The sequence below is a fragment of the Amblyraja radiata genome, chromosome 28 (assembly GCF_010909765.2).
Source record: "Amblyraja radiata isolate CabotCenter1 chromosome 28, sAmbRad1.1.pri, whole genome shotgun sequence".
NCBI classification, from domain to species: domain Eukaryota; kingdom Metazoa; phylum Chordata; class Chondrichthyes; order Rajiformes; family Rajidae; genus Amblyraja; species Amblyraja radiata.
The window spans coordinates 18,829,895-18,974,073 of NC_045983.1; the positions used below are offsets into that span (position 1 = coordinate 18,829,895).

At 44.3% G+C, this 144,179-nt stretch overlaps 2 protein-coding genes across 2 annotated transcripts; one reads left to right on the top strand and one right to left on the bottom strand.

Annotated features, from left to right (window-relative positions):
- The first annotated feature begins 8,169 nt into the window (after positions 1-8,169).
- On the top strand, positions 8,170-98,235 carry rasl10b (RAS like family 10 member B). The gene is made up of 4 exons (XM_033045973.1): positions 8,170-8,474; positions 19,776-20,099; positions 60,961-61,085; positions 94,861-98,235. Exons 2-4 carry the CDS (start codon positions 19,884-19,886, stop codon positions 95,129-95,131), a joined length of 612 nt encoding a protein of 203 aa, XP_032901864.1. The 5' UTR covers positions 8,170-8,474; positions 19,776-19,883; the 3' UTR covers positions 95,132-98,235.
- Positions 98,236-112,126: 13,891 nt separating this feature from the next.
- gas2l2 (growth arrest specific 2 like 2) lies at positions 112,127-136,965 on the bottom strand. Its single transcript, XM_033045974.1, has 6 exons — positions 136,404-136,965; positions 130,028-130,269; positions 127,228-127,335; positions 122,432-122,528; positions 121,075-121,381; positions 112,127-115,913 (listed from the first exon to the last, which is right to left on the bottom strand). The coding sequence occupies exons 1-6, from the start codon at positions 136,759-136,761 to the stop codon at positions 114,125-114,127; spliced, it is 2,901 nt and encodes a 966-aa protein (XP_032901865.1). The 5' UTR covers positions 136,762-136,965; the 3' UTR covers positions 112,127-114,124.
- Between the last annotated feature and the right edge of the window lie 7,214 nt (positions 136,966-144,179).

Below are 144,179 nucleotides of genomic sequence, written 5' to 3' on the forward strand. Positions count from 1 at the left end.
TAGTGCTCCAGAGAGGAAGTCAGTCGGAAATCCAGTGTAGTTTGGCTCCCTGAATTTGTGTATTTCTACATTGAACTTTGTATATGTTCCCTTAATAGAGATTGTAGGCCCCTCTCGGTCATGACTGACCATGGGTGATGCATCCTGGTCGGATGCGAGCCTGGGCTATGTCATATGGAGGACAGGCTGTTGCCCATGCAGCACGTCCCCCCTCTCCACGTCGCTGATCGATCCAAAGGAACAGCAGGGCCGTTACAGTTTGGCACCAGCGCCGTCACAGGAGCTGCCAGAGCGAGGTTGTAGACAACGACGAACTGACTTAGGGGCTCCAACTCCGGATTTTCTTGTGGTTTACTACTGGAGCCTTTTCCATGATTGGATATGACCGCAAGGCAGTGGAGGTTTAAATCAAGGTTTTCCCTCTCTTGGATGGACTGCCTTCCCAGGTTGACGAGCCCCATCTGCCCGAGACTCGTGGGGGTGGGGGCGGGAGCGTCTACCTTCCCGTGCAGGTCTAGAGCATCTGCCCACTGCCCACCAGAGATACAGTCCGAATAAAGCACAACGTGGAAAATCATTAACTCGCCATGTACCTCTCCAAAAAGAGACGTTATAAACATGATTGAGAGATGCCATAGAGAATGCACAAAATCCACATAATGCACAGAATGCACATAATTCACATCCAACTCTGCTTGGTGGGATGAACACAGTTCCTCTCCTGGCTTTGAAAGAACAATATGAAATGAATTTGTCAGTCGCAGTCTGCCTTTGTCATGATTTGAGTACAATTAGTTATTTCAGCACCGTGCAGTAAAAATAGTTGGTGTCGGACTTGAAACCACCACTAATCAAAAGCATTGGACCCATGCTAAATCCTTGCTGTGAGTTTGTTATTTGCAGTTCTCTATGCTGATGAACAAAGAGGAATTCTACTACTGTCCGCAAATGATTGAGCGTGAAGGTCACTGTTAGAGTTGCCACTTTAATTTGGGCAAAGGTATGACATCTTGATGATGTGACTTAAAATGATTTATTTGCACTTCAAGAGGCTGAAATCTTCTTGATACAAGAATCCCGAGTGTTGTTCAGTTTTGGTTCATTAGATTTCACGCATTGAGACAGATCATTATGGGAGATTATTGGGAGAATTAATGACTCATTTATAAAGACAATTGAATAGTTCTACATAAACCAACCTCTGTATTCTGCTGTATATAATATTAATCTATTTTGCTTAATCTGTTTATTATCCTAGAATGGTCATTCAGATTATCAGAATTGTTAATCAAAATGATCAGAATTTCTATCTTTTAAATATGAGGAAGTTTGCTCTTCATTAGTTGTGATATATTTGGATGTAATGGTATTCCATCGTGAAGATGGTTCTCTAAATTAATCAAGATGCAATTTAAGGATCACGTCGATTTAGATGGCATTTGAACAGAATAAACACTGGGGATAATTTGGACGATATGGGCAGTATCAGATTAGTTAGTCATTATATATCTCACTCATTGGCTTTAATGAAAATTGGGAGCAAGATAATACATGACTGACTTGCTTCATGCAAAATCAAAGCAGATTGCTCTTTTTCAAACACTTGTTGGGGCTGTATCATTCAGGCTGGGAAAGAAGCAATTAGAATTCTTGACTTGCACAACCGGCAACAGAGTAGACATTTCATTCCCAGAATGTGATCATTAGAAATTAGCTTCCGTACAAACTGAATACATTAAGCATGCAATCAACCATCCCTCCAGTGTGCCGACGAGGCAGAATGTGAGGAATTGATTTTCTCTGACATTTTTAATGTAGGCCATAAACTAGACAGAAATGGCTTTATCCCAGCTGGATATCAGGACCTGCTCAGAATTCACAGCGACTGACCTTCCTTCAAAACGGTGAAATTGTATATCGCTGCTATCATATCACTTCCCCATTCACTATTAATGATGTGGGCTGATGTTAGATGGTTTCACGAGCTCTTGTTGTCCCTAATACCTGCTGTTCACAACAGCCTTGCAGAGGCAGTAACACAGCTCACTATCCTTTCAAGTTGCATTATCATCTGACTCTTATCACAGTGGTACATCTCTTTCTGATCCCTAACTCCTGTCTTGTTGCTCTTCTACAGGTGCGAAATTGATCCAATTTGTTTTTGAATGCAGAGGATATTCGAGGTATCAGTCAGCAGTCTCAGTAACGTATACACAGTAAGAATCAGCATGAACAAACTCACAAAGTGCCACAGTCTGCTCCTGGTTAACTCTGTTCCAAAATCCCGGATGAATGAAAGAGCTAGTTTTATTAATGTCTGCTTTCGAGGCAGTGGGCGTGGGTGTGGAGGCAAATTTGGCGAGGGGTCTGTTCTAATTCCATTAGTTGTAAAATTAAAAACTATGGTAATGATTCATTCATATCTCACCCATGTAAGATATGGATTTAATTTTTTTAATTTCAAACTTAAAAAGCATGGAAATTGCAAGTTGGAAGAGGCCATTCAGCCCTTTAAACCTGCTCCATCATTCCTAATTCTTTATCTCAATACCATATGCCTTTGCTTTACCATATCCCTAAATATCTTTCCAGTATTGTAGACAGTATTATAGTATTTCATTGGTTTTCCACGTAAAGTGAAAAGAGGTAATTTCCCTCTATGGAAATTGCAGAGACTCTTCCATCAAAAGTAATAGACCAGATAAAGCTGAACACGTTGGGGCTCATTTTTGGACCACTTCCGCCACCTTTTGCTTTACTTTTTGACTACAAGTTAAATCTGTGACATTTTTTAAAAATTGAAGCAAGCTGTTGTTCACTCAGCCCCAGTTAAAAAATATTTCATGGAAAGGCATCACAGTTTTCTGCTATGAGAACTTAAAATAACCTCAAAAGAATGAATTCATCCACTGAAGGCAGCATTGAGTCAACCAAGGGCATTTCTTTGTCCAACGATCTGATCTGTCTCACAAGGATTTTGCTGCAATTGTTAGACTGAAGTAATAAATAATTGTATAATAATCAAGATTTTAGGAAGAAAACAGATTCCACCAAGCATGAAGCAGCAACTCCATCAACTGGGCTTTGCTACATTTAATTGATGTGCTATCACTGGTACACTATCAGAGAGTGCTGGAAGCACACAGCAGGTCAGGCAACATCAGTCAGCAGAGCTGATGTTTCAGATCAAGTAACCTTTCATCAGAACTGGGAAAGTAAGAACACAAACGTGTTTAAGGTGGAGAGAAAGGAGGGAATGGATGTGATAGGATACACTACAACACACCCAGATGGAAAATTAGGTGCACTTATCATAGAAAAAGATAGAGGGCAAAACTGAAGGTTGATCAGATCGCTTAGCTAACCAAAGCCGCACACAAAATTACTGGTCATATTCTGTTGTTGTTTACAATAGAAAACTCTTCGAACTCAGAACCTCAGCATGTGATAAGATGCAAAGTAAATTATTTTTTTTCTATGTAACCCTTTTCCAGACGTTTAAAGGAAAACATGGAAAAGTAAGAAACTGGCATCAAATCAAAGATGCCTTAAAGACGCTCACTTTGTTCTTGATGTTGGTGGGATGGAATGGGAAGAAATTCCACTGAGACTCACCACATGATTGCTGATGCTGCAAAGTAATATGTTTGAGGGTATCAAGTGGGTGAAGATTAGTGACTCCCTGTGGTGAAATGTGTGGAATTCCCTGCCACAGAGGGCAGTGGAGGCCAAATCACTGGATGGATTTAAGAGAGAGTTAGATAGAGCTCTAGGGGCTAGTGGAATCAAGGGATATGGGGAGAAGGCAGGCATGGGTTATTGATTGGAGACGATCAGCCACGATCACAATGAATGGCGGTGCTGGCTCGAAGGGCCGAATGGCCTCCTCCTGCACCTATTTTCTATGTCTATGTTTCTATGAAATAGCCTTCAGTGACACACGCAGGGAGAATGTTCTCTTATGATCCATGGAAGCATCCATCAGATTCCTTTATGGAAAACACAGGAAATTCCTGTGGTACAGGGGAGCTGTGTTTGGGAAATTCCTGAATTCCCAATCACAGTGAGCAGGGAAAACATCCTCTCCAGAAACACAATTTTGTGATCTCTTCCAATAGTTCACCTCAGCTACTGCCCAGGCCGAGAAGTCCTCGGTTTTACCACTCCTTATTTGGTCAGAGCTACCTAGAGATTATGAGGAGTGTCTCTCTCAAAACCAAAGTAAACAATTGTTTCAATAAAAAATTAGTCTAAGATGTGTAATTAGCAGCTGTGAGATAATTGACTCCAGTCATACCTAATCATTGAGACTAATTAGATGATAGACTGAGCATAAGTGTTCTTACATCTTACATTCCTCCGTACATCACATAACCTGTAGTTGTACTATGTTGACTCAAGTTCAGGCCTTTCTTCTCCTAAAAGGAAATATTTAGTTGTTGTATGGTATTTGTAGGCAATAGCAATCAGAGGATTCCTCTCCACAAGTTAGTTACTAAACTGCTATTTGTTCCTCATTTTATGAGGATGTTGTTTGACTTGATCTCTCCTTGGTGTTGTCTGCTGAAATACACAAGTTGCTAATGTCACTCAGAGATCACAGGGAGCACTGAATGGGAACAGGGTGCACTTGTGCAGGGGAGCGAGAATTAGGGCAGATTTTAGGAAGACTATCTTAGATCTATTACTGAGTGAATAAAAACTATTATCTGAATCCAGTGATTTATCAAGCACAACAACACATATTCCTTTTCTCCAGAGATGCTGTCTGACCCGCTGAGTTACTCCAGCTTTTTGTGTCCATTTATCTGGTCTAAATGTACTTGAAGGCCAAGGTTTTTCTGTAGCTTGCAACTCATTTCCCATCTTAATAATAATTGTACTCAGTTTGATCAGAGCGCTCGCTATCTGTCGTCTTAGTGAAAGCCAACACTGTACATCACTTAGTGAAAGCCAACACATGTTTCATCTCAACACAAGACTTGCCAGCCAAGTAAATCCCCCCCACCCCTCCAATTGCCATGGCTGATATAAATCGCTAAATCTTGAAGGGTCTATAGAAGGGTTCCGACCCAAAACGTCACCTATTCCTTTTCACCAGAGATGCTGCCTGACTCGCTGAGTATTTTGTTTCAACTTCTCTCAATCATTTGCTCATTATCACATCACCATCTGGGTGACCTTGCTGTACCAGGGGCGGAAATCGCAATCAAAACATGGGGGGGGAGACACTTTCTTGACGGCCACGAGCATGCGCGCGCACACACACACACGCGTGTGCGAGGCATCAGCCGTGGGCCCTGTGTATGGTAACATCAGGAGCTGACCAGGTTAGTGATGATCAGTCCCACCCCCACTGTCTCGCGGAAAGCGGAGATTTTTAACAGATTTTTTTTCACCGGATTTCAAAATCCTGATTACAAAACATGGGGGGGGGGGATTGTCCCCCACCTCTCAAAACATGAAGGGGACGGGCGTCCCCCGTCCCCCTGGGATTTCCGCTCATGCTGTACACAAATTGACTGCCTGAACCGCAACACTGCACAACTTCTTCAATGGCTGTGGAATGTTTATGGATGCTGCAGGATCTGAAAAAGTGGCACATGAATGCAAGTTGGTTTTTCACAAGCCTGTTCCATGGATGACAGTGAAGAAGCAACTGCCTGCTCTCCAGCACAATGTTATCTACACCCTTAGCATGGGCACTCAGCCTTGACAGAAAAACTATCAACCAAGTATTGCTGTGTGGATCTTTGAAGGAAAATGGACCGCTCGTTTGTGATCAACAGAGTCTGAAACTGGAATGCACTGAACTGGAAAGGAAATCAAGAAGGAAGACTGCACAGTTAAAATCATAATTTCCTCCTTTGACCCAGAGGAGGAATAATCCCAAATTCACATCGGGCCACACTGCAAAATAATATTCTGTAAATAATCCTCCTGGGCCACGGGATACCCATGGAACAAGCAAATGAGAATCAAAAAACTGCAGGTGCTGGAAGTCCGAGTTAAAAGCAAAAACCGCTGGAAACACTCAGCCAGCCAGGCAGCATCTGTAGAGAGAGGAACAATTATCATTTCAGGTCACATGCCTTTTGTCAGGGCAGCACATCTTGCAGGCCAAGAGTAGCACATCTCCAGTCTTACCAGCCGCTCAGCCTAACACTATCCTTTGCTGTCCTCAGGCAACATCTCCCAACTTGCCACTTGCAATCTGCCTATTGCCAAGACTATCGACCCTGCCTCGGGCACCCGCCCACACTCCGGCAGTGTGTTCTCTTTCCACCCAGACCCGCTCACACAATGACCGTCTCATAGGGTGACACCGCATGGAAATAGGCCATTCGGCCCAACTTGCCCACGCCGGCCCATCATGTCCCATCTACATTAGTCCCACCTGCCCACGTTTGGTCCATATCCCACCAAACCTGTCCTATCCATGCACCTATCTAACTGTTTCTTAAACGTTGGGATAGTCCCTGCTTCAACTACCTCATCTGGCAGCTTGTTCCATACACCCACCCTCCTTTGTGTGAAAAAGTTACCCCTCAGATTCCTATTAAATCTTTTCCCAATCACCTTAAACCTCTGTCCTGTGCTCCTCGATTCGCCTACGCTGGGCAAGAGACTCTGTGCATCTACCCGATCTATTCCTCTCATGGTTTTATACACACACCATCTGGTCCCGGGAACGCGGCGTTCTGCAGAATGTTGCTTGCCCATCAGATCTGTCAACTGATCGGCCTCAGGCGGGGAACCTGCTAGTTAAGGTCTTGCATGCTGTGGGACCAAGCTCCACACCACGGCAGTTGCTCTGCTCAGAGAATTCTGCTCAGTGACCCGAGATGTTAAATCCATTTATCTTTCCACATCCATCCCCAGTCTCCCGATCTCTCTCTCATCAGTCTGAAGAAGTGTCTCGACCTGAAACGTTGCCTATTCCTTCGCTCCATAGATGCTGCCTCACCCGTTTCACCAGCTTTTTTGTCTATCTTCGATTTTTCCAGCATCTGCAGTTCTTTCTTAAACATCTCTCTCTCTCTCGCTCTCTGTTCTTGCACTCGCTTCCCCTTGTTACATCAATGGCCGCGGTTCAGAGATATATGTTTCAGTGGATTGGGTTAGTGATCATGGTTCTTTCATCTTCCCTTCCGCAGTCAGGCTCAGTGCCCTGAGTTTTGCTCGGATTTGTTCCTGGGGATTTCATCAAATTACTTCCAGTTTCCAACTCGATCGATCTTTCCCTCCCCAGTGTATTTCACTCTTAAATTATAAAAACAAAGCAAATATTATCTTGGCATAAGGAATGTTTTTTTCCCCATGTGTGTGCAGGCAGTACTGTGCGGGAGATGGATTTGTGGAGGCTTCGGGAGTTCCGATGAGCGGGCAACCCCGGGCTAGACACAATGAGATGTAAACTGCGAGATGACAGAGATCGGGGGAGCCTAGGCTATGAATATGGAGTCTTTTCAATGTATAAGGAGAGGTGGGCATTCGTGTTCCCTCGGGGAATCCACAGACTCACGAAAGCAGATTTTCAGTTACAGTCCAAAATAACAGAGAGAGTGGGTAAAGGGGGTAGGTGTCGGATTGATTATCACCTTCCCGTTATGTGGGAGCAGGCAGCAAAGTAGGAGGCCATTCAGTCCATTGCTTCTGTACCCGCTCTTTGGAAAAGCTCTAATGTTATATCCAATACGCCGCTCCGTTCCCCACAGACTTTCAAGTGTTTCTCTTACTTTCAACTTTCCTTTGGGAGTGACAACGAAACCAGCTCCATTGTAACACATCCCTAAGTTTGGCTCGGTTGATACCGCTCTTCCCGTTACCTCTGTTGCTTGCGGTTCAAGATCCGGTATAACGACCAGTATTTCGCTGCTGAATTAAAACGTGGCTCTTGGAGGCGCCGTTTCTCGGTTGTGGTATTACAGGGTCGCCCCCATCGTCCTGACCGAGGAAGAGATGTTGAACGAACCGAAGTGGAGTCCTCCCTACGACTCAACGCCACCACTGAAACAATCACCATGTGCCTGCCCCACTGGTGGCAGTTGGACTGCAAGACACCACTCGAAACCAGAGGAGATGACAAGTGTCACGGCTCTGCCTAGTTGCGTTCCGAAAGTGCGGCTGTGTTTGGGGTATTGCATTTGATGGGCTTTAGGACCACGGAGAAGCTTAAACGCTGGTGCGTTGGAGAACAGGAGACAGGACATGCACCAATAATGCGTTAGAGCGCTATTCTCTCTTAAGGCAGAACAGCGGAGTAAAAATTACACTGTTTCTCTTCTCAAACAGTTTAGGGGGAGGATTTTTGAAACGCGCTGACTGGGGCTTTATCCGACAACCATCTGATTTCCAGGTTACTGGGACTTATCGCCCTATGGAAAGGATCCTTATTCTGAGAGCGTTTGTTTTAACCACAAGGTGCCCCTCGCCTCCTGATCTCAAACTCCGGCGATAACTGAGTGCAGACGGTAAGAACTTTCGCAGATTCCAGGGAACGCTCCTAACCCAAGCGGGAGGTGGGTGCTGACTTGGTGCGTGGCCGGTGAATGGGATACAGGTCACATTCCCACCCCTGCCGGCCCCAGAATATTGGCAGGGCGGTGGACATTTCCCGGATACGCTGCATACAATCGTTTATGTTTTCAACATCCAACCATTAAATCATGAGCGGAATGATAGTATTACAAGTAAACTGCGTGCGTGTGTGTAAGAGTGAGTGTGCTTTCACAATGTGTCTGTCAGTTATGGGCTATGATGGGCTAGGGCTATGAGTAGATTGCGTGCATCTGTGTGTGTGCAGTTACTCTTAAACAATTGTGTATATTTCATCCAGCATGTTGTGTTTACGTTTAGTTTATATTTACATCATTCAAAGTATTGTTACTCTTCATGTACGTTCACTATATGCTCGTATCTCAGCATTCGCGTGTTTGTGTCGGCATACATTTTGCCCGCGTTTATGACTGCCTGTATTTATGTGGGGTTTTGTCTTCTTGGTCCGCATGCTTCCTAGCGTTGCAGAAAACGCGTGGGGATGGATATTTTGATCATGGCTTTGGAGCGAACAAACTGTGTGTGTCCCGTGTGGCTTTCAATGTAAAAGGCAGAAGGCCGCTGCGGTTTTAAATCCCAGATGTCTGCCGCTCTCCAGCAAGCTGATCAGGCACTAACCGTGGAGTTAACCAGGGAGCTATCCATGGTGCTGATCGCCCCCCTTTCACCGTGCTGCTGTCCTCGGTGCTGAATTTAGAACATCATCTTCAAATCACTAACCAGCTTTTTTTTCTGCTCGACCCGTTCCTTTACCACGATACAAACAGAAATACCAAAATAAAGGCATAATTTTAAATTATTCAGCATATCAGTGAATTGTGTATTCATCGTTGATTAGATCTGGAAGCAGAGAGAAAGCTCATATCCATAAAGTTAGGGAGAATTACACGCGTTATGTTATTCCAATTGATGAGACTCCCACTGGGAATCAAAGCCAGATGCAGTTACAGGTGGTTTGATGTTGGAAAATGGTAGAGGGTGCAACAGATACCTGGCTAGATTTATTGCAGCAGGTTGCGATTTTACTTCCCGACACATTGTCTCTGATAATGAGTTTGGCTTTCTAAAAGGCTGCAGATCCCGGAAACTTGAAGTAAAACGCTGTAAATGCTCAGTGGGTCAGTTTTGATGAAAGGTCGTTGACTTGATACCTTAACTGTGTTTTTCTCTTCGTGGGTGCTGCCTAACCTGCCGAGTTTTTCCAGGTATTCCCTGTTTTCATTTATGAGTTGCGTTTGCCTGCTCCCTATATAGAACAGTTGTGTTCCGCATAATTTTACACGCTGTTATAATTAGTACTGTGATATAAAAATATTCTGGTTGTTTTCAGCTGCAGGAAGCCGCCACTATATAATCCAGCACTTGACTTCACGTGTTCACATTGTGCTCTACTATATATAGTTCCTGGGGCTTCTTCGGGTCACGTTATTTTTGTTGTTAATATAAATGAAGATTTATATAGGTACGTGAGTGTGTTCGTGTATCTGTGTGTGCATGTATGTATTTGTGTGAGCTCACTCGTTTGTATGCGCGCCTCTACATTGTCCGTTCTGAACGACCGATTCCAGCGCCAAGTATTACTACATATGATCCCCATGGGTAAGTGCGGGCGAATAAAGCGATTACGGGCAAGGAGAAGAGGGTTCATCTACGATGAAGTCAAACGTTTCCTCTATTACATCCATCACATGGCTATTTTCAGGCTTGTTCTAATAATAGACTCGTTGCTTAACCTTTTGCGAGCAAGAAGCGCATATGAATAAAAATCGAAGAACATCCGAGGGGATGTTTTATAGGATAACAAAGGGCATATTATTCGGATCTGTTCCATTTTATAGCGTTGTGAATGAAAACAACCCGGGGGGGTTTAAATATGGAAATCTACATGGATGTTGGAAAACATGACTGAAAGGTAAATTGTGCTGTATCAGTTGTGGGTATGTTTCCTTTCTATGGAGAGTGAGGGTTAAGTAGGGTGGAGGAGCATTCATAGACTATGTGAAGTGTTTTCTTGCCTGCTAATATTGACCTTATTAACAGTAACAACCTGCTGTTAGTTAATTGCCAACTGTTAATAAATACCAATTAGGGGCTTGGCCAGTAATATTATGATACTTCAGACGAAATACATCCTTCAATATCAGCCCTTGTCCTTTGGCTGCCCACTAATGCCAGTAAAAAATATATTTGTGTTGTGATTGAACTGTTGTGATTGCTGACATCCTCAGTCATTCAAAATGATTACGACTGAGCATGGTCTTAAGGTTCAAGTCTAGACAGTGAAGCTTTAAGTGGTGACATTTATTAAGCAACAAACCAACTCTTGCCATGCCAAATCCTCATTTTATACCTCAAGATTGCCTCTGTTGGGGTCATAAACTATGTTTAATCATCTGTTTCAAACAATTCATCCAAATACGTATGTACTGTGCACAAACGTCCTCTTATTTATATCAATCATCCAATAGCAGGTTCTCATTGTTTCTCCCTCGTACACTTAAATGCATCGAAACTATTCATTGCAACGACTTCATGTGATGCATGGCTTGTATACTCAACATATTCTTGGGAAAAAGAGTTACTTCTGAATTACCCATTGGATTTATTACTGTCTTGTCTATAAGAGATTTAGTTATGCAAATACCCATAATGTGAAAGATTTGTTGCAAATATGTTTGATGAATTTGTCTATGGCTAATCACAGCTGACTATGCAGAGTTCTACAAATTCCTTTCCAATGGTTCTTTTCAAACATGCCAATGTACTTCTACTGTGTATGGACCAAAGGGCCAGTAGATATTTATGTACATAGTCAGAGAGAGAGGTGTCTGCATTCAGCTATGATTGACAATAACATTTGCTCAAGATCCATTGTGTTTAGATTATCTTTCTATACATCGGGTATAGAAATCAGGTTCAAAGTTTCACAATAATATTTGAACAAGATTTGGTGCTTAATATTGAAATTAATGGAAAATGTCCCAAGATAACTGTAACATAGTTGCACGATACAAGAGAGTTTAATGGAGATACAAGAAACTGCAAATTCTGCAATCTGGAGTAATAAACAATCTGTTGGAGGAAACTAGCGGCATCCGTTGGCGAGGGGGTTGCGATGGAATTGTTGATGCTTTGGGTTGAAACCCGGGAGCAGGACAGAGTGGTGAGGGAAGAGAACCAGCATAAAGAGAAGAGATGGAGGGACCAGAAGTGGATTAATAAACTGAGGAGGGATGGAAGATGGTAGGCAAATGATGCAGACAGGTGAGGGGACGGAGTGGAGTTGTGAAACAAAGGCAGGTGGATGGTCGATGGAGGCAGTCAAAGAAAATAGCAGATGGAGTCAGATGGGGGAAGGGGAGGGTGAAGGTGGAGGGTGATAAGCTCAAACACAAAGGCTGCTGGTGCTGGAAACTGATAAGTAAGGAAGATGATAATAGGAACCATTTAAGGACAAAGATGAAGGGCAAATTGAAGCAGAATTAGATGGGCCAGAGGGAAAACTGTGGGGAAATGTGCAAGCAGAAGATGAATGGAATGGGGTGGTGTGTGAAATTGGAAAAATCAATGTTCAAACCAGACAGTTGTACACTACCCAGGCAGAATTTGAGACGCTGCTTCTCTAGTTTGCAAAGGGGCACACTCCGGCAGTGGGGAATGTTGAAGATGGCCAGGTCTGTGTGGAACTGGGAAGAGGAGTGGAAATGACATGTAATCAGGAGCTAGGGGATGGCATGGCATGGATGGCTTGGGGATGACAGGTGCACTGCAAATTGGTTGCCTAGTCAACAAATGGTTTCGCTGAAATAAAGGAGGCCACGTCAGGAGCATCATATGCAGACGATGAGGTAGGAGGAGGTGCACACTTTGCCTCACCTGGAAAGGCTGTTTAGGTCCCTCAATGGTGGTGAGGAAGGAGGGATAGGGGTGAATGATACAAAAATAGGTGGAAGGGCAGGTTGTGTAGAGAAAGCAGGGACTCTGCAGAAGGATGTGGACAGGTTTGGAGAATGGGCAGGGAAGTGGCAGATCGAATATAATGTAGCAAAGTGTGTACTCATTCATTTTGGTCGTAGGAATAAAGGCGTAGATTATTTTTTAAATGGGAAGGGAATCAAAAAATTGGAGGTCAAAGAGACTTGGGACTACTGGTGCAGGATTCTCAAAAAGTTAATCTGCAAGTCGAACCAATAGTAAAGAAATCAAATGTAATGTTAGCATTTATTTCGAGAGGGCATATACTGAGGCACTTGTCAGGCCACAATTGGAATATGTGAGCAATTTTGGGCACCATATCTGAGGAAGGATGTGCTGGCCCTGGAAAGGGTGCAGAGGTTTACAAGAATGATCCGAGGTATGAGTAGGTTAACATATGATGAGCATTTGACACACTGGGTCTGTACTCGTTGGAGGGGGAACCTCATTGAAATGTACAGAATAGTGAAAGGCTTGGATAGAGTGGATATGGAAATGATGTTTCCACCAGTAGGAGAGTCTAGTACTAGAGGTCATAGCCTCAGAATTAAAGGACATTCTTTTAGGAAGGAGATGAGGAAGAATTTCTTTAGTCAGATGGTGGTGAATCTGTGGAACTCTTTGCCACAGAAGGCTGAGGAGGCCAAGTCAGTGGATATATTTAAGGCAGAGATAGATAGATTCTTGATAGATCAGCCATGATTGAATGGTGGAGTAGACTTGATTGGGCCGAATGGCCTAATTCTTATGAAGCGTTCCACATCCTGTGGTTGCAGAGGACAGTTGTAGGGAGGGATGATTGGGGAGAGATGGGCAGATCAGGGAGTTGTAGATGATGAGGTCGCTACAAAAGGTGTTTCTGGACATCTGAAATGTCCTTGCGTTTCAAGAACGCTCATGTACCTGGCTCTACTTCTTCTTACCCTGAACAACTTCTCTTTTGACATCTCTCAGTTCCTGCTAATCAAAGATATAGCCCGAGGCACTTGCATGGACCTTAGTTACACATCTCCTCTCTGCTTTCTGTATCTAAGCCAATTTAGAATCTATTTTGCCGCTGACAATTTTATTCCATGGAATTCTATGTTGTTAATCTGCCTCTATTGCACATCCATAATCATGACAATGCCACAAACTCTCATCACCTCCTGTTCAACTCGTCACATAACTGAGTCAGGCTGATCAAGCATTTGACTCACGATAGCTGAATGTCTATTCTCATTTGCTGGCTTCACTCTTGTTATCTCATTTTTTACTTCCTTTCAGAGCCTTTATATTTAACCGGGTCTCATTTGTAACAATAAATGTTATTTGCATCAACCGCCTGCTTTCCCTGATTCACTTTACTCTCTCTCTCTCTTGCCATCCTACGAACTCTTCTGCTTGACCCACCTTATGGCCATACCATTCCCATGCCATCACCTCATTAAATGTGGCCAGGCTCATTGTTGCCTACCCACCTTTCATTTCCGTTTACCTGGATTAGATGCTGTGGAGTCAATCTCCATATGACAACAGATATCATTTCACATGCTGCCCTCCTGCAGTTCTGTGTAGAAAGGAAATGTAGATGCTGTTATATACCTAAGATAGACACAAAGTGCTGGAGTAACTTAGCGAGTCAGGCAGCATCTCTGAAGAGAAAGGATGGGTGACATTTTGGATTGAGACCCTTCTTCAGATTAAACGTACAGGGGAGTGAACTGAAGGTAAGAAAAGACCAGAACGAAGCAGTTCTTCTCTTCAAAGCAGCCGTGCTGGCTCAAAGAGACATTACCTACTCTTGCACCTATTGTCTATTGTCTCCCCTATACTTTCAGTCTGAAGAAGGGTCTCGACCCAAAACATCACCCATTCTTTTTCTCCAGGGATGCTGCCTGACCCGTTGAGTTACTCCAGCTCTTTGTGTCTATCCTGCAGTTCTGTGTCACAATCCATCAGTAAGTTACATATTATGATATGATGCTCGCTATTCCCCAAGTGTTCCCTTACGTAGCATTCAACACTTCCTTCCTCACTGGGGCAAGAGTACACTGATCTGGAGAGGTAAGTCCAAGCTTTGTTGGTGCCTCCCATCCACAGCTAGAATGAGATACTAAATATAACAGAAATATAGGAACAAAGCTAGTTTTCTTCATTCTCTGAGACTGCTCTGCCATTCAATACAATCATGCCTGATCAGTTATCTCGATACCACATTCCCACATACTCCCCCATTCCCCTTGGTACCTTTTTTGCCTAGAAATGTTTCTATCCCTTTTGCTATCCCCTTGTCCATGACTGCATTGCGTGAATTCCACAGGGTCAACACCCTCCAGGTGAAGGGAATTCTCTGAACTCCCTTCCCCTATAACTTGAGACCCTCTCGTTCTGGAAACCCCCGTAGTGAAAGTGTATCATAACCTTCCCGTCCACCAAGATAAAGGGGTGACAGAGGACTGGATGAAGAACTTCACACTTCGACTCAGAAAGATGCAGAAGCACAAATTGGTATTGAGAGGCCAGTCAGTTTAACCTGAGTGGAGAATATTTAGAAATGATCATTGAGGAATCGGGTCCATTTAGTCTTCCTCCCCAGGCCTTCTAATTCTTGCAGTTAGGAGGCCGCTGTGGACTTCCCTGACAATTTCCCCATTACCACCATGGCTGTTGTCCCCCTGATCAAAGAGGGCTGTGATTCTGAGCAACAGGATCGGCCCATCCATTTCTACTTGTTGATCAAGGCTTCTGAACCATTTCCAGGCTATCATATTACGTAGTGAAAGTACAGCATGCCAAACAGTTGACAAAATCAACAACAGGCAAGTTTCATGAAGGTGGATGCAGACTTTTATTTTTAATATTGTGACTGGAAGCAGAACAGCAGAATTGTGCTAATTCTCAGTTCCTCTGTTTCTGATCAGGATAGCCCAAAATCCAATAAAAGTTAAACTACACAGATAAAAACATACTTCAAACAGTGACCCCGTGCATCATGCTATCAACATCTTTGAACCGACAGATTCGCAGTACATGTTACAAGCTTGCTGGAAGGTTGTGATATGTTTTTTTCAACATAATGCTTAAGAAATACACAGAACACAAGGTCTATTTGTGGTTATAAGGTGACTGATGATTTGCAAAGAAGTAATCCAATCAAAGAATTAACTGATATATCATGAACCACGGTGGTTTGTGTTCATCAAATTATATCCCTGACTAAATTATTGGCTTAACATTTGCTGGCAGCTATCCAGATTGTATCTGCAGTCTGTCTGCAGATACCAAATCAGATTTTAGTAAGTGATGTTTTCTGCCACTTGCCAAGCTGATTATCAGTAGCGCCTTATTGTGGTGGAAGGATTGGGTGGGAGGGAGGGTTTATTAGTTGGGGAAGAAAAAGGTTTTTAGCAAGGGACTGCAAATTGAAATGGATCAGTGAACTCAGTGAGCAGATAGTGCCAGATGGAATTTAATGCAGGTTAATGAAAAATAAAACAATTTCTAAAAGATTTCACAGATCTTGGAATCCTTGAACATGAAGGTTATAACAGTTTTTATCGCAGATTTTTAGTTCATAAAACAAATGAAGCCTTTTATATGTGTGTGTGTGTGTGTGTGTGTGTGTGTGTGTGTGTGTGTGTGTGTGTGTGTGTATGTATATATATATATATATATATATAACAGGGCATTAATGATACTGGTCTCTTTACCCAAAGCTAAATATGCTTCACTTACAGGGTTCAGTGAAAATCTGGATAATCCATGAAATTGATATTCCACTGAGCGTTACAACAGTGGGAGGTAAATTATTGAAGAAAATTCCCAGGATAGGATTTATCTACATTTGAACAAATGTAGACTTGTTCGGGACAGTGAGCATAGCTTTATGCAGGGGAGGTCATGTCTCACAAACTTGATTGAGTATTTTGATGTGATAACAAAAATGATTTAAAGAGGGTACGGCAGTGGATGGTGTTTATATGGACTTTAGTCAAACATTTGACAAAGCCCCCCATGATAGGCTGCTCCAGATTAGGTCACATGGAGTCCACGTTGAGTTGGTAACTTGGAATACCTGATGCTTTGACAATGTAGTTCTGGTCTCTGTGCGTAAGGAAGGATTGACTTGCCTTACAGATGGTAAAGCATAAAGGGCCTGTCCCCCTTGATGATTTTTTCGGCGATTGCTGGCATCATTGACTGACGTATCAGGTCACCGAAACATTTGCGGCGTGTTGCGGTGTGATGCGGCGGTGACGGGGCGTAATGACGTATTGATGCGCGGTGTTTTTTTCAAGTGTCGCAACATTTTTTTTATCGCCGCTGGGTTTTGAAATGTTCAAAATCTTTTGGCGACACTGATATGACGCCGGCAGTCGTCGAAAAAAATCGCCAAGTGGGACAGGCTCGTAAAGGAGAGAAGGGCTAAACCAAGTTAGTTTGTCTAATTTCAGTCGGATGTAACTTATTCAAATCCATTCTAAGGAAGGCTATAAATCTTCACTCAGAAAGGTACAGGTAAATCAGGTACAGTCAGCATAGATTTGTTAATGGAAGGTCATGTCTGACTAACGTGATTTAATTTTTTATGAGGTAATAGGAAGGTCAAAGAGATTGGTGCCTTTGATGTAGGCTATATGAATTAGAGCAAGATCCTACATGACAGACTGGGCAAAAATGGGATCCAAGGGAGAGCGGCAAATAGAATCCAAAATTAGCCCAGCGGTCGGAAGCAAAGGGTAACAATTGATGCGTGTTTATTTTGTGACAGTGAAACTGCTATCAATGGAGTTTCACAAGGTTCAGTATTTGGTCCCTTGCTGTAGTAAGATATATTAATGAATTAGACTTCAATCTATAGGTCATGATAGAGACCTTTGCTGATCGTACAAGAATTACTCGTGTGCTTTTTAGTGTTAGGAATGTTGTAGACAGTAGAGAGATGTATGTGGTCTGGTCAGCGAGACAGGTAAGTACAATAATGCCAGAATGCACGTATATGTGGGGTGGAGGATAAGTGTGGCGATGCACTGTTCATTCATGGATCCTTAAAACAAGCGAGAAAGGTCAACACTGTGATTAAAAAGGCTACATGGATGCTTTGCTTTCATTAAGCTCAGGTGCAGAATAAAAGAGTAGAACCATATTTGTTGGAACCGTGTACAATGTTAGCAGCATCATAGTTTGATTACTGCGTTCAGTTCTCGTCACCTTATTACATCGAACATATCCATAGAATAGTCCAGCATAAAAACAGGCCCTTCTGCCCGTGACATCTGTACAGACTATGCTGATTTAAATTGCACTCATACGTGCATGTGGTCTATATCCCTTAATTCTCAACCTACTCATGTGCTTGTCTAAATGCCTGTTAAACATTGTAGGCACCTACCACACCCTCTGTAAACAAAAATCCCACATGCTAACCCCCTTACAACTTTACTCCTATCACTTACTGTGAAGTGATATTGTCTAGTATTTTAAATAATACCCCTCTACTCCCTCTCCCTTTCTTGTGTTCCCCACCCCAGTGTGCACCCATTACTCCCACCATCCTGCCGCTTTTTTCCCCTCCCCATCCCTTTCCACTATGTCCTTCCCTCTGACTTCACCTTTCACTCCTCTGTTTGCCTAACACCATTTTGTCTCCTTTTCATCTCTAGTCTTTGTCACAATTCCCCCCCATCTGCCAATCAAGCCCCCGTCACCTGTATACATTTATCTGAAGAAGGGTTTCAACCCGAAACGTCACCTGTTCCTTTTCTCCAGAGATGTTGCCTGACCCGCTGAGTTACTCCAGCATTTTGTGCCTATCTCTATTTATCACTTGCCAGGCTTTGTCCTCCCCCCCCCCCACCTCTCTTTACCAGCTGTCTTCCCCCTACTGCTATCAGTCTGTAAAAAGGTCTGACCCGAAACATCACCTGTTCATTCCCTTCACAGATTATACCTGACCCACTAAGTTACTCCAGCACTTTGTGATTTGCTCAAGGTTCCAGCATCTGCAATTCCTCATGTGTCCATCTAGTATTTGACATTTCCATCTTGTGCGAAATACTTCAACTATCTATCCTGTCCATTCCGCTCTTCAGCCTCGGATGCTCCATAGAAAACTATTCTTGCAGGATTGGAATAGAGATGAAGGAATGGAGATTTACCAGGATGTTGCCATGATTACAAGTTTGTAGTTGAGAGGGAGGATTGGGTAATCTGGGAATGTTTTCTTTTGAAACAGAGGAAATGATGTTAGTAAAACTGAATAATATTACGAGGGGCCTAGATATAGTTAAGAGGAAGACACTATTCCCTTCAGCAGAGGGGCTAAAAATAGGGCCGTTGATTTAAAGTAATTGGTGGGAAGATTTGAGGCAACAAAAAAAAACAACAACAAAAAAATTTCACCCAGAGAGTTGTGAATTTATGGAATTCCCTGCCACAGGGGGCAGTGGAGGCCAAGTCACTGGATGGATTTAAGAGAGAGTTAGATAGAGCTCTAGGGGCTAGTGGAGTCAAGGGATATGGGGAGAAGGCAGGCACGGGTTATTGATAGGGGATGATCAGCCATGATCACAATGAATGCCGGTGCTGGCTCAAAGGGCTGAATGGCCTCCTCCTGCACCTATTTTCTATGTTTCTATGTTTCTAAGATCATAGAAGGATTTTTTACTCATCGCCTGAATGCTAAGAGTCCAGAGCCTTCATCAAAATTAAATTCCACCTGGATGTATACCGTAAATACCGTGACCTGTTGGTCTATAGACCTGGTGAGAATTGATCGGGCAGCAAACGACCTCCTTCTGTGGCAAATATCCTCCATGAATTTACCACTGCCTTTCATAAATCTATGTTGGCTTTCTATAATCAATTGTACTCTTCCATGACTGCTAATTCTGTCCCTGGTTATTTATTCTGGAATTATCCCTATTGCCGGTTAAATTTCCTGGATACTAGCAACTACCTTTATCCTCCACATGAGTAATGGAAGCCCCTTGTGATTGCTCCACTGGTCCATAACAACATGACTGGTCCAGTTTCTGCACTAACCCCCATCCATTGATGTTGTTAATATCTATCAATCTGCCACTAACTATCGCCAACCATCAGCCCATAATCACCTGGTCTCAATCCACACCCTCTCGATCTGTGACAAGCAAGCAATCATTGCAATTTATTTTGCAAATTATTTTCATGGACATAACCACATTTAATATGTGTGCGCGTGTGGGTGTGTGTTTAATGGCCTCTCTTTCTTGTTGCAGAAGCCGGCCAACTGGAACTATGTGACCATGGTTCTCGGGAGGATCTGACTGGCAGCCCCTGGAATATGCGTGACCTCAGCCCATCTGCACCAAGTGTCCTACAACGGCATGGTGACAACTTTCAAAATAGCAATCCTTGGAGCGCAAGGGGTTGGGAAATCAGCAATTGTGCACCAGTTCCTCTACAACGATTACAGTGACCGCTACATGCCGACAAAGGCACGGCACATCTACCTGCCTGCGGTGGTCATGAACGAGCATGTGCACGACCTGCAGATCATGGACTTTCCACCCATTCCGTCCTTCCCAGTCAACACTCTGCAGGTAATTTACTCTGCTATTTACAACTTCCGCAGGTCACAAGAGCCGATATCATTCCCTGATTACTGAGCGGGAGACTTCTGCAAACCTGCGGCGGGCATTCAATTTCAGTTTGTACCCAGTTTTTCTGACTCATGGCAAAATCATTAGCTGAGAGGAGTTCATACATTGAAGGTATTTTGACCTTATTGGTATTTCACATCCTCTTCATTTCTTGGACTATTTTAATTGCCTTCCCGTGCTTTCATCCCTTTCCTTCATCTAAACATGAAAATCTGAAATTAAAAAAATTGAAAACGCTGGAAACACTCAGCAGGTTAACATGTGACCTTTGAAGGCACTTTCGGTTGCCAAGTCCCTTCATTCTGCTTTCGGTTATTACCCAGTTTCATTATCCTCTGACTCAAGATGGTAGAATTATCAATCTACCAGCTTGTCAATGAATTGCATATCTTGAATGCTCTTGATATCTTTACCTGTTTTTTTTGTTCTGATGGACTGTTTTAAACTTTATTCCTCATTAATCTGTTTTTAATTTACTGCCAGGATGTAGGCATCGCTGACAAAGTTGCATTTCTTGCCTGACAGTAGTTCTGAGTGAGTGTTGGTGAGTGACATTCTTGAAGCACTTGCTTGTTGGATCACTTCAAGAAGCAGTTAAAAGTGATTGAAGAGATATCTTGCATGGCTGACATCCCACTGCTGGATGTTTACAAGGACTTCATAGTCATTCAAACAAGTCTAATCATTATACTCTTCACTCCACTTGGGCTAACAATCCAAAGAATTTCAATTCAAATATTGACTTCCGTTTTAAATTGACGTTTTGGAAAAATAACTGCCTCGGGTTTTACTGGGCCCTGGTGTGTTGAAGTAAAAATGAACTTAATTCTCAACTACTCTTCCCATGGCATTCATTTGCAAAATGGGCAATGGTAAACCTCCATGTAAAGATTCCTCAAAGAATATCTGGCACTTAGACCCGATCAACCTGAGATAAGGTTAGATCAAGAAATCCTCCAAATTGTGCAGAAACCTCACGCCCAGCTGGAAACGGGAGGACACAGACGCTTGCTCTATCTCCACACTGGAGCTCGAACAGAGTCATGGATTCTGCTGCATAGAAAGACCCATATTGCAGGAGCGTAGCTTGCAGATATGGTTCCATATTAAACCCCCCCCCCCCCCTTGTGTATCAAATGGACCAGAAACAGCTGGCAATCTCTGCTTTGATTTTTTTCACAGACTCTGGGAATTTTTCCCCTCCCACAAAATCAAAGACATTTTTGCTATTAATGAGATTGTCATTAGGATGTGTTTGTTGAGTGTACAGATTGTCACATTATACGGCCATTGTTCGATTCGTTGCTATATTGTACATGAATTACCAACAACGTGTTACATATTGTTGTACTGTCGAATGGAAAGTGGATATCAATGCTAAGACCAAAGTTTATTGTCTAATCATATTTGCTCTCAAGAAGATGATGGCCAGATATTCTTTTGAACTGCTTCAGTCTGTGTTGAAACTATTCCCATAGACATTTTGAGTGGAGATCTCACAGACTGATCCAGTGCCCATGAGGGATGATGATACATTCCAAGTAAAGTGGTGCCAGGTGTGTGAATGTTGAAACTGCTGCATTTCCCATGAACTATTTATATACAGAAAATTTGGAAATGGTATTGAGCACTTTGTAATTATCAGTAAATATCACCACTCTAACCAGTGGAGTGCATTTCCCTTGTTACCCATGGACATCAATAACACCAGAGCTCCCAATGATGCACTGATGTTCATGGTATGTAGAGGGGACTTTCTTTTCCACCAAGGACAATGTCATCATGCACAGAAGCATCAACCATAGGTAGATTGGTGAAGGAAGGTTATGTGGGTTGTCCTTTGTTATAGAGTAATTGAATCATAGTCATAGAGGAATACAGTGTGGAAACAGGCCATTCGGCCCAACTTGCCCACACTGGCCAACATGTCCCAGCTGCACCAGTCCCACCTGCCCATATTTGATCCAGGTCCCTCCAAACCTGTCCTAACCATGTACCTGTCTAACTGTTCCATAAATGTTGGGATAGTTCCTATCTCAACTAACTCCTCTGGCAGCTTGTTCCATACACTCACCATCCCTTCCTTATTGATTCCTATTAAATCTTTTCCCCTTCATCTTCAACCCATGACCTTGTTGGACACCTACTATCTGCCACAGACATGGTTTGTCCTTCATGGCCCGCCCTGCTCATTCTGTGGGCGTGCCCTCAAGTCACACTTTGTGGTGGACAATGAAGTCCCCACCCACTGTACATTCTGTGTCCTTGGTTCTGTCAGCTCTTCTTCCAAGTGTTGTTGGAGGAGAACAGATTCACCAGCTGAGGAGAGGGCAGGGTAGTTAGTGACAATGAGGAGGAGCTTCCCTCGTCCACTCTTGCAAACAAAAAGAACAATCTGACATCAAATGTGGGCAAGAGGATGCAGGAGGTGTGAGATGTCCTCACCTGTTCTGCAGTAGCTGTGTGTGTGGTGGAGGGACATATGTGCAGAGGTCCATGAGTCGAAACCCAGTGAGTTGGCCCCAGTCTGTGGCCTGTGGAGAGACCCCTTGTTACTGCAACCGTAGCCGAGACATTGCACAGCATAGTTGCCCCGCTGTGCATTGAATGCCCTTTGGCAATCACGAAAGGGTCTGATATCGGATCACTTTCTGAAATACGACCAGTAAGAACAGAATGGCAGCTGATTAAATATAGGTAGAACATCTATTGGAGATGAAAGACCAACTCCCTAGAGTGTTTTAGGAGAGCATAGTCACCATGAACTTCTGACTCAGCAGTTGGGAACAACAGATCATGAATTTACCAGATGCAAAGACAGGCGGTGAGTCATTGTCCTTACAGTCAGCATTGGAGAATGTAGAATGGGGCACAGACTCAGTAACACTGTGGGAGAATAGGGAAATGCACAATAACAAGAATGGTGAGTGAAAGTGTGGGCACGGACTGGAATACTGCTAGAGTTTGGGCATAAGCCACAGATTCAGTAACACTGTTGGAGTGAGTGAAGGGCAAAGGCACAGTAACACTGTTGTAGTGTGGATACTGGGTATGGACTCAGAAAAACTGTGGCAGTATGTGTTCTGGGCACAGACTCAGTCTTAATTTGGAGGGCAGTGTGGTGCAGCAAGGGGAGTTTGTTAGTCTTGCCAAGATTGTATGTAACGCCTAGTGAGGGAGTCGCTGATACATTTGTGCTCGTAAGAGTGGCCTGCAAATTGCAGCTTGACTGCTAATACCGAGGTGACCTTGTCAAGGTTGAACAGTTCCCATTTAATACTGAAGATTAGCTCCATTCCTATGGGAAGCTTTGTTGAAAACGAAGTGCAACTTTACAGCGAGAAAGATTGAAATAAGATTAAGGAAGTTCGTTTGTCATTGGTCTTCACTGGGAATGGTTCTGTTGCATATCTGTTGGTTCTTATTATAGTTTGCACGTCATCTTGTAGCAAAAACAATGTGGACGTGAACTTAAGGAGAGGTCTCTGTAATCCTGCCTGTGTAATGCAGTTGATGGCAGTAATGAGGTTAAGGAAGGGCAGTAATAATGGCTAATGCAGCTATCTGAATGTTTCTGAGAGTTTTCATGTCCAATGTGTGTCTGAATGGATGGATTTCAATTTATGGGAGCGAGCTCTTCAGCCACTGATGGGCAGCAGATGAGGAAAACCCTCTGTGTTCTTCCCTGTTTTATAGGTACATAGGCCTCTTTCTAGTTACCATAGCCAGACTTGCCTTCTTTCTCGAATGATGATTATTATGGCATCTCTGAGGTTCCTTCGTATTCCCTCCTCTTCCCAGATGCAGACAATGAGATTGTGGTTTCAGAGCTCATAACCATTGGGTTTTAGGATTTCACGGGGAATACTGCCTGCTGCCATGGTCTTGTCATTTTTATTTAGTTGGGATGTAGCCCTCGTGACTTTGTGTCCATCGGGAATTACATTGTCTAGCCTCGATACGTTGCTACAAGGTAGGAATCTTAGATAAGGAGGTCTTTGAAGTATTCCATCCAGCCACTAGCTAGTCTACTCTATTTTCACCATCAACATGAGCACAAAACATTAATGTGAATAGGACCATTGCCACAGGTAAAGCAGCGTTGAACTTATCAAGGATCCTGCTAAACTGGCTCACGGGCAACCTGTCAACTCACAGCGTAAAGAAACTGAAAGGATTCCACTACTTTTGGCTGCCCTGAAGTCCACCACAATGGGCATCTATGAAGAGACTCGTTGTTTCTTTTCCAAGAAGGACCAGGCTGTTTTGATGAGAAATGTGTTGCATCCAGTTCGCTCCAATTTTCCTTTGTAGAAATAGGAGGTTGAGGAGATCTTTGACAGGTGCGGAAGAATGTGATGGATGTTGCAAAGAAACACTGTAAATTGAAACAACAAGGGCCAGAAGACACTGGTTACGGTTTTAGGCAAGAGACTCCTGAGAACGTATAGATGACCTTTCTTACTTGACAAGTGATAGCCACGAGGAATCTAATGTTGGTGTCAGAGATGAAATGAGGAAAGCCACTCCGGGGAAAAAAACTTGCAGGGACAATGAGAATAGGGTATGTGAACAGGACTGGTTGGATTGTTCTACAGACAGATAGCATGTACTCAGTGGGTTAAATGGCCTCCATCCGTGCCATAATGATGCAGCTCGGTGCACCAGGGTTAGTATTGGAGAGCAGATTGTTGGGTATAGATTCAGAACCTCTGGCACAGAGTTGGGTACATGGTGTATGTTTAGAATTCATATCAAGAGCTGATGAAGAACAGAGAAACACAGAGATGCGTTCAGAGAGTTGGATTCTAGGTAAAAGCGCAGAGTGAATAATAGTGATTAGACCTTTTGTACAGACTCAGGGAAAGCACCAGAGAGTGTTGCACTGGGTACAAGCTCAAGTTCAAGTTCAAGTTCAAGTGAGTTTATTGTCATGTGTCCCTGTATAGGACAATGAAATTCTTGCTTTGCTTCAGCACACAGAACATAGTAGGCATTTACTACAAAACAGATAAGTGTGTCCATACACCATAATATAAATATATACACACATGAATAAATAAACTGATAAAGTGCAAATAACAGAAAATGGGTTATTAATAATCAGAGTTTTGTCCGAGCCAGGTTTAATAGCCTGATGGCTGTGGGGAAGTAGCTATTCCTGAACCTGGTTGTTGCAGTCTTCAGGCTCCTGTACCTTCTACTGGTAGCAGGGAGATGAGTGTGTGGCCAGGATGGTGTGGGCCTTTGATGATACTGCCAGCCTTTTTGAGGCAGCGACTGTGATAAATCCCCTCGATGGAAGGGAGGTCAGAGCCGATGATGGACTGAGCAGTGTTTACTACTTTTTGTAGCTCAGGATAACAATCGCAGATAAAATTAAAACAGAAAATGCTGGAGACACTCAGCAGGTTAGGCTGAACCTGTGGGAAGAGAAGCAGTCAACATTTTGGATTGAAACTTAAAAAAGTCAGAATTGACAAAGTCTTTGACTTGAAACATTAACTTTGTTTCATTTTGCACAGAGGCTACCTGACCTGCTGAGTATTACCCCAATTTTTCATAATAATTGCATAGTGCAGAATGGAGCACAAAATCATCGAAGTAACAGCCTCTCAAAGATACTGCACTTGGATAATATATAGTACAATAGGAAATTATTGATCTACAACCAAGGGATGAGATTGTCAGTCTGAAGAAGGGTCTCGACCCGAAAGGTCACCCATTCCTTCTCTCCAGATATGCTGCCTGTCCCGCTGAGTTACTCCAGCATTTTGAGTCTACTGAAGAGATGAGATTGTTGCTCGCAGCCACGCTCCTGATTTACGGAGCAGCAGTTAGTCTTGTTTGTGTGACAACTGGATTGATTGTCCAAAGATGGAGGCAGTAAAACGATTGGCCCCAGGTCATGTAATTGGTGTTCCGTAATGCTGTCCTTTGGGCGATGGTGACATCAGTCTGGAGGTGACAGGTTGTGGCAGCTTCAGCTTGTAAATCATACACTCACTTCCTTCATGACCAGAATAACAAGATTTGAATTCATTTCTCATAGCCATAGAAACATAGAACATAGTTGCAAGAGTAGGCCATTTTACCCTTTGAGCTAGCACCTCCATTCAAAATGATCATGGCTGATCATCTAAAATCAGTACCCCGTTCCTGCTTTCCCCCCACATCCCTTGATTCCTTTAGCCCTAAGAGCTAAATCTAACTCGGTCACAAAATCTTACAGCTTGGAAACAGGCCCATCGGCTCAACTTGCCCACACTGACCCATTTACACTTATCCCACCTGCCTGTATTTGCCCCACATCTCTCTAAACCTGTACTATCCATGATGCTAGGTCCTGGGATGTTATATGCAGTACTCACTCATATGCGGGCAGTAGTTTTGTGCACTACGTAGCCCCCTTTATAGGGTGTGTCTGCCTTCTGCCAGTATTGTTTTCAAAGCAGTAATAAGTAGTCTTTCACAGAAAATACCCCTCCCCCATACCCTATACATCTAATGCAGAGATCATGTTAGTCACTTGGGAAAGTGCCCAGTTGAATGAGGCAAACAGCATCAGTCTGAAGAAGTGTCTGCCCTGAAACGTCGTCTGTCCATTTCCATCCACTAATTCTGCCTGACTCGCCGAGTTCTACTGGCAGTTTGTTTTTGTTGCCCGAAGATGGTCATTACTATGTTTATCTCCATGTATCTTCAATCAGGCAGAATTGAAATTAACTGAACTACAATTTCTAGAGTCCAATAAAGTCTTCAGCAAATTTGAGCTGCAGGTAAAATTGACACATTACAAACTGCGTCATTTCGAGTCTCACTTCTGGGTCGTCTTTTGCTGTTGACAGATGAATGAAACTCATCAAGACTAGCATGTCGTCCTTGCTGAGTAAGAAAAGGAGCTCAGGGCTGTTTGATGCATTGTGTTGATGAAACACACAACAGTTTTAAAAGGGAGACAATCGAGTGGTCCAGCCAATGTCAAGTCTCCTGATGCATATTCGTACAAGTGAGTCGTTTCCACCAATGTTTGTGCCTTGAGGCTGATAGAAAGCCTTGGAGGATCAATTAATGTCACATGCTCCAGGATTCTCAGTGTTCGACCTGTTCTTGTTGCCAAAGTATTCACAAAAGTAGTTCAATTAAGTTATGGATGATCAACTCTGGAACCTCACTCATCTACTTTACACTCCATAATATTGAACACAAAGAAGGCTTTGTAGTTGTAGAGTTATACAGCACAATAACAGATGCTTCAGCTCACCATGAACATGCTGGCCATCAAATACACATCTGGGTAAATCTCATTTCCCAACACTCGGCTTAGCAATTCAAGTACTCCCCTAGATAAATTCATAACATTGGCTGTTCCTCATGCCCTACTAGACTCCTATTCTGTACCCCATTCTACTGCCAAGTTAGTTTAAGCGATGGGAATGGTGTTAAATGTCAAGAGGGTAGACTTTGAACTCCTCGTGTTGGATGTTGTCACTGCCTGCTACTTGTTTGGCCAACATGTTACTCGTCACATCAAACATGGACAGAAGGTTGGCCATATCATGCCGTTTGCAAGCATGGACTATTCTTCACAGTTTGATCATTGGTACAGATTTGCGATGAGTTGCGAAACACTGTTGGGTTTCCACTGGCAGAAGAGTTGACAATTAGATGGCATAAACCTAAACAAGTTCAAGTTCAAGTTCAAGTGAGTTTATTGTCATGTGTCCCTGTATAGGACAATGAAATTCTCGCTTTGCTTCAGCACACAGAACATAGTAGGCATTTACTACAAAACAGATAAGTGTGTCCATATACCAGACAACCGGGAAAAGTGAGAATTTGTTTTATGCAGTGGCACGTAAGATGTGGAAACTGCATTAGGTTATAAATCCCTTAAGGTTACTTCAATATTCATAGCATAATCATAGCACGTCTCAATTTCACCAACTCTATTTTTCTAAACTCCACAAATTATATGGCCTTCCTTCTCAATCTTTCCTCGTAGAACAAGTCCCTCGTCCCACAAAACAATCTGGTGAATCTTTGCTGCAAATCTCTAAGGCAACAATTTATTATTTCTTAGAAACAGACCAACAGACATTCAATGTGGTCTCAACAATGTTTTGCTGATTTGCAGTAAAATTATTCTACTCCTTGTATGCTTCAAAAAAAGGCTGACATATCATTCTGTTCCTAATTGCTTCCTACATCTTCCCATTAAATTTCTATGCTATGTGTTCAAGGACTCCAAAAGCTCTTAGAATGCCAACTGCTTAATAGTTTTTCACTAATCAAAAAATATTCCGATTCTCTTTAGCTCCTGTTGCTGCTTATATTCTTTCTGCCAACGTCCTGCATACTACACACCTTATGATAAGCCTTTGGTGATTTTAAAAAAATGTCTTCTTCAGAGCTTACCTTCCTATAAAGAGAGAGTTAGATAGAGCTCTAGGGGCTAGTGGAGTCAAGGGATATGGGGAGAAGACAGGCACGGGTTATTGATAGGGGCCGATCAGCCATGATCACAATGAATGGCGGTGTTGGCTCGAAGGGCCGAATGGCCTCCTTCTGCACCTATTTTCTATGTTTCTATGTTTCTATCCAGCTTTGCATTGCCAATAAGTTTGGGTGCATTGCATCACTTGCTCTATTCTAGTTCATAATAACCGAGAACAACGACTGATATTTATGGGACCCGATCGGTTATAGCCACCATCTAGAAAATAATTTGTTTATTTTCATGGTGAGCGTTGTGTCTCTAAACAGTTTTGTTTGCTGTTGTAACACATTCCCTATGTAAAATTGGGGGTGTCTTTCTTTAAGCATTGTAGCCAACTGCTCTGTGTGTCCAGTGCCGTCATGGTCAGGAGAAGCTTTGAGAAAGTTTCTATCCCTGTGTAGAATCTATCCTCTTGCTTTTTTGCAACTGATGAGCTGCAGAGAAAGGGTGTAGGCTCTCTTTAAGTTACTTTGTTTTCTGAACCCATGACATTTATTGAAATGGTTAATTGGTTGGTGAGGTGGAGGATCAGCCATGATCACAATGAATGACTCACTTCTGCTTCTATTATTTTATGTTTCTCTGTTAGAAAAGATGCTTGGTGATAAAGATAGCACAAGGCTATCCGCTGGAAGAGTGAACGCTGTAATTTTCCAGGTTGCTATACTTCCAGGAGAGTAACATGTCTAATGAAAGGAGACTGTGGACAGTAAACTACTCAGAGTATTGATCTGTGTAAGCAGGATAGACTAGAGCAGACAAAATTAAAGACTCCACTATGTGTATTTGGAGACAATAGAGTGTGGATGCTGGAATCTTGAGCAAAACCAAACTGCTGGAGGAACTCAGTCGGTCTGGCAGCAACTGTTTCAGTCTGAAGAAGGGTACTGACCCAAAATGGGTCAATTTCCCATTCCCATTTCCCTCCACAGATGCTGTCTGATCACTGCATTCCTCCGGCAGTTTCCTTATTTGCACTGCATTTCACTGGCCAAATGGCAAAACGCTACCACTCCTTTGAGATCCTGGGGAATGTAGCAGATCCATTACAAGCCAACTACAACCCACCTAAGAATGAAACATTTGTTTAAGAAGGAACTGCAGATGCTGGAAATTCAAAGTTAGACAAAAATGCAGGAGAAACTCAGTAGGTGAGGCAGAATCCATGGAGCGACAGAAATAGGCAACGTTTCGGGTCGAAACCCTTCTTCAGACTGATGTGAGGGTGGGGGGGGGGGGGGGGTGAAGAAGAAAGGAAGAGGTGGAGCCAGTGGGCTGAGGGAGAGCTGAGAAGGGGAGGAGAAAGTAGGGACTACTTGAAATTAGAGAAGTCAATGTTCATACCGCTGGGGTGCAAACTGCCCAAGCGAAATATGAGGTGCTGCTCCTCCAATTTACAGTGGTCCTAAGAATGAAACAGTTGACTATCATTGCTGCTTTCTTCACAATCAGGGGATCGGAGAACTCATTGACATTTCTCAATACATCTCAGGATGGATCTCAGATGGATCTCAGGTTCTCTGCAAATTCAAGGGTCTATCTCATCCACTTGTTTGTGGTGGTCAGGAGTCCCACATGTCAGAACGATTGAAAGGGCATGTGGTTATCTAAAGCTGCAGAGTGCTCCAAACCCAGGCAAGAAATGATGATGAATGGCCAACAGAAAGAAGTACATGCATTAGAATCTGAGATAAGATTTAGAGCAGGGGGAGAGCACAGCCAAAGGCATTCAACTATCCCAAAGTATTGCAAGTGACTGAGAACGAAATGCCCTATTTATGGGAAACATGGCCATCATGTGGATTTGAGAATTATTTCTATAAACCGTGCAGGGAGAAGAGGAAATTGAAAGATCCAACACATTCACTCCCTGCACCTCAGGGCGAGGGAAGGTATCCACTGGCCTGGGCTGAACAAGAAGACCTGAACATCAGAAATGGGAGACCTGCAAATATCTGAAAAAGAACCAATCAAAGCCCTCTTCCCAAGTCCCAGACTGACTCTGTCCAAGCATCAGTTCAGAAACATTTCATCCAGATGGGAAAGCTTATCTGGTCATGTGTAGGAAGGAACCGTCGATGCTAGTTTACACTGACAATAGACACAAAATGGAAGGAATGGGTGACGTTTCGGGTCAAGACCTTTCTTCAGACTGAGAGTAAGGGGAGGGACACAGAGATATGAAAGGGTAAGTTGTAAAAATGAGGCAACCCCTTTGATGTCTGATTGTCACACCTTACCCTTCCATATCTCTGTCTCCCTCCCCTGACTCTGTCTGAAAAAGGGTGTCAACACGAAACGTCACCTTTCAATGTTCTCCAAAGATTCTGTCTCTCTCTCTCTCTCTCTCTCTCTCTCTCTCTCTGTCTGTCTGTCCTCTCAACCCCCCCAACTCTCTCTCTCTCAATCTGAGAGCTCTAGCTCTTGAGACACCCTCTACTCTCCTCATCTCTCGTCTCTCTCTCTGTCTGCCTCTCTCTCTCTCTCTCTCTCTCTCTCTCTCTCTCTCTCTCTCTCTCTCTCTCTCTCTCTCTCTCTCTCTCTCTCTCTCTCTCTCTCTCTCTCTCTCTCTCTCACACACACTGGAATGATATTGTGTAAGATTTTTCAAAATAGTGAATTAAATTTATGTTGGAGAATTACTAAAATAGCCACCAATAATCTGGAAAATCTGCCAGTCCAGCATCATCAAAAGTGCGAGCATACTAAATTTGGTTTAGTGCTTGTGTTTGGTGGCATTTGAGGAGATATTTCTTCAGACTTCACTTTTGTCATTGCCCAAGCATTAGCGATCTCTGCCTTCCGTGAGTGTCCATAGACAGCTTCATGGCACAGGCCCTTTGGCACAGTCTTCTCCACCATCCTCTCCAGTGTGCTGTTGATGGTCATCAAGGATTACCTGTGAGCTCACTCTGCCAAACAATATAGTGGCTAACAATTTATTATAGATAAAGGGTCACCTGGGAGCTGCTTCGATTCACTGTTGAATGTCTGCCAGGTCATCTTCAGTTCTGCATTGCACAGTGTAGTCATGTGACCCTTCCCCTTAATTCTCAGTCCAAATTCTACTTGATAATTAATATTTAAGCACTTTTTCCTTTTATTCCTTTGCAGAACCTACAATGCATTCACAATATCACTCCCCAATGAAGAGGTGTAGGCTGACTTTAAATAATGCGCGCTTGCTTTAACTTATAGAAGCCACCGAAGATGTTGGCAACCCTGCTGAGACAATGAGGCAGTAAACAGCGCAGTTAGTGCAGGGTCTACACAGCAAGCATGTAAATGAGCTGGCAGCAGGGAGCTGATGTGGTGCCTGCGTCAGGCACAACAGTAATGGCTGATCAGGATTCCTGCGACCATCTTTTGGGGGCTGCACAATTTTAGCCCTGGAGACAAGAAAAGGCCTTTAACAGTATGAAAGGACGATGGAGGAGGCACTGGGGACAGCAGAAACACTGGAAGAGAGATCTCAATGTGAGAACCACCAGGCATTCCGCTGGGCAGCTCAGTGGAAATGTCTTTCCCGAGGGAATGATGAGAATAGGAATCTGTCTCCATAGGCATTGGCTATTGGAAAAACTGCATTTAACGGAATGCGAGCTAAGTGAATGATTGAGAAGGGAATAAAAGATAATGCAGATGGAGGTAGATGAGACGAATTGGACACAAAGTGCTGGAGTAACTCAGACACCATCTCTGTAGAACATGGAGAGGTGACATTTCAGGTTAGGTCCCTTCTTCAGACTCAGAAGAATTGAATTGCCTATTGCACAGCGTGGCAATGGACTGACTGGGTCAATTGACCGGATGATTTCCTCTCAAAAGATTGGTGGCAGCAAATTAAATATGAATTATTGAGTGAAATTTTAATTGATGTTCAAAAGAAATAACTTTAGGCCATATGGTAGGACAGCTGGACTAATGGATTTTTCAAAGGAGGGACCACAGAACTGCTTGGGTTGAGTTTAGTTTAGTTTATTGCCAAGTGTAACGAGGTACAGTGAAAAGCTTTTCTTCCGTACTAGCAAGTCAGTGGAAAGACAATACATGATTACAATCGAGACATTTACAGTGTGTACACATTTGAGACATGTTTCAGTGATTCTCTTTTTATTGATCTAATAAAAGGGGCGCACAGTGACAAACACTGGAAGAGCCTCTACCTCACAGGGCCAGAGACCGGGAATCCACCCTGATCTCAACCGTGGAGTTTGCACGTTCGTCCTGTGACTGCGATGGTTTCCTTCAGGTGCTCTGGTTTCCTTCGACATTGCACAGACAGTCATCGCTATGCAGCACAGAAACAGATGCCTTGAGGCATTTCAATGGTCACAGCTCTCCGATCAGAAAGACAACCCATTACTACCTTAACTACCCTCCAGCCTTCGGGAACTTCACCTGTGGCTGAAGTGATGGAAATGTCTCTGCAAGGCACTCCACAATTTCTTCCCAAGCTTCCCACAGGTTTGCAGATACACTTGGCCAAGCCATGGGGATTTATCCACCTCAATGTACTTCAAATCCACCCGCTCTTTCGTAATGCATATATGATCGAAGGCATCAGAACCCATATGCTTCAATTCATTAGCTTCCATTATCTTCTCTTCAGTAAAAACAGATTCAGTTAATATCTCCCCTATTTTCTGTGACTCCCTCCCCCTATTGCTACCCTATTATTTTTACAGTTATCTGATTCTCCCTGCACACCTGCTCTATTTCTATCTGACTATTGAGAAGTCCGTAATACAGTCCCATCAAAGTCATCATTCTGGGACGACAGATGGCACAATGGGCTAAGTGTTCGGCTGGCAACCGGAAGGTAGCTGGTTCGAATCCCGCTTGGAGTGCATACTGTCGTTGTGTCCTTGGGCAAGACACTTCACCCACCTTTGCCTGTGTGTGTCCTTGGGCAAGACACTTCACCCACCTTTGCCTGTGTGTGTGGATGTAATTGTGTGAAGCACTTTGGGGTCAATGCAAGTTGACTAAAAATGTGCTATATAAATAAAGAAATTAATCATTCCCTTCCTGTGTCAAACATCTGCCCAAATAGCCTCACTGGGCCATTCCTGAAGAATATCCTCTCTAAACACTGTAGTTATGCCCCTCCTGATCGAATTGGCAACATGTGGGTTGGCAGGTTAATTGGGCCCTGTAATTGCCCCGAATGTTCAGGTGAGCAGTGGAATTTGGGTAAATTGATGGGGACGTGGGGGACGATAAAAATATGAGAATAATGTAGGATCAGTGTTAATAGGTGATCAAAGACTTGGAGGGTAGAAAGGGCTGTTTCCGTGCTGTGTATCTATGACTACGTCATGAATTGATGCATGTGCATTGTTCTTCACAAACCCTGTCCAAGAATGACACACACACTTTCTTTCTCGTAAATGTCAGTGACCGGCTCACATTCTTAGTATAACTTCACCTTGTAAACAACAGAGAGGATGTAGACACTTGTGCACTGGAATCTGCAAGATGCACATATGGGCTGCTTTGTGGTTATTAATCTCCTGTGATTTATTTATTAGGATGAACCAGCTGAGTCTTATACTTGGGTTATCTAATCTAAATACATTACTCACACTGACTCATTAGGTTCAAGTACTTTGGTAATTACAACCACATATCTGAGCTACCACCTTACATCAAGAGAAGAAAAATTTACTCTGCTTTCAAATGATCCTCACAGTGGTGCGTGCCTGGAACATGCTGCCAGAGGTGGTGATGGAAGCAGATAAAATAGTGGCGGTTAAGAAGCTTTTAAATAGGCACATGAATATGCAGGGATGGAAGGATATAGATCACCTGCAGACAGAGGAGATTAGTTTAACGGCACCATGTTTTGCACAGATATTATGGGCAAAAGGACCTGTCCCCGTGTTCTATGCCTTCTTAGATTGATTTAAAAGATAATCCCTTGGCAACGTTTTGAAGGGCAGGGGTGTTGTCCCAAGTGTCCTGACCATCTTCACTTTTGAGACACAGCACGGAAACAGGTCCTTCGACATCACTCATTCACATTAGTTCCATGTTATCCCACTTTGTCATCCACTCCCGACACCAGGGGCAATTCACAGAGGGCCAATTAACGTACAAATCCGTATGTCTTTGGAGCACCCGGAGGAAACCCACGAGGTCACAGAGACAACGTGCAAATTCCACACAGACAGCATCCAAGGTCAGGATCGAACCCGAGTCTCTGGCAGCTGCACCACTGTGCCGCTATTGAAATCAATTTCCCTTTGCTTCCATTGCTGAGTATAAAAAGGATGCATTGCAGCATGACAACTCCTTAGAAGTGCTTTAATGTCGTTAACGTGCTTTGGGACATCCTGTGGCCATCAAAGGCACCCTGCAGATAATTCCTTCCTTATATAATGGAGATATATAGAGATGCTCTCCCAGTAAGAACTTCCTAATTACTTTAAACTATCGGGAGCCACTGCAGCGGAGACGAAGCTATAAATCCCAAATCATAATAGAATTTGTTGGAAGTGTGCAGCAGACCAACTTACAATAGATAGACAAATGGAGGACTATGAACCCCCAAATATATTCCAGATTTCACAGATTAGGGAATTTCTCTAATAAATCTGTAGTGGGTTGTAAAAACATGGATCAAGTGCTATATTCAGCCATGGTGCCCAAGGTTGGAATAATCCGTTGGGATTCCTATCCATCTGTGCTAATACAAGAAACTTGATGTGTTGGCCTCTATTGTCAGATAGCTTGTCAGCATTCATGATGCAGGCTCGCTGATGAAGAAAGTGTTCTAGGATGAGAGTATCTCTGAACAACCTGTCCATCTGGCCCCATTACCAGAGTAGATCATCCAGGCTTTGAGAGTGAAGCAATAAAAGAGGATTTTGTTGTTTACTGTAGCAAAGTCGTTCGCTGGCACCGACACAAACCCCCCCCCCCCCCCTCCGCTCCACAGACACTATGGGTCAACTTCAGCTGCTGATTTCTCCATAACCTTTCAAGTCACGTCTCGAATCTTGTCCAAAGATTGAAACAATATAATGGGTTTATTCTGTGGGGAGTTTGCGTATTGGAGATAAAAACATTAAAACGATGAAAGCAGCAGATTGTAAATCAGAACAATGGTGTAGAAGATGTGAAGCAGGTTGAACAATGTCTGTAAGTGAAAGTTAATCTTTCCAGTGTCGGCCCCAGGCAAGAGCTGCAAGATGCAGCCATGTAAACAGGCCAAGAAGATTAGATACTGCAAATATATATTAATTATGACATTAATGACGAGTTATACAATGAAACGGCTTAGCTTTGCCATCAACAGTTTAGCGATGCTCAGAGTTATATAGTGACAGGGAGTTATTTCATTATGATGCATTTTCAAAGTCTCTATTTCCTCTTCCACAATATCACCACCTCCTCTTCAGGTGTAGAAATCCTCCAAATTAGTTGCTGGAAGGACTCAGAGAGCCAGGTTGCATATCTAAGATGCTGCCTGACCTGCTGAGACCCTCCGATAGAAACGTTTCCCCTCCAAATGTTCAAAAAGGAACTGCAGATGCTGGAATATCGAAGTTACACAAAATTGCTGGGGAAACTCAGCGGGTGCAGCAGCATCTATGGAGCGAAGGAAATAGGCGACGTTTCGGGCCGAAACCCTTCTTCAGACTGATGGGGGGTGGGGGGGGGGGGAGAAGGAAGGAAAAGGGAAGGAGGAGGAGGAGCCCGAGGGCGGGCGGATGGGAGGGTGGGAGGAGACAGCTAGAGGGTTAAGGAAGGGGAGGAGACAGCAAGGGCTAGCAAAATTGGGAGAATTCAATGTTAATGCCATCCGGACGCAAGGTCCCCAGACGGAATGTGAGGTGCTGTTCCTCCAATTTCCGCTGTTGCTCACTCTGGCAATGGAGGAGACCCAGGACAGAGAGGTCGGATTGGGAATGGGAGGGGGAGTTGAAGTGCTGAGCCACCGGGAGTTCAGGTAGGTTATTGCGGACTGAGCGGAGGTGTTCGGCGAAATGATCGCCCAACCTACGCTTAGTCTCCCCGATGTAAATCAGCTGACATCTAGAGCAGCAGATGCAGTAGATGAGGTTGGAGGAGATACAGGTGAACCTTTGTCGCACCTGGAACGACTGCTTGGGTCCTTGAATGGAGTCGAGGGGGGAGGTGAAGGGACAGGTGATGCATTTCTTGCGGTTGCAACGGAAAGTGCCCGGGGAGGGGGTGGTGCGGGAGGGAAGGGAAGAATTGACGAGGGAGTTGCGGAGGGAGCGGTCTTTGCGGAAGGCAGACATGGGGGGAGATGGGAAGATGTGGCGAGTGGTGGGGTCACGTTGGAGGTGGCGGAAATGGCGGAGGATTATGTGTTGTATTTGCCAGCTGGTGGGGTGAAAGGTGAGGACCAGAGGGACTCTGCCCTTGTTGCGAGTGCGGGGATGGGGAGAGAGAGCAGTGTTACGGGGTATGGATGAGACCCTGGTGTGAGCCTCATCTATGGTGGCGGAGGGGAATCCCCGTTCCCTGAAGAACGAGGACATTTCCGATGCCCTGGTATGGAATGTCTCATCCTGGGAACAGATGCGGCGTAGGCGGAGGAATTGGGAGTAGGGGATGGAGTCTTTACAGGGGGCAGGGTGGGAAGACGTGTAGTCCAGATAGCCATGTGAGTCAGTGGGTTTGTAATGTATGTCGGTCAGGAGTCTGTCCCCTGTGATGGAGGTGGTGAGGTCAAGGAATGGTAGGGAAGTGTCAGAAATCGTCCAGGTGTATTGGAGTGCCGGATGGAAGTTGGTGGTGAAGTGGATGAAGTCAGTCAGTTGTGTGTGGGTGCAGGAGGTGGCACCAAAGCAGTCGTCAATGTAACGGAGGTAGAGGTCGGGGATGGGGCCCTGGTACGTCTCGAACAAGGATTGTTCAACGTACCCGACAAAGAGGCAGGCGTAGCTGGGGCCCATGCGTGTGCCCATAGCTACGCCTTGTGTTTGGAGGAAATGGGAGGAGTCAAATGTAAAGTTGTTGAGGGTGAGGACCAACTCCGCTAAGCAGAGGAGAATGTCAGTGGCTGGGTATAGGTTGCTCCTCTGGTCGAGGAAGAACCGGAGGGCTCCGAGGCCATCCTGGTGGGGGATGGAGGTGTAGAGTGACCGGACATCCATGGTGAAGATGAGGGGGTGAGGGCCCAGAGAGTGGAATGCGTGGAGGCGGCGGAGAGTGTCTGAGGTGTCTAGAACATAGGTGGGGAGGGATTTGACCAATGGGGATAGGATGGAGTCAAGGTATGTGGAGATGAGTTCGGTGGGGCACGAACAAGCAAAGACAATGGGTCTGCCGGGAGAGCCGGGTTTGTGGATTTTGGGGAGAAGGTAAAAACGGGCCGTGCGGGGCTGAGGAACGATGAGGTTGGAAGCTTGGTCGGGCAGGGCGTGGGAATTGATGAAGTCGGTGATGGTGCTAGAAATGGTGGCCTGGTGCTCGTCAGTGGGGTCATGGTCCAAGGGTAAGTAGGAGGAGGTGTCCGAGAGTTGGCGCGTGGCCTCAGCTTTGTAGAGATCGATGCGCCAGACTACCACGGCACCTCCCTTGTCGGCTGGTTTGATTCAATGGCAGTGCGTTCAGAGGGGGAAAGATTAGAGTGAGACAGGGGAGTGGAGAAGTTGAGGCGGTTGACGTCGCGGCGGCAGTTCTGGATAAAGAGTTCCAGAGCCGGGACTTTATGAGAGGGGTTCCACGAGGAGGGGGTGCGTTGGAGATGGGAAAAGGGGTCATCATTGGGGGTCGAGGACTCCTTCCCATGGAAGTGCGCTGTGAGGTGGAGACGACGGTAGAAGCGCTCCAAGTCATGGTGGGCGCGGAACTCATTGAGATGGGGACGGAGGGGGACAAAGGTAAGACTTCTGCTGAGGACAGACCGTTGGGTGTGGGAGAGGGGGAGGTCGGGGGGGATGGTGAACACCCGGCAGGGGTGGGAGTTGGGGCCAGAGGAAGGCAGGTGGGTGGACTGGGGACGGGGCGATGTGTGGGGGGGGGGGGGTTGTGGGGGTTGGAGGAGTGGTGGGTGGTCAGGGGGTGGGGGGGAGAGAGGGCTGTAATGTGGGTGGGGAAGAGCGGGGGTGACATGGTTGGGGGGGGATGGGGGAGGGTCAGTGGAGCAGCCACTGAGGTTGGCAAGGCTGGGCAGACGGGCGCTAGGACCCAGTGGAGTTAAGTTCAGGAGAGTGGGAGTAAGCAGCGTGGAGGCTCCAGGCCCAGTGCAGAGTCCAGGCTCCAGGTAAGGCGACGGCTGTGGGTTGCTGGAGGGGGGTGGAGTGGCGCGGGTCACCGGACCCAATGGTCGGAGTCCAGTGGCGCGGGTCAACGGACCCGATGGTCGTAGTCCAGTGGTGGTTGAGTCGGGGTCCGCGGGCGATGCGTGGGTGGTCCCGGTGGGCGGAAGGTCGGCGGGTCGGCGGCGAGATGAATCGGGTGCGTTGCGGCGGCCATGTTGGGGGCGCCCCGGTTCGGCGGCGATAAATGTTTGTTTTTTTGCTCAAGATTCCAGCATCTACATTCTCTTGTGTCTTCTGCAAATTGATATCTCCAAGACGTTCATTGCCTCTCTTTCATTCTCCGCTTTCATAAAATCAGTTCATCCAAATCTAACTTCCCGTTTTTGTAATCCTGCACCCAGCAATATGCTTGTTCCCCCTCTACTGCCCTGACACTTCCCTCCTCACAGACCTACACTGGCTCTCACTTCCCCCCTTGCTCAGATTTAAAACCTTTATCTCTTTCCTCACACCTCCTTGTTCCTTAGCTTCGCTTGGGATTCAGGATGACCTGCATCCACCCCAGTTTCGAGGTGACTGATGAAGATGCTGATGCGGACAACCAGAGATAGACACAAAAATCTGGAGTAACTCAGCAGGACAGGCAGCATCTCTGGAGAGAAGGAATGGGTGACGCTTCGGGTCAAGACCCTTCTTGGTCGACTGGTTAGGGAAACGCGAGATATAGATGAAGATGTAGAGAGATAAAGAACAACGATTGAAAGATCTGCAAAAAAGTAACAACGATAAAGGAAACAGGCCATTGTTAGCTGTTTGTTGGTTGAAAACGAGAAGCTGGTGCGACTTGGGGGGGGGATAGAGAGAGATGGAATGCTGGGGTTACTTGAAATTAGAGAAATCAATATTCATACCACTGGGCTGTAAGCTACCCAAGCAAAATATGAGATGCTGTTCCTCCAAATTGCATTTAGCCTCACTCTGACACCGAAGGGGACCTAGGACAGAAAGGTCAGTGTGGGAATAGGAAGGAGAATTAAAGTGTTTAGCAACCGGGAGATCCGGTAGGTTCAGGTAGGCAACAATAGACAATTTCCAAGGTGAAGTGGATGGGTGGGTAAGGATGTCCACTCCTTCTGCCTGTTTACAGTTTTGTGTGATACTCCTGCTGAATGTCCTGAGGTAGTCATTACCATTCTGAACACTCCTTCACCTTCCTGAGTGGTTCCAGGCCAGAAAATCATTGAGGATGTTCAAGGACACTTTGGTACATATTTGAATCGTTTCCTCTGCACTCCTGGTAATCTATTCCCATAAGAGACCTTGAAGATAGTGTCTGTTTTGGGTGATAATATTGTTGGACTCTCCCAGTCCAACCACCTTGCGCTCATTACATTCCCCTCTTTAGTTTAGTTTAGTTTAGCTTAGTTTTCATTTCATTTATTGTTACAGTACAGAGAAAGCTCCTCTTATTACTCCTCTTTATTATTTCTTATATGTCTCTACCACTGGTAATTGTGTCCTTGTCTCAGACTTAACTATCCCCTCTTCCTTCCCTCTTTCCCATTGAACCTATCGTTTTGCATCCTCATAAACCATCTTTGGTTGTTGGCCTGCTTTCCTCACATTGTGGCCTGGTTTCAAATATTCCACAATTTGCACAATCATGCAGTGTGCAGTTCATTGAACTATGTTCTTTTTGAAAAAAATATTTTATAACCATAGTTTTCTATAAAAGAGCATTGTGGCAGAGATGAATCACTGTAAGTGCGGAGCAGGTTGGTGAAAGGGCAGGCTGGAATGATAAGGTCTGTTTACTCAAGCAGCCATTTCACTTTGCCTGTCGTTACCTGCCATATATGTTGTCCACAGGAAGAACAGCAAAGATTCGTTTTTGGTAAGCAAAAGCTTAGAAGCATCTGTAGCAGTAAAGGGGAATTAGCGCTGGTCCTGATACACTCCACACCTGTGCATAGAGTCATCGACTCAAAGCGTCATAGAGTGACACAGTGTGGAAACAGGCCCTTCGGCCCAACTTGCTCACACCGACCAACATGTCCCAGCTACACAAGTCCCACCTGCCCACGTTTGGTCCATATCCCACCAAACCTGTCCTATCCATATGCCTGTCTAACTTTTTTTTTAATGTTGGGATAGTCCCTGCCTCAACTACGTCCCTGGCAGCTTGTTCCATGCACCCACCATCGTTTGTGTGAAAAGGTTACCCCTCAGATTCCTATTGAATCTTTTCACCTTCACCTTAGATCTATGTCCTCTGGTCCTCGATGATGTCCAACTGAACTCTGCAAAGTGGTGCACCGCTGGTCCATGCCATTCACCTGACTGCCTGGACTGCCGCACACCACTCCTGCATTCATAAGTTGAGACCTGCAATCCACCTCAGAACCTTGGAAGCTGAGGAAATACCCATCAGTCTGTGCACCAGCAAGACCCTGCAGAGGTCAATCACCATTGCTTAAGATCATAGATTCATAGAGTCACACAGATTGGGAACAGGCCCTTCAGCCCAACTTGCCCATACCGACCAACAAGCTCTATTTACACTAGTCCCACCTGCCTGCATTCTCTAAACCTATCTAGAGTTTAGATTGGAGAGTGGCAAATGTTGTGCCTCTATTCAAGAAGGGCTGCAGAGAAAATGCTGGGAACTATAGGGTGGTGAGCCTAACATCTGTAGTTGGAAAGTTACTAGAGAGTAATCTGAGGGATAGATTACACAGGCATTTGGACGGGCAAGGGCTGATCAGGGATAGTCAACATGGTTTTGTACGTGGGAGGTTGTGTCTCACAAATCTGATTGAGTTTTTTGAAGACGTGACCAAAAAGGTCAAGATGGGCAAAGCTGTAGATGTGTGTACATGGATTTCAGTAACACATTTGACAAGGTAGGCTGCTCTGGAAGGTTAGATCTCATGGGATCCAAGGAGAGATAGCTGAATGGATAGCAAATTGGCTCCATAGAAGGTAGCAGAGGGTGATGGTGGAAAGTTGCTTCTCGGACTGAGGCCTGTGACTAGTGGTGTGCTGCAGGGTTCGGTGCTGGGTCCGTTACTGTTTGTCATCTACATCAATGATTTGGACGAGAACATACAGGGCAAGATTAGCATGTTTGCTGATGATACAAAAGTGGATGGTTTTGCAGCTACCTGTAGTGAAAATGGTTGTGAAAGATCGCAGCAGTATCTTGATCGATTGACCAGGTGGGCTGAGGAATGGTTGATGGAATTTAATACAGAGAAATGTGAGGTGTTGCATTTTAGGATGTCTATCAAGGGCAGGACCTACACAGTGAATGGTAGGCCTCTGGGGGAGTGTTGTAGAGCAGAGGGATCTAGGAGTGAAGGTGTATGGTTCCTTGAAGATTGAGTCGCAGGTAGATAAGATGGTCAAAAAGGCTTTTAGCACATTGGCCTTCATCAGTCAGAGAGTATTGAGTATTAAGTCATGTTGCAGTTGTATAAGATGTTGGTGAGACCGCATTTGGAGGATTGTATTCTGGGCACCATGTTATAAGAAAGATATTGTCAAGCTTGAAAGGATTCAGAGAAGATTTGCAAGGTTGCTGCCAGGACTAGAGGGTCTGAGCTATAGGGAGAGGTTGAGTAGGCTGGGTCTCTATTCCTTGGAGAGCGGGAGGAGTGATCATGAGAGAAATAGATCGGGTAGATGCACAGAATCTCTTGTCCAGAGTAGGGGAATCGAGGACAGAGGTTCAAGGCGAAGGGTAAAAGATTTAATAGGAATCTGAGGGGTAACTTATTCACACAAAGGGTGGTGGGTGTATGAAACAAGCTGTCAGAGGAGGTAGTTGAGGCTGAGACTATCCCAACATTTATGAAACAGTTAGACATGTACATGGATAGGACAGGTTTGGAGGGATATGGACCAAGCGCTGGCAGGTGAGACTCGTGTAGCTGGGACATGTTGGCCAATGTGGACAAGTTGGGCAGAAGAGCCTGTTTCCACACTATCACTATGACGCTATGAATCCATGTACCTATCTAAATGTTTCTCAAACGTTGAAAGAGTACCTGAGAGATAGTTATCTCCTCCGGCCGCACGTTTCATCACACAAGCACTTGATCACATGGAGGCAGTTTCCACTCTGATGAAACCGAATGTAACTCACACACTCACACATTTAATACAAGTTCCAACATGGGGCATGGGCATCTCTGTCCTGCACCAGCACGGATTATGACAGATGTGGATACCCGATACACAAATTGAGGCCCAATTGATGGCCATGTCTCTTCCGTTACAAAACGCACATCGTTTCACAGGTCCTTCTCTGCGGAGTAATTTGGATGGCCAAAGTTCCTGGAAAATTCAAAGTAACGACTCCTCTAGCCTCAGACTCTGTCTCACTCCCCAGTAACTTTCAGCAATCTTAATGTCGTACTTGTTCACAAGCTGACTTTCAGATTGCATACCAAGATCTTGATGAAGACTCGCAATTTTCGGAACGGTATCATTCTCAGTCCCCAACATATCTGCTGCCGAAATATTGCTATTACCAGCAGCCAACGTAACATGGTTATTTCCAGCAGCCAAAATAACATGGTTATTACTAGCTGCCGAAATATGACCATTATTACTAGATACTGTGGTACCCCTGTTCATACCAGCTACTGCAATGCCACTGTTATTATTAGCTAATCTAATACTACAATTATTACCATATCAATAGTATCATTATTACCAGCTGCTGAAATCCCATAATTATTACCAGCTGTTGATGCCCTGCTGTTTCTGCCTGTGGCTGAATTGCTGTGATTATTATCTGCTGCTCAATTACAGCCTTTATTTTTTCTTGATTTGTCTATTCCAGTACATTTCTGCCCAGATTCCCTCATCTTATATTTATTTATTTATTTTAGCAAGGTCTCCCAAATGCTCCTCTGAAACGATGGCCTGTTGGGCTGCTATAGTCGGTCTCGAGTCACATTGAGGACAAACTAGCTCATCACAGATTTCCTCTTTAAAGGACATGGTGTCAACATGTAAACATTAAAAAACCCTGCTCTGTCCTCACTCATCAACTATGCCCAACAGCACACTTTGGTTTCTGGCCAAAATACAACTTAATTTTAGAATTCTCGCCCTTGTTTTCAATTCCCTCCATGTCTTCCCTCCACCCTATCTCTAATCCTTTCCAATCTCACTATGAAATCAACACTCCTCTTACATATGCCAGCTCATAATACTTTATTGTAGTTGCTACACCCTCAGTGGCTGAGTCTTAAAGTTGCAGAGACATACAGCATAGAAACAAGCCTTTTGGCCAATCAATTCTCCATTAGCTGTGGTATTCCTTTCAAACATGGAGGTGCTATCAGTTGCTGTGATCATCACACACAACTACACACACACACACACATGCACACTCACACATGCGCACACACACGCCCACACACACATGAACACACACACACATGCGCACACACATGGACACATGGACACACACACACACATGCGCACACACATGCACACGTACACACACATGGCTACTGTCACTGCCCTGTCACTCTGCTATTGACTGAGATCTGAGGTTGAACCGTAGACCTTCAGGCCTCTGCATGTTATTTCTGTAGCCCACAGTCTCTGAGCCATGACTAACCAGGCAAGCTAGTATTTGTATTAATGAAAGTGGCTCAGAACCCAGCCATGCTGAGGCTGTTTCAGCCCCCTGCTTTCCCGTCACCCACTGGAGAGGCTCTTCCATGTGACAGGGCTGGAGAGCGAAGGCAGAGCGAAAATCTGAATCTGTGTTGCTGCAGTTCATACTTCTGTGGATGTGTTGCACCTGCAGATCACAAAGTGAGATGCCCGCCAACTTCAATCAGACAAATTGCACTGCGGATTCAATCATGAATGAATCCTATCCAATACTAGATAGTAAACAAACCCCAAACCAACAGTGTATACACTTCCACAGCATCACAGCACCGTATTCTTGAATGCGTCTTATATTCTCCACCGCAGCTGTGCTTATCAATGCAATCACAAGGAGTATAAAAGGGGCAGCTGGAAATATTTGATTTGTTTCTGCCAATATTTGCATGAGTGCAGATTAATTTAAAACTTATTATTCGATTGGAGTCATGGTGCAGTTATTATTATGTCAAAGGGGGATGTATCAAGCACTGTGTAGAAATAAAATCATTCTGATTATGTATTATCTTTCTATAATATACCTTTTCTGCATTTTAATCAGTGCCATCAGACTGACAATTTGCACAAAGCTCTTGGAACATGAAACTATTATAATCAACTCAGACTATTGAAAGTTAGTCTGTGCCGTGAGATGGTACCTATACAACTCCAGTCTGATTCCATTACCTGTCCTCAAAGGGATTTGGGTCTTGCAGTATTTTGAATTCAGCTATTTATTTATAATGACATCTTTGCTGAAAGGGTAATGAGAAAATGTAAAAACGAAAATTGTATAGAATTCAAATGAAGAAAGCATGAATTGACAGCAGTCAACGTGAGTTGTGAGGAAGGGAGCTGAGAGTGAGCACTGTCCATTCAAGCCTCTGGCAGACAAAGCCACGCCTTAAAATGGCTTTACCATTCCATGAATCCCACACCAGAGTTTTAAGGTCAGACGCTCGGTGGGAATACACACTAGATTGATCATTGCAGGGAAGAAACGAAGAAGCATGTCAAGTCTTGATGTGTGAGAAAGAACTGCAGATGCTTGTTTTAATCAAAGGTAGACACAAAATGCTGGAGTAAGAGCGGGTGAGGCAGCATCTCTGGAGAGAAGGAATGGGCGACGTTTAATAATAATGGGTGGGATTTATATAGCGCCTTTCTAATACTCAAGGCGCTTTACATCGCATTATTCATTCACTCCTCAGTCACACTCGGTGGTGGTAAGCTACTTCTGTAGCCACAGCTGCCCTGGGGCAGACTGACGGAAGCGTGGCTGCCAATCTGCGCCTACGGCCCCTCCGACCACCACCAATCACTCACACACATTCACACACATTCACACACAGGCAAAGGTGGGTGAAGTGTCTTGCCCAAGGACACAACGACAGTATGCACTCCAAGCGGGATTCGAACCGGCTACCTTCCGGTTGCCAGCCGAACACTTAGCCCATTGTGCCATCAGACCTGAAGAAGGGTCTCGACCTGAAACGTCGCCCATTCGTTCTCTCCAGAGATGCGGCCTCAACCACTGTGTCCAGTCTTGATGTGTTGGGTTCTGAGCAGTGCATTGGAGTCAAAACTGAATTCACTCCTTCAGTGCTTTGTTCTGCTATTTTTTTCCTATATTTAGCCTACATGCCAACTGCCTCGGGCTGAATACTGCTGATGCAGAAAATCCTTCATAGGATTTTTGTTTTTCAGTTGTGTGCAAAAGCCTGTCGGTGCAGATCACTGGATAATGGAAGAGGACCTTTGAGGGTGGTGTCCAAAGTCTATTCCAGCAGAGACGGCCTCGTCACAAGTCAAAGTGAATGCAACAGGACACTGAATTCCTCTCATTGACTGCCCACATATACAATTGATAACATGACATTACATCAGGGGGTTGTTGTTGGAAACATGATTTATTTTAGGGCCACATAACTAAAAGTTACTTACGTTCAATTTGGAACATGATAGTGGCCATTTTGGGCTGTATTTTAGTTTAGTTTAGAGATACAGCACGGAAACAGGCCTTTCGGCCCACCGAGTACACACCGGCCAGCGATCCTTACATATTAACACCAGGGACAATTTACACTGATACCAAGCCAATTTCCCTGCATACCTGCACATCTTTGGGGTGTGGGAGCAAACCAAAGATCTCGGAGAAAACCCATGCAGGTCACGGGGAGAACGGACAAACTCCGTACAGACAACACCAGGAGTCGGGATCGAACCCGGGCCTCCAGTGCTGCAAGCGCTGTAAGGCAGCAACTCTACCGTTGCACCCTGCCACCCAAAAGTTACTCTGCAGACGTTTTACTGGATGTCACAAATCACAATTGCATGAGCGGCGGAGTTTCCTTATCATTGCGGCATAATTCCCGATGCAATGCAATCACTTTGAGGTAATTCTGGGAAGCTGGAAAACGTTTTTCACCCCGGTCCCTGGACACTCATTGAATAACCATACTTTCAAAGAGATCTCCCAAAACCGATTTGGCATTTAGAATCTTTTTTTTTTTTTAATTATTATTTTTATTAGAAGTACGGTAAGTTACAATAATACACAACACATATGTCTTAATACATTTTTTTGTACCGCTTCATTTTTTGAGCTTTAAGAAAAAGATAGAAGTAAAGGAAGTAAGGAAAGTGCGCAAGAGTCGAGAAGGTGCAAGAGAGTGTTGAGAAAAGAAAGCCCCTTAGAAAAGAAGTTAGAGAAGGAAGTAAAGAAAGAAAGTAGACCCTAGAAAAGAAAGAAAAAGATAGGAGAAACAATCGCTCTAATATAACATTAAACTCCGCAGAAAGGGGACTACCAACCAAGTCTGTTTTTGTTGTTTTACCCCCCGTTGCCAGATCCTGGTACCATTTATTTATTTATTTATTTATTTATTTTTAAAATTACTATTGCACCTCATGCTTGTAATAGTTCCAAAAACGTAGACCACGTCTTTTGGAATTGGTCTGCTTTGCCTGCTAAGAGGAATCTCATCTCTTCCAGATGTAGTGTTTCAAACATATTTGATATCCACATTTTTATTGTTGGTGTGGGCGCATTTTTCCAGAATTTAAGTATGAGCTTTTTTCCCATTACTAGCCCATAATTGAGTGAATTCTTCTGAAACACGTTTAGTTCAGGGTTACCTTCCGATATTCCAAAAATGATCCATTCTGGGATTGGTACCAGTTTTATTTTGATTAATTTTGTAAAGATATCAAATATTTCATACCAGAATTTTTGTATTTTTGTACTAAAAACAAAAGAATGCGCTATGGTAGCTTCTTGACACAGACATTTATCACAGATGGGTGAGACATTAGGGAAGAGTTTATTTATTTTAGTTTTTGAATAATATAGTCTATGTAATGTTTTGAATTGGATGAGAGTATGTCGTACGTTGATCGAACATTTATGCACCTGTAGTAAGTGATTATCCCAGCTCTCTTTTGAAATTTTTATAGCTAATTCTTGTTCCCAGTCTCTTCTAATTCCATCAGTTGTGGGTATTTCTGTTTAAGATTATGTTATATAGGTACGATATTAGATTAGCTGATTCCGCCTTTGTCTTCATTGCTTCATCCAGTAAGTCGGTAGGCATATTATGATAGTCTTTTGTATATTTTTTCAGATAATCACGAATTTGAAGATATTTAAAATATTGATTATTTTTCAAATTATATTTCAGTTGTAGTTGTTGAAATGATAGTAATTTTCCCAGTTCATACAGATCTTTGAGCGTTTTGATTCCCATTCTTTCCCATTGTATAAATGATTTGTCTATAATTGATGGTTTAAACGATGGATTATTAACTATTGGTATTAAAAGAGATAGATTTCTTAATTTTAGATTCTGTTTTATTTGTTTCCATGTTCTAATTGTGCTATGTATAATTGGATTTTTATTATAATTTTTGTTATTCAGATGTATTGGTGAGAGGAGAGTCGCTCCTATATTACACGGAGAGCAGTCCTCTCTTTCCATTACAATCCAGTCCACCTGCTGGGCAGAATTGTCCAGCAGGTGAATCATATTTTTAATATTTACTGCCCAATTATAATACATAAAATTAGGGAGCGCTAGACCCCCCAACTCTTTTCGTTTATTAAGGTGTGCTCTTTGTATTCTATGGGATTTATAATCCCATATAAAATTTGTAATGTCTGAGTCCAATTTTTTGAAAAACTTTTTTGGGAGATATATAGGTATTGATTGAAATAGGTATAGGATTTGTGGTAAAAAGATCATTTTTATAGTGTTTATTCTGCCTATTAGGGACATCAGAAGTGTTTTCCAGAATTTAATCAAATTATTTAGTTTCTTAAGTAAGGGATTATAATTGGCTTTAAACATATCATGGTAGTTTCTAGTAATTTCAATTCCCAAATATTTGAATTTTTCTGTGGCTATTTTAAAGGGGAATTTCCGGAGGTGTGTTGAGTCTTTTGGTTTTATCGACATAATTTCACTTTTGTTCCAATTTATTCTATATCCTGAGAAGGATCCAAAGTCCTCAATTAAATTTAATATGTTTGGTATACTAATTTGTGGTTTTGTGATGTACAATAGTACATCATCGGCGTATAAGGATATTTTGTTATTTGAATATTTTGTATTATAACCATAAATATCCGGGTGTGTTCTTATTTTTTCAGGAAGGGGTTCAATTACCAGAGCAAATAACAGCGGTGATAGTGAACATCCTTGTCTATTGCCCCTTGATAATTCAAATTTCGAGGATAGTATATTATTAGTTAGTATTCTAGCCGTAGGATTGTTATATAATAGTTTTATCCATGCGATGAAGTTCTCTCCCAATTGGAATTTTTGCAATACTTTAATCATATAATCCCATGCTACTTGATCAAACGCTTTTTCTGTGTCCAGTGAGATGATAGATAACTCTTGGTCATGAGATTTATGTGAGTGCATTATGTTAAGCAAGCGTCTCAAATTATTGAATGAGTGTCTCTTAGGTATAAATCCTGTTTGATCCTCATTTATTAGTCTACTAACATACCTGCTTAGTCTTCTGGCTAGTGTTTTTGCTATTATTTTTTGATCCGTATTTAACAAAGCAATAGCTCTATATGATCCTGGTTCTTCTATATTTTTATCTTTTTTAAGTATTAATGTGATCGTTGATTCTGCTAATGTTTCAGGTAAGCTTTGCTCTTTAAAAGCATATGTATACATTTTCTGTAATCGTGGGGTAACTATGTCGTAAAAGGCTTTATAAAATTCATTACTGAATCCGTCTGGTCCTGGTGTTTTTCCGTTCTTTAGTGTGTTTATTGTGTCTTCTATCTCCTTAGAAGTAATTTGTGCTCCCAGTTCCTCTTGTTCCCTCAATTCTAATTGTGGGAGGTTACAATTTTCCAGAAATTCTGAAACTTTATTATTGTCTATTGACGTTTTAGATGTGTATAGATTCTGGTAAAATTGAGCAAATCTTTTATTGATATCCTTGGGTAGTGTTAATAATTCCCCTCTATCTGATTTAATCTTTAGTATTGCATTCTCTTTTTCCCGTTTTTTCAATTGGCGTGCTAGAAGTTTGTGGGGTTTGTCCCCGAATTCGAAGTGTTCTTGTTTTGTAATTTGAGATAGTGTTATAACTTTCTCTGACAATAATTTATTTAGCTTGAATTTCAATAGTAGAATTTTATTATGTTTATCCATAGTTGGATCTTTAGCATTATCTGTATCTAATTGTTTTATTTGTTCTTCTAAATGTCTTTGTTCATTCTTATTCTTTTTATTTTGAAAAGCTTGAAATGAAATAATGACTCCTCTAATAAATGCTTTGAAGGATTCCCATAATAGCGTGGGGGATATATCTGGTGTGTCATTTATCTCAAAAAATAGGTCCATCTGTTTTTTTAGATATATACTCCCTTGTAAGTCTTTTAAAATTTGCGAGTTAAACCTCCAGAACGATTTATTCATAGACATTCCTTCTAATTTTAAAACAAAAGTTAACGGAGAGTGGTCTGAGATCGCATTAATGTGGTATTTAGGGTTCATAGTATGCGGAATTAATTTTGTATCCACTAGGAAATAGTCTATGCGTGAGTATGTTTTGTGTACCGTTGAATAAAACGAATAATCCCTTCCCGTCGGGTTTGCAATCCTCCAAACGTCTGCTATATTTGTGTTTTCCATATATGTATGTAAGAGTTCACTGGTTTTAGATTTCATATTACCTTTTTGTTTTTGCATCGATTTATCTAGATAAGGGTCTAAAACACAGTTAAAGTCTCCTCCAATTATAACATTTTGATAATTAGATTCTGCAATTATATTCAGAATTTTGTTGAAAAATTGAGGGTTATCAAAATTGGGGGCATATATGTTTACCAACGTAATTGGCGTAGTATTGATCTCTCCTGATACTATAAGGTATCTCCCTTCCTTATCTGATATAATATTCTTTGATTTAAATGGAATTCCTTTACGAATAATGATTGCAGTACCTCTAGATTTGGAAGTGAATGAAGAGTGAAATGTTTGGCCTATCCAGTTCACCCTCAATCTCGTCTGATCTTGGTGTTTAAGATGCGTTTCTTGTAGAAACGAAATGTCCGTGTTGTATGATTTCAACTGAGCTAGTATCTTGCCCCTTTTAATAGGGTCATTAATACCCCTTATATTCCAACTACATAGTGTGATTCCTCCCATTTTCTTTTGATTGTCGTCATGCATTTTTACCAATTTTAATGACCTTATTTATTGCAGTGCATCCATACCTCAGGACTCTGGTTATTTGGGGGGCGTTTATATTATAGACTTCTTTGGTAGTTCCCCTCTGCGATTGTCCTTGAAAAAAAAACACATAGATGTGACATATTGTGATAAAAAAAAAAAAATAGATCAAGTAATTTTACAGTGTCTGAGTTTTCGACACCGTAGTGAGTGTCCCACTCATCTGTGGGATTCGACATCGATACAGCTTCCGGCGTAGATGTTATGAGGTTAGCCCCGCTGCCTTTATTACCCTAAACCTAGGGGGTTGGTACCATTTCCAAATCAGTTCTATTTCACCCAGTTGCAGTATATATATATGTTTCATTCCGACTTATCAAATCTAATCATATATTCAATTACATATATTCCTCACTCTTTATCTATTAACTATTTATAATTGGTTTTAGCTTTGTTAATAATGAGCTGTTCGCTGAAAGGGTTAACCAGAGTCAGGCTCCTGGAATTATGCCAGGTGCCTGAGTCTCCTCCCTTCCCCACTCGGGCTGCGGAACATATGTGATTACAGTGTTGTCTGCGTTATATAGCAGGCAACGCATTTTTATCAGTTTCCATTACTGTTTCTATATTAGTAGTGTTAGTTATTAATTATTATTAATCCAATATATTTTGTAAAACTATGTAAGCCTTGTAATGTTTTCCACTTTCAGCTCAGCAGATCATCACTCCCATGTTTATCAGTCTTTCCTCGTTTGAACACAGAGTGTCCTTGAGTTAGATTCCACAATGTTCGAGGGGAGATAATAATGTCTAGACACGTCTCGTGGAAAATCTGTTGCGTTTAATAATTTTTAAAGATTGGTGTTATTTCACTTTTCTTCTTAGATATTAGAAGAAAAGGCATTTAGAATCTAACCAAGTAGATCTGCTTTAATCTTTTCAGCCTCTCCTTTCTCCTTGGAATCCACCCCGAAACCCTCTTTACCTTGGTTCTGAGAAACCAGTCCCCCTACCTCTTCCACTGGCAGAACTTCCCTGGGCCTCCTTTTGCTACCAGTCTATCTCTGATTTTGATCGTACTCTCCCATTGCCATGTGGATTCAGCAGCTGAGCACAGTGCATCTCACGGGACCAGCCGCACAGACTGAATACCCAGCTAAATCCTGCAATACTGAGGGTGTCAGCTGTGTTCAAATCAAGAACGGGGTTGAAGATTGCAACCTGCCCTAACCCTAACCCTGTTTCGACTAATGCAATCAACTCGACGTGCGCAAACGGAAGATCAAATAGAACAAGTTGTCCAACAACTTTAGGCTGTGCACGCCACACGAAAGAAGAAGAAGAAATCAAGAACCTTACATTGGCAATCAGAGCTTGCAAATAGCAAGGAATCACATCCCCAGAGATCTTTAATCACAACGATGGAATCACACCCGTAGCCTCATACACACACACACCCAACTACCCTTTGAAAAATAAGATGGGTCATTCACTCCCTTGTGCTGGCAACATATCCAGAGTTAGCAGCTGGTATCTTAGCATAAGAATGGAGTGGAGATATCAGTGGTTAGAGAGCTGTGTCTCAAGGAATGATTTAACCACAGGGATGAGCTCTTGGTTTTCTGTTGGTTCTGTTTCCCATGCTCTCTCTAAGCTTACTGGGTTCACTGTAAAATCTATACTGGTGATGGAAAATAAGCTAAATGTGCCGATTGGAGTATTAATAGGAATAACAAGGAGTATAAAAGGGGCAGCTGGAAATATTTGATTTGTTTCTGCCAATAATAATAATAATATCTTTTATTGTCATTGCACGTCAGTGCAACGAGATTTAGTGTGCAGCTCCACTCATGTACAAGAAAGGTAAATAAATACAATACATAAATAAGCAAGCTGAATTGATTGACGTGACCATCTGAGGGAGGCTGTCCAAAGGGGGTGGGTGGGGGGGCACTCATTTGGGCCGGTTCAGAGCCGCTATAGCTCTTGGGATAAAACTGTTCCTGAGTCTGGAGGTTCGGGCGTAGAAGGCCTTGTAACGTCTGCCGGAGGGAAGTAGTTGAAACAGACCGTGACAGGGGTGTGATGAGTCCTTATGGATGCTGAGGGCCTTCCTGAGGCACCGCGTGTGGTAGATGTCCTCCAAGGTTGGTAGCTCTATCCCGATGATCCGCTGCGCTCTGTTGACGACGCACTGAAGAGCTCTCCTCTCCGTCTCCGTGCAGCTGAGATACCACACAGAGATGCCATACGTTAGTATGCTCTCTGTGGTGCAGCGGTAGAACGTTGTCAGCAGCTGTTGGGGCAGACCAGTCTTTTTTAATGTCCTCAGGAAGAACAGTCGTTGCTGTGCCTTCTTGACCAGCGCTGCGGTGTTTGTGGACCATGTGAGGTCTTCTGAAATGTGAGTGCCCAGAAACTTAAAGCTGGACACTCTCTCCACACTTTCCCCGTAAATGGAGATTGGGGCGTGTTCTCCAGTATGGGACCTCCTGAAGTCAATAATCAGCTCCTTGGTCTTGGAGGTGTTTAGTGCCAAGTCGTTATTGGCGCACCAGTCCGCCAGGTTCTGCACCTCCGCTCTGTAGTTTGTTTGATCACCGTTGGTGATCAGCCCAATCACTGTTGTGTCGTCTGCAAACTTCACGATGGTGTTGGTGTCGAATGCAGAGACACAGTCGTGAGTGAAGAGGGAGTAGAGCATGGGGCTTAGTACACACCCCTGTGGTGTGCCGGTGCTCAGGGTGATGGTGGAGGACAGGTGCGGGCCCAGTCTCACTGCCTGCGGTCGCTCCGTGAGAAAGTTCAGGATCCAATCGCATATCGGTGAGCTGAGGCCTAGCTGGTGGAGTTTGGTGGTGAGCTTGGTGGGGATGACCGTATTGAATGCAGAGCTATAGTCAATGAAGAGCATCCTCACATACGTGCCCTGTCTGTCCAGGTGAGTCAGGACAGTGTGAAGGGCCAGAGAGATGGCATCCTCTGTCGATCTATTTGTCCTGTATGCAAATTGATGGGAGTCCAGTGAGGCAGGGATGCTGGATTTAATATGGGAGAGGACCAGCCTTTCGAAGCACTTCATAGGGATTGGAGTCAGGGCAACTGGCCGGTAGTCGTTGAGGTTGGTGATTTTGGACTTTTTCGGCACCGGCACTATGGTGGCTGTTTTCAGGCACTTGGGGACCGTTGCTAGAGAAAGAGACAGATTGAAGATGCTCGTGAATACCTCCGCCAGCTGTCCAGCACAGTCCTTTAATACTCTTCCCTGGACACCATCCGGGCCTGCAGCCTTGCGTGGATTGATCCTACGCAGAGCGCACTGTACCTCCTGAGTGCTCAGTGTTAAGGCCTGTCCCTCCGCTATGGCCGGGGTTATTCCACACCTGGTGGTGTTGCCAGTTTCGAACCGGGCAAAGAAGGTGTTTAGTTCGTTGGCCAGTGTGATATCACCGTGGGGGCAGGCGGGGCTGCTCTTGTAGTCAGTGATGTCCCTGACACCCTGCCACATGCTTCTGGTGTCCGCGGTATTGAAGTGGTCTTTGCCTGTGGATGACTTTGGCCTTTTTTATGCCTCTGTTCAGGTTCGACCTGGCCGCACTGTAAGCAGAAGTGTCCCTGGATTTAAAGGCGTGGTTGCGTGCAACCTGTCCTACTTGGATAAGTCCACCGACTCCAGAAACCTTCCCAATGGTTGCGTTCATCATGCAATATTTGCATGATGAACCGAGACATCTGCTAGACTGTCACCAAAATACCCAAGGGTGCAGGATTATTGGAGTTTTACCCTGTTATGCAGATAAGAAAGCTCTACAACTTCAGAATGCTGAGTTCCAGCCCTGTGACCTCTGCAGTAGGACTGAGGCCTGTCAGGACTATACAGGGATTAACAACTGATATCCAAGACACCTCTGAGAAACATACAGAACCAGGATCATAACCATATTAACAGATATTCGAATTATTTTTTCAGCATTTTGATTGCTACTGATGAAAGTATCACCAGGAGAAAAGGCTGTTAATTGGCACTCTAGGGATGAAGGATCAATGCATAATGAAGGGGCAGGTCCTGGCAGGAATTAACTGTTGCAGCTTTAGTTGAAATTCCATTCCTGCACCAGGTTCCACCGGCGTTTCTGTGACCAGGAACGAGACTCGCAAAAGCTTGCAGCCGTTCTAATGCTAGGGTCAGGGATGTTTCTGAGCGTCTGCAAGGGCTTGAGATTGGTCACATAATCCAATACCCATGGCATGAGTAAAAAAAATGAAGAGCTCCCGTTGAATGAGTTGAAGGAGCCTGGTGTAGGAAGGAACTGCAGATGCTGGTTTATACCGAAGATGGACACAAAAAGCTGGGGTAACTCAGCGGGACAGGCAGCATCTCTGGGGAGTAGGAATGGGTGATGTTTCAGATCGAGACCCTTCTTCAGGCAGGTACCAGATTAAGGAGCAGGACCACTATGTTTGTAATCTCAGATTTACTCCCGATGCCAAGCCTGAGCCTAAGTATAGGAGTTGGAGGATGGTCCAGATAAATGTGTGACTAAATAAATGGCGTAGAAAATGGGGGCTTTAGATTTTTCCATTGGGAAGGTTTCTGGAGTCGGTGGACTTATCCAAGTAGGACAGGTTGCACCTCAACTAACATAGGTCCAATATCTTTGCTGGAGTGTTTGCTTGCGCTGTTGAGGCTGTAAATTTATTTAGTTGGAGAGTGGGGCACAGATTAGGTGCACACTTCAGGATAAGATTCAATGCGATATGTGGAAGAAAAGATATGGACATGATATGGTAGATTGGAATATTAAATCATATCTATTTTAATGCAAGCAGCATGAGGGGAAAGGCATATTAATTTAGAACATTGATCGATTGATGGGAATGTGATATTGTTGCAATTGCTGAGACATGATTGAATGAAGGACAGGACTGACAACTCAACATTCGAGATGTACAAGTTTCAGGCATGAGAGGAAGGGAAGCAAAAGAGAAGGGAGCATGCATTATTGATTAAGGAGACTGTCACTGCGGCAATGAGTCAAATGCGTCTAATTGGGACATGCACCAGGACCTGAACAATAACATTCTCACTTCTTGCTGCTTTACAGGCACATTGTGTACAATAACACAACAAAAAAATGCAATACATTTTCAGTTATACCAACTAACCAGGCCACAATAGTGCAAGCCAACGTACATCGTGCAATCTCATACAAGGTTGATAGAAGTGCAGTGCTGAGGTAGTGTTGTTATTATGGTTGAGCAGGGTGGTTCAGGATTCTGATTGCTGCTGAGAAGAAGCTGTCTTGAACCAGGAGGTAACATTTCTCAGACTCCTGTACCTTCTTCCTGATGATAGAAGCAAGATGAGAGCGTTGCCAGGGTGTTTGGGTCTTTGATGATATTTCTCGCTCGATGCCGAAAAGTTCAAGAGCGTAATGGTTGACTTGTGAAAGGGGAAGTCGAGAGACTACATGAAGGTTTTTATTGGTAGATTGATGATGGAGAGAGCTCTTTCAAATTCCTTGACATAAACATCTTGGATGATCTATCCTGAGCCCAGCACATAAACGTAACCATGAAGGGAGTGTGCCAGTGTCTCTACTTTCTTAGATGTTGAAAGAGATTTGGTATGTCACTGAATACTTCTACAGATCCATTGTTGAAAGCATCCTGACTGGTTGCATCATGGCCTGGTAAGTAAATTCCGACACACACAACAATGCAAGTTGCTGCAATGAGTGGTGGAGTCAGCCGGGTCCATCATGGGCACAGCCCTCCCAACCATTGAAAGCACCTACATGAAGTACTGCCTCATGAAGACAGCAACAAGGATCCCCACCATGAAGGCCATGTCTTCCAGTTATTACCAGTGGGCGGGAAGTGCAGAAGCTTGAAGTCCCACACCACAAGGTTCAGGGACAGCTATTTTCCTGCAACTATCAGGTTCTTAAACTGACCCGCACAACCATCATCTCACCTCGGCAATGGAACACAATGGACTATTGTCTGCACTACCATGGATTTAAAAAAATTCTGACCTGGTAATTTCTTTCCCTATTCCCACACGGTGAAGTCCAAAATAAATAAGGAGAGGATCCAGCAAAGAGTAACAGAATTTGCCTGCAATTCATGACATACCATAGGTGATGAATAATTATTGGTTAGTTTAGTTTACTTTTGTTTCTTATTATTGTCACATGTACCAAGCTACAGTGAGAAAAATCATTTTGCATGTTATCCAGGTCAATTATACGATACATAAGTACACCAGGTAGTGAAAAAGAGAAAGGAAACTGCAAATTATAGTGTTAAAGCTACATAGAAAATGCAAATTTAAAAAAGTGCAAGGACTGCAACGAGGTAGGTTGGGAGATGCAGATTCATCCTTAGCATATGAGAGATCCGTTCAAGAGTTTGTTAACAATGGGGAAGAAGCCGTTCATTAATTTTCTGTACATGATTTAAAGCATTTATATATATATATTACCTGATGGAACAGGGGAGACGAGGGAATGACTGGGGTGTGAGTGCTCCCCAGAATGTAGAATGTAGTCGATGGTTGGAGGGTTCGTTTGCATGATGGACTGTGCTGCAGCCACAACTCTGCAATGTCTTGGACAGAGCTGTTGCCAAGCCAAATTGACGCATCCAGATTGGATGCTTTCTGACAGTCATTGTAAATTGTGCAATGTAGGAAACAAAACAGGCACTATGCAGACGTCAGGCCTACAATAAACCAGTGCAATAAACCAGCTTTCTTGCCATGGTTTAAAGGAGCAGCATTATGACAGACAGATGGTGTTGGTAAATATCATGCGGGCTTAAACCGTCTGATGAGGTCTCTGTCTAGCATCCATCCAAAGGTAATTACGCAGTGCAGATAGGTGGTAATATTTCAATTTTACACACAGTGGTTACCAGAATAAGTAATTTTCCTGAGGCAGTGTAATTAATCTTGTGCAAAGCACAAAGTGCTAGAGGCTCAGCAGATCAGGCTGCATCTGTAGAGGGAATATATAAACGAGAAGCAGGGGCAGGATAAAGCAGGCAAGCGATACCGACAAAGACAGGCAATGTTTTTGTTTAGTTTAAAGATAGTTTAGAGATACAGTGCAGAAACAGGCCTTTCGGCCCACCAGGTACGTGCCGACCAGCGATCCCTGCATATTAACACTATCCTGCACACACTAGTTTTACATTTACCAAGCCAATTAACCTCCAAACCTGCACGTCCTTGGATTGCGGGAAGAAACCGAAGATCTTGGAGAAAACCAATGTAGGTCACGGGGAGAACGTACAAACTCCGTACAGACCGTAGTCGGGATCGAATCCGGGTCTCCAGCGCTGCAAGCACTACCACTGCACCACCTTATTTGACAGCTGGTAAATGGGTTGGAGAGGGGGGTGAAGGGGGGTCTTGATTGGCAGGTGGTTTGAGTAAGTGAAAGGCTAGAGGGGACAAAAGGGGACAAAAGAGTGAACGAGGAGGAGAGAAATGAAATGTAAAGCTAGAGAGAGGAATATGGGTGGAATGGGACAGGGGAGACAGCGGACAGTACAAGTTTGCAGATTACACCAACATTTCAAAGTATACAGTGGGATCTAGATCAGCTATAGAAATGGACAGTAAAATGGTTGATGGACTTTAATCCAAGCAAGTATGAAGTGTTGCACTTTGGGATGTCAAATGTAACGGAAAAGTATACAGTTTATGGCATGAGTCTTAACAGCATTAATGTACAGAGGGATCTTGGTGTCCAGGTTCATAGCTCCCTGAAAGTAGCAGTTGATAGAGTGGTAAAGAAGGCATATGGTATGCTTGCGTTCATAGGTCAGGGCACTGAGCATAATAGTCAAGAAGTCATATTGAAGCTTTTAGGGCTTTGGTTATGCCACATTTGGAATATTGTCTGCAGTTCTGGTCGCCCCATTACTGGAGGGATGTGAATGCTTTGGAGAGGGTGCAGAAGAGATTTACCAGAATATTGCATGAATTAGAGGTATTAGCTGTAAGGGGAGGTTGGACAAATGTGGATTATTTACTCTGCAACAGGAGACCTGATAGAAATATATAAAATTACGAGAGGCATTGATAACGTAGACCAAGGAACCAATTGTTGACTTCGGGAAGGGAAAACCGAGACTCCATGAACTTGTCTTCATTGACGGACAATGAGAGTCAACAGCATCGAGTTCCTGGCCGTGCAATCTCTGAAGATCTGTCCTGGGCCCAGCAAATTGATGCAGTTACAAAGAAAGCTCATCAACAACTCTACCGTGTATCTGTCTGTACACAGTGGACGGCTTGATTGTAATCACGCATAGTCTTTCCGCTGACTGGATAGAACGCAACAAAAAAGCTTTTCGCTGTCCTCGGTACACATGACAATAAACAAAACTAACTAACCAACTGATCCATTCAGATGTTTGAGGAGATCCAGTATATCACTTCTGCAGGTGAACAGTCAAGAGCATACTGACTGGCAGCATCACAGCTTGGTTTGGTAACTCGAATGCTTAAGAAGGCCGCAGAAAATAATTATGAAGGAATTTGCTGGGGCAAATAATGCCTCCATTAGCTTCAACTAAGTCTGAAATTAGATGACTCAGTTTAAGGAGACTGGCAAATGGTGTCATTTTTTCAAGGATGAGTTGTTTTAATCTGGAATGCCCTGCCAAAAAAGGAGGTGGAGGCAGATTTAATAATAACCTTCAAAGTAAACTGGATGTATGCTTTGACTGTTCAAATGGTGTGTGATACAGTATACATGTCCTTCCAGAGAGCTATAATATACATGAACAGGCCCTTCAGCCCACCGAGTCTGTACATACCATCAAGCATCATTCCTACATCAATTTCATTCCAACATCCCACAGAAGGGGTGGTACGGTGGCATAGCGGTAGACTTGCTGCCTTACAGCGCTTGTGGCATCAGAGATCTGGGTTTGATCCCAACTACGGGTATTGTCTGTCCGGAATTTGTACATTATCCCCGTAACCGTGTGGGTTTTCTCCAAGATTTTCGGTTTCCTCCCACTCTCCAAAGACGTGCAAGTTTGTTGGTTAATTAACTTGGCGTAAATGTGAATTGTCCCCAGTGTGTGTTGGATAGTGTTAATGTGCGGGGATCGCTGGTCGGTGCGGACTCGGTGAGCTGAAGGGTCTGTTTCCGCACTGTATCTGTAGACTAAACTAAACTAAACTAAACTAAAGTAAACTAAATAAAGTGGGGATAGTGCAGAGTTAATGGGTGGTCAATGGACTTTGAGGGTCTGTTGAGGTGCGTGAGAAAGATAATGAGATACTTCCACCTTGCTTTGGTCTCTTTCAAGGGCACATCTGAGTGCAATTAAAATAGCCTTAACCCCAACTGTCCATTCATTACTGGATACATGGCCTCTCTCTGTCACTGACCATCTTTGCATCCATTTAAGATTATTTTGTGGGACATTTTGTGGAAAACCTCTTTGAGGTAAATCATACCATCAGGGAATGATGTATGTTAAGTTCCATTTTAATTGTTCAGACTGCTTATTGTAGATGGATAGCCGAGGTTTGAAGAAGGGTTTCGGCCCGAAACATTGCCTATTTCCTTCGCTCCATAGATGCTGCTGCACCCGCTGAATTTCTCCAGCATTTTTGTGTACCAGCCATGGATTAATTCTGACTTTCCCGTCAATTGCAGGAATGGGCGGACACGTGTTGCCGTGGACTGCGGAGTGCACACGCCTACATCCTAGTGTATGACATCTGCTGCTTCGACAGCTTTGAATATATCAAAACCATTCGGCAACAAATATTGGACACAAGGTAAGAGCATTTAACCTGAGTGAAAAATTAAAGACAATGATGAAAGAATGGGCTTGTATTCACTGGAAATTAGAAGGATGCGAGGAAATCTTATAGAAACTTAATAAAGTCTTAAACGATTGCACTGGCTAGATGCAGGAAAAATGTTCCCAATGTTGGTGGAGTCCAGAACCAGAGATCACAGTTTAAGAATAATGGGTAGGCCATTTAGGACTGAGATGAGAAAAAAACCTTTTCACCCAGAGAGATGTGAATCTGTGGAATTCTCTGCTACAGAAGGCAGTGGAGGCCGATTCACTGGATGCATTCAAAAGAGAGTTAGATAGAGCACTTAGGGCTAGCGGAGTCAAGGGATATGAGGAAAAGACAGGAACGGGGTACTGATAGTGGATGATCAGCCATGATCACATTGAATGGCGGTGATGGCTCGAAGGGCCGAATGGCTTACTTCTGCACCTATTGTCTAAGTTGTTTTGCATGCTACAGCAAATCATTCCATACAAGAGTGCAATGAAACCATGCTTGAGTACAACAGTGAGTGCAAAAAGTGAAAGGAGACAGAGTGTGGAATGCAGTGTTACAGCTGTAGAGAAAGTGCAGTTTAAAGAACTGAATCACTGAAGCACACACCTACGGGTAAAAGGCCTTGTTCATGCTCCACACTGTTCTGTGATTTTGAGATTCAGAGTTTTTCCTTTCTCCACTGTATGTCAGCACACATTTATAACAATTGCCCAGTTCTGTCTTTTCCCTCATTTCTTGCTCCTCCCATGAATCCGCGTCAGGCAGGCTGCCAGCTCCGAGATTTCTGTTGGCATTGATATGATCCCACCAGTCCAATCAGCTCTGCCACATCAGGAACAGGCGGCGTTGGGTTTCGTTTTGAGACCTCCGAATAACATGAAAACATTTTGGAAAGATTCCAGGAAAAGCGAATTCCAATCAGTTCAAAGGACAAGTTCTTACTGCACACAAGAGATGGAGCGGCTGTTGAACACTGATGTGGAACTGCCTGGAACCCTGCTATTATAAGAGCTGTTGCACCAGAGCAGCACATGCTTCACTGTGCAAAGGTTGTGTTTAGTTTAGTTACGAGAAAAAGCATGGAAATAAGTCCTTCGGCCCCACCGAGTCCACGCTGACTATTGAACCCGTTCAGACTGGTTCTATGTTATCCCACTTTTTCATCCACTCCCTACACCGTTGGAACAATTTACAGAGGCCAATGAACCTACAAACATGCACGTCTTTGGGATGTCGGAGGAAACCAGAGCAACCGGAAGAAGCCCACGCGGTCACAGGGAGAATGTGCAAACTCCACACAGACAGCACCTAGGGTCTGGAATTAACCCATCTCTCTGGCAGTGTGAGGCAGCAGCTCTACCTACTGCGCCACCCTTACATCCCTTGGACTGGACTGTACCATTAGGAGTGTTGGCTATCTCAATGTCCTTAGCAAATAGGCTAATTCTGCAACGTTTTGTGGCATGTGTAGTTAATTGTACAAGGCTGTAGAATTAACTGTAGAAATACATTCATATGATTCAACTAGCAGGAAAGAGATTCAGATGATTGCTTTAAGCAGCAATTACATTTGTATTTATATTGTTCTTTTCACGACAACAGAATTTCCCAAAGCACCTCAAAGCAATTAGGTCCTTTTGAGCCATGGTGACTGCTTTAAGGGATGAATTGTAACAGGCTAATCTCTGCACAGCAGGTTCCAAATCACTGCAATAATATCAATGGGAAGATCACCTGTTACGATTTACGGTTTTTTTTAAACCACAAACTTGATCAAATCGGAGGAGGAATTCTCCTGAGATTCTTAAAGTATTGTCATAAGATCTTTTACTCTATTTGAAAGAATAGACAGGCTTTGGTTTAATCCCACATTTGAGAGTCAGCACCTATATGGTTCTCTCAATCCTGAACAGGGATGGATATGAAGCCATGCCTTTGGAGTGTTATTTGAACCATGACTACATGACTCTAGTTTCCTTGGTATTAAATCCATGATTTATTCAACTTTACACTTGTCCACTGTATATGTTATAACCATATATAACCATATAACAATTACCGCACGGAAACAGGCCATCTCGACCCTTCTAGTCCGTGCCGAACACGTATTCTCCCCTAGTCCCATATACCTGCTCTCAGACCATAACCCTCCATTCCTTTCGCGTCCATATAACTATCCAATTTATTTTTAAATGATAAAAACGAACCTGCCTCCACCACCTTCACTGGAAGCTCATTCCACACAGCCACCACTCTCTGAGTAAAGAAGTTCCCCCTCATGTTACCCCTAAACTTCTGTCCCTTAATTCTCAAGTCATGTCCCCTTGTTTGAATCTTCCCTACTCTCAGTGGGAAAAGCTTATCCACGTCAACTCTGTCTATCCCTCTCATCATTTTAAAGACCTCTATCAAGTCCCCCCTTAACCTTCTGCGCTCCAAAGAATAAAGCCCTAACTTGTTCAACCTTTCTCTGTAACTTAGTTGCTGAAACCCAGCCAACATTCTAGTAAATCTCCTCTGTACTCTCTCTATTTTGTTGACATCCTTCCTATAATTAGGCGACCAAAATTGTACACCATACTCCAGAATTGGCCTCACCAATGCCTTGTACAATTTTAACATTACATCCCAACTTCTATACTCAATGCTCTGATTTATAAAGGCCAGCACACCAAAAGCTTTCTTTACCACCCTATCTACATGAGATTCCACTTTCAGGGAACTGTGCACAGTTATTCCCAGATCCCTCTGTTCACCTGCATTCTTCAATTCCCTACCATTTACCATGTACGTCCTATTTTGATTTGTCCTACCAAGATGTAGCACCTCACACTTATCAGCATTAAACTCCATCTGCCATCTTTCAGCCCACTCTTCCAACTGGCCTAAATCTCTCTGTAGACTTTGAAAATCTACTTAATTATCCACAACCCCACCTATCTTAGTATCATCTGCATACTTACTAATCCAATTTACCACACCATCATCCAGATCATTGATGTACATGGCAAACAACAGTGGACCCAACACAGATCCCTGTGGCACCCCACTAGTCACTGGCCTCCAACCTGACAAACAACCATCCACCATTACTCTCTGGCATCTCCCATTCAGCCACTGTTGAATCCATCTTGCTACTCCACCATTAATACCCAACAATTGAACCTTCTTAACCAACCTTCCGTGAGGAACCTTGTCAAAGGCCTTACTGAAGTCCATATATACAACATCCACTGCTTTACCCTCATCAATTTCCCGAGTAACCTCTTCAAAAAATTCAAGAAGATTAGTCAAACATGACCTTCCAGGCATATATCCATGTTGACTGTTCCTAATCAGACCCTGTTTATCCAGATGCTTATATATATTATCTCTAAGTATCCTTTCCATTAATTTGCCCACCACTGACGTCAAACTAACAGGTCTATAATTGCTAGGTTTACTCTTAGAACCCTTTTTAAACAATGGAACAACATGCGCTGTACGCCAATCCTCCGGCACTATTCCCGTTTCTAATGACATTTGAAATATTTCTGTCATAGCCCCTGCTATTTCTACACTAACTTCCCTCAATGTCCTAGGGAATATCCTGTCCGGACCTGGAGACTTATCCACTTTTATATTTCTCAAAAGTGTCAGTACTTCCTCTTCTTTGAATCTCATAGTTCCATAGCTACTCACATAATTCAATATCCTTCTCCTTGGTGAATACCGAAGAAAAGAAATTGTTCAATATCTCCCCCATCTCTTTTGGCTCTGCAGATAGCTGTCCACTCTGACTCTCTAATGGACCAATTTTATCCCTCGTTATCCTTTTGCTATTAATATAGCTGTAGAAACCCTTTGGATTTACTTTCACCTTACTTGCCAAAGCAACCTCATATCTTCTTTTAGCTTTTCTAATTTCTTTCTTCAGATTCTTTTTACATTCTTTATACTCCTCAAGCACCTCATTTACTCCATGCTGCCTATAATTATTGTAGATCTCTCTCTTTTTCCAAACCAAGTGTCCAATTTCCCTTTATGGGTTCGTTTTTTTTAGTGCTCTGATATCTGATTACTCCTGTAGTGCTGTGATGTCTGGCTGGGTTTTGTGGTACCCTTAGCAACAGACCATGAAGCCCCACGGCGAAGGCCTCAACAGAGACACTTGAATTTGTAAATGAGAAATCATAGTTCACACAGCATGGAAACAGCACATCACGCACCTGCCATTCCACATGTACTAAGGTATCTATGCACGGAAGGAGCTAAACCTCTCCAAACCTGCTTCACGTTTGACCTCATAACCAACAAACATCCCATCAACTTGGCCTAGACTTGAACACTTCACTCAATTAGCAAAGTCAAAAACCAAAATAAAACTGACAATGCTGTAAATGTAACATAAATACAGAACCAACAGGAAATAACTAGCAAACACCAATTGTAGAGAAAAAAACAGTTAACCTTTTGGATTGGGGCCATTCAATTTTAAAGTATAATTGCCGTACATATTTCTGATGAAGGGGCGTCAATCTAAAACATCCTCAAGGTATGTCAACCTTCAATGTAAACCATGAACTGTTTCTCTTCCCATTGATTCTGCATGCCCCCTGAGTATTTCCAACAATGTTTCTATCTCAAAGGGACGTAACTGTTTCCAGCAACAGGCAAATAAATTCCATTGAAGAAACATACAAAACTGAAATCAACTTAAGAAGGGTTAACAGAAGTTTCATTGAAACATTGCAGTTTGTTTCATTGAGAAATGAAACTGTTGATCAAATCTGTTTCCAGAAGGCTTTCTCCTCTTGTAAAAATGTGAATTTATATTTGGAAATTGACTATTGTGTTTATGGCTGGTGTTTCCTTGATAAACAACGGATTTGATAGCCTTTCATCTGTAATTCCCATCCTCATTCATACGAGTTTTAGCACAACTGCAGAGATCTCCCTGAGGCACTCCAGAGAATATTAATGTTCTGTTTATCTGTAAGGGACCATTGCATTAATGTTCAGATGGTTACTGGAGTTTACAGTCATGGGACTCATCTCCAGAATGGACAAAGCAGGAGGGAGCTGGAAGATGGTGGGCGCATGTTTAGCCACATTGGCAATCTAGTTTTCAGCTTTTGAGTCATACAACATGGAACCAGGCCCTTCGGCCCACCAGGTCCATACTAACCCTTAAGCACCAGTTTATACCTCATACCTATTCCATTCTTATCAACGCCTCCCCCAGATCTTCCATTGGTGAAAAGCCTGGATAGACTGGATGTGGAGAGGATGTTGCCACTAGTGGGAGAGTCTTGGACCAGAGGTCATAGCCTCAGAATAAAAGGATTTTCCCTTGGGAAGGAGATAAGGAGGAATTCCTTTTGTCAGAGTGTTGATTCTGTAGATTTCTTTGCACAGAAGGCTGTGACACGGATATTTTTAAGGCAGAAATAGATATATTCCTGATTAGTATGGGTGTCAGGGGTTATGGGGAAACGGCCCATAATGGGGTTAAGAGGGAAAGGGAGATCAGCCATGATTGAGTGATGGAGTAGACTTGATGGGCTGAATGGCCTAATTCTGCTCCTATCATTTATGAACATGAGATTTGCAGTGGCCAATAAATTTACTAGCCTACACATCTATGGAATGTGAGAGAAATCGAGAGCACACGGGAAAAGCCCTATGCAAACATAGATTTCCTCAAGTTGTAGAAAATGTATGACATTGAAGAATACCCTTCAACCCATCATGTCTATACAGTCAAATAATGCCTCTGCCCCACTTAGGAAACCTGAATGGAAACCTCTGGAGACTTTGCGCCCCACCCAAGGTTTCCGTGCGGTTCCCGGAGGTTCCCGGAGGTTTTTGTCAGTCTCCCTACCTGCTTCCACTACCTGCAACCTCAGACAACCACCGGCAACCTCCGGGAACCGCACCGAAACCTTGGGTGGGGCGCAAAGTCTCCAGAGGTTTCCGTTCAGGTTTCCTAAGTGGGACAGGGGCATAATGCTACTCAGCCTCATCCCACCTTCCAGTAGCTTCTGTCACCCTGAAAGTCACGCACTTCAAGTTTGCTTACTATATAGTAAATGTAGTCACAGTCTCTCTTGAACAGGCCCCATCACATCACACTCTGGTGAAATTATATTTCCTCCTTTCCTCTTTATTCCTTACATAGAACAGTACAACATAAGAACAGACCCTGAGGCCCACAATGTCTGTGCCCACCATGATGTCAATTTAAACTGATCCTATACCTGTACACCATCTGTATCTCACTATTCTCTGCATGTTCAGGTATCTGCCTAAATGCCTCTTAAACATTATTGATTGTATCTGCTTCCACCATGTTCCCTGGCAGTACATTCTAGGCACATCTCTGTAACGTCTCTGTGTCGGTCTCTGTATCAAGAGTGCTTCGCACATCTCCTTTTGACTTTCCCTCTCTCACCTCAAAGCCCTCTATTATTTTCCTTTTCCACCTGTGAAAAAAGACTGTCTATATACCTTTTAAATCCATGAGCCCTCCTTCTTGACCCCTTCCATTCAATTTCTCTAAGTAACTATCCAATTTTCATTCTAAAGGCATAGAGTGAATTTGTATCCACGCCTCTCTTAGGCAGTGTGTTCCAACTCTAACCAATTTTTTGTACAAAACAAAAGTTTTCCTCGTCCCTTTGGTGACTTTCTCAATCACTTAAAATCATTGGCCCTTCAGTTCTCCCATCTTCAATGTTTTAAACACCCCTATCAAATATCTTGATCACTGCTCGAAGGAGAAACTGCAGCATCTCCAGTCTATTCACGTAATGTAGGGATAATGTTTCCGCTGGCTGGGATTTTTGGAACCAGAGAGATCACAGTCTCAAACTAAGGGGTTAGCCATTCATGACAGAGAAGAGAAGAAATGTTATTGTCTCTGGAAGGCGACTCCAGAGGGAAGAAATGTTCCCTCTGGAAGGCGACTCCGGACTGTCAAAGCTGCCACAGCCAGACATAAAAACAGTTTTTATCCACGAGTGGTTGCTCTACTCAACAGCCAAATATCTGTAGTCTCCCTTTGATCTGGTATTTTGTTGGTTCACATGCTTGATCAATGGTGTTTTATCATTAATGTTTTATTATTATTAATGTTTAGTGTTTTCTGAGTCATTCGTAACTGTCACTGTATGTCATGTTGTTACTTGTGGGTGGAGCACCAAGGCAAATTCCTTGTATGTGAATACTTGGCCAATAAACTTACTTACTTACTTACTTACTTACTTACTTACTTACTTACTTACTTACTCACTCACTCACTCACTCACTCACTCACTCACTCACTCACTCACTCACTTACTTACTTACTTACTTACTTACTTACTTACTTACTTACTTACTTACTTACTTACTTACTTACTTACTCACTCTATGAGGTAGTAAATCTTTGGAATTTACTACGTAAGTGGGCATTGAGCGTTCAGTGACTGAGTATATTTTGACATATTGAGGGAATCAGCGGCTATGGAGCTGGTGCGGAAGAATGGCATGGAAGCAAAACAATCTTACTAGGAGGAGAGAGGGACCGAATGGTCTGCTCCTGTTCCTATTTCTTATGTTCTTTCATTGCTTGGCCTGCACCAGCAACGGGAACCTTCTTCATTAGCACTGGGAAGCCAATCCTTTCATTGAGATTTTTAACTTACTTCTCTCGTTTACGTACACCTATTTGCCCTTTTCATCTCCATCCCCCATCCCCACACACTCCCCTCATGCTCCGCTGATATTGTCACCCAACAAAGGCGACTCTCTCTGTTACAACTCCAGCTCACATCACTTGACATTGAGGGTCAGTTTAGATACTGACCACAATAGACCTTTCTACCCAATTCTAATCCCTGGGAGGTGGTCCAATCCCAGAGTCACTAGTTTTACATTTGTATATTCTCCGCCTTGTGGACGAATGTATGTATGAACCTCGGTCACTCCATTAAAGGTTTAAAGCAAATTCGAGACCATTGTAATTAAGTTTTTGTTCCATTTGCTTCACTCAACGATTGCAGAACAATTAAGACACTTTTAAATGGTAACTTTAAAATTGATTCATGCAGACAGATAGTCACTCACTGCCTAAGTAGATATCAAGTATTCTTTATGCTTACTCCTTTGCTTTACATGAAAATAATAAAGCTACATTCGTACCTACTGTATCAATCACACTGGGAGAAAGCATGGAATAATTCATGCTAGAACATCGGTAACTATAGAGTAGGCACCGGTCGGTGACAGAAACCATCAGTCAGTTCGTTCAAGGATGGTGACCGTGGCACCAAGACTGTAGTTAAAGAGAGAAACATGATGCTTGATTATTGGGGCCACATCTGTGCCAGGGATAAAATTAAGAAAGTTATAGTGCACGTTAGGGCAGACTGATTAGTTGAAGAATAGGGCAAATTAAGGTGCACATCCACCAACTTGCAAACAAATGAATTTGGAGCAGAAGGAGAGGGGTGTAGGGGGGTGGGGTGTGTGGGGTCAGTTAACTCTTCAATCCCGCTCCGCAATTCAATAGGGACGACAGATGGCACAATGGGCTAAGTGTTCGGCTGGCGACCGGAAGGTAGCCGGTTCGAATCCCGCTTGGAGTGCATACTGTCGTTGCGTCCTTGGGCAAGACACTTCACCCACCTTTGCCTGTGTGTGAATGTGTGTGAGTGATTGGTGGTGGTCGGAGGGGCCGTAGGCGCAGATTGGCAGCCACGCTTCCGTCAGTCTGCCCCAGGGCAGCTGTAGCTACAGAAGTAGCTTACCACCACCGAGTGTGACTGAGGAGTGAATGAATAATGCGATGTAAAGCGCCTTGAGTATTAGAAAGGCGCTATATAAATCCCATCCATTATTATTATTAATAAGAGCAAGGGTGATCATGAATAACGGGTGATCCCTCATTCCAGCTCCTCGCACAAGAGGAAACATCCTCTCTATGTCTCTCCTGTCAAGGCCAATCAGATCATATGTGTTTCAATCAAGTCAAGCCTCCTTCAAACCAAATGTAAATGTAAATCCTATTGCACTAGCTGTTAGCTGAGAGTACCTTTACTTTGAGCTCAATGATAAATCCTATTTTGTTGCACAAAGCTATAATCATAAAAAGATTTTCGCTTTTAAATGAATAATCACTTTAAATCCAGTATAATAACCAATTTTCTGACTTTCCCTTAGATATTTTTGTGTTGTCACCTTTTATGCCATTTAATTCTGGTTTGGACTTGAAGGAGCTTTCAGCCTTTGGCAGATTTAAAATTCAGTGTTTCCTTTCCTAAAATCTGCATTTGAGCCAATAATACAGGCATAATTCCGCGGTGGATGTTCTGTTTTCCAGATTTGGTTCATCTCTGGAAGAGACCAGTCAATTAGTTGAACATTTTGCACTTTGTCATCAGTTGCAACCAAATGTCTCTCTTATACACGGTCCTACTTCCCGTGAGCTGGGTTTGTGAGAGGATAAGAACAGGGATGCATTAATTTTGCTTGAAACTGTGTCCGCTCAGATTATTGTCATGAAGACGTTTTTGACTTCTCTTCAACCATCAACAATTGTGAGAACATTGAAAGAATGAGGTGCTGCGGGACTGTGCAGACTGTTCTGTACTTCCTCAAGCAATTGGCCCAGTTAATGGCAAGTGGCCAAGTACATCACTTGCTTCCTGAGAGCTTGTGTAACTATTCTGACTATCCGCTCAACTGCTTCATTTGAAACTGGGTGAAATGGAGAAGCAAGAATATGTTTTAAACTATTCCATTTTGTAAATTTTACAAGAGGTGTAGATTGAAATGGAAAAAGTAGTTCTTTAGGTAACCCGTGGCGGGTGCATTTAAATCTCAGCTCATCTGTAATATATAGGGTTGCGGTACATTGATTCATGTAGAAACATTCAGAAAATAGGTGCAGGAGTAAGCCATTCAGCCCTATGAGCTAGCACCGCCATTCAATATGACCCTGTTCCTGCTTCCTCCCCATATCCCTTGATTCCGTTAGCCCTAAGAGCTATATCTAAAGGGGCTGTCCCTCTGCGGTGACCTAATCTGCGAGTTTAGACGAGTTTGCCCTCAACTCAAACACGCAGCATGGTCGACACGAGGTCCTAGGAGGACACTGGAACTCTCCTTCATGCTCGAGGGAAGTTCCCGAATACTCGTGGCCTCACCTAGGTCGCGGAAACATTTTCAGCATGTTGAAAAAATTTCCGCGAGTAAAATTTTGTCGGCATGGTTCTTTTTAACACATAGTGCAGTGGAGTGGAGTTGAACCATGTCGACCAAGTTTTACTCGCGGAGAAATTTTCAGCATGCAGAAAAATTTTCCTCGACCAAACTGAGGCCGCGAGTATGCGGGAACTTCCCTCGAGCATGAAGGAGAGTTACAGTGACCTCCTAGGACCACGTGTCGACCATGCTGCGAGTTTGAGTCGAGCGCAAATTCTTCTAAACTCACAGATTAGGTCCCCGCAGTGGGACAGCCCCTTAACTATGGATCAGTATCAGGAAGTCATAATTTATTCACAATGTACTCTCTGAAAAAGCCTAGCAAATCATAACAAATCTATTTTTAATGGAGTGTTCCTACAATTTTGGAAAATATTGGATTTGCTTACCAATAATTCATGGTAACAGTCCTAGAGAGACCAATACCCAAAGATATTTGTCAATTCTTTTATGATGACTCTTCTTGAGTGTCCAGTAATGTTCAGTCTAAATATTTTCTTTCAAACAAGCTGATATAACTGTTCCACAACCCTATTTATTTCTCATATTTCTCTGACATAGAAGGAGGTCATTCAGCCCAGTCAAGTCCATGCTGACTTGGAGCAATCCCATCATATCCCTGCCCATTTTCCCTGGAATCTATTTTCTCTCAGATTTCCATCAATTGCCCCTCCCCACACCCCCCATCACAGATGTTCCTAGCACCCATCCACATTAGGGGCAACTTACAGTGGCCTATTGATTCACTCAACTTTGGAACGTGAATGGAAACCGGAGCACTCGGTAGAAATAGATTGGGTAAACATTTTTTATTAAGAACCATAGGTCATAGGTTTAAGGTGGGGGGGGGGAGGAGGGGGGGGAGATTTAATAGGATCCTGAGGGGTAACTTTTTTACACAAAGGGTGGTGGGAGTATGGAATGAACTGCCGGAGCAGAGAGTTGAGGCTGGGACTATCGCAATGTTTAAGGGGCATATAGATGGTACATGGATAGGATTAGTTTAGAGGGATATGGGCCAAATGCAGGCAGGTGGGACTAGTGTAGATGGGGCATGTTGGTTAGTATGGATAAGTTGGGCCAAAGTGCCTGTTTCCGAGTTGTACGATTCTACAGCGCAGACTCTACTGGTTCCACCATGTAAAACAATTGGGAGGGGTCCAGTTTTGCATTTCTTCTCACTCTGCGTACAAGGACTGCAAAGTTGGATAATATCGGTAATTTTTAGCTGAGCCTTGAATGACTCTGAACTCTCCATTCAGCTCGGCTACTTTCTCTGCTGTCGAAACAGCTACTTCTCGAGTCCCCTACTCTTACTGGTTGTTTTCATGAACACGCCAAGCCTATCCTTGTTCCAGCCTATCCAGTTTCTTCTCAACAGGACTCTTCATGGCACACGTGACTGCTCTGAGCTTGCAGTCTGCTGCAAAATCTCATGCACATTGTGCTGTATTTTTCCAATGTAGCCGCCGCAAAAAACATCATCTTACTTCACAACAACATCTGGAGATGCAACTTTATAGTGTTGATGATGAAAACATTCTTCCGATCCAGTTTGGCATGTCTCAGCCAGTCATTCCCAATTAAAGCTGGCCTGTTTACATTGCTTGGAAGCTGCCATGTCTCTCTGCTGTATTGCACAGTGAATTCCATTTGCCCTAATGTTGCTAAAAAATATCAGCCGGTTTCCATGTGACAGTGCTTTCCATCAATGGTACCTGGGTGTGTGTTTCCAAGTTCAATGTCTTGACTCATTATCAGACTGTGGCCGCATCAATTCTGCTACACAGAATACACCCATTGCTGTTGCTTCACACATTCACTTGAAAGTCTGTCTGTTTGCTGTCTTATTGTTTGTGGCACATACACGCCACAATCCCAGTCCTCCAGTGTTTTAATAAACTTGCAAACTTTGAAAAGTTTCGAATTGATGCCTTTTCAAATTGACACTGAAATAGCTTTTGCTGCTTGGCTTATTCTTGTATCTACAGACCGTAGAAATGTGACTTCCAAAATGGCAATTACAATTCTTGGCCATCCTAAGCTGACAAGACTGGGCTGAGTGATGACAATGGTACCAACAGCAGCGAACTGAGCCCATCTCACCAATAGATTCACCCTTGGCTTTGCTAAAACTTCCTGATGTGGGTCTGTTGTGGTGAAGGAGATTCTTGGCTCCATTTCTATTGATGCAGCAACTTTACAAGTTTGAAATCCAGCTTTTGCATAATCAATGGCTAGGATCAAGATTGAATTTGTTCATTTACCAGTCTCCACAAAAGAAAATCTATCCTTTAAGTCATGATCCAAAAAGACACCAAAATTATAATGCAAAGTATGTTCTTTAATAAAACATTGTACTCACTAATTGTGTCTTCGTGCTTTGGGCTCCTTGTCTGGAACCTACAGTTTTGAGAAATTTCAAACAGTATTAGATTTGGATTCTCCTCATGGCATCTTGAACCAAGACTTCTTTGAACTTGAGTGGTTTGTTAGTGTGTCATATGCCTCTGGCCTGTCTCCTGGATGGTGTATTTGATATCCAACCCTACTTCAATATTTAATCTTCAGCCAGATATGCAGCCCTTGCCTCTGTATTTTAATCTTCAAACCCCTGACAATCTACATAGAACATAAAGCATAGAACAGTACAGCACAGGAACTGTCCCTTCAGCCCACAATGTTTGTGCCAAACATGATGCCTAGTTAAACTGATCTCATCTGCAAATACACGATTCAGCAAGTACTTGCTATCCAGCCCCTGACCCTGCATTTTAATCTTCAACTCCCTGACAATGTACATGCTATCCAGCCCCTGACTCTGTATTGTAATCTTCAACCTCCTGACAATGTACTTGCTATCCAGCCCCTGACTCTGTATTGTAATCTTCAGCCCCAGACAATGTACTTGCTATCCAGCCCCTAACTCTGTATTGTAACCTTCAGCCCCAGCCAATGTACTTGCTATCCAGCCCCTGACTCTGTATTGTAATCTTCAACCTCCTGACAATGTACATGCTATCCAGCCCCTGACTCTGTATTGTAATCTTCAGCTCCTGATTCTATATTTTAATATCCAGCTCCCCTCTCTGTAGTTCAATCCTCAGCCCAGAATCTGGTTTATATTCTCCAGAGGCTCTGGTGGATAATGTTGCCTTCCGCAGTTTATTGTTTTAGGACATAATGGGAAATGACTGTGTACCTGTTATTGATCACCGAGAAGTAATGTGTTTGCAGGTAATGTCCAGCAGGCTCAGTGGATGAGCTTGTTGTGCTGAGTTAACCATTGTTATTCAATCGCATTGTTCCCCTTCGGATCCAGCGTATTGCAGGCTTATAAATCAACTGCTTTCTGTAGCAATGCACATTTTGCGATTTGAGAACAGATCAAGAATCTCAAAGCAAAACCTAATATAATGTGATTTGGGTTCTGAAATCTAGCCCATTTACAGGGAAGGGCTGCCTTAGAGCTGGTAGATAGAAGATAGCATTTACTTTGATCCCAGCTCATCTTTAGCTGGTTCATAATGTAAATGATAAGATTCCAGGAGCTGATATTGCTGGTTAGGGAGATTCCATTGATTACCTATAAATGCCTTTGGGAGATAATGGGGATTACATTGTCAGATGAAGTTACCACCAAAAGGTGTGTTAATGGGAGGAATGGTCCAGGAACTAGAAAAAGGAAGGAATGACGGTATCCCACATCAGGAAAGTGTCTGCTAAGATCTTGCGCTTCCTCTTTTCACCAGCCATAGAGATCACAAGGCTATGACTCTGAAAATTGTGGATAGTGTGACATTGTGTGAATTCTTGGCTGAGAGTTTCATAACTTCTTACCGCCCCTACAGTGGCGTAGCGGTAGAGTTGCTGGCTTACGGCGCCAGAGACCCCGGTTCGATCCTGACTACGGGTGCTGTCTGTATGGAGTTTATACGTTTTCCTCATGAATTGCATGGGTTTTCTCCGAGATCTTTGGCTTCCGCCCATACTCCAATGACGTACAGGTTTGTAGGTTAATTGGCTTGGTATAAATGTAAATTGTCCCTAGTTAATGTTAGGGGATCGCTGGTCTGTGCAGACTCGGTGGACTGAATGGCCTGTTTCCATGCTGTATCTCTAAACTAAACTAAACTCTAAATACAGAACTCATCTGAGATTCATACCAGAAGGCGAACACCAGGAACAGTACAGCACAGCTTCAGCATTGCCCTGGAGCGTTAGCCCAGAGTTTCCCCCAAGTCTCCACTGAGCTCCTTGCTGAGCCACAAAACATCCCTATCCTTCACAGACTTGACCCTCGATGCAGAAATGTGGGTTCAAGCTCTAGGGAGTAATTCAAATTCATAAATACATCCAGGACAGTCAAAATGGCAACTCAGGGACCATGACACCATGGCATTCTCTTAAAACCCATCAAGTTCACTTCATGAGAGGAAATACGTCACCCTATGTAGTCTGGGCTAGATGTGACGTCAATCCTTCCAATGCGATTGATTCACTCGAGGTGTAATCAGGAATGGGCAATAGATGCCGAATGAGTGAGAAAGGATACTCCAGGATTGCATTTGGCTTCCTCAGGGTAAACTCTTGCAGTTTGACCTCAATTGGCAGAAAATTCACCCTGGCTCTGCACATTCAATGCATTATTATACTGGTCAAGTTGCTCCAGTCTTTCCCAGCGAGAGAGCTCACTTATTTGATCACTGAGCACTTCCTCATACCCGGCAGAAGGCACAGGCCCACAGTGTTATCGGATTAGAAAGGAATATTTCCTGTGCCTGGCTTTAGTGCCTTGGAATCTTTTGCAACAATCTAATTGAAAAAGCAGTGGGCTAGAAACTTTTCCAATTTATGAGCACTTGCTGCGATTAAATGTTATCTAAAACCCACCGGGGTTCCTGGTTCAAATATAATGTGTGCGTCTACAGTCTGTGCATTTCATCTGCACCGTACAGCCAGGCATGGCTAGCAGTGAGCATATGCAGTGATACCGAATGGTGTACAAAGCAAAATGTAATGTGATTTGCACAGACCCGTCAGTCTGTTTCTGGGCTGTACTCTATCTCTCTATGACTCGATGATTCCTAACCCATCAGGAGCCGTCTTATGCCTGAATATACCCACGCACGCATACAGACACTCAAATATAGACACTCAGACACATACACACTCATTCACTCTCACCTTCAGTCTATCAACATGTACCTTGTTGTAGCCTTGCTTTTCCCCATAGATTTTGGATGGATTTTCGTCTGTAATCCTTACCCAGGGATATCCTTGCTGTTCCCCTTTCTTCAGTGTTTACCAGGCGTTCTCTCCTGTACTCTCAGTTACCAATGCTCCCTCATGGTCAGCTGCTGTTGTCAGGGTCAGATACTGCCAGTGAGCTGCCCCTGCACTGACCCAGTGCTGACAACTGGGCCATCTTGCTTAAATTAGAGCTATTTACTTTGCTCACATGAGGTCTGTACTTCATAACCACCAATTTGCAATGTATGTCTGGCATCTTGTTCTGACTGAAGGCCGTGCCAAGAAGTTGATGAATCTGTAAAGAGAGCCAGAGAATGCCTAAGGCACCTGTGTCTTTTTGATTCAATTCTCTCTGAGTACACTGCACACATCTGCATACTTCCAGACACATATTTACATTCACTAAACCAGATGCCCAAACTTCACCTGTACTCTCCTGAGTTTATAGGACTGCAGGGAGAGTGAAAGATGTTTAAAACGTTCAAAGTCTTTGATAATGCAGTTGAGGGGTAATGCTTTCTTCTGCTCTAGACTTTACTGTGGAGATACAGCACGGAAACAGGCCCTTCAGCCCACCAAGTTTGCGCTGCCCACGATCAGCCCACCAGGTATTTGTGTATCCTCCAAGTCTGTATGTACTAATCAGTGAGCCTTTGCAAAAGCATAGATTATCCCTGTTGTTGAGACTTACTTTATTATACGTGCCTTCAAGGTGTGTACTTGTTTTTCCATGCATCAATCAGTGTGATCTCCAGTTGGGATGGGTTAGTTGGCATCTTCTGCGTGTATTGTATGTGCTTGGTGTGTTCCTGCATTGCCTGCAAGGAAATGGACAGTTGAAGGTCTCCTGATCGGAGGTATCTATTTGATTTGAGATCAGTTTTATGCTTCGTCAATCACGCAACTCTGAAAATATATACACCTCATGATTATGTTTCCAGAAAGATATCTGAATATTATAGTGAGAGCTAAAGGAATATTCACAGAAAGGGGTTTGAAAACCTGCAGTGAAACCTGGGCAACACTTGAAATCTTGAAGATTTAGCTGGGGTTATGCATGGATACAAACCAAAGATTGGTAGTGGAATTGAGTTTGGAGCCTAGCATCTTTTTTTTTTTTTCTTCTTTTTTCTTTTTTTAAGGACAGTGCATATTTATAAACATTTGCATGCAATACGCAAGATTATAGCTATAGGCTAATTTCCATCTGTAGTCCCTCTGGTAAACCAGGTTAACACATCACAACACATTCAATCCATAAGAAAAGAATCAAAACAAAACAAAAGACAAACAAAAAACATAACAAAACAGACAATAAAGTTAAAAAGTAACAATAAAAGACTGCCAGATGATTATATTACGGTTGATTATGAATACAGGTTTGATTTTCCAGTAACCATTTTTTGAGTTGTTTTGTAAATGTGGTGATGGTTGGCAGATCCCGTATGAAGCAGGGGATCGCGTTCCAGGTATGCGACGCTCTATAGGAAAATACTGTCTGGCCAAATACACTTTTCTTAAACGGGACAACACAATCGCCCCTGGATGCTGCTCTTGTCGACCTATTTATGTTCTTCTTTATAAATTCTTTTAACGGAGGTGGGGCTAGTCCATGGATGATTTTATAAACTAAAATTGAGTCTGAATAATTTATTACATTTTTCCAGCTCAGCAGATCAAATTTTTTAAGGATGCTGCAGTGATGGTACATTCTGGGCTTTTTATCAAGAGTTTTTAAGGCTTGTTTGTAAACAGGCTTTATCGTGGACTTACAATATACCAATCGCTAATTGAAGGGTAGGGCAAGTTCAAGGGGCTGAATGGTCTCCTCTTATCCAAATGCTTTAAACTGAATAATTTATTTTACCTTATGGTTCTGCTGGACACAAGAATTATAACTAACTAGTGAAACCATCAAATCCTTCCTCAACAATAGAAAAGAATCCTCATAATCTTTCTCTCCGTTTGACTTACAATTCCTGTCACAGTTCTTGTGACCCGAATGTCTGGGGCTCTGCAGTGGGTAATGGAAGATGAATTTATATCGCTATCTGAGGTAACTTGAAATTGAAAGTCCGAGTTCATATCTTTTCCACACACTGTCCCACCTGACTGTTCCCATTATCCTGCCTGTTATCCCCTTGTAAGTGAGGGCATTTGGCTAGATTACATACAGTAGCTTAAACAGGTTCACAGCTCACTGCATGCAATCGCCTTCTAGGTAATGGGACAAAAACTGCAATCAGTGGAGGCCAAGTATAAAAAGGTGCCTTTGAACAACATATCATCCAACAGTCTGCAAGTGTGTCAGGTGATCGCTTTACCCAGTACATCCAGAGATGCTGGTGGTCTGATCACATGCTTCACCCGTCCACGTAACCTGAGATTGTGTTGGGAATCTTTAATTTGACCCACTTTATGATGACCAGCATTCAACTCTGTTGCTGTTTGTCTAGTTGCCACCTCCTTCCGGGCATTTTGTTGGATCACTGCTGCAAGCCAAGCTCCCTCACAGCTGCACCTTATAAGGCTGGAGTCAATATCTCCTCTGCATTCACAACAAGAGAATGTTAGGCCAAGAGAACCAGTCTGAAGAAGGGCCTCGACCCAAAACGTCACCCATTCCTTCTCTCCAGAGATGCTGCCTGTCTATCTTCGGTTTAAACCAGTATCTGCAGTTCCTTCCTGCACAAGATAACTTGTTATGGAGTTATAGAATCATACAGCATGGAAACAGGTCCCACTTGTCCATGTAGGCCAGGAAGAAGGTTGTTGATGAAGATTGGGGCCCTTGAAAGTTAGAACATTTACGGACATTTTCAACCTCTCACTTCTGAGGTCTGAGGTCCCCACCTGCTTTAAAAGGGCATCAATTATACCGGTGCCCAAGAAGAGTAAGGTGACGTGCCTCAATGACTATCGACCAGTGGCACTAACGCCGGTGGTGATGAAGTGCTTTAAGAGGCTGATCATGGAGCAAATCAACTCCTACCTCGACAAAAACCTGGACCCACTGCAGTTCGCTTACCACCACAACAGATCAACGGTGGATGCGATCTCGCTGGCCCTCCACTCCGCACTGGACCTCTCGGACAACAAAAACTCATATGTCAGGCTGCTATTCATCGATTACAGCTTGGCATTCAACACAATCATCCCCTCCAAACTGGTTACCAAACTCGCAGAACTGGGTCTCTGCGCATCCCTCTGCAACTGGATCCTCGACTTCCTCATCCACAGATCACAGTCTGTTCGTATTGGTGGAAATGTGTCAGCCTCGATAACAATCAGCACGGGAGCACCTCAAGGCTGCGTGCTCAGCCCCCTGCTGTACTCACTCGATACCCATGACTGCGTAGCCAACCACTGCGAACTCCATCATCAAGTTCGCTGACGACACCACTGTTGTGGGACGTACCACTGAAGGGGATGAGTCAGAGTACAGAAGAGAGATCGAGCAACTGTCCATATGGTGCCAGCGCAATAACCTGGCCCTCAACACCAGCAAAACCAAGGAACTGATTGTGGACTTTGGAAGGTGTAGGAGGGGGACCCACAGCCCCATTTATATCAACGGGTCGATGGTTGAAAGAGTCAAGAACTTCAAATTCCTGGGCGTGCACATTTCTGAAGATCTTTCCTGGTCCGAGAACACTAACGCAATTACCAAAAAAGCTCATCAGCGCCTCTACTTCCTGAGAAGATTACGGAGAGTAGGTTTGTCAAGGAAGACTCTCTCTAACTTCTACAGGTGCACAGTCAAGAGCATGCTGACCGGTTGCATCGTGGCTTGGTTCGGCAATTTGAGCGCCCTGGAGAGGAAAAGATTACAAAAAGTAGTAAACACTGCCCAGTCCATCATCGGCTCTGACCTTCCTTCCATCGAGGGGATTTATCGCAGTCGCTGCCTCAAAAAGGCTGGCAGTATCATCAAAGACCCACACCATCCTGGCCACACACTCATCTCCCTGCTACCTTCAGGTAGAAGGTACAGGAGCCTGAAGACTGCAACAACCAGGTTCAGGAATAGCTACTTCCCCACAGCCATCAGGCTATTAAACCTGGCTCGGACAAAACTCTGATTATTAATAACCACTTTCTGCTATTTGCACTTTACCAGTTTATTTATTCATGTGTGTATATATTTATATCATGGTATATGGACACATTTATCTGTTTTGTAGTAAATGCCTACTATGTTCTGTGTGCTTAAGCAAAGCAAGAATTTCATTGCCCGATACAGGGACACATGACAATAGACTCACTTGAACTTGAACTTGAACTTGAAATGAAGGACGAGTTTTTACTGTGCCGTTCTCAGTTCAAAGAGTTTTAAAGCATTGTGCTACTTTCAATATGTGCTCGTTGTTGTAACAAAGCAAACACAGTGGCCAATCTGATCTCAATGTTAGGTCTCAAAGATTGGGGACATCATCACATTTTTTCCCATTCCTCCCTTCGCCATTGCAGGCCTCACAAGATGTCAGCTGCAAGGTGATTTGTAAAGAATTTACAAATTTTAAAGGCCATAAAACAGTTCACATTGCAGAGGATTGGAGAATCCTATAATATTCCAAGGGAATATTTATATTCTGCTTCAAGAGATACTTTCCTTGCCAGCCGATTCATTCAGTGAAAGTTAGTCACTTAATGGAGAGTCTAACAGGATTCTCTCACATCCGACAGGGAGATACAAGACCCCAACAGAGTTAATGTGATTGGTGGTCCTCAGTAAGATAGATGGACTTTGAGGATCCACGGAAAAAACCTCACACGTGCAAGATCCATGGGGAAGCAATAAACTGCAGATGCTGGAATCTGAAACAAAAGTCAAAGAGCTGGAGGAACTCAGTAGATCAGGCTGCATCTTTGAAGGTAGAGGGATAGTTGGTGCTTCGAGTCGAGAACCTGTGTCAGTAGTCCTGATGCAGAGTTTCAACCTAAAACATCGACAGTCCCTCACTCTCCACAGATGCTGCCTGACCTGCTGAGTTCCTCCGGTGTTTTTTTTTTTTTGCTGTACAATATTCATGCTCTCCTCTGCATGGCTCAGCTTTTGGCTGCTTGGGAAATTTCCACCACAAGCTGCTGTTTGACTGCAAGCTACACAGAAGCTGTCGTGGACAATAAGGATTCTGCTCAGGGAATTGCAACTAATCTGGAAAGAATACAAGCAAAATCTAATATCTCCCCTACCGAGGACTCAGTACCCAATCTGGTGGTAATCCAGCCTAAACTGTCCCTCTTTAAAAAGTCCCATCTGTGCAAATTATTTGCATCTGCCCACTGGTCGCTGACAATCATTTGAGCAAAGAGCAGCATCTATCCTGCTACTGGATGCCTGAGTGCCAACACTGAACAGAAGCTAAAGCCTCAGCAACAGCAGGAGATGCAGCTTAACAAGCCTGAAGCCAAACTAGCTCGTACACAATGTCTTTTCCGAAAATAAAATAGTTCTCTCATTTGGTGTACGTGGGCTGCACAGACTTCTCCCCTATTGATTCATCAACGTGTCGGCTGTGGTTTGCAAAGGAATTTTATTCCGTTTGAAACCAAGCTCCCGGTGAAGTATAATCATGCCTTGTACGTGAACAGGTTGAAGGGAGTTGAGGGGAGAATGTCACCTTTCCCGTCTTGCCATCAGCCCGACATGTGAAAAGCTTCAACTCCGCGTCCAGTCTGTGCCAGGACAGGGAAATAAAACATGAAGAACAAAAACAGAAAGGATAAATAAACAGAACAAAAAGAGCAAGAGAGAAGCAGTTGTTCTCCCCACTCATCACAACATGTACTATTTGCAGAAATGCATTATCAGAAACGCCAAATCTGACACTATGGAACATGACAACTGTGAAATATCTTGTTACAAAAAGTTTGATTCTACTTTTAATTGTGCTCTGAATGGTTTATTGCACAGGGCTGCCGCATATTGCAATAGTACCTTTTGTAAAGTGTTGCGTTCCCTCATTACCATTAGCTGAGAAGCTGGAGCCTCAGAAGAGAAACTGTTTGTATCCACCATGGTTAGTTAGTACTTCAAGAGGTGCCAGAGATGATTGGGCTACTCTCCTTATCCTCTTTGTTTCTTTCATGCACTTGAGAAGAGGGTCAATGTTAACTGTGTTGCGTTGCAGAAGCATTGGATCCTCATTGGTCTCGAAATTCACCTGTACAGCTCCAAGTTGAAAAGTGGCTTAACCCAAAGTGGGAAAAAAATTGCTTATGTTTCTGACATATGAAGAAAGGATGAGTAGGATGGGTCTATATTCGACGAAGATTGGAAGAATGAGAGAGGATCTTATCGAGGAGGATATTTTTTTCCTCAGAGAGTGAAAGAATCTTTGGAATTATTTTCCCAGAGAATGCTGAAAGTGGAATAATTGCACATATTCAAAGGGGGGGACCATCAGGTATTTCCATTGTTGGCAAGACAAGGGATATGGGAAGACAGAGGGAAGGAGACAGAGGGAAGGATGGATTAGACACAATTTTACCAAATGAGGCAGCAAGCACGAGGGGTGATTGACATACTCCTGCTCCTCCCCTCATGTTCTTTTGTTGTTACCATCTGCCTCTCACAGTTTAATGCTTCCTGCTGCGTTAGAGGCAGCACTGTGATGCAGTCAGTAGTGCCACTGCCTCACAGCACCAGTCATGGTTCGATCCTGTCCTTGGGTGCTGTGTGTGTCCAGTTTGCATGTACTCCCTGCGACCCCGAGGAATTCCTTTGGATGCTCCGGTTTCCTTCCCACATCCCAAAGACATGTGGTTTGTAGGTTAATTGGCCTCTGAAATATTGCACCTAATATGCAGGGAATGGATGAGAAAGTGGGATAATATAGGACCTCTGCGAACAGATGAACGATGGTCGGCATGGTATCGTCGGGCCGAAAGATCTGTATCTCTAAAACTAAAACCCAAGATCTAGAGTCAAGGAGAAAAGACTCTGTGTACATTTACCTTGGCCCACAGGAGCAGGCAGAGTGGACACGGGTTGCACTTTTGCTCCAAACTGCGGACTGTCTTGGGAAAATCAAAAAACTGCAGATTCAAGAAATCGAAAAACAAAAACAGAAAACATGGCAAATACTCAGCAGGTCAGGATGCTTCTGCGGGAATAGGAACTGAAATAGCGCTTCAGATCAGAGAACGGGACGAAAGGTGGTTGCAAAGCCTCAAGGAGGGTGGGGACGGGGATGTTTTTGATAGCGTAAAACCGGGGTGACCACGGGGATGAACTTGAAATTAGGTTGTCTGATTAACAAATGAATAGGAGCAGTTTGAGTGTGAGAAACAAAAGGACCTAGACAATAGACTGCAGGAGTTGCAGAGTGCAGAGCAGGAGGAACTACCTGGCAGGTCAGAATGCACTCATCCTTCACTCCCAGAGAGAGAAAAATAAAGTGATAAATAGCAAGCTGAGCCAACACCACAGACTGACCCAGGCAGAGCAATCAAGTTACCTGGAGTTGTAGAATTCAACGTTTTGTACAGAAGGCTCAGACAGAAGATGAGATGATGTTCCTGGAGTTTGCTTTAGACATTACTGTGACAGTGCAAGGAGCCACACACTGGGGAAGGGATGGAAAATTAAAATAGCAGTCCAACTTTCGATGGCAATTTGTTTTTCTTGTAGACTCTTTTCATGTACTGATGGGGACTTCACTGCTAAGCTCCTGCCAGGAGTGCTGGCAGTAGATCATGCACAAGCTAATCTATCTCCTTTGGCCACCGTTATTCACCAGCTTGTCAACCATCGGACACCTCTCCCAATATTGGCTCCCGCTGAGTGTAACAGACTCAGGAGCGGTGTCGAAAGGGAAGTCCCCTGACACTGGTTGCTCTACACTTTTGTCTCATTCAAAATTACTCAGTGGATATCCAGGTGGTAATAAAATTATTGAAAAGGAGGATATAATCAAAATGCTGGAGTAACACAGCGGGACAGGCAGCATCTCTGGAGAGAAGGAATGGGTGACGTTACAGGTCGAGATCCTTCTTCAGACTGATGTCAGAGGAGTGGGTAGTACAGAGATAAAATGTAGTTGGTGACAGTAAGAACTGGGAAGGAGAAGGGGATGGAGAGAGAGGGAAAACAAGGGCAACTTTAAGTTAAAGAAGTCAATGTTCATACCGTTGTTACCCAAGTGAAATATGAGGTGCTGTTCCTCCAATTTGTGCTGGGCCTCACTCTGACAATGGAGGAGACGCAGGACAGAAAGGTCAGTGTGGGAATGGGAGGGGGAGTTAATGTTGAGCAACCGGGAGATCAGGTAGGCTTAGGCGGACTGAGCGGAGGTGTTCAGCGAAACGATCGTCGAGCCTAAACTTGGTCTCGCCGATATACAGGAGTCCACACGTGGAACAGCGGATACAGTAGATGAGGTTGGAGGAGGTGCAAGTGAACCTCTGCCTCACCTGAAAAGACTGTCAGGGTCCTCGGACTGAGTCGAGGCGGGGGGAGATATAGTGACATGAGTTGCATCTTCTGCAGTTCAAAGGGAAAGTACCTGGGGAGGGGCCAGTTCGGGTGGGAAGGAACAAGTTGACAAGGGAGTTGACCAGGGAGTTGCGGAGGGAACGGTCTCTGCGAAAAGCAGAAAGGGGTGGAGATGGGAAGATGTGGTTAGTATTGGGATCCCGTTGGAGGTGGCGAAAATGTCAGAGGATTATGTGCTGTATGCGACGGCTGATGGGGTGGAAGGTGAGGACAGGGGGGACTCTGTCCTTGTTATGAATGGGGGAAGGGGAAGCAAGAGCGGAGCTGCGGGATATTGAGGAGACCCTAATGAGAGCCTCATCCATAGTAGAAGAGGAGAACCCTCGTTCCCTAAAGAATGAGGACATCTCCGATGACCTGGTATGGAACACTTCATCTTGGGCGCAGATGTGGCGTAGACGGGGGAATTGGCAGTAGGGGATAGAGTCGCTACTGGAAGCAGGGTGGGAAGAAATGTAGTCTTGATAGCTATGGGAGTTATTGGGTTTATAATATATGTCAGTCGATAGTCAGACTCCTGCGATGGAGACGGTGAGATCTAGAAATGGTAGGGAGATGTTGGAGATGGTGCGTGAATTTGAGTGCAGGATGGGAAGGAAAAGGAGGTATTATCAGCCTCACCTCTGCTGTTACATTACACCATTATGTTGCCATCTATCTTTGACTGTAATGTGCTGGTGCAAAGGTTTGTAAACTAGTGTCTCTTTTCCCCGATTCCCTTCTCTGTGTTCTGCCGTGTAATTGAAGGTTTCATGGTGTGTTCATCTCAGATAAAACCCTTTCTTCATGGACAATGAGCAGTGTTACTGAAGGGAACTGTTAACCTTTCTTTTATTGCTTTGGAAAAGACACAACATCCGGCTTATTGTTAATCTTGCATCTGCTGGTCCTGCTTCTTTCAGTTGGTTCAACCATACAATTCCATCTGGCCAGCGAGCAAGTAATGCAAAACAGAACTCTGGAGGAACTCAGCAGGTCACGCAGCATCAACAGAGGGAAAAGGTGTAAGCTGACTTTTCAGTTCAAGTCCCTGATCAGGTCTAAGATGGAAGAGATTGCCAGTATATATTATCTTGTACTCAAGATTATTCCCTGTGTCTTGTGTGTTGGAAGGAATTGCAGATGCTGGTTTAAACCGAAGATAGACACAAAATGCTGGAGTAACTTGGCGGGACAGGCAGCATCACTGGAGAGAAGGAATGGGTGATGTTTTGGGTCGAGACCCTTCTTCAGACTGATGACCATCAGTTTGAAGAAGGGTCTCGACCCGAAATATCACCCATTCCTTCTCCTCAGAGATGCTGCCTGTCCCGCCGAGTTACTCCAGCATGTTGTGTCTATCTCCGCTTTATCCTGTATCTGTACACGGTGAATAGATTGATCCAGCCTTTCGCTGACTGGAGAGCATGAAACAAAAAGCTTTTCACTGTACCTCGGTACACGTGACAATAAACTAAACTAAACTAAGGGTGATGCACAGGTGGAACCAGGTGTCGGTGAGGGAGGGAGGCGGCAGGAGTTGGGAACAAAGGAAGACATAACTGAGGCGCACAGCTGAGTGGATGGAGGAGGACACTGGGGAGGAGGGAGGGAGGAAGCGGGGGCGAGGGGCTTACTTGAAATTAGAAAACTGTTCATACCATTGAGCCTTACCTCATTCAGAATATCAGATGTAGTTGAAAAGAGGAGGTTTGCATTTGGGCTCACTGAGGTAATGGAGAAAGCTGTGGAGCGAGAGCTTGCTGTGGGAATAGGAAGGGGAAGGAAAGCTGTGAAGTGCAATCAGATGCTCAAGATGGATGATGCGGTCGGAGCGCGGGATCTCCGCAAAATGGTGGCCTAGTCTGTGACTGGTTTCACCAATGTGGAGGCCCTGCAGCAGTCTGGTGGTCGCCTGCAAGAACGCCGGACGCTACAACAGGATCCCGAATGCGCAGGACCTGACTGAACTTTGAAAATGCCCGCAAAACCTGGCAACTCTGACATGCGTTCTCAGCGGACTGTTTCTATGCGCATTGTACTAATCGGGGATTTTGCTTCGGTATGGCAATATTCTACTGAACTGAATGCAAAAAAAGAATTTCACTGTACGACTGTACATGTGATAATAAATAACCATTGAACCATTAAAATATTTAGAGGAAGTGCATTGTGTACAGGAGGCCAGGAAGAGGAGCAGGTGAGCCTCTGCCTCATATGGAAAGGCTGTTTAGGTCCCTGGATGGTGGTGATAGAGAAGATGAAAGGGACAGGTGTTACCCCTCCTACATTTGCATGGGAAGGTGCCAGGACTTGACCCCGTTGAGTTCTTCCTACGTTCTGCTTCCTCTTCCAGATGTGTCTTCAAGATCATGATCAATTATTTATTGTGTTTATATATGTGTCATAGTTCATTGTCCACACTGCTCCAGGTTGCTAGATGAATGGTGTCTTGTTTTAGCTAATGGTCTTGATCGTGGAGAAGAATTAAGGGCCTGTCCCACTTTCACGACCTAATTCACGACCTCTGCCGAGTTTGCCCTTGACTCATACTCGCAGCATGGTCGTCACGAGGTCGTAGGAGGTCGTAGGTAGGTCGTAGCAGGCCGTGATGCTAGTCGTAGGTACTCGTGGCATCAAGTAGGTCGGGTCGTTTTTCTAGTCTGATGAAAAATGGTCACGAATAAAAAAGGTTGTGAATTAGATCGTGAAAGTGGGACAGGCCCTTTAGGCCACTCGGCACATCACGTCCACTCTGCCTTCAATCATGGCTGATCAATCTTTCCCTCTCAACCCCATTCTCCTGCCTACTCTCGATAACACTGGACATCCTTTCCTAATTAAGACATTTGTTTTCTTGATTATGGTATTTGTCCATGATCAGGGTAAATGTAGCAAGTTGCTGTTACTCCAGTAGTGCCAGTTGAGGAATCACTAATTGGGTATAAGCCATCAGAAAACTGGCTCAGAACATACATTGCGATAATGGGTATGTCATTAAATGACATGAAACTTCCTCGGTTTGAAATATTTCTTGAATTGTGTCTTTCGCTACGAGTAGGGACAGGGTGTTGCCATGGTGATAATTAATGGAAATTCAATGTAAATTGAATGTACTGTAAATTATGTAAATGAGATCTGGAGCTTGGTGCCAAGGTCAGCTTGTACTACCAATCTCTAATTGCCCTTTGAAAGGCCCTTTCTTGGGTTCTCAGATGGCCCCGAGCTGCCGTCATGAACCGCTGCAGTCCCACTGGCAAAGGTGGTCTCACAGTGCTTTCGAGGAGTGAGTTCCAGGATTTAGACCCAGCAGCAGTGATGGTTTAACAGTGAATGGATCTGGCTAGATCAGGCCTGCTTTCTGGGCTCACACCTGCTGTGGGTGATAACGCCTGTAAGGAAGGGGTGGTTGCCAAACCGACTGACCTGTTGTATCCGAGTCGCACATTTGATGTGGTCTACACGGACTTCAGGAAGGGCTCTGACAAGGTCCCACATGGGAGATTGGTCCAAAATGTAGAGGCAAGTTGTCAAATCTAACTGGCTTGGCGATAAGAGGCAGAGGACAATGGTCCAGGCCAGGGTTGTCTTTGTGATTAGCATTGTGTCAGTGGAATACCACGGGGATCGGTGCTAGGTTTGTTGCTGTTTGCTGCATACATTGACAGACTGGATGTGAAGGTGAGAGTACAATTCGTAAGTTTTCAGATGACACATGGATTGGTGTGCTGTTTATAATGAGGGGGCTGGTCTTTGGCTTCAGACGAGTTGGTAGGATGAGCAGAGAAGTGGCAGATGGAAGCATGCACGATGATGTATTTTGGGAGAACAAGTCATGCTTGGATATACACAATCAACAGTCGGACTGTCGGAACTAGTGAGAAACATAGGGCCCTTATCCCTGGAGACTGCAGAAACATAGATGAGGTGGTTAAGAAGGGATGCAGGATACTTGCCTTCATTAGTTGGGTATACAATATAAGAGCATGGAAATTATGTTACAACTATGTTGTACGTTGGTCATGCCACAGCCAGCATATCGCATGCAGGTTTGTTCACCACACCTGAGGAAGGACGTGATTGGAATGGAGAGGGTGCAGATGAGATTCACCAGAATGTCACGTTATAGCAAAGATGTTGTCAAGCTGGAAAGGATGCAGAGAAGATTTACGAAGATGTTGCTGGGACTTGAAGGCCTGAGCTATAGGGAGTGGTTGAGCAGGCTAGGACTCTATTCCTTGGAGTGCAGGAGGATGATGTAGAGATGTACAAAATCATGAGAGGAATAGAACGGGTAAACAGAGTCTCGTGCCCAGAGTAGGGGAATTGAGAACCAGAGGGCATAGGTTTAAGGTAAGGGGTGAAAGATTTAATAGGAACCTGAGGGGCAACATTTTTTAACACAAAGGGTGGTGGGTGTTTGGAACGAGTTGCCGGAGGAGGAAGTTGAGGCAGGTACTATAGCAATATTTAAGAAACATTTAGATAAGTACAGTGATAGGATATGTTTAGAGGGATTATGGGCCGAATGCAGAAGATGGAACTAGTATAGATGGGACATGTTGGTCGATGTGGGCAAGTTGCGACAAAGGGCTTGTTTCCATGCTGTATGACTCTATGATACTATGGCACACATTGCCCAAGTATGACTGTCAAAATTAGGAGGCCCTCATATTCCTGGTGCTGTGGAAACCCATTTAGTAGCATGCTTCTTAATCTCATTACACCTGCCTAGTGTGCACTCAGTGAGAGCAATTAGCATTAATGCGTCAACATTTTTACCAAATTCAGCTTTAATTCATTTCTCATAGTTTGAATGTCCTCATTTGTAAGCCTGAGGGACGGCAGCAAATGGCTTCAAAGAATTGAAATGACTTGATTCCAATTTGCAATCACCCCAAGGTATCCTTTACTCCAAGGGTCTGGAATTGATACACAGTAAACCCTATAGTTATGGTTGTCAAATTTTGCATTGGGGAGGGCAATCGTGCACTAACCATGCAGAATCAAAGCATGTGTTGGGAAGAACTGCAGATGCTGGTTTAAATCGAAGATAGACACAAAACGCTGGAGTAACTCAGCGGGACAGGCAGCATCTCTGAAGAGAAGGAATGGGTGACGTTTTGGGTCGGGACCCTTCTTCAGACTTCAAAGAATTATCCTTTATGCAAGTCATTTAAAGTTCAATCCTTACAAAATGTAAATGTAAATATATGTGTATATGTAAATGTGCATGCAAATGTAAACATTAAATCTAAACATAAATATAAGCTAATCGCCCGGTGGCTCAGCACTTCAACTCCCCCTCCCATTCCCAATCTGACCTTTCTGTCCTGGGCCTCCTCCATTGCCAGAGTGAGGCCCAGCGCAAATTGGAGGAAAAGCACCTCATATTTCGCTTGGGTAGTTTACATCCCAGCGGTATGAACATTGACTTCTCTAATTTTAGATAGCCCTTGCTTTCTCCCTCCCTCCCCTCCCCCTTCCCAGTTCTCCCACGTCCTATTGTCTCCTCCTACTTTGTATCTTTTTCCCGCCACCCCACCCCCAACATCAGTCTGAAGAAGGGTCTCGACCCGAAACATCGCCTATTCCTACTCGCCATAGATGCTGCCTCACCCGCTGTTTCTCCAGCATTTGTTGTCAATCTTCAATTGTTCTAGCATGTGCAGTTCTTTCTTAAACATATAAATGTAACTGTTCCCCCACACCTATCTTTCAATGTACTTTCTAAACTCTTAGATTAATTCCACTTTATAGACAATTCCATTAAGCTCAGGTTTAGGATATTGTCTGCAACATTTTTCTGTCAATGAAATGCCACAATCTCTTTTATAAAAGTTGTTTTAAAAAGGCTCTGAAGCAAAAAATACAAAATTCACTTGTACTGGTTGTAAAACAGAACAAGCAGTTTGAGAAACAGAGGGCATTAGAGGTCAAATCCCCCATGTTAGTGGTCCCTGCCTGGGCATCAGAAACCATCAAATCTCTGCTCTCCAACCGCAGGTTCAGAGTTCACCTTGGTTAGAACAAGAGTGCATGGACAACGCAGAAGAATGGGCTCCCGCAAGGGTCAGTTTTAGCCCCAACCTTGTTCAACCTTTACACAAATGACCTACCCACCACCAAATCCCGCAAATTCATCTATGCAGATGATATCTGTTTGGCCTTCCAAGCACCAGATTTTGGTACATTGGAACAGGTGCTCAATGAAGACCTTGCTGAACTGGACGAGTACTGCAAAACCTGGCGCCTAAAACCAAGCCCAGCAAAAACGGTCTCCAGTGTGTTCCACCTCCATAATGCAGAAGCCACATGAGAACCAAACATCTATCTGAGCAGGACCAAACTGAAGTATGCCCCCACTCCAACCTACCTCGGAGTGACCCTTGACAGGACCCTATCCTTCAAGGAACATCTCAAAAGAACAGCAGCTAAGGTGAAGTCCAGAAACAATCTCCTCAGTAAGCTTGCTGGCTCAAAGTGGGGGGCAGCAGCCCCCACACTGCGCATTTCAGCACTAGCCCTTGCATTTTCTTCAGCCGAATATTGTGCCCCTGTTTGGTCCAGGTCATCCCACACACACCATGTGGACACCCAATTGAACTCAACAATGAGGATCATCACAGGAACAATCTGCTCAACACCACTCCCCTGGCTCCCTGTCCTATCCAACATAGCCCCTCCACACATCCGGCGAGTAGTCCTCACTCAAAGGATGCTCCAAAAGACCAAAAACTCCCCTCACCTGCCAATTCACATGGACATCTTCAACCCACCCACTGCTCAACTTCCATCTAGACGACCAATTTGGAAGAACCCACCACCAGCTGATTTCACCATCCAATCAGCTTGGAAAAAGGAATGGGAGTCCAAGGACGTCCCAAATAAACATCTGGTGTCAGACCCCACCCTACCGGTCCCTGGCACCAATCTCCCAAGGAAGCAGTGGACGACGCTGAATAGATTCAGGACTGGACATGGCCCCTGCTTGGCCAGCCTTCACAAATGGGGCAGCAGCCCAACCCCACGGTGTGCTTGTGGAGAGCAGCAAACAATACAACACATCATTGAAGCATGCCCTCAACAAAGACTCAAAGGAGGACTTGTCACCCTTCATACAGCAGATCAAGAGGCAACTGCTTGGCTAAAGGACTTTGCATTCGCTAAATAAAATAAATAAGTGGCACCTTTCTTCATAGTTTTACTCACTAGACAAGCTTCAAGTAGCAAGCAAACACACGCGCCCGCACTGCTTTTTCAAAGCGAAAACTCACAATCAGCCTCATTCAGAAACCTTGACTCATGATCCTCACATTCTGATGCATGATGCTTGCTGTTTCGCAGGGTCTAAGACTAACCCAACTCACAAAAGTTGATCAGAACCTTTCTTTAGACTGAAATCGAACCGAAATATCACCTATTCCTTTTCTTCAGAGATGTTACCTGACCCGCTGAGTTACATAGAAACATAGAAAATAGATGTAGGAGGAGGCCATTTGGCCCTTGGAGCCAGCACCGCCATTCATTGTGATCATGGCTGATCATCCACAATCAGTAACCCGTGCCTGCCTTACTCCAATATCCCTTAATTCCGCTAGTCCCTAGAGCTCTATCTAACTCTCTTTTAAAATCATCCTAGGAATTGGTCTCAACTGAGAGAATTCTGTGGCAGAGAATTCCACAAATTCACAACTCTCTGGGTGAAAAAGTTTGTTCTCATCTCAGTTTTAAATGGCCTCCCCTTTATCCTTGGACTATGGCCCCTGGTTCAGGACTCCCCCAACATTGGGAACATTTCTTCCTGCATCTAGCTTGTCCAGTCCTTTTATAATTTTATATGTTTCTATAAGATCCCACTCTCATCCATCTAAATTCCAGCGAATACAAGCCCAGTCTTTCCAATCTTTCCTCAAATGTAAATGTATGTGTATATGTAAATGTAAATATTCCCGCCATCCCAGGAATTAACCTCGTGAACCTAAGCTGCACTGCCTCAATAGCAAGGATGTCCTTCCTCAAATTAGCCCAAAACTGCACACAATACTCCAGATGTGGTCTCACCAGGGCCCTGTACAACTGCAGAAGTACCTCTTTATTCCACTACTCAAATCCTCTCGTTATGAAGGCCAACATGCCATTAGGTTTCTTCACTTGCCTGCTGTACCTGCATGCTTACTTTCAGTAACTGGTGTACAAGGAATTCCTCCTCATCTCCTTCCTAAAAGAACATCCTTTAATTTTGATGCTATGACCTCTGGTCCGAGACTATCCCACTATTGGAAACATCCTCTCTACATTTTGCAAGTTTGTCCCTGTTATTGGAAACCAGCCCATCCATTATTTTAGGCTATTTTCAGGATCTTAAGAGCTTTTAGTCTTTCACTGCTGAATTTTTAAAACTTCCCAGACCCTTGGTCTAAAGACAGCCCTTGCCACTCTCTCCTTTATTCTCTCCAATTATTTTCTCCAGCCGAGACTTCTCTACACACAAAGGCTATGGTGCAAAGGCTAAGTGAACGTAAGGGTACTTTCTTAGTACACTCTTAATTTAATAACCTAGTTTTAATGGAAAGTGTAATGATTTTTCAGAGCTCTGCTGTTTATTTCCACAAAGCTTCACTTCTGCCTTTGCTGCCTCAGTTGTGTGGAAACTGAACAATCCAAACTGAACAAGGGTGACACGGTGACACAGCGGTAGGGTTGCTGCCTCACAGCGCCAGAGACCCGGGCTCGATCCTGATTACGGGTGCTGTCTGTATGGAGTTTGTACGTTCTTCCCATGATTCCCGCAAGGGTTTTCATCGGGTGCTCCGGTTTCCTCCCACAATCTGAAGACGGAAATAAGTTTGTTGGTTAATCTGGCATCGGTAAAATAAATTGTCCCTAGTGTGTCTAATTAACCCTTCCTTTTCTATCAGAGCTTCTTATTTCCAACCAAGGATGTGTAATGTCATCCTTCATCTGAGCAGAACTCTCTCATGCCCACTAGTAACCTCATGGTTTCTGTCAGAGTCCAGGCGACAGGTTGCATCAGACTGCATGGGGAATGCAAGCCGTGAAGCCAGAGTCCATTCATTGGGCAAATTGAATTGCTATTGTGAAATCCTGTAAAATATGCAGTAACAATGTTTTCTTTAGAAAATAAATTTGCTCACTAGGTTTCAATTATAGATGTTGAAAATAAGAGTCGTAGAATCGTTGTGGAGGTCGTAAATATAGTAGTCATAAAAGCATTTGAGTGGATTGTGAAGAAAAGATGCTCAGTGCCCAATAGAAGAGTCAGATGATGGTTTAAACCAAAGATAGACACAAACTGCAGGAGTAACTCAGCTGGACAGGCATCATCTCTGGATACAAGGAATGGGTGATGTTTCAGTTGGAGACACTTCTTCAGACTTCATGATACCCACATACCCATCTTCTTCAGACTGAAACAGTCCAAAGAAGGATCTCGACCCAAAAGGTCACCCATTCCTTCTATCCAGAGATGCTGCCTGTCCCGCTGAGTTACTCCAGCATTTTGTGTCTAACTTCGATATGTTGATAGGGTTGGATGAAGTTGGGTGTTAGGCGAGTCATGTTGACCTCAGAGGCCACCTGGGCATATTGTCCTCTTGTTCTGCTTCACGTCCTGTGACTTACATTTCCTGATTCTCTGATATTGATATGTAAAATGTTCAAAGGGAGAGTTGCAATAATGAAACCATGATGTCTTGGTGCTATGGTTGAATGAACAGACTGTTAATCCAGAGACCTCTCTCTCTCTTTCTTTCTGCTCTTCCCGCCCAGGGTGATTGGAACCAGCGAGATCCCCATCATCATTGTCGGGAACAAGCGGGACCTGCAGCAGGGCCGTGTCATTCCCAGGCGGAATGTGTCCAACCTCGTGAAAAAGACCTGGAAGTGCGGCTACATTGAGTGTTCGGCCAAGTACAACTGGCACATCCTCATGCTCTTCAATGAACTGCTAAAGACCATTGGCTGCGCACGCTGCAGGCACATGCACACCGCCATCCGATTTCAGGGAGCCCTGCGTCGGAACCGGTGCAGTGTGATGTGACCCTCCCTTTCCGCCGGGGGCTTTGCAGCGTGCGGCCGTTGCATCACGAGGGCTGTGAAGGGGTCGGGATATGTAGCGGGTAGATTTTTACCACCAGTGCTTTGAGCCAGCCGCACGTCGGACTCGGATCTGAGGGCGGTGATAAACAGGCATGGTCTGCGGCCTGCTTCTCCCCCCCCCCCCCCCCCCTACTCTCCGCTCCCGACTCGTGTTTCGGCAGCTCTGCACCATTGTGAAGTTCGCCCCCTCAATTCTGTCCTACGGCCACTCTTGGTTTGTTTCTGTCAGTTACTTCAGCAATAATTAATCAGAAGGACTTCAGAACGTGGTGTCCTATCTGCCAGCAGGAAACGCAGCACCAGCACTCTCGACTCTGCAGCGGTGGTTGTAGGGTCAACCCTTTCCCTAATCCTGACACCAGTATCTGTGTAGGCTGACGCTCCAGTTCGTGACTGAGGCCTTGCTGCGGTGTTAGACTCACGGAGGCAAACAGGCATGGAAACAGTCCTTCAACTCACTGACCAACTAGGCCCCATCTACAGCAGCCCCATTGCATTCTCCCCACGTTCCTGTCAGCTGCCATCTACGTCAATGATTCTACACAAAACCCACACACTAGGGGCAATTTACAGCAGCCGCTTAATCTAACAAGTCGCACATCTTCGGAACGTGGCAGTAAACCAGAGCACCCAAGGGAGACCAATGCAGTCGCTGAGAAAACGTGCAAACTCCACACAGACAGTACAGGAGATTGGGATTGTACCCCAGTGGCTGGAGGCATGTGAGGCAGCAGCTTCAGCAACTGTGCCCCAGTGTCACCCTGTGGGAGATACCATCTTTCAAAATGCCCGCTCAATGCCACAATTTACCAATAGAGCAGTAAAATTCTCCCCAGTGTCCTGATCACAGCTCCAAGAACCATGGCTGAGACTGTGTCCTACACAGGTCGATGAAACTGTCTTTGCAAAGTCTGATGAGACCATGCATGCAGATCTTAGTGTCACCATGTCATACACATGTTGCTCTAGTCTAGGGGGACAAAAGCAGAAGCACTGGAAGAACAAGGTGAGCAAGTTTGCATCTTGAGCAGAAAGATATAGAAACACAGAGGCAAAGAGCTCTACATCATGGATATAGACTCCGTTTCACCAATGACTTGTTCAACTGTACCACAATGTCCCCACTTTTGTTCCCAATACCCTTCCTCATGAAGTCTCACATGCTAAACGCTTTCTTCTCCACCTTGTCCGCATGTGTCACCAAGTTGGAACCTTCATGAGCCTTGTCTGGAAGGTTGGACGAAACATCCGGTGTCTTTTACTTTCTGCTGTACCGCACTGTGCTGGAATCTTGCACGGCAAGGCGAGACGCCCCCTACCCCCTTGTCTGCCACCCTTATCCTTAACTGAGTAGGGCCATAAGTGAGGTGATTTTAAGCACTGGAAAATTCCAGAATGGGTTAGACTTGAGATACTTTATTGTTGGGATCCAAACTCAGTTATCCCTGGGATCTGTGACCAGTTATCCTTGGGATCTGACCTCAGTTATTCCTGGGCTCTGAGATCAATTATCCACATGCTAGTTATCCATGAAGATCAGATGTGTAAAGATTGCACTCTGTGTGGTAGTAATCTGTCACAGTAACTTGTTTGGTCCTTCCTTCCTGCAGCACTAATTCTCATAAGCATGCACACTTCTACATTCTCGCATCCAGGCAAGGGTGGGAGGGGATATTTCTCACTGTGTCTACTTCAAACCCCCCTTATACACACACTTTCCAGCTTAAACCTCTGGAAGCCTCTTCTCACTTGCTAATTGCTGGTAGAAACGTCACCAGATCTCAGTATTCTTCCCCACAGCACTGTAGGAGCTGTACAGTGAATCAGTGATGTTGCTGATAGATTGAGTTGGTGACCTTTTAAATTACTTGCACAAGGGTGACCAAGGAAGATCAGAAATAATTGATGTTGTGGCTTAGTGGATGAAAGATGACTAGATGTAAGAGAGTTTGGTTCATGAGGATGATTAACCTGGGCCTTCTGTCATTCTCACATCCTTTGAACCGTACAAAGATCCACTCTGAGTGAGGCAAAGTTAAGAGCGGGTTCAGATCTGTAAATCACATCACTTCAGGGATAGACTTGAACATCTGTCAAAGAGAATGAGAATGATTGCATCAGCCTGGGATATAATTGTACATATGGTGTCCATTGATCAAATATAACTGCTTATTGTAGATTCTTCCCAGAGCTCAGTACTTCCCACAACCTTAACATCTAATGAGGAATTTTTGAAGTTTGGTCACGTGTGATTTTTAGGATTGTTCTAAGAAACACTGGAGTGTAGTATTTTAAAAAGAAAAGCTTATGAACAAGGGTGACACACCAGACTGCAGAATGCTGGAAATTTGACCCAACAAACTGCTTGAAGGAACTCAACGGGTCAGGCAGCATCTGTGGGGAGAAATAGACAAACGACGTTTCGGATCAGGAGCCTTCTTCAGACTGATTGATCAGACCTTGTGAAAAAGGGTCCCGTTCGGAAATGTTGCCTGACCCAGTGAGTCCTTTGTGTAGGAACAAGTAACTGCAGTCCGCAGAAGGGTCCCGACTCGAAACGTTGCCTATTAATGATACTCCAGAGATGCTGCCTGACCCGCTGGGTTCTTCCATTGGTTTTCACATAAGAGGGCATTGCGTCTCAATAGCGGGCCTTTGACAGCAGCTACAGTGCCCTCAGTAAGGTGTAAACTAGCTGGTGATAAGGGTTAAGGGCTTTGTCTCATTCCCATGGCTGATGGGTCAGGACTCCTACCCTTCCATTGCTGGGTCTGGGTTATGGGGTACTGGTGTCAGGGGTGTGGACCATTTCTCATGCAGCTGCTCAAGGGCTGAAGAGTTGTTGTTGAGCCTCAGATGTCAGATGTCAAAGTTTTCACTGAAGACCAATCTATATCCTGTGATTAACTACTCAGCTGGGTGATCTATATACATTAAACCTTTCACTCACACTGACCAGGGACACCAGAGAAAGTTCGGGCCCAGCTACCTTATGCTTTCATTATTTCATTACGATAAAGGAGGAGGCCATTCAGCTCACCGAGTGATCACAGAGAAATCCCATGCACTAAAGGCGGCACAGTGGCGCAGCGATAGAGTTGCTGCCTTACAGCACCAGAGACCAGGGTTCGATCCCAACTCAGGGGGCTGTCTGTACGGTGTTTGTACCTTCTCCCCGTGGCTGCGTGGATTTTCTCTGGGTGCTCCACTTTCCCCCCACACTACAAACTCATATAGGTTTGTAGGTTAATTGGCTTTGGTAAAAATTCTAAAATTGTCCCTAGTGTGTAGTTTAGTGCTAGTGTGCAGGATTGCTGGTCGCACGGACTCGGTGGGCCGAAGGGCCTTTTTCCACATGGCATCTCTAAAATAAAAACTAAAATTCCTTTGTAACCTATTCTCAATCCCCAGTTTCTAACGTCACCTCCATATTAGGGGCAATGTACAACAGCCAATTAACTACCGACCCATGTACATCTTTGGGAAGTGGGAGGAAACCAGAACATGAGTAATCTCCTGCAGTCACAGAGGAACACGCAAACTCCACACAGACAGCGTTCAGGATTGAATCCATGTCTCGAGTCCACAATGGCACCATTTTGTTGCCCTTTCTTTTCCAAAAATAAAAGCTGGTGAGTTATTGCTCCTGTCTGTGGTGAAGTCATGAGGTCATAAGTGATAGGAGTAGAATTAGGCCATTCGGCCCATCAAGTCTACTCCACCATTCAATCAAGGCTGATCTATCTCTTATTCCTAACCCCATTCTCCTGCCTTCTCCCCATAACCTCTGACACCCGTACTAATCAAAAATCTATATCTCTGCCTTAAAAATATCCACTGACTTGGCCTCCACGGCCTTCTGTGGCAAAGAATTCCACAGATTCACCACCCTCTGACTAAAGAAATGTCTCCTCATCTTCCTAAAAGAAGTCCTTTAATTCTATGGCCTCTGCTCCTAGACTCTCCCACTGGTGGAAACATCCTCTCCACATCCACTCTATCCGAGCCTTTCACTATTCTGTATGTTTCAATGAGGTCCCCCCTCATTCTTCTAAACTCCAGCGAGTACAGGCCAAGTCAGCTGGACTTCTAACCATTCCAGCAACACATCTTTACAAATGAATAAAATACATATATTTTCGTTATAACATTTACATGGGAGCTGCTTGCTGTGTCATGCTCTGACAGCAGGCTAGCTGACTGGCTCCGAAATGAGCATGGTGGCTGTAGCTTGCAATGACTTTCTGTCCCAGGTATGGATCCTCTCGCACCACACCAGTTGATTATTTCCCAAAGTACCCTCATCCTAATAAATGTTCACTATATCTTTGCCCTCTGTGGCCTCTTCTAGTGCACAGATGGCTTCCTACATCTCCCAATCTAACAACAGTGACTTTTGTTTCAAAGAACATAATTGGCTGTAAAATGTTCTTCAAGACATGAATCTCATGTATTTTCTCTATTCTTCCCGATGGTTTAATCCACCGGAATTCCAGTAACGTAAATGCCATGTCAGGCAATCCTTCCCCACACTTGACGCTCACTCGTTTAGATTGAGTTTTCTATATTGGTCCATTTTGTACAATAACACATCTGGAACACAAGTTTTATCAAATAGAATGGTCTGCGGAAATTAGTTGGACCATTACCATGTGCTCTCTTGCGTAAGATACCAAAAAGTTTAACTGAGTTCCCTTTTTTTCTGTACAGCAGAGGTCAGCAAGGACAAGGGAAGGGCTCTACATTCTGAAGTGACAAGCAACAGCAGACATTGATATTCATGTCTACAACATGCCAAGGTCAGAGGTGGAGCCCATTGAGTCTGGTACAAATCAATAGAATCTCAACAAACCATAGCTGTTGTTACATGGTCTGAATGAGATGGTAAACTATTGTAACTACCAACTGATCCTTCATTTGCATTGTATATATTCTGGTTATTAATTCAATACTGACGGGTTTGTGCAATTATTAATACTCCACATTGTACCACGATCTCTTGTACCCAGAGTAAAGAACTTCCCATCCAGAACCAGGATGAATACTTTTACTCAAAAAGTGCTATAACGGAGCAAAATAAATTTTATTTACAATAATTTATTGTGCAATTGTAAATATTTATTCGGTCATACTGGATTAGAAATAGATTTGTCAGATGTAATCAATTTAATAGGGGAGGCACAGGGGGTAGTGTTGCTGCCTAACAGCTCTGGCAAGCCAGGTTCAATCCTAACCTTGGATCTATCTGAGTGGTGTTTGCACGTTCTCACCGTGACCATATGGGTTTTCCCAGGTATATCAATTTCCTCCCATATTCCAAAGGTGAGCAGGTAGATTAATTGGTTGTTGTAAATTGAGGGTAGCATGTTGGTGAGTGATGTGACCATCAGATTGGTGTTGATGGGCGGGGAGGGGGTGAAGGTGGGAGAAGAATGCTGTGAGAGCCAGCATAGACAACGGCTGAATGGCCTCTGTCTACCTTATAAGAAAAACATGTTGAAATTGCATAATAATAAATGGAATAGGGAAACATTGAGCTAGTTTAACAATAGAGAATAAGGCAAGTGAGATTGTGAAAGAGGCCCTTCAACACAGAGAGAAAGAGAGCCATTCCATATTGAGAAATAGAGAGATACCACAACATTAAGAGAGAATGAGGGTGAGCACACAACATTCAAAGGGAGAGGGGAATCATTTAGCTCTGAAAGAGGGAGATGAGCCACACATTTAGCGATATAGGACTATTCAATATTCAGCAAGAGAGATGGATAACTGAACATTGCGTGGGTGACAGAAAGACAGTGAGGGTAAAAGAGAGAAAGGAATCAGCACCACTCAATATTGGGAAAGGGAAGAGGGAGAACCATTCAATCGAGAGAGTGCAAGGATAAAAGAGGGACTCAATCTGGAGATAGAGCGAGAGAGAGAGGGGGGGGGTAGAAACGCATGGTTGTGCAGGGTGAGAGACTGAGATTGGGAAGGGGATATTGATATTCATTTATGTGTTAGAGAGAGAGAGAGTGGGACTACAATATCGCGAGCTGACGAAGGAATATTAGAGATTACTGCAAAAATGAGAGAGGGCTGAATAAAGAGTGAGGGGGCAGGACAAGAGGACCACAACATCGTGAGAAAGGGAGAGAGAAAGGGGAATCTGACTCAGCCTTTGAGAAATGGAGTAAGTAAGTAAACTTTATTTATATAGCACATTTTAAGTCAACTTGCATTGACCCCAAAGTGCTTCACATAATTTAAATAATAAGTTCCATTGCAAACCATGGAAAAAGGTTTAAAAAAAATAAATAAAAAAAAAAAAGAATAAAAATGGACACAACATATTATAGAGTTCAACACAAACAAAGAGAGAGATGTGGACAGAATGTAAACATTGAAGAAAGACAAGGGGAGAGAGTAAGGGGAAACATTGAGAGAAACATGAGTGCGTTGCACATTGATCGAGCATGCTGGAGAGAGAGAGAGAGCGGGACCATTCAGACTTGAGACTGATGGGGTAGACATTTGTTATCAGAAGGATCTCTGGCCCTTTGACGATCCCCACACACACATTGCCCCCTGGCAGCAAACTTGGGACTTTGGCTGGAATTACTAGCAGGAGACCAAAGTGAAGGAGACAAAAGCAAGTGCTTTCTAATGGGGTGTCTGCACAGCGAATGCCCGCAAACCACCACGTAATGGTGGCCAGGCGGTGGGTGGTGTAGGGATCACCACTGGCAAGTGCTCCCGTGCCTTCACTGCTGTTGGGCAGCAGGAGTGAGGGTGGCGGAAAATTAGTATGTACCTGGAAGCAGGGGCGGAAAACCCGGGGGGGCCAGAGGGGACACGTCCCCCCCCCCCATGTTTTGAGAGGTGGGGGACATCCCCCCCAAGTTTTTGTGATCCCGATTTTAAAATCTCAGTTTTTAGCGCTGGATTGAGCCTCCAAAGCCGCGTGCGTACGTGTGTGTGAGTGTGCGCATGCGCGTGTGGCCACCAAAAAATTGTGTCCCCGTCCCCTCCATGTTTTGATAGTGAGTTCCGCTCTTGCCTGGAAGTAAAATAAAAAGCAATGGCCATGAGCAGAGGACGGGGAACGGGATTAGTTCGGTTGCCCTTGCACAGAGCTAGCATGAACTCAATAGGTTGAATGGCCTCCTTCTGTGCTCTAACCTCCCTGTGATTGAACTAGGCAGCACAATGGCATGGTGGTAGAGTTTCCGCCTTACAGCGCCGGAGACCCGGGTTCGATCCTGACTACGAAGGGCCTGTTTCCACGCTGTATCTTTAAACTAAACTAAACTGCTGCCTAGAACGACCAAACACAAAAACCTGAAGACGCTGGGAATCTGAACTGAAAGAGAGAATGATGAACGTAAGAAATAGGAGCATAAAAATGTCATTACTGCTGCCATTCTTGGCTTCGTTCCATCTCTGGGACATCTGTGACTACTGAACACCTTTCATCAACAACCATGTTTATGCCTTAAACCTAGAGAGGCTATAAATCCTTTCAAACACACTGATGTCAGGAAGGTTCTGTGTAAGGGTAAGCTCTTCCCTTCTTAGCTGCAGAGATGAATGCTGAAAACGTTCTCAGAAACAAAAAGTGGGCTGGAATAGCAAATCTGTGCTGAGAAATGGTTTTCTGCGAATCATAGAGAGACCCTTCTCTACAATCCAGTCAGCAGGGGGAGTCTTTATTGCATTGATATGATTGATGCTGAAGTAAGATGAGAGATTACTGATGGAAATGCCAAGGGTTACAGTGGCAAATATTTTTATTCTGATCTTTAACTGGTCCTATCAGCTTGTGGCAGGATCAGAATGAAATGGATGGTACACAGACACAACATTTTCCTCTTCATCAGCATGTCCTCCTGCCATCTGGACGCAGGAGCCTAATCCCAATAACATTCACCAGGGGCGCCGTACGATTGCAGCTCTGCGGGCAGTCTGTTCATTTTTTCATCTTTTTTTTATTTTTAGTGTTTGTTAAAAGTTTGTTTTAATGTTCTCTGGTTTGTCTTATGTGGGGGGAGGGGGAGGGGATCGGGGGAAACTTTTTTTCAGGTTCTTACCTTACTGCAGATGTGATTAATATTCGGATCGCATTCTCCAGGCGCTCTGTGGCCTTCCATCGATGGAGCTGGAGGCCTCCTCAGACTGTCGTGAGCCCTACCGCGGGGCGTGGGCTTAACATTGGAGCTAATCCCTTGCCTGGGATCGCTCCAAGCGCGGCCTGCGGAGTTACCATCAAGAGCTCGCAGTCTCGGGAGAGGCTAGTCGGGAGCTCCAACGCCGCAGAAGGTTCGACCAGCCCCGACCAAGGGTCTGATCGCTTGGCGCAGGGGAGCTGACATCCCCCCGATGCGGGAGATGATCACCTCGACGCGGAGGGCCCGAACTCCACCGGCTACGGGAGTCAAGATCGTCCCGTCAACGGAGGGCTGGAGGACCTCGACCGCGGGAGAACAAAGGGAAGGGACGAACTTTATTTCGCCTTCCATCACAGTGAGGAATGTTTAGAAGTCACTGTGGTGGATGTTCATGTTAAAATGTGTTTTATGTGTTCTGTTGCTTTTTATTTGTATGACTAACTTGGCAAATGAAATTCCTCGTATGTTGCAAAACATACTTGGCAAATAAAGTACTATTCTGATTCTGATTCTGATTAAAGGAACTTTGTAACTGCAATCACAGAAATTAAATACATCTTCTGGAGGCCTTTTATTATTATTTATTGTGGCCTTCCGATGAATAAGGCCACAATAAGTTTTTCATACTTATTCACTTTAAATATTGGGAGGGTGAAAGGTGTTCTCTTAAGTCTTCATCGAACTAGCATTCCTCAGCCCTGATCATCTTTGCGAGGCTCTCCAAGGCTGAGGCAAACCATCACCTCCATCACCAATGGCATCTGAATCATCCTCCACAAGACTGAGCTGCTCTGCCTCTGCCCGAGCTTATCAGCTACTGAAGCCCCTCTCATCCATGCTCTTGGTGCCTGTTCCTAGCCAGCTAATCAGCTCACGTCGCATGTCACCCGTGATCTTCCAAAACTCACAACATCCTGTTCAGCCAGAGGTCAAAGTGGGCATTTACCCCCAAGGAAAATAACCCAAATTGAGAAGTTCCTTGGCTGTTTTGAAATCTCTGAATGGCATCACAATCCATGTCTCTGCAGCCCCTCCAGTAGATCATTATACATACATAGTACCAGAGATTTGAAAAATGGACCGTTTTCTCCGAATGACCTCTCAGACTATTGGTGATAATGGGTAAAAACATATCCTGCTAGGTAAACTGGAGCGGTACAGTCAGTCTGAAGAACGGGTCCCAACCCAAAATATCGCCTGTCCATTCCCCACACAGATGCTGCTCGACCCATTGAATTCCAAAAGCACTTTGCATTTTCCATGAGGTAAAAGTCTACTTTGACCTCTGGTAGAGCAGAGTACAGCATTTAGATGGGTATAAAATAGTAAATATTGTTTAACCTTAAAAACATTTGTTGTCTTCGGCTTACATACATTTTACATTCACCAATGCTGTATACTATAGTGCTAATGTTTGAAACACGTTCTTTCAAAAACATAATCAGTAGCAATCAAAGATTATGAATATTTTCCCATTAGAATGAAGCCAAATGCAATTTTTTTTAAACCTTACTTTTGCCCATTTGCTCTCAATTTCTCCTGAATGGTTTCTTCCCATTCACAAGTTGATGTCTATAATTACACACTTTTCTTCCATTTTCTTTTCCGGTGCAAATTGGCATCTTCAAACCTTGTCAGGATTCACACACTGAGGAAATGGTCAATAGTTTTTTCCTCGAGGCAATAAGAGAGAGTTTTATTAATATAGCATCTTCTACATCTCTTCAGAGTATTTCAATGGTATTTCACATCTAATGGAGTACTTTTTCGGCCGTGTCACAGTTGTGATATACGAAACATTTGTTCCATTTTGTGCAGAGCTAATCCTGGGGAAATCAATGAGGTGAGGAGAGGACGTGTTCTCCCTGCAGTTGTGGTTTTAAAACAATGGAGCTGCTGCCAAACATGCAGGAACTCATGATTAGTTTTGGCTTCCTGGGGAGGTAGACAATGAATGCTGGCCCTGTCCATAACTCCCTGGTTCTATGAATGTGTTTAAACAGAGGTGCAGAGGGGTGCTGTAAAATGATCTACCAGATTAGTGGAAGGATGCTCCTTCCAACTCTCACATTAAAAGAACATAGACTATTACCTCCCCTTGATCCCACAGGCTGGTCAACACTATCCATCACCCACCACCTGCCTCCTGCTAGATTCAGCCCCGATCACTACCTCCGATCACCACAAGGCCTTGTCTGCCTGCAAGGAACCAAACGTTTCACCGATTCTTCAGCTGGTAAGCTGTGCCTTGCCTTTTGAGCCTACTGGAGGGTCATGTAGTCTTCAAATTTTCAGGTATGGAGATTCTTATCTGCTCCCATTCCAAATCCGAAAATGGCCAACTCCATCATCTATGTTCAAGGTATCCTCCTGGACATGTGGAAGATTAGGACTTTCGCAGTCCAACCTTCACCTTTCCTCCCAGTACATCTGTGACTGTATCAATGCAGCTTTCTGCTCCAAACTCAGGTCTGGAATGATTTATTGATCATATTTCTCATTTCCACACCATCCCATTGCCCTTATCTGTTGCTTCCCTTTCTCAATCCCCTTTTCCTGGGAAATGCTATTGATTAACATTGTCTATTATCCCACAGGATTTTCCTGGCTGCACCTCCTCCGGCCCCATCACCTGAGGTAGGCTGAGGTACTAGCAGTATTCAGCGACAATGATATTGCTGGAGTCTTGGCAAAGGATGACGTAGCTGAGATTCTGAATGGCCTAAAAATTGATAAGTGTTATTCAGTTCAAAGCCACAAACAATCAGCGAGATGAGAGTGTGGCTCGGGTGGAGTGAGTCTTCGATGATATCAGCTGACTTCATGAGGCAGCATTTCCTGCAGATTCCTTTGATGGTGGGGAGGTCGATACCCATGATGGGCCAAGCAGTTCCCTAGTGGAGAGAGTGTTTCACATGCCTTTGGCCTGTTACTAGTAAAACCCACCAAGGCCATATACTGGCATCCACAGTTGGCCCCATTACCTTGGGCTCAGTCCATGACACATTCTTGATAGGATCACTCCAGCTCTGCTTGAGCAGAGCGTCAAGCTCTACTCTGGCTACAAATGCTGAGCATTACTGAATGCACTGGGGAGATTAACATGAAAAATGTTAATACATAGATTACCATTTCTTAGAAAATCATTTAAAACCAATTGCTTTTGTGAATTATTTCAATTTGTATTTGTAATGAATTGGAAAGAACACTTTATTTTGAAATGGAGCAAGTAAAATGTGCGATAAAGCAGAAATAATACATTGATACATAAACAATAGGTGCAGGAGTAGGCAATTCGGCCCTTTGAGCCAGCACTGCCATTCAATGTGATGATGGCTGATCATCCACTATCAGTACCCCATTCCTGCCTTCTCCGCATATCCCTTGATTCCGCTAGCCCCAAGAGCTCTTAACTCTTTTGAATGCATCCAGTGAATCGGCCTCCACCGCCTCCTGAGGTAGAAAATTCCACAAATTCACCACTCTCTGGGTGAAAAAGTTTTTCCTCAGTTCTAAATGGCGTACCTCTCATTCTTAAACTGTGGCCCCTGGTTCTGGACTACTCCAACATCGGTATTCTTGCGGTATTGGATGGTGCTGTTCCCAAACTAAGCTGTGATGCATCCCGATAAAATGTTTTCCGCGGCACATCTGTAGAAATTGGTGGGAACATGCCAGTCTACCTAAGCCTTCTAAGGATGAAGAGGTGTTGGTGTGCTGGTGTGTATTTGGAAGCAAACTGAATCTCTTTAAACTTCTTAGAGTGTATCAAAACATATATTAACAAATTAGATGAGGAACTGCTCAAGTTAGTGAATGACCTAAAGCTGAGTGGAAATATAAGCTGTGAAGAAGATGCAGAGAGGAGTAATTTAACCGACCAACCTTCACATCGTTGGCAGGTGGTGGGGGAACAGGAGCAGCTGGAGAAAGCGAAAAGCATTCACAGAAGGAACATGTAAACTCCACACAGACAGCATGGGAGGTCAGGTTCAAACTCAGGTCTCTGGAGCCCTAAGGCTGCAACTCCACTGTGCTGCTAAACAAAAAGTTTGAAATCCGTTGGTTACGGTAAAGACCTGTGCATCAGGAAGTCCTCCCGTGACACAACTCCATTCACGGTTCAGGGCAGACCAAGCCATGCCAACAATCGCTGGAACAAAACATTTGGCAGCTGGCAAATCCACAACCCCTTCACCCATTGCAATTCGAACCGAGATTAAAGTGTCATCGCTTCTTTTTAATTCTATCCCTTCAGAAACGAACTACAATTGGCTGTGTTTATTTAGGACCTCACGTAAGGGAAGCAGGCGGCAAATACTGCTGCAATCATCATAATTCCATCATAATTCCTGCTGAGCCATGCATTTTTACACTAAATTGGCCCTTCAGGAAACCATTCACCAGTGATTTATAACAGTGCAGCCAATCGCTTGTACAGTAGGAACAAGCAATTTTATGCTGAATTGATTAATTCTTTAAATGGGCACTTATGCCTTTGTTTATTTTAATGAATAGCATTTTCAGCAAAGTGGCGGCTAGAATTCATTTTGCTAATATCCCAGAATGATTTGATTAGCTTTCTGCTACTTGACACTTTGGACCTAGATATTGTGAAGCAGAATTGGATGGTGTAGTGCTGCTTCATTAAATGCCGCACAATTTAAAATCAATATTTTAGATAGGGAATTTTGAAAACACGGTTAACTAAAAAATATAACTGAAGAAATACAACCCGACACAAACTTGTCAGTCCACACAAGATGTTTATCACAGAGGATATACAGGGGTGGCAGGTGAGATTAGGTCAAGGTTTAGTGCTTTGTAAAGGACATTGGTCAGCCAAGGGGCTGAGGTTTGCAATGTGTGGGTGGACATTGCCAGGAGACCCAGTGGTAGATGCCATCCTGGTGGCTGCAGCACCTCATCTGGTTCCCTAGCAGTGCTCCCTGGAGAGGTTTGGGTAGCTCGCCATCACCTGCTGTATAGTGGACAACCTCGTCTTCAGAAGTGCTCAGCCTCTACCAGAGGAGGAGGGAGTGGAAAGACAGGCTTAGACCGGTGGACGGCGTAGAGATTCTTTCTCCAAACAAGGGCGGCACAGTGGCACAGCAGCAGAGTCACTGTCTTACAGGGGTTCGATCCTGACTCTGGGTGCTGTCCACACGGAGTTTGTACGTTCTCCCTGTGAACGCGTGGGTTTTCTCCGAGTGTTCCGGTTTCCTCCTACACTCCAAAGATGTGCAGGTTTGTAGGTTAAATGGCTTTTGAAAATTGTCCTTAATGCGAGGGAAGTGCTAGTGTACGGGGATCGCTAGTCAGCGCGGATCCGATGGGCCAAAGGGCCTGTTTCCCCGCTGTATCTCTAAACTAAACTAAACTAAACTAAAACATACTCTCAAATCCAATCTGATTGCATGAGCATTCTCTTGAAGATCCTATTCCACAGCATCTGGGACCAGCCTGAGAGAAAACTAACAGAGTATCATCTCAGCAGTGGGATTCAATGGTTAGACATTTCTAAGCCATTCCTACCTACACTTCCTCTGTGGAAAACCTCACCCACAACTGGAAGCATAGTTCACTCAGCACACAACGGGGTACAAACAGTGGCCTGCTACTGTTTGTACGACAAGGCACTCTTCCACCGCCCATGCAGCGTAAAAACAACAGGGATTTCATGATCACTCTCTTACCTTCTAATGAATTCTCTGCCCAAGTAACCAGTCACTTTTAATGGTTTGTAATTAAGATAGGAATCCAGAGATAGTTCCATCATCTGCAGCTATGCTCACAAGGAATATGCAGCACACCCTGTAGGAATTGTCCATGCCGATCAATTGGATTTATTTAAGATCCGTGCAGAGAAATGCTATTATTCAAGTCTGTGCACCTGACGGAACACAGTCAACTAACCTTGCTACTCATGACGGGGAAGCTAAAAGTCTCTGACTCTCAACCACATCACATCATACACCGTGCGCCTTGGCCATTGTGGATCTCCTATCTGAGGGACGAGCAAGGTGTGAGACTTTGTGCTGTTCAGAGTCGCTTGGGACAGCAATGTGATTGCATGGAGTGTATTACAAAGCAGCAGCGTTTCACAAGACAGATAAGTGCTAGGCCTTCAGCAGTGCAAGCAATACAAAATCTGAGCACAGCCAGCTCATGCAAACAATAAAGAGAACTACAGTTCCATAATTACACTACAACTCCACATTGAGACTTTAGACTTTAGGCAGACGTAAAGGTTTGTAGGTTAATTGGCTTCTGTAAATTGTAAATTGTTCCTAGTGTGTAGGTATAGTGTTAGTGTAAAGGGCGATCGCTGGTCAGCACGGACTGGGTAGGCCAAAGGCCTGTTCCCACGCTGTATGTCTCTTTAAAGTCTAATTAGACTTAAGACTTAACAGATACAGCGTAGAAACAGGCCCTTTGGCCTTCCTAGTCCGATCACCCCGTACACTAACCTACACACACTAGGGACACTAGAGAATGTATAAATTCTGTACAGACAGCACCCGTTGTCAGGATCGAAACCGGATCTCTGGAGCTGTAAGGCAGCAACTCTAATGCGCTACTGTGCTGCCCTTGAGGAATCACTATTAACCGTTTCACAGACATATAATTATGACCAGTCGACCTGCAATTGACAGGAAGGCTTAAGACATGTGCTCGACGTGATGTGACCCTATCATGGCCCTAACTTACCAACTGCTGGGATTTTCCATCAGAGTCAAAAGTTTTAATCTGCATATGTACCGAGAACAGAATAATGAAATTCTTACTTGCAGCAGCATAATAGGCCTGAAAATAAAAAAAGCACACATATAATATATAGTAAGCAGAAAAAAATAATCAATAAATGAATAACCAAGGCTGTTTGACATTGCCTGCAGTCTGACTTTGTGAGGTTGAGTATCTACAAGGAGTCCAGTCACAGGGGAGGCCAAGGTGACTGTGCCAGGTGCTAGTGACCTCCTGAGGAAAATCTCACAATCTATATAATTAAAAGTCTCTTCTTGACCACTTCCTGTTTGCACTGTGCTTTGATTTTAGGAAAAACGCTAGCACATATAGCTGTGATTTTTTGGCCATTTTACTCAGAGTCCTCCTCCGCTGCGCAGGCCCCGAGGATTTTTCCCATGATTAAAAATAAAAGACATATTAGTGTTTAAAAAATCTTGAGATTCTCTCTCCTGTCAATCACTGCCATGAAGGCCACGCCCCTTCCAGTGGGGGAGACTATAAAACCCAGAAGTGTGGGCGTGGCTCAGTCTGTCTGCAAGATGGCGAGGGAGTGGTCACGACTCTCTGTCTGAGCTGGGAAACTACAGAACACTTTGAGTATGCAATGTACTTGAATAAATGATTTGTTATCCCTTAATGAAAATGAAATGAGTTGTTTGGTCTGCCCCGTGCTTGAAACTGCAATGGAAATGGAAATTAAGTGAAAATGCAATCAGCTGTTTGGCTTGAGCCTGCCCTGTGCTTGAAAGTGCAATGGCAATGGAAATGAAGTGAAAATGCAATCAGCTGTTTGGCTTGAGCCTGCCATGTGGTTAAAAGTGCAATGGCATTGGAAATTAAGTGAAAATGTAATCAGCTGTTTGGCTTGGCCTGCCCTGTGCTCAGTAAGTATTCCCCCTGCAAGTATTGAACCTCACCCCATTATTTTTCTCCCTCCCTTCATTTGCTTCCTGTGAGATCCAGGCCAGGATACTTTCCTCCTTCATTGCTGTGATCTGCAGAAAAAGATGAAAATTGCCTAAAATTGATTCTCCACCCTCTCCCCCTTCTCTATCACACAGAGTCTCTCACGTGTTTTGGGCAGAATTTCTGGCAGTTTCTGAGCTGCCAGCCCACCAGGCCTGAGTGACTGAGCTGCCAGCCCACCAGGCCTGAGTGACTGAGCTGCCAGCCCAAGAATCCATTCGGCCCACAATGTCCATACTAGTCCTCTGGAAACCAGTCCCTTTAGCCCACAACACCCATACTAGCGCTCCAGAAAGCTGCTACACTCCTATGATGTGTCCACCTTGCTCGAACATGAGTAGCTCTAGAAATACAAGCTTGCTATTCCAGCATCTCACCCTGATGAGCTGTGATCTGGGGTGGCAAGTGGTGGAATGAAAGCAAGGCTTTGCCCAAGATCAAGATCCAACTAGATTAAGACATCTCAGGCCAATGAGAGCATAGAGAAACCTGGTCAGAGGGCATTGAAATACTCATATCTAACATCATACGGCAAGGAAAGCTCACCAGGTTCATACTGACAATCAAGCACCCATTTACACTAATCACATTGTATTCGCCCCTCATTCTCATCAACTCCCCCCAGAATCATCCACTCTCCTATACACTGTAGGGCAATTTACCAAGGTCCAGTATCCCACAAACTTGCATGTTTTTGAGAAGTGGGAGCAAATGGGCAGAAACTCACATGGTCGGAGGGAGAACAAGCAAACTCCAAACAGAGAGCACCCAAGGTCAGGATCAAACCGGGTCACTGGAGATGTGAGGCAGCAGCTCCACTGTGCCCCATGGCGCTATCCCCAAGGCTAGAGGTGACAAAAACATGGATGAGTATATCAGCAGCAGGTCAAGTGAGGCAAGGCTAGACCTGATCCACGTTTCATCAACTGGAAGTAGACAGTCTGCATATGGGCATTGACACGAAGGTCAAATATGATATTAGGGTTTCAAACGGAAAACCAGTTATTACATTACATATTTTTAATTACAAATTTTCTTTATTGAAAACATTGATTATTTGATTCTGTTTTTCAAAAGATATAGGATGCAGAGAATAAAAATAATTCTGTAAGACAAGGCAACAGAATAATTCATTAAAATTACAACACGACGGAATTGAAAGTGCTCAGGGTGGGGTCAGTGCACTGCTATCAGTAGAAGTCAACACAACACAATGGCAATTGGCCATTGTTAATATGAATACTTATTTTGTGTAATATTGATGCACAGAGTAACCTGTTCACCATCAATTGATATGAATTCTTCCTGCTCATGGCATCACGGTAGGAGAAATGTGTGAAACTACAAAAGTCCTCAATACAAAAGTCCTCAATAAGCACACTTTCGGTAGCACAAGTGCTGCCCCTAAATAATAAAACAGAAATGCTTGGATCAGGTCAGTCAGCATCGGCGCGTCCTCTGTTGCTCTCTTCACAGATGCTGCCCTGCTGAGTGTTACCAGTCATTTCTGTTTATAAGTCATAAGTGATAACAGTAGAATTAGGCCATTCGGCCCATCAAGTCTCCTCTGCCATTCAATCATGGCTGATCTATCTCTCCCTCCTAACCCCATTCTCCTGCCTTCTCCCCATAACCTCTGACACCTGTACTAATCAAGAATCTATGAAGAATTCAGGATATTTCAGGATGCCAGTATTTGCACATTTGTGATTTTCATTTCCAAGTTTTGGTTCATTTTCTATTCACTAGAACTCATGATTAAACTTCACTCTGGATACTGGTTTAACTCTGAGACTCCTGGTGTACACTGCTTTGCATCAAAGATAGTGAAATAAGCTCTTATAAATGAGATACGCGTTGCAATTTAGCTTCTCGCTCTGTAACAAAATCAGAAACCCTCCCCTTCAAGATAGCGTATTGCTATTCACCAATTTCCAAGCTATGCATAACAAGATATTAATCATTTTCCCAAGGAACGACATGCCAGAACTCTCATTCTGACAGCTTTCTGATCAAGAGGCTAACATCCACTGGATGTAACAAAGACAAATGTGTTTCTAACCTTTCTATGCAGAAGAGGTGAACGTTCCCTCCAAGTCCTAGCTTGAAATCCATGCCTTGTTAACGTACAGTAAAGTACAGTCATCTCTTCCAAACCCCCTGCAATGGAGGAAAGGACAACGGCTTCTCAAGCAGCCTGCCTCATTCAGTTCAAGAATGATTGATCTGTACTGCAGCACCTTCCGTTTGTGGCCATTAATACATTCACTAAACAATCGTCCAATTTTCAGCAGAGAGCCCCAAACCTCAGGACAATTTTGGGTGGAGTGTTTTCGATTTCCACTCACCTTTGTGTACGGAGAATGCTTACTGGCATCATCCTGCTCTCTATAATCTAAACATCCTAACCTGCCATTTGCCCTGAGCTAGGGCAAGATTCAGTGAAACTTCAGGTTCAGCAGCTGAATATTTACATTTTAACGTTGAACCAGACCAGACAAAAATAAAATCAGAAATATTCTGTCGTGTCAGGGCTAAAACCAAACCGATTCCTACCTTTCATATAATCTCAGTGATGTCATTATGCTCATTATGAATTGCTTTGTGAAATGATTTGTAAAGATTTTTTATAAAGATCAGCATTTGTAAACATTATTCTTGGACTCTCTAAAATGCTCAGCTTACAAAATAATTATGAATAAATATGTTGATCAATGTCATAAGAATGATCTGTCAGTCAATGCCATTCGTGCTGTGATTCAAATACTCCATTTTAGTTGAGATTTCTGCCTTCCCTCCCATATCTAGTAGTAATTAGCATTCAGATTGTGTCGCTGACATGTAAATGTCTGATTCTTGCACAATAATCGCATTTAATTTCATTACAAGGTGCTTTTGTTTTGCAGTGATAACATGTTCTTTTATACATGGTTTTTCAACAGTGCCGCTGATCAAGTGATACTGTAGGTTTGGAAACACTGATTTTAAACTAAAGATTAACCAACACAAATACATTGATGTAGAAATACTTGGGATTGAGATTAATAGAGTGTGTTTTCAGGCTTTTAAACCCAAGACTCGCTATCTTCACTTCCTTGCCCCATGGCCTGTGTAATGGATTGTTTTTCTGAAGTTCTGCTTTGTTTCGACTGCGCACGCTGAGAAGGACAAGAGTCCTCTCTTGAAACAAGTTCTTCTGGTTGTGTCAAATACGAAGAAGGCTTCTGTTTAACCTGAGTCTTGGATCTCACAACTCTGCTGTTAGCTCTGTGAGATTTGTGCTGCATTCCAGACTTGGTGGTGTTTTTTGATGTTTTATCGTCCTGCCTGTAAGATAAAGGTGTTGGGATTCTGGATGGCCTTTTCTCTGGTCTATTGTCCCTCCTGGGACGTATTTTGGGCCGAAGCTTCAGCTTGTAGATAGAGGGAACCCTCTCGGGCTTTCTTAAAAACCTCTTTTGTCTTCCTTGTTGAACCCAGGTTTTGTGAAGAGTGCAGGGTGGGTCTGGCCAGTCAAAGGATACGTTGGTGTCAGACCCTTCGTTTGTGGGTGTGGAATTCAGCTCAGTAGCAGTCACTTCATTTTGAGGCATTGTCACAACTCTTCTCATAACTCCCTTAAAAGCACTGCCCTTTTGGTCACACGTTGAACCAATCTCATTTGCGCTTTGATCTTCAGTTCTATTGGGGAATGGCTTGATGGCTTCCATGTCATTCAAACCTGGTTGCTGTAGTTTGGTGCTGGAATCGGATGGCACCATTTCCAGGGAGCTGTTTGCTATCCAGTTCTCAATGTCCACGTGACTGAGGCTTGGCGTTCCGCTGACGAGCTCGGCAAGAACCTCCCCAAAGCCACTGCCATTCTGAGTCAGCTTTGGTGAGGGAGGCAAAGTCCCATTGCCACAACTGGTGGGACGATTGGCATCATTGACATGGCTGGCTGCAACTTGGAAGGGGGATATCGAATACTTTGAAGAACATAGGTTGTCCGATCTTTTAGCTTCCTTCTGGTTTGGAGAACTGGCCAAACTCGCTGCTGAGGAACATCCACTGGGCTCGCTCCCCTCCAAGTTGTCCCCAACTAAACTAAACATCTCCAAAGCTTTCATATTCGACACAATTTCATCTTCAAAGCTTCTGTACAGTTCTATTTCCTGGGTCGGGTTAATAGGCGGTGGTGTGAATAAACACATTTTGCTCCTGCCATTGTTCACACCTTTGTTGTTGTTGTTGTTATTTAAGCTGTAAGGGTCTGGAGTTCTCGACCGAATAGGACTTTTTTGCTGAATTGGTTTCTTTGATCCGTCCATTGATGGCTTCCTGGTAGAGATGGGTTCTTGCCAGCAGCCTTCCTGCCCAGCACCAAGTGGAGCAGGCAGCTGAAGAGCTGCTTGATCCTTCCCACTTCTCTTCTCTGCACCTTGAGCTACAGACAGCTTCCATTGTAAGCTAGGTGCAGACAAGTGACCTCTCACCAATCCTTTGGAGATGATGGAGCCTGCTTCTGAAGCCGGCTTGTGAGTCAGTGACAAAGCCCTGGTGCTCTGCTTGTTCACGTTTGAGCTGCTTTGGTCACGTTTGGAATCAACACACTGGGTGTTGGTCCAAGTGCGGCTCATCCTGCTCTCTGTCTGTTGAGGGACAGCAGGTTGACTTGGCACTTTCTTGGTGTCCATCACAGGTTCGGCAGCTCTTTTGATCTCCTGAGCTGCAGAATAGGGCTTGGAGGTTATTGGCAAAGCCCTGGTCTTCTCTCTCCCTGTTCTTGCTGCAGAGGTGATGTTGGAATTGAATTTCCCACTGTTGACGCTGGTTGGCATCTGGTAAGAAGGAGTTGATGACCGATCTCTCTGCCTGGATAATAAATCAGAAACATAGAACAGTAGAATGTGAAAAAAATATCATGTGAACCTCTTAACTAGTGAGCCTATGGAGAAGGCGCGCTGAGTTTCTCCAGCATTTTTGTCTACCTAGGATTATCCTTGATCGGACTTTGCTGGTTTTACCTTGCACTTAGAATAAAGGGGAGGTCATTTAAGACTGAGGTGAGAAAAAAACTTTTTCACCCAGAGAGTTGTGAATTTATGGTATTCCCTGCCACAGAGGGCAGTGGAGGCCAAGTTACTGGATGGATTTAAGAGAGAGTTAGATAGAGCTCTAGGAGTCAAGGGATATGGGGAGAAGGCAGGCACAGGTTATTGATAGGGGACGATCAGCCATGATCACAATGAATGGCGGTGCTGGCTCGAAGGGCCAAATGGCCTCCTCCTGCACCTATTTTCTATGTTTTCTATGTTTTTCTAAGAAACGGGTACCTATTGGTCCCAGAGAAAGCAAGTAAGCAGTAGGTGAAGGAAATCATTAGTTTTGCTGTGTAACTTGCTGTGCCCTGTATGGGCCAGTATCACAGAACATACCAGTGGGTGAAGGCAGATCTGTAGGGTGTTTGCTTGAACAGCCAAAGCACAGGTCCCATTTCATAAGTAAATGAGCAACCTAATGTGCCTCTTGGTTGCCTTGCCAAAAATCATTTGGCACCTCCAGTCTATTCCACTCTGTTCATTTTTTACTGGCCTCCGTTTGTCAATCAATTTTAAATACATTTATTAAGATATATTAACAAATATATTATTATGGGGAGAGGGCAGGAGGGATCGGAGGGAGAAATAGATCAGACATGATTGAATGGCAGAGTAAACTTGATGGGCTGAATGGCCTAATTCTACTCCTATCACTTATGATCTTACGATCTTAACCAGTAAGTTAATTGGCTACTGCAAATTACCACGGTTGTGGGCAAAGGTCAAGAAGAATGAATGGAGAATTGATGAGCAGGTGAGAGTCTGAAGTTAGAGAGCAACAGGGAAATAAAGGAGAGGGGGAATGGGACTGATGGAAGATGGCATGGTTCCAATGGGCATGGTTCCAGTGTATTGTCGTAGTTAAGTAAATTCACAACAGAACATAATCTGTGCAAATGCAGTACTGAGACTAATTGTGACCAGTGCACCCTGATGGCTTGCTAGGCCTTATTCTATTTTCACACAAGGCTGAGTCCATGCACCCATCCCTTGAGTCTTGCTCCATTCCTCCAGCTTTTGGACCCATAGCAGCCCCTAGCAATTGACCCAGTGTTAGGATAAAACTGGGCCAGAGCATCAGCCTGGCATATTTCAGATCACCAAGGGCACAATTAGCCCAGTGTTCCACACTATGAACCATTGCTACACATAGAGCAAGCAGAGTCACTGGTTCATCAAGCTGAGTGTTAGGGATGGCCCTGCTGCAGACAATACTGTGTTAGCATTGACAATTAACTGGTCAGCTGAATGTCAGTCTTGCTCCAGCACTTTCTGTGTAAAAACTTGCCCACAGGTCTCCTTTGTATTTTCTCATCTTTCCATAAAGCTATGTGGTCTAGTCCTTTGACATTTCCATACTGGGAAAAAAGTTTTGACTGTCTGCCCTATCTATGCCTCTCATCATTTTAGATACTTCTGTCAGGTCTCCCCTCAACCTCCGATGCACCTGAGAAAATAATCTAAGTGTAGATCTTCTCCTTACTAAAACCCTCTTATTCAGGCAGCATTCTGGTAAACCGCTCCAAAACCTCCATATCCTTCATGTAATGGGGTGACCACCGGGTGGCGCCCACATTGGCCGCCTCGCCAACAGTCTGTCTCGTCCCTTCCTTCTTTGTTGTTTTTGTAGTATGTGTTAAATGTATGTTTTAGTGTTCTGGCTCTGTTCTAGAGCCCCACTGATGTGGCAACATTCACAGGGTGCTCTTCTTGGGTTGACTTCGGCCTAGAATCTACACAACAGTTTTGTGAGTCAGGGGGATGGGAGGTGGCAACATTACATAGAAACATAGAAACATAGAAAATAGGTGCAGGAGTAGGCCATTCGGCCCTTCGAGCCTGCACCGCCATTCGATATGATCATGGCTGATCATCCAACTCAGTATCCCATCCCTGCCTTCTCTCCATACCCCCTGATCCCTTTAACCACAAGGGCCACATCTAACTCCCTCTTAAATATAACCAATGAACTGGCCTCAACTACCTTCTGTGGCAGAGAATTCCACAGATTCACCACTCTCTATGTAAAAAATGATTTTCTCATCTCGGTCCTAAAAGACTTCCCTCTTATCCTTAAACTGTGACCCCTAATTCTGGACTTCCCCAACATCGGGAATAATCTTCCTGCATCTAGTCTGTCCAACCCCTTAAGAATTTTGTAAGTTTCTATAAGATCCCCCCTCAATCTTCTAAATTCTAGCGAGTACAAGCCGAGGATTGAAAGGAAATCAATGGCAATGCATAGGAAACTAGGAGCTTTGCCAATGATTGTGTCTTATCTCATCTCTGTTCTGTTCATGCAGTCAGCCATCTTCCCTACAGGTTGGAAGCATTGTTACCGGGATGGGTGGTAGCACAAATCAATGCAACAATCCCACAGGGAAATCACCAGCTTCCTGCAAAATAAGCCCAAGCAGCTGATGTTCCCGCTTGTTGACTGCACGCCCACAGAGCCTTGAGTAGACAGGTCCCACTGTTGACAGCCAAACTCTTTCATAATGTAAGAGTGTGAATTATCTGTCACTGATAAATGCTCACCAGTGTTCACAGATAATGGGGTTTAATTAACCAGCGCTCGTTCTAACAGAATGAGCAATGAGGATTATACAGCCTGGTTCATTTCTTCCAATCACTAACTGTGGGATAATGGGTGATGTAGGTATATAGGGCAGCAATATCTTGTACTTCTGGATATGCTGATGTCCTTGTAGTTAAATGCAATCTCAGCATTAAAAGCAGAATCTGTCTCTTCAGGGTTTACATTAAGGTTATCCCACTTATCATTTCCAGAGACACTTGTCCTTTTACAGTTTCATTGGCAGATGTCTTAAGAGAAGAACTTAAAACGCTAATGCAATGGCAGCTTAAATACAAAAGAGATTGAAATACAGAGTGTGATTATATTTTAAAAAAGAGTAGGAACAAGAAAGTGCAGATGCTGGTTCACAAGAAAGGCTGAGGAAGGGTCTTAACCCAAAAAGGCACCTATCCATGTTCTGCAGTGATGGTGCTGGACCCACCGAGCTACTCCAGCACTTTATGTCTTCTAGTGGTTATATAAAAGTTTGATCACACTCCAAATGGAATATCTTAGTGGTCATTGGGGAAGGATCATATTGACCTTCAGAAAGTAGACCAGAGATTCATCAGGATGATAATGGTGCTAAAGGGGTGAAATTATAAGGACTGATCACGTAGAATATAGCTGCGTTCCCCAGAGTATAGAAGATGATATGCGATTTAATTAAAATGTTTGTTTAAATGTTGTACCCTCAGGTGTGGAACTCACAACAAGCAGGCAAAACTTCAAATTAAAGTTTAACAGTTCCGAGAATATATCAACTAATCTCTGCACCATGGGCTGCGGAAGTCTGGAACTTTGTCTCCAAAACAGTAAACACTAGCACTGTATACAGTCTAATTCCAGCGATCAGGGGGCTAAACAATCATGAGCAGCTGGATCTGTGCTCTATAAAGTTTAAGAAGATGGGGAGGTGACCCCATTGACATGTAAGAGCCCGAGGGAGCATGGCAGGCTGGATGTTGAGTGGGAGAACTTTGTGGAGAGGCCACAGTTACAAGGAGGCAGTCATTTACAACAGAGGTGCATAGCAATTCCTTCTTGCAGAGGGCGTCGAATGTTTGGTACTTTGTACCCCAGGCAGTTGTGGAGTCTGGATCACTGGAGGGATTGGGGGATTGAGCACTTGAGGAACTGGCACAGAAGAGGAGATGACCCCTCGGACAGATCAGCCACAAGCTAGTGGTAGCCCACAGGGTCACAGGGAAAACATGCAAACCGTACACTGTTAATACAGGAGGTGAGGATCATACACTGGTCACTGGAACACACCATAGTGTGCAAGGCTCCATCAATGACAGCGGCCTTGACTCAGCATGCATCATTTATTACTGTTACTTCATACCGACTAAGGCTGCTTAGATATTTCCCTCAGTTTCTGCTGAATTTATGGTGCTATGGATAAGACTGCTGCAGAACCTCACACATCCCTGGGGCAAAGTGCTAAATATCAGCAGGCAGCTCACTTGCACAGCCCCACTGCGATCATTGCCAAGGTGGTCGACAGTTAATTGCAACACTTCCGCATGGCTGCCTCCGCACGGGGATATTTTAATTAAGTTGATTTCCAATTGATAGTTCTCATGCAGCGAACAGTCCCGTCGTCATTGTGCTCTCAGCATCTCGCATCATCCTCTCAAAATCTCTCCTTTTAGTTCAGGAGAATAAGACGGAGTTCAAAATAATCGCAGGAAACAGAACTCTGTGGAAACGTTTGCTGCTTTGGGACTTCCCGCAAGGGCAGCTTGGACTTGATTGTCCAAAGAGTAAATGAGGCACTTGGGTCTAATGAGACTCCACTTGGTTGTTCATCCTATGGAGACAACTACAGAAGCGGCATTATGGCACTGTCCACCCACGCAGGGTGAAGATCTGCAGATAGACACAAAACGCTGGAGTAACTCAGCGGGTCAGACAGCATCTCTGGAGAAAAGAAATAGGTGACATTTCAGGTCAAGGTCTCGACCTGAAACATCATCTATTGCTTTTCTCCAGAGATGCTGTCTGACCCGCAGAGTTACTAAAACATTTTTGTGTCCATCTTTGGTTTAAACTAGCTATCTTCCAGCTAACTTCAGTTCCTTCCAACAAAGGTAAAGATCTGCATTCGACACATTGATATAGATGATGTACATGGATAGGAAGCGATAACATAGCACTGCTAGTCAAAAGGAATTGATTTAGCCCAGGAGCTCATCACTTGATTCAGTGATATAATGGCAGTACTAATTATTTTTGCCCACCGTTTTTTCCAATTTCCTTAATATTTTCAGCAACAAAAAAAAACCGACTTTAGCTTTCTGAGAAAGACGGCCATATCCAGTGTTTTAAGCATATAATTCTGTTCCTCTACCTGGCTTGGTAGGTTTGCCGTGGCTCTGACTTGTCGCGGGGATTCCTCCTGGCGGAGCTCTCTGCAGAGGTAGTGGCAACGTCCGGTGATGGGGGTCGGAGAGCAGCATTGTGATTCCTCAGGGAGAGAGCAGAAGGTGTAGCTAGTTTCCACTCCACTGGAGGCATGGGGCTTTGGGACCTTGACAGAATGAGTGTCGTCTGTGGCTTGTTCGGCTGGTCTGTCCTTGGCGGCAAGCGAGCCTTGATCTCATGCGTAGGCATGGCGGATCTGTGCGGGCTGCTGAATCTTGACACTTGCTTGTGAGCTGTTGAAAATTAAAGGGATTAGAGATCAGTTATTGGAAATCGGTCAACATCCATGTTATTCAATAGCTGATGAATTATGACTGATCTGCAATAACTATGTTAATGCTATTGAACTTGCATGAAGGAATCCCTAGTGAGAGTCTATGCATTAAGGATGTGTCTGATGCACCCAGAAATACTTGTGTGATCCCATTGTCTATGAACTTGTTGGTAGGCTTGAGTGCAGGATTACAGCTTTCCATGCTAGGGAACTGAATCAATGGACATCAATTTTGTTTATGCTGCTTGGGCAGTAAATGAGCAGGTCTCAATACAATTTGTTGTCTGCGCCAACCGGATGACTCGGCTGAATTCCAATATAATCCATGCTGTTAATATTGGACTAGTTATAAAAGGAGCTTCGATCAATAGCTGCGATAAGCCAGAGGCAGGCAACGTAACAGGCAGAGATCTGTTGTGTCCGATCAAGATGATTTGAGTCAGAGATTCAGTTTGGAATTTCATAGGATACCGTGATACAAACAGTCTGGTTAGGGATGGAGCCAGCAGCAAGAATACAGTTTGTGGCAGGGGTTTTGATATTCCTGCTGTTGCAACTCAACCAAGCTCTGTGGAGAGAATTGTAACAGAAGCGAACCTAGCACTGAACCATCCTACTGCAACCAAGAAGCAGTCCAGAACTACTATCCACCTCATCGGGGACCCTCGGACTATCTTTGATCGGACTTTACTGTCTTTACCTTGCACTAAACATTATTCCCTTATCATGTATCTGTAAACTGTGATTGGCTGGATTGTAATCATGTATTTTCTTTCCACTGGCTGTTCAGCACGCAACAAAAGCTTTCCCACTGTACCTCGGGACAAGTGATAATAAACTCTCAAACTATTTGCCCATTAGGCAACAATGGCAACAGCCAACAATGAACCATAGTGGGTTCCACCTTTCCCTGTGTGTGTGTGTGTGTGCGCGCGCGCGCGTGCGTGCCCGCCCGCTCCCCAACTTGATCATCTGTAGATAACCCACTCCCTGGCTGGCCGATACCTACTGAGTGATGTACAGCGGCATGGGTCATGCTTGTCCAGGTAATGCTCCAGAGTGTCCCATCCTCCACCCACACGCACCATCACATGATTGCGTAAAATCTATGGGAAAAAGACAGAAGATCATTGGGAGCAATAATGATTTGCATGTAACAATCCGGTAACAAATGTTTACATTCTTAAATTTATTTCTTGAACAAATATGGTCAACCCTTTAATTATTCAAGAGAGCCTGGTGACACTGCATAATACTCATATTCCCCTTTGTGAGACTGCCCTGCACAGATCATAACATGTGAATGAATCTAATCCAATATTTTGATCCAGTGACTGAAATGGCTTGCTACAAGTGTCCAGCGGTCCACCCGCACACGGATATATCTCGTGGGCATGTGATTTGTCTCTACATTCTGGCATCTGGAGGACACCTCTGGAGCAACCTTCTACCAGGCCCTTGCCATGGTGACCTGGCTGCTACCCTGGCCTCTTGGTGCACGACATCCTTGCTGGTGTGTATGTCTTTATGCGCACCTCAATGCCCCCCCTTCATAAGTTTATAAGTGATAGGAGCAGATTTAGGCCATTCAGTCCATTGTCTACTCCGCCATTCAATCATGGCTGATCTATTTTTCCCTCTTAACCCCATTCTCCTGCATTCTCCTCATAACACCTGGCACTCGTACTAATAAAGATTCTATCTATCTCTGCCTTCAAAATGTGAGTGGCAGCCCTCTCCTCCCTCTCCCCTGCATCTTTTCTCTCGTCTATGGCAGCTGCTGCACGAGTTGCAGGTTGCCATTGCGAGTGTACATTCGGGCCCTCCTCTGATTAATACAGAGCTCATTGCTGGAAACCTTATTCTAATAGGCTTGGTTTGTTGGGCGCAGTGCTCATCTCACTTTGCCTCCAAACCACCCTAGTGCTGCTTCCAACATCTTTTATTTTTTTGTTTAATTTAGTTTAGAGGTTTAGTTTAGTTTAGAGATACAGGCCCTTTGGCCCACCTGGTCCTTGCGACCATTGATCCCCGCACATTAACACTATCCTACACCCACAATGGGACAATTTTTACATTTACCAAGCCAATTAACCTACAAACCTGTCCGTCTTTGGAGTGTGGGGGGGAAACCGAAGATCTCGGAGAAAACCCACGCGGTCATGGGGAGAACATACAAACTCCATACTGACAGCACCCATAGACAGGATCGAACCCGGGACTCCAGCGCTGCAAGTGCTGTAAACAGCAACTCTACTGCTACGCCACTGAGCCGCACACGTGCCTTTGATCAATGTCACTTTTTTTGAGGATCTCTCAATGTGAGCATTAGCACTACTCCCAGTGTAATATTTATAGAGAGTTTGCCTTCCTCTCAACTATTTCCCATTCAATTGTACTATCACCAAACTGGGGTACAATACCTTCATTGCATTTGTCAAATGCATTAATGTTGTCAATAATTAGATCCAGTTTTAACTGCTGTGGAGCCTGACTAGTTGCAGATGCACTGAAAAATAATCCATTTAACCCTATTGTTTTCTTTCTGTCTGGTAACCAGGTCTATAATTATAGCAAGACATCACTCTCATGAGGATATACTGAAATTAGAGTCAGTCCAAAAGGGATTCATTAGGCTAATCCCTGTGATGAGAGAGTTGCTCCATCATGAGTGTCAAATGAAATTAAATATTTGTTCTATGGAGTTTAGGTAAATTAGGGCCGATCTTAATGAAACATAATGATCTTAAGGAGGCATGAATACGGTAGATGTCAGAGAAATCTAACATAAATGGCGTGGTCATTTTTAAATGAGGTGCACAAGTTCTTCTTCTCCCAGAGGGTGGTGAATCTCTGGAATCCTTTTCCTCTGAGATTTGTGCAGGAGAGATAGTTAAAGAGGTGGTATAGGTCATTCTGCTACAATGTGATGGTTGTGATCATAAGAAACTTTGTGTTACATAAATTTATGTTACAAAAATAATTGTGTCAATGGGGAATAGGAGTTGAGGCTAGAATGCTTCAGATTCCCAAAATAAAGTTATTGATTAAGTTGATTGATTGAAAGATACAGCAAGAAAACACTCCCTTTGGCTCGCCATGTCCATGTTGACTATTGATCACCCATTCACACTAGTTCTATGATATCCCACTTTCGCATTCACTCCCTACACACCAGCGGCAATTTAGAGACCAATTAACCAACAAACCCTCATGTCTTTGGAATGTGGGATAAAACTAGAGCACTCGGTGGAAACCCACAGGGTGACGGGGAGAATGTGCAAACATCCACACAAACAGCACCCGAGGTCAGGATCGATCCCAGTTCTCTGAAGCTATGGGGCATCAGCTCTACCAGCTGCGCCACTGTGCCGCACTATTTCTCACATGATTTTCATAAATAAAAGCATTTTTAATAGCTGTAAGTTTATTTTTTATTCCTGCAGGCTAAAAATACCAAAAACTGTATTTATTGTTAAATTGTAGAAGAGAGGATTATTGCACAAGTGCCAATAAAAGTAATTGCCTGTTAATCTCAATGGCCTTCTATGCTCAAACTACCCGACTGTGTTCTTAAGAGACTTTGGAGACTTTTATCCTGGACATTTTTTTTGGTAGACAGCTTTTTTTTCTGCTTATCAATTTCCATTCTCTGGTTTCCGATCGAAATTGCATCATAGTCATTTCAGCCCGTGTAATACAAATATCATATGTATTAATTTATATAAATGTAATTCATATATAAATGCAATTCATCAATGCCTTCTGTGGCAAAGAATTCCACACATTTTCAACTCTCTGGGTGAAGAAGCTTTTCCTCATCTCAGTCCTAAATGGTCTACCCCTTATTCTTAAACTGTGACCCCTGGTTCTGGACTCCCCCAATATTGGGAAAGTTTTTCCTGCATCTAGCCTGTCCAATCCTTTAAGAATTTTATATATTTCTATAAGATCACCTCTCATCCTTCTAAATTCCAGTGAATACAAGCACAGTCAACCCATTCTTTCATCGTATGTCAGTCCCACCATCCCGGAATTTACCTTGTGAACCTACACTGCACTCCCTCAATAGCAATAATGTCCTCCTCAAATTAGCACACAATACTCCAGGTACGGTCTCACCAGGGCCCCGTACAACAAGTAGGACCTCCTTGCTCCTAAACTCAAATCCGCTCACAATGAAGGCCAACATGGCATTAGCTTTCTTCACTGACTCCTGTACCTGCACGCTTACTTTCACAGTGACTGATGTACAAGCACATTCAGGTTTCATTGCACCTCCCCTTTTCCTTATCTGACACCATTCAGATAATAATCTGCCTTCCTGTTCTTGCCACCAAAGTGGATTACCATACATTTATCCACATTATACTGCATCTGCCCACTCACCCAACCTACCCAAGTCACTCTGCAGCCTCATAAGCATCCTCATCGCAGCTCACATTGCCACCCAGCTTTCTGTCATCCACAAAAGTGGAAATGTCACATTTAATTCCCTCGTCTAAATCGTTAATACATTTCTGTATGTTTGGGGAATTAAGGACAATGGGAAACTGCCCAGAAGAGAAGATTAAGCCTGGGAAGAATCAATCCTGATCATATTGAATGGTGAGGCAGACTAGAATGGCCGAGTGGCCGATCCCTGCTCCTGTTTCCTTTTGCTCCCTCATGGCCCATTATCAGGTGCACTTTATCAAAAGCCTTTTGAGAAACCAAATGCATTTTCTCCATTGGCTCCTCATTATGGAGCTGGTTAGTTCCATCCTCAAAGAGTTTGAATAAATCCATTAAACACTCTTTTGCTTTCATAAATCCATGCTTACTCAGCTCGGGTTGACTCTGAGATAGGTTGTCTCTTTTCGGCTCAGTTTTGAGCATTGCAGGACTCACATATCACAGCCATAGTGCCAGTGCTTCACACACGTGACAGGTCCAGAATGATCAGAGATCAATTTTCTCTGGTCCTTTGAGGGTGTCTGGCCTGATCTATACTTCACACTTTGTGTGGTACCCGGTGATGACATTGGTTTTGTGCCAACACTGAAATGGGGGCAGCAAAGGCCTTCATATTTGGTGAAGAACAGTGGAAACATTAATGTTCAAACCATAACAGAAGCCAGGTTTGGTAGGCCTGTGTACTACAGAAACACAAACCTTTGGTATAAGGGCCCTTTACTATACTGTAAATGTTATGCAATGCAATTAACAGTTATTTTTTGTTTCAATATGGACAAACTAAAAAATTTGAATACACTGAATAAAATCCATGTTAAGAACTTACAAATTTGAACAAAGCTCTAAAGCACCAGAGCAAACCTAAACTTAATTATTGCACTCAGACTGTTACAATGTCGTAAGTCCAGGACTTCATGCACCTAAGATTGGGGAGACTTCCATCTAAATGAATGACTCTGGATTAAGCTGAGATTCCTCCAACCTTTTGCAACTAAATCCTTTCCAGTTCACGATATCATCCCATTCCCAGAGACGTCGGTGGCGCAGTGGTAGAGTTGCTGCCTTACAGAGACCTGGGTTCAATCCTGACTACGGGTGCTGTCTGCACGGAGTTTGCACGTTCTCTTCGTGACCTGCGTGGGTTTTCTCAGGGAGCTCCGGTTTCCTCCCACACTCTAAAGATGTACAGGTTTGTACAGGATGTGTGCTGAAGAATAAGTTTAATACTTAATAGGAGTGAGGATGAGCAACACATGGGCTGGAAGAGTGGTGGATGCTGACGTACCTGGATAACCACTTGAAGAGGCTACAGACCAAGAATCAGAGAAATTAAAAGCCTTTGTCACTTACCCTCACAAAAATCAAAGTGTTGGAGTCTCCCACTTTATATTTCCCTTCAGAGACTTTGACCATGGGGAACTGATCAGGACAGGTGCAACGACTCACAAGATGACGAACCTGCAGGTTAAAGACAAGGTGCACTTGCTGTTAAAATTCACCCTTCACCACTTTGGTACATCTGAATGAAAAACACTTACTTTTTATGATGTGAAGTCCCTGATACGGATTCGTTTCTGCCCTCCGGTGCTGACTGATGGACATTGGTGCTCCAAAAATGCCAGGCAATGAGCATCTCCAATAAGGGGGCATCAATAATGGATCGACTAGGCTTATATTCACTGGAATTTAGAAGGATGAGAGGGTATCTTATAGAATCCATAAGAGATTGGACAAGCTAGATGCAGGAAAAATGTTCCCGATGTTGGGGGAGTCCAGAACCAGGGGTCATGGTTTGAGAATAAGGGGTAGGCCATTTAGGACTGAGTTGAGGAAAGAATTCTTCACCCAGAGAGTTGTGAATCTGTGGAATTCTCTGCCACAGAAGGTAGTGGGGGCCAATTCATTAGATGTTTTCAAGAGAGAGTCGGATATAGCTCTTAGGGCTAACGGAATCAAAAGATATGGGGTAAAAGCAGGAACAGGGTACTGATTTTGGATGATCTGCCGTGATCATATTGGATGGTGGTGCTGGCTCGATGAGCCGAATGGCCTACTCCTGCACCTATTTTGTATGCTTCTAAGCCACCTGTCCTTGATATTCAATGGCATTGCTATCAATGAGCCTCTAACATCTTATATCTTGGCACACAACCAGGCAAACCACATAAGTACTGTGGCTCCACCAGCATGTTAGAAGGCTGGGTAGCCCTTGGGGAATGACTCACCTCCTGACACCCCTATTCCTTTCGAGCATCAGCAAGACACAGGTCAGGTATGTGACTGAACACTCTCCACTTGCCTGGATGAGTGCAGCCCCAACAGCACTTAAGAGCACAACCAACCAAGGCAAAGCAACCTGCTCACCTGTCATCCTCTCAATCAAATGACACATACACATAATCTAGCCCGCAGTGGCTGCAAGTGTGCAATGACTACAAAATGCACTGGGGTTATTTGCTCAGGCTGCTCTGAGAGCACCTCTCAAACCTACGCCACCAAAGATGAGAAAGCCAGCAGGTTTAATGACGCCATACAGCACAGAAACAGACCCTTCATCCCACCTTATCCATGTTGGCCGTTTAAACCACACACACTAATCACTTCTGCTTGCATTAGGACTGTACCCTTCTATGCCTTGTCAGTTTAAGTGTCTGCCTAAATACTTTGCAACCATAATATTGCATCCGATTCCACTGCTGTACATTCCAGATATTGAGCTTTCTCTCTGTTGAGAAAACCAACCCCTCACATCCTCCTTACCTCTCACCTTACACCAATGCCTTCTTGTTTTGGATACACCTGTCAGCGGGAAAAGATGTTGATGATCTACCCACTCTATGTCTCTAATAAGCTAGTACTTCTAACACGTCACATTTCAGCCTCCTTTGCTCCAGGAACAGCTCCACATTTCCATGAAGTTGGCGATATGCGGGTGGATGGAGTGGTGAAAACATCATTTGGCTGTAAAAGGATAGGAACAGGTACACAAAAATGCTGGAGAAACTCAGCGGGTGCAGCAGCATCTATGGAGCGAAGGAAATAGACAACGTTTCGGCCCGAAACGTTGTCTATTTCCTTCGCTCCATAGATGCTGCTGCACCCGCTGAGTTTCTCCAGCATTTTTGTGTACCTTCGATTCTCCAGTATCTGCAGTTCTTTCTTAAACAAGGATAGAAAAAGTTTGGAGATATATGGGCTCTGGGCTATTGGAAAATGGGACTAGCTCACTTAGGTAACTTGGTTGGTACGTACGGGTCAGGCCAGGGGGCCTGTTTACATGCTGTATAACTCTATCACTCCATAACGTACTCCATATTATGCATGGAATCACCACCACCTTCAAAAACCAGAACAACATAAACCATAGAACAGTGCAACACAGGAACAAGCTTTTTGGCCCACAATGTCTGCGCCAAACATGATACTGAATCCCTTTTGTCTGCACATGATCTATATTCCCCCATTTCCTACATATCCACGCGCCATGTGAAAGAAAATATGAAGGGCCTTTCTTACGCTGCAGATTCAGACCAGAGGCCACAGATTTAAGGCAGTTGACAAAGAAATCAAAGGGCATAGGAGATTGTATTTTTGGGTGCCACTGGTGTCTGTACTGTTTGTCAGGTGGGGGTAGGACATTAGACATTAACTTTCTAAAGGGCACTAGAAACAGGCCTATGGAGCCCGTTGACTGTCAACTACCCAATTGTATTGATCCCATTTTATTCTTCCCCACATTCTCATCATTCCCGCAGATTCTACCACTCACCTACATACTCAGGGCAATTTACTTTGCTTAATTGACCAACCAGCCCATATGTCTTTAGGATGTGGGAGGAAACCAGAGCACTCGAAGGAAACCCATAGAGTCGCAGAGAGAACATGCAAACTCCACACAGATAGAGCAGGGCGGTCAAGATCGAACCCGGGTTACTGAATCACTGAGGTGGCAGCCCTGCTGGTTGTGCAACATTCAAATAACTAGTTTGCAGGACCATGGTGGAAGAAAAGTGAGACTAATCGGATGGCTCTTTCAATGGACCAGCATGGGCACTGGCTGAGTGTCCCCTCCAAGCTGTAGTATGCGGCAAGCCATTGCCCTCTGCTTTACATGGAGCACGGTTTGAGTGTGTCGTCATGACTCACTCACCATTTCATCCAGGTTTTTGAAGTCGCAGAGCTGCCTCTGTGGTTTGGGTTTGGGGGGAATGATCTCCGGTGGTAAATCCATCTCCTCGCGGATCTCGTCCTCGATCTCCTCCTCCATCTGAATGAGGACCGGAGCCAACATGCCGAACTTGGAAGCTCTCCTGGCAACTTCCAGCAGACACAGCACAAAGTTCTTCTCATTCTTCCTCAGAACCAGGTCCTCTGTCTCAAACATGAGAACGTCTGCAATAGAAACAAATCCTCAGCAGCTACATTTCAATCAGGCAGGAAACCAACATTAGTAACTGGATTGTGGTGACTTATATAACCTTCAGTTTAGTTTATATGTCACATGTACCGAGGTACAGTGAGAAGCTTTTGTAGCGTGCTAACCAGTCAGCAGAAATATATTATATGATTACAATTGAGCCATTCACAGTGTACAGATACATTATATCGTTTAGCCTAATGTATCGCTAAATAACGTTTGGCGTAAGATAAAGCCAGTAAAGTCTGATCAAAGATAGTCCGAGAGTCACCAATGAGGTAGATTATAGTTCAGGACCGCTCACTAGTTGCGATAGGATGGTTCAGTTGCCTGATAACAGCTGGGAAGAAACTGCCCCTGAATATGGAGGTGTACCTTGTAGGATCAGCAAACATTTTTAAGCCAGATAAGAAGATAATGCTGTAAAGTTCGAAACAGAGTCTACAGTATTTGCACGCAGTCTGTAATGGGATCGCTGATCATTTGTTTCAGTGAAGTTGATCGACTGCGTTGATAATTGAGGAAGATTTTATGTTTGGAGAACAAGCATACTCTTAGCTTGAAGTCCCATTTGGGAGACGGACCTCTGACATTGCCCCAGTCTCCCAGTGGTCACTGCAGATTTGCTACGTAAAGGAAGTTTCACAGGGCCTGCTGCTTTACTTGACATTCACCCATAGTTCAGGTTGCACCTGTTCCTGGGTGATTTTCCAGAATTCAGGATTTGAAAGATCTAAATTCAGCTGCTTTCAAGGTAGAAAGTGTTTAATTTATTTAGATCAGGGCACCAGGTTGTTAGAAGTCGATGACTTAAAATGATAACTGCTACCCTCTCCACACATGCTGCCTGATCTGTTGCATTTTTCTGATATTACACATTTTATTTTCTTCTGTTCTAACGTGCAATGCAGAAGGAGGCTATTCAGCCACAGGGTCCATGCTAGCCCCCATCACCCCTCTACTTCCTTGTGGCTTTGCAGCTTATTCTCTTTGATCCGAATTAACTTCCCTTCAATTCTTCTCTCAATTCCTTACACTGAGAGGTAAAGACCTATGATAAAGGGAATAATGTTTAGTGCAAGATAAAGTTCAATAAAGTCAGATTAAAGATAGTCTGAGGGTCTCCAATGAGGTAGATAGTAGCTCAGGACTGCTCTCTAGTTGTTGGTAGGTCGACAAATACATCGACAAGACAAAGACAAATAGGACAACTATAGGTGTGAGGTAATAGACAATAGATAATAGACGATAGGTGCAGGAGTAGGCCAAACAGACTTTTGAGCCAGCACCGCCATTCAATGTGATCATCCCCAATCAGTACCCTGTTCCTGCCTTCTCCCCATATCCCCGGACTCCGCTATCTTCAAGAGGGCATATTGACTGGTTGCAACACAACCTGGTTTGGCAACTCGAATGTCCCGGAATGAAGGAGTTTGCAAAAGGTGATGTACATTGGCCAGTCCATCACGGATACTGACCTCCCCACCATCAAAGGAATCTATAGGAGACGCAGCCAGCATCATCAAGGGCCCACACCACTGTCTCATTACACTCTTGCCATTGGGAACAAGGTATAGCAGCCTGAAAACTGTAATATCCAGATTCAGGAATAGCTTCTTCCCAACTATCTTCAGGCTACTTAACACTCTGAACTGCAACTAAACTCCGAACTACGAACTGCCTTGGTTGCACTTGGGACTTTGGGCTTTGTTTTGACTTTTTCACTATATTAGGCTTTTTTATTTATTGAACTTTTTTAACGTTGATTTATTATATTATCTATTGAGTACTGTGTTTACAAACCTATTGTACTGCTGCAAGTAAGTAAGAATTCCATTGTTTCGATTCGGGACATAGGACAATAAAACATTCTTGATATGTAACCGGCACCATAGTCTGCTGTGGGAGACCGCAGGCAACCTCCCTGTGTGTGTGAGATGATGCAATCCTAAACCAAAGTAAATAGTCTGCCTTACTCTGCTCCATGCAGCCAGGCACCTGTTGACTAGTTCAATCAGTCATTAACTTCCATGAAAAGTGCCTGACCTTATCAAGAGCTTCACACAGAGAAAATAACTCCTCAGATGTAACGGCATTTGGAACTTGTCTCTCCACAAGCCAGAAACCTGCTGTTAGTAGACAACAACCCCCGAAGGTCTCTACGATGTAATGTGACTGAAAATCTTTTCAAACCTGTGGGGTGATATCAATGCTAATCATGGTTGATTCAGAGATCTACACGTAATGTATAAATGCACAAGAACGTCGGCAACAGAAGTAGGCACATCAGCCCCTCAGGTCACTGTTGAACTGTAGGATCATAGAACATCTATGACAGGGTAGGCCACTTGATTCAACATGTCTGTGATGGTTGAAGAGAACGACCTAACCTAACCCCATCTTCCAACACTGGGTCCGTAGATGTTCACCTCACCATCCTCTCAGGCAGGGATTTTAAAACTCCAGCACCATCTGGTGGAAGAGGATTTTCTCTCTCAAAACGACACAGTGACACAGCGGTAGAGTTGCTGCTTCACAGCATCAGAGACGTAGGTTAGATTTCGACTACGCCTGCTGTCTGTACGGCATTTGTACATTCTCCCTGTGACCGTATGGGTTTTCCCCGGGTGCTCCGGCTTGCTCCCACGTGCAGGTTTGTAGGTTAATTGGCTTCTGTAAATTGCCCATAGTGTGTAGGATGCGAAAGTGGAGAAACATAGAACCACGGGTGACCGTTGGTCGGTGCAGACTTGGTGGGCCGAAGGGCCTGTTTCCACGCTGTATCTCTAAAATTAAAAATTAAATCTAAAATCCTCCCATCACTAACTTGCCCCTTCTTGACTTTTTATTTCACTCACCTTGACCCTCAGACTTTTATATACCTTGGTCATGCTTCTGTTGTTCTAAAAAAACCCAATCTTTCCTATGAGCCACCTTCTCAACACCCTCTCCAATGAAATTGCATCTTTCCTACAAATTGGTGAGCAGTAGTCTCAAGCTGTAGCTTAGTTTTTAGTTAAGCAGCGTGGTATTAATCCTTTCGCCCAATAAATCCAAACCGACCAGCGATCCCTGCACGTTAACACTAGCCTACACACACTCAGGACAATTTACACTGATACTAAGTGTACAAACCCAAGCCAATTAACCTACAAACATGTAAGTCTTTGGAGCGTGTCATTGGAGTGTGGGAGGAAACCCATGCAGTCACGGGGAGAATGTACAAACTCCAAACAGACAGCACCCATAGTCAGGATCGAACCTGGTCTGTGGCGCTGCAAGTGTTGTGAGGCAGCAACTCTACCACTGTGCCACCGTGCCACCCTGTAGCCTGACTAGTGTCGTCGATTCAAGCAGCATGGAAACAAGGTGCTCCATCCCACCAGGGCTGTGCCAACTGTATCAAGCACCCATTTCAATAAAAGACTAATTGCTGCAGTAACTCAGTGGGTCAGGCCGCAAGGTCCACTTCCTCCATCGACTCAATATCTTCCCATTTATCCTTCGCTTTTCTGTGTCTCCCGACTCGTCATAAACTCCATTTGCTATCTATCTGCCCCTTTAATCCCCCCCACCAGAGGAAATAATTTCTCTGCATTTAGAAACATTTAGACAGGTACATGGATAGGGCAGGTTTACAGGGATATGGGCCAAATGCAGGCAGGTGGGAGTAATGTAGATGGAACAAGTTGGCTGGTGTGGACAAGTTGGGCCGAAGGGCCTGTTTCCACTGTAAGACTCTATGACTCTATCTCCCCTCCAACCCTTTTAAAAATATTTTATACTTGAGGAAATGCAGGTTAATTTCTGCAAGCTGCCCTCTTAACTCTCTCCAATTTTCCACATTGTCATGCAGCCACCGGCTGTAAATTAAGCAATGAAAATTGAATTAATCTATTGAGCCATTGTACTCCTGGCTCCATTAATGCAGGCCTGGGATAGATCAAAGAAAAAGTGTAGAAACAAAACTAATCTAAAAATGACAGTATATTTTTGCATTAGTTCCCTTTTGTTGATGTTTGTCAGAGGGTTGTGACTTTAGTTTCCCTGAATGTTAAGCTGTAAACAGTCAAGTCCCAAGGCAGTGAGGATGTTTGCTGGTGGAGCCTCTGTTGAACACCAGATGCACCAGGATCACTGATCAGCACAGTTGCAGGATGGCTCAGCCCACAAATGTGGCCCTGGTTGTATGAAGTCAGATCTTCATCAAATCCACCACATTCCTTGCATTTACATGGTGCCAAACATTCCCAGGCGCTTCACAAGAGTGATCATCAGACCAACGTTCCCAGAGGGGGTTCTACCAGAGGAGGTTTCAGGAGGGGTAGAGAACCAGAGAGTGAGGGTTATACAGAGCTTGGAGCCTCGGCAATGGCATGCCCACCTGTGTACCAGGGGTAGTCCAGGCACAAAGATGTTAGCAGATCTTGGAGTTGAGATCATCAGGTGTTGGTCCAGTTGGTGTCAATCTGTACGTGTTGTACATCCTTGGGTTCAGTCCCACAGGTGTCGGTGTATATTGGGACTCGATCCCACGTGTGTTGGTATGTGTTGGTATATGTTGGGACTCGGTCCCAAAGGTGTCGGTACATGTTGGGACTCGATTCCACGGATGTCAATGTACACTGAGGCCCGATCCCATGGTGTCGATGTGTGTTGAGGGTCCGTCCCACAGGTGTTCATGTATGTTGAGGCTCAGTCACATAGGTGTTCGTGTACGTTGAGGCTCAATCCTACAGGTGCTGATGTATGTTGGCTCTGTCATACAAGTATCGTTGCAATTTAAGGTTCATCATTGTCCTTACACTCAAAAGTCTTTCAGTTCCATTAACAAGCTTCAGGTGTATGATCGAATACTCTGCAGGAGGAGTGCTGCTCCAACAGCATCCAAGAACCTTATCATTATTGATGATGATAATGATGAAGGCTCCATTTGTTTTGGACCCCATCAACCTCCCTCGTCGTTCCATTCCCTCCACCGTTAGCTGCAGTCTCTGCAGAGTGGACATGCAGTTGCTCAGCTAGAACACATTGACAACACCTCCCAATGCTTGACCACTTCCACCAAGAAGGAGAAGGACAAGGGCAACAGGTGAATGGGAATACCACTACCTGGGGCTGTTCCTGTCTAAACATCTTCCTGACCCCTCATCAGTCTGAAGGTCTCGACCGGAAACGTCGCCAATTCCTTCTCTCCATAGATGCTGCCTCACCCGCTGAGTTACTCCAGCATTTTGTGCCCACCTTCGATTTAACCAGCATCTGCAGTTCTCTCTTAAACATCCTGACTTGGAAATATTTGGACCATTCCTTCATGATCACTGGGTCTAAACCCTGAAACTCTCTCTTCTCCAGCATTCACCAGAAGGAATTCGGGAAGGAAGCTCACCACCACCTTCTCTACAACAATGCAAGCTGGCCTGAAAAAAAAACCCCCATCCTCCAAAGGAAATAAAAATAAATCATCTAAAATGTAAAATTATTTCAAAAGCTCTTAATTTGCTGTTTTTCGTGCACCGTGACCGTGACGAGACCGCGGTTTGTGACTGTGACTCTCACTAGCTTGGAACAGTGCAGCACTGAGTGAAAGCAGCATTGCCGAGCGGTGCATTAAATGCGGCTTCTCTCTCTCCTCAGCTGGGTGGGCGTAAAATAAATATTCTGGAGGTCGAGGGAGCTCGCCCGAGACCCGGCTCACCCTGTCAGTGAGTGGGACGGGGTAGTGCGTAGCTTTACCCACGTTGCTGCAGAAAACAGCTCCACAAGACCTCTGACACGTCAAAATGATCTACTTATCCCAATGTTTGCTGGAAACACTCAGTAGCCTGACACAGCATCCGCGGTGAGAGGAAGGAAATGTCAAGGTTTTAGGTCGGTGGGGTTGGGAGTGGGAACGAGAGATACAATCTCATGGTAACAGATGCAACATATGTGAAGCTTTCACCGGTCAAATAATCAAAAAATAACCACACGCCGCCTCGGCTCACTCTCGGGGAGTGGTAGCCGGACCTCTGGGGAAGAGATTAGATCCCAGCAAGGTGCCATTGCCAGGGCAGAGAGCCCGGCAGATCCCTGGGGATAGAGCGGGGAGAGAGAGTTGTGTAGCTACCTTTGATCTGCATCTCCTTGCGGCACCACTGGATGAAGTTGGATACGTTGTCCCGGGCCAGGAAGGTTCCGGGCTGAGCGGCCGCAGTGTAGGTGACCCCAGCCTGCGGCAGCTTGACTTTGACCAGCAGCTCGGGGTACTGGCAGCAGAAGTGGTGGGCCACCCGGCTGACGTTGTTGGCGTGCTGGCACAGCAAGCTGCCCGTCTCCAGGTCCCTCACCAGCTGCTCCAGCCCCGTGCCCAGGCCGTACAGCTCGTTCAGCCACTCGGCCAGGTCCTCTTTCATGGCCACCAGGTACTCCTCGCTCGACTTGAAGGGGCGGATGCTCTTGGCCGTGGCCGACTGGATGTTGGCCATACCCCGGGCGGGCTGCAGGGGCCACCGCTCCGGCCACCTCTCTCCCCCCACCCCACCCCCACCGGGGGCACCTCCCCAAGTACTTCAATCACAAACTTGTCCAAACTCTCTCCTCGGGCTGGTGGGCTCGGCGAGTCGCGCTGCCCGGGGGCTTCCCGCCCTCTTGGACACGGTGTTTACACTCACATACTTGTTTCTCCCAGCTCCCTGGCGACGGCAGAGCCATCCTCCGCCTCCCGGCTTAACCCTTGCCTTCCCGGGCCCGGAGCCAGCAAAGCTGTTCTCCTCCTCCCTCTTCCCCAACGGTGGCTGGCGAGTGGGTGTGGAAGGAGGGTATTTTGGGGAGGGAGGTGGGGCGATATGGGATGGGATGGGATGGAGGGGGGTGGGGTGGGAGATGGGGGGAGATATAGGATGGGGGGTGGGATATGGGATGGGATGGGGGGGTGGGCATATGGGATGGGGGGGTGAGGTGGGAGGTGGGGGGAGATATAGGATGGGGGGAGGGGATATAGGATGCGGTGGGGTAGTCAGGTTAGGACAGGAGGTAAAAGACCAGACAGGTCTCGCTGTGTGGAGGGGAGCTGCAAGTGCTGGTATACACCGAAGATGGGCACAAAGTGCTGGAGTAACTCAACGGATCTGGCAGCATCTCTGGAGAAAAAGGATGGGTTGACGTTTCGGGTCTGGACCGTACAAGAAGGGTCACCCATCCCTTTTCTCCAGAGATGCTGCCTGACCCATAGAGTTACTCCAACACTGTGAGTGGCCAGGTCTAATGAAAAGCAGAATTAGGCAAGAGGGAGCTGAATGGCACACTGCCATGTGCTGTGCCCCAGCACAAACCCTGCCCTAGTCGGAGACAAGTAGACAATAGCTTTCCTTATCTCTATGAAAGCCAAATGTCTTGCAATTGTTTTTAAAGGACTCTGTTACCACATCACAATTGATAAGTTCATAATTTCTAGGAACAGAATTAGGCCATTCCGCCCATCAAGTCTACTCTGCCATTCAATCTACATTTCCCTCTCCATTCTCCTGCTTTTGCTCCGTAACCCCTGGGATTTATAGTAATTCTATTCAGAAACAGTTCTTGGTCTATCGAGCCCACATCACGCATCAAGCACACATTTACACTAATCCTATTTTATTCTCTCCACATTTCTATCAACTCCTTCCCAGATTCTACCACTTGCCTACGCACTAATGGCCAATTAACTTACCAGCCTGCGCATCTTCAGGATGTGGGAAGAAACTGGAGCACCCAGGAGAACCTCATGCAGTCACAGGGAGAACATGCAAACTCCACACAGGCAGCAGCAAAGGTCAGGATTGAACCTAGGTTTCTGGAGCTGTGAGGCATAGTCCATAAAGTCATTGAGTCATAGATCCCGTCCAGCATAGAAACAACTCTTCCATGCCAATGAAGATGCCCCATCTATGCTAGTCCCATTTGCCTGCATTTGGCCCATATCTCTGTACACCTTTCTTATCCGTGTACCTGTACAACTGTCTTTTAACTGCTGTTATAGTATCTGCCCTAAATACTTCCTCTGGCAGCTCATATACCTACCACCCTTTGAGTGTAACATTTGCCCCAGGTTCCTATTAAGTCTTGGCCCTCTCACCTTAAACCTATGTTCTTTGATTCCCCAACCCTGGGCAACTGACTCTGAGCAGTTTATCTATTTTATCAGTTTATCTATTTCCCTCATGATTTTACATACCTTCTTAAGATCATCCTCAGCCTCCTGAAGACCTTGTAATCACATGGGTTTTCTTCGGGCGCTTGATTTCTTCCCATATTCCAAAGACATGTAGGGTTGTAGGTTAATTGGCTTCAGTAAATTGTCCCTAGTGTGTAGGATAGAACTAGTGTACAGGTGATCACTGGTCGCCAAAGGGCCTGTTTCCACGGGCGTATATCTCTGAACTAGTGTATCTCTGAACTAAACAAGTGTCTTGTACCATAAATAGACACAAAAAGCTGGAGTAACTCAGCGGGATAGGCAGCATCTCTGGAGAGAAGGGATGGGTGATGTTTCAGGTAGAGACCCTTCTCCTTGTACCATAATATCCCAACCTCTATACTCAATACACGACTGATGAAAGCCAATGTACCAAAAGCCTTCTTTACCATTCTATCTACCTGTGCCCTACCAGGGCACTGTACCTGTACTCCAAGATCCCTCTGCTCTACAACACTCCCTAGAGCACCAGCATTCACTGAGAACATCCTTCCCTGACTTGACTTTCCAAAATCTAACGCCTTGCACTTATCTGCATTAAACTCCATTATTCATTCCTCAGCCTGCTGATCAAAATCATTTTGCTGCACATGAACTGACTATATTTATCTTATTTTTATTATTACACAGGTGCAGGAGTAGGCCATTCTGCCCTTAGAACCATTCAATACGATCATGGCTGATCATCCAAAATCAGCACCCCGTCATACAATCAAGCTCTCCAATCTATCTTTCTTGGTGCTTACCTTATTACATAATTACTTTAAGTTCCATCAATCACTTATAATGTAATGTTCAAGCTAGCATTATGATTAATTTATGGACTGTATACCCAATTACAAAGAGAGAATCCCAACACCACAATTTGCTCGGACCTCAGGCCGTTGTTTTACATTTGATGTCAGATGGAAATTGTTTGGGAAAATTGCAACAACACATGCCATCTGAAAACTGAGCTGAGCTCAAAGCATATTCCACCACGATGCGTATAAACACTGTAGTAACTTTCACTGATCAGTGACTATTACATCCAATCAATCATGCTCTCCCGTTAGTGAACAATGATGCTACATATCTTACCAGCATTAACCAGGGGCTATGCTTCACAACACTTTAGTGTCCTCTCTACCAGTAGTTTGAATCTTCCATTTTGCTCATCATAGGATGCCACCCTGCAGAGGTTGGCATGGCCCTGAATTGTATTCATTTCATTTGCCAGACCTGCCCTCAGTTTCCCCCTTCCCCAGGACTTCATCTTCCGCCTTGTCGGTCTCCTACGGATATGAGTGAAAAGTCATTGAGCTTTAAAATTAACGCTGTTTCTCCCTGCAAGGACGCTGCCTGACCTGCTGAGTCTTTCCAGCATTTTTGATTTTTATTTCAGAAGTATTTCAAATGTTTCAAAGAGAGTGAAATTATTAAACATGTGGCAAATATTTCTTACTTGTTTTTTTGTCAATTGAATCGGTTGGTGGTTGTTTATAGGATAGAACAATACAAAAATGACAGGTAAATCTGGCCTGCCCCTCATTCGGGATGCCCGGAGAAATGGAACAAAAAACATCCAGTGACTGGAGACCCAGCTCCTGCTCCCCAATCCCACTGCTCACTGTGTGTGATCTGTAGCTCATTATCTACAGGGCTCAGCGCCCACTCCACACCCAGATGACGGAGACTCTGGAATATCATCAGGATCGGAAGGATTTCCTGTCATTTGCTCTACGGCAGCGCTGGACATGGGGGATGTCTGTAGTTTGCTGGCATCCAAAGGTCACACAAAGGGCACAAACATTAGCAGCAACACATTTTATGCTGTGGTAGAGTAACATTGGGCATTTTGCGGGAGGATGGCCAAAGAAAATTTGGTTGGAACAAATTGGCCATATTAGACAGGAGACCAGAGCTTTGGAAAATAAATATGTTTTAAGAAACATTGTAAAAGGATAGGGAGTAAAGGATGGCGAGAAGATTGGAGTCCAGAGGGAGGAGCGAGAGAGAGACCATAGGAAAGGGGAGAGAAGAAGGAGAGTGAAGTTGAGAGAGTGAGGGAAAGATAGAGAGAGGGGAAGAGAAGCAAAAAGAGGGTGAGGTGCAGGGAGGGAGGGTAGAAAGCAGGGAGCTAGACAGGGGAAGCAAGAGAGAGCAGAAGGGGTGGGGCAGGGAGAGAGATTTACGGAAAATAATGCTTGATTATAAATGCAGTTACCTGATGACATGACTGTCAGTGATGAAGCAATGAATGTGGGGTGTACAAGGGGTGAGAATTGGAGGAAAGGAGAAATTTGGTGGGGATATTGTGGAGCATAAGAACAGAAGAAATACAAACAGGTGTAGGCCATTCGGATCATTGCCTAGGTATTCAATGCAATTACAATTTACCTCATATGTCAGTGCGACTTTCCTCCAGTAACGCCATTTCTCTTGATTAATTTCCAGAAATCTTAGGATCTCTGGAGATGACGGAAAAGGCTGCAGGAATATAATCGGAGTAATTGGTTGTCTCTGGAGAATGTCTTAACAGATAACTGATAAGAGTTTTGTTTTAGCCTGTATTTAGTAACAAGGTGCTGGAGCAGAATACAGTGTGTTATTGCATGGATAATGTGTGTTGCATATTAACGTGTCTCTTATGCTGCTGCAAGTAAGAATTTCATTGCACTGTTGCCGGTACATTGATTTAACTCGTGAACCCACATCCCTTCCCCTACCTGCTGGGTGTCTAACCACACTGTGTGTGACAAAGCTTCCCAACCCATGATCGTGGACCAAACTCTGGACAGTTTTCCTGAGGTAGAAAATCAATTTTGAGGTTCCAAATCCACCCTTTCCCCTCCAACATATCCAAACAACACCTCATTTGAAATTTACATTCAATTAAATTGGGGATAAATTGCTGGAAGACCTTAGAACCGAGAAAGACGAAAATATGTGCATGATTTCTGCCTTCAAAGCAGGAATAAGGGATAAGGACATGGGTGTCCGTGAAGGACGGTAAACGGAGAAGGAAAAATGAATTCGTACCACATAAGTCTGCTTAATGTCTCCTCTCTGGGGCCCGGTCAATGTGCTCAACAGACAGACTCTAAGAGCTCTGCTAATTACATGTCTGTGAGCTTGTCTGGGCTCCCACTCCTGTGGCTTGGTTGGCAGCTGTCTGGGTTTCAAATACCAATCACATGGGACCCACTGAGAAAGATTACCCTTTACAATAGTGGCGGTGAGAATGAGCAGGGTATATACGTCCTCCAGACACCTGATATCCCAACGCAATCCACAGGTATATTTGTACATCAAGGCAGTGGCGTTATCTTAAGGGTGTTCATTTTTCAATTATTTTCATTAAACACAGACCCTCTGATAAAGTGTATTTTTACTCCTCTTTTAACCCTGTAAATGCTGTCTTTCATTATTCTACAATATTAAGGATGGGGGTGACATTAAAGTATCGTTTGAAGAATACTGATCCTTCGTCGGTCTTTTCTCTACCTGTGCGTTATTATATTGCTTGTTAATTATTCAGTGATGGATGACCAATAACTGCCTGTTCATTCCGCATTAAGGATGATCAAGCTGTTATCTTCAGCCATTCGTATGAATTCAATGCCCTCCACCACAGATCTCTGACGCTCACTCCAGCTATTGTATTTACAAGGCATCTCTCGAAAACATGGATAAGTGACGTTTCAGATCGACACCCTTCTTCAGACCTTTTGTGTATTAACCAGCATCTGCAGTTTTTTTTGTTTTGAACCATATTTGCAGCATGTGGTCATGAAAGACAAGCCCACCGTGTATTGCTGTAATTAATTATTTTAATTTATCCCTTCGCTGACGTCAATGGCAATGCCACCATTTATTGTCTATCCCTACTTGCCTCTGTACTGAGAAGGTGGTTAAGGTGCAACCATACTGTGGTTTGAGAGCCGCATACAGTGAGCTTCTTTGACCGAGAGGACATAAGTGAATATGGTGGATTTTCCTGAAGATCAGTCTGAAGAAGGGTTTCGGCCCGAAACGTTACTTATCTCCTTCGCTCCATAGATGCTGCTGCACCCGCTGAGTTTCTCCAGCATTTTTGTGTACCGTGGATTTTCCTGACAGGGTCCATTGTCATCACATTGAGACTAGCATTGTTTGTCCTTGAAGAGATGAGAGCTGAATATTTTGGGGGAGGGGGATGGACCCAGCAACAATAATGGAATAACAACATATTTCCAAGGATTGTGCACGGGTTGAAGGGTGACCCTCAGATAGCGGTGCATCTGCTGCCGTGGTCCTTTTTGGTGGGGAAGATCATAGGCTTTGGAGGTACAGTCGTAGCACTCTGGGCAATAATTACAGAGCATTTTGCAGATGGTACACATTGCACCAACCATGCTCCTGTGATGGAGGGTAATTGATTTTCAGAGTGGATGATGGGCTATCAATTAAAAGGGCTGCTTTGTTGAGCTGCTTGTGTGTTGGAATTGGGCGAACATCTAGGCAATAAGAGAATATTCCATCACATTCCTGATATGTGACTTGTAAATGGTAAAAAGGTATTTGGGGTGTCAAGAGGTGAGTCATTCAAGAGATATAGAAGTATGAAAACGCATACTGTACCTCCAGATTCAGGGACAGTTTTTTTCCCAGCTGTTACCAGGCAACTGAACCATCCGACCAACAACTAGACAGCTGTCCTGAGCTACCATCTACCTCATTGGTGACCCTCAGACTATCTTTGGTTGGACTTTACTGGACTTTATCTTGCACTAAATGTTATTCACCTTATTCTCTTTATCATGTATGTACCATGTACACTGTGCATGGCTCGATTGTAATCATGTATTGTCAGCTCGTCAGTTTTTCAACCTTTTTTTATTTTTTTAGTATGTTTTAAAGTCTGTATTTAATGTTTCTTTGTGTGTTTTGTGTGGGGGTGGTGTGGGGGGGTGAGGGGGAAACCGCTTTGGTCGCCTCCTCCACGGAGAGGCAAGTTTTTCCAGGTCGCCTCCCCTGTGGCCTAACATCAAGGATCGACGCGGCCTTTCCCGGAGACGCGCCCGGGGCTTCAGCGGCAGGCGCAGCGTGGACTCTCGGCGTGGAGCGGGTGAGCCCTCGCTGGGGTTCGCTGGAGGGGAGCGCTCCGTTTCGCTGACCCGGGGCAGCCGGCAGCCTGAAGTCGCAGCCTGAAGCGGTCTGCAGAGCTCCAGCTGGTGCGGCGTCTACAGCCCGGGATCTCACGTTGGGGACCCGGGGGAAGAAGAAGCCATCACTGCTGGCCCGCGGCCGACTTCTACCGCGGGTCCGGCATGGACTTACCATCACCCCTGGAGTGGAGCTTCGACCGCCGGCCCTGCAGTCTACGGTGCTTCTGGCTGCGGCGGGGACTTTAAATCTTGACCGCCGGCCTGCGGCCTACAACAACTTAAAGCCGCGGTCTCCGGTGAGGAAGAGCCGATCCTGGACTGACTCTGGACTCTGGTCCTGACCACGGGGGGGAAATGGAGGAGGACTGGCCAAATTTTGTGCCTTCCACCACAGTGATGAATGCTGTGGTGGATGTTTGTGTTACAGTTTTATTGTGGTTGTGTGTTCTTTATTATTGTATCGCTGCAGACAACCCAAATTTCCACCAGCCTGGCTGTGTGGCAATAAATTATATCTAATCTAATCTAATTCTGCTGACTG

What these genes read in the sequence shown, in the direction of transcription:
- rasl10b (XM_033045973.1), top strand. Translation starts at nt 19,884, where the DNA reads ATGGTGACAACTTTCAAAATAGCAATCCTTGGAGCGCAAGGGGTTGGG. An exon ending in TCCCAGTCAACACTCTGCAG is followed by an intron (nt 20,100 to 60,960) that starts GTAATTTACTCT and finishes CGTCAATTGCAG; the next exon opens with GAATGGGCGGACACGTGTTG. An exon ending in CAACAAATATTGGACACAAG is followed by an intron (nt 61,086 to 94,860) that starts GTAAGAGCATTT and finishes CTTCCCGCCCAG; the next exon opens with GGTGATTGGAACCAGCGAGA.
- gas2l2 (XM_033045974.1), bottom strand. Translation starts at nt 136,761, where the DNA reads ATGGCCAACATCCAGTCGGCCACGGCCAAGAGCATCCGCCCCTTCAAG. An exon ending in TCAAAAACCTGGATGAAATG is followed by an intron (nt 127,336 to 130,027) that starts GTGAGTGAGTCA and finishes TTTAACCTGCAG; the next exon opens with GTTCGTCATCTTGTGAGTCG. An exon ending in ACACTTTGATTTTTGTGAGG is followed by an intron (nt 122,529 to 127,227) that starts GTAAGTGACAAA and finishes TTTTTCCCATAG; the next exon opens with ATTTTACGCAATCATGTGAT.